The following is a 111,249-nucleotide window of genomic DNA, read 5'->3' on the forward strand; positions in this document are numbered from 1 at the left end:
CGTGACCCCTGGCTGAGAAGGAGAAAGACCCTCCCTGCATTTTCCTCACACATCAGCGCCTAGGAGGGCCCAGGCTAGTAGAGTTTGTGCACACCAGCCCTGTGGGTGGAGGGGTGCTGGAGTGCCAGTGAGGGGAGTTGGGGAGCTGGAGACTGTGAGGGGTTGTGTGGGGTAGGACCTGGGGGCTGTGAGGGGTGGAAGTTGGGGGGCAGTGAGGGGCTGTGGGCTATAAGGGGAGTTGGGGGCAGGAGGTGTGAAGAGAGGGGAATTGGGGGGGCTGTGAGGAGGCAGTTGGGCTGTGGGGGGGTTGTGAGGCAGCGGGTTGGGGGCTGTGAAGGGAGTTGGTGGATAGTGGGGCAGGCTGGGGGCTGTGAGGGGAGGGGAGGAGAGTTGGGGGCAGTGGGGTGAGCTGTGAGGGGAGTTGGGGATGTGAGGGGAAAGGAGTTGGGGGGCAGGCTGGGGGCAGTGAGGGGAGTTGGGGTGTGAGGGGAGTTGGGGGTGGGTTGGGGTGTGAGGGGAGGAGGGTTGGGGGCGGGGCGGGCTGTGAGGGGAGTTGGGGGCGGGTTGGGCTGTGAGGGGAGGGGGGTTGGGGGCGGGGCGGGGCGGGCTGTGAGGGGAGGGGGGTTGGGGGCGGGGCCGGCGGGGGCGGGGCGGACGCGGCCCGCGACACGTCCCCGCGGCGGGCGGGCGGGGCGCGCGGCGCCATGAAGGAACGCCAGTACCGGCAGATCCCCCCGGGCGCCCCCGCCGCGCCCCCGGGCCCGCGCGCCCCGGAGCCGCCGGCCCGCGCCCCGCGCCGCAAGTGGGAGGCGTTCCCGGGCCGCAACCGCTTCTGCTGCGGCGGCCGCCTCATGCTGGCCCGGCACAGCGGCGTGTTCGCCCTCACGCTGGGGCTCATCCTGGCCACCAGCGGCCTCTTCTTCGCCTTCGAGTGAGTGCGGCCCCCCCGCGGCCCCCCCGCCCGAGTACCCCCCCGACAGCCCCCCCACCGGTGGGCCCCCCGCCCGAGTACCCCCCCGACAGCCCCCCCACCTGTGGGCCCCCCCGCCCGAGTACCCCCCCGACAGCCCCCCCACCTGTGGGCCCCCCCGCCCGAGTACCCCCCCGACAGCCCCCCCCACCTGTGGGCCCCCCTCCCGAGTACCCCCTCGACAGCCCCCCCACCTGTGGGCCCCCCTCCCGAGTACCCCCTCGACAGCCCCCCCACCTGTGGGCCCCCCTCCCGAGTACCCCCTCGACAGCCCCCCCACCTGTGGGCCCCCCTCCCGAGTACCCCCTCGACAGCCCCCCCACCTGTGGGCCCCCCTCCCGAGTACCCCCTCGACAGCCCCCCCACCTGTGGGCCCCCCTCCCGAGTACCCCCTCGACAGCCCCCCCACCTGTGGGCCCCCCCGCCCGAGTACCCCCTCGACAGCCCCCCCACCTGTGGGCCCCCCCGCCCGAGTACCCCCCCGACAGCCCCCCCACCTGTGGGCCCCCCTCCCGAGTACCCCCCCGACAGCCCCCCCCACCTGTGGGCCCCCCTCCCGAGTACCCCCCCGACAGCCCACCCACCTGTGGGCCCCCCTCCCGAGTACCCCCTCGACAGCCCCCCCACCTGTGGGCCCCCCCGCCCGAGTACCCCCCCGACAGCCCCCCCCACCTGTGGGCCCCCCTCCCGAGTACCCCCCCGACAGCCCCCCCCACCTGTGGGCCCCCCTCCCGAGTACCCCCCCGACAGCCCACCCACCTGTGGGCCCCCCTCCCGAGTACCCCCCCGACAGCCCCCCCCACCTGTGGGCCCCCCGCCCGAGTACCCCCTCGACAGCCCCCCCCACCTGTGGGCCCCCCGCCCGAGTACCCCCTCGACAGCCCCCCCCACCTGTGGGCCCCCCGCCCGAGTACCCCTTCGACAGGCCCCCCCACCTGTGGGCCCCCCGCCTGAGTACCCCTTCGACAGCCCCCCCCACCTGTGGGCCCCCCGCCCGAGTACCCCTTCGACAGCCTCCCCCACCTGTGAGCTCCCCGCCCAAGTACCCCCCCCCGAAAGCCCCTCCACCTGTGGGCCCACCGCCCGAATACTTCCCCCCCCCCTCGCCTGTGTGCCCCGGCCCATTGCCCCGTGACCCTCCCCCTGCTCTTCTCCTCCCCCCCCCCGGCTTTGCCGCTACCCCGTAACCCGCACCCCACCCCCTGGCCCACTGCAACCCTGTTGGGATCCGGTCTCCTCCCCCTCCCCCGTCTGGCCCTCTAAACAATCCCCCCCCCCCACTCTCGGAGCCTTGAACACCCCCCCCCCCCCCGGAACCCAGCCCCCTTGTGCTGTGTCCTGACAACCTGACCCCTGCAGGTGACCCAGGTGATTCTCCCTCCCCCTGATCTTGGCCCCACCTGTGCCCCAGCCACTCCATCACTCCCCCACCCAGGGACCCTGGCTCTCCTGCCTGCAAACCACCCCCTACCAGGGTGGTGTCCCCCCCCCCCCCCCCCCCATTGCACCCTGCCTGAGCAGGGCAAGCTCTATCTACATCAGGAGTTCTCCCCCTCTCCTCCTCTAATAACTCTGCCTGGGTACTAGGATCCCGAACACACTTCTACAGCTCCATTTCCCCCATTAGCCTTTGTCTGTGCACTAGCCCTCTCATTGTTTCCCCATCTTTCCAGTTTCTGGGGAGAGGACCCTTTCATCCCACTTATTCCCTTTGTCTGAGGAAGGGGAACTCGGGTGTTCCCAGTGCCCGTGTCCCTGCGTCCCTTCCTGTCTGGGGCAGGAGAGCTTTATTACAATTGGAATTGTGATCCCATTTAAATAGGCTTTGTTTTAAATAATATACCTTTAAAATTAAATTAAAAATTGTTATGGCCTAAATTTATCATAACCTATTTAAATAACTTATGAGTTAAATTTAAAAATTAAATAGAATATGTCTCCTGCCAACTTTTAAAGAAATTCTACCAGTTCATTAGTGTAAGTTGCTGTGTAAGCATCCGGAACCATGTTTACATCAGCAGTAGCTTCTTCTGCAGGTGAAGAGAGAGAATGTTTTTATCACTTTGGTTTATTCAGCTAGTTCAGTTCAATGATTAGTTCATTCACTGTTGTAAAACCGAGAGTTGACAAAGCAGAAAAACTTGTTTTCCTCTTCTCTCAGTAAAAAACTGGTTATGAGAGCATTCTAACATTTTGAAGAACATGATGACTAGAAATGATCAGTTAAATTTACTATGGATATTTCCTTTGTTTAATAAATGAATTTTGGATGCAAAATGTGTTTGGATACTTTTTTGTTATGTATCCTTCACATTTAAGGTAGTTTTATTTCATACAAAAATTAAATGCTGGTTTTGTTTGTTTTAAATTGAATTTCTGTTCAGACAGAAATAGATGCAAATAATATGTTTAGAAAAAAGTAGCCACCACTTAGCAAATAATAAATGGGGTAAAACCTGGCTCTTAAGTGTTCCTATTACAAAATGGTGTGCAATAGAATAAAAATTAAGACTCTGATTACATGACTGTGATTACATGTAAGTTACACATTTATTTGGGCATTTATTTAGTTGGTAGCTGTACTGAGTGTGTTCTCCTGGTTAGTAAATAGAAGCAACAAATTTGGCATAAAGGTTATATTTAGTTGTAAATCAACATGTTTTAAAGGTTGCTAATCAATGAGACTTAACCATCCTGTAGGAAAATATTTTTAAAGTATAATTTAAATGATTGATGCTCATTTAAACCAAGGTTTTCTGCTTGCTGGTTTAAATCATGATTAAAATTAGAGATCTAAATTAAAGCTATATAAATCAATCCACCCTACTTCAGAGGCTGTTCGGTTTGTCCCTGAAGGAGAAAGCACAGTGCTGCACTTGTGGAATAGGTCCTAGGCTAGTGGTGTTTTGTTCTGGTGCTTGTCTTGTTCTGGACAGTTGAGCTGGGAAGTTGAAACAAAAGTTCTCTTAATCCCTTTGAACTGTCTCATAGTATAGTGAGGCTGATTCTTGTCCATGGACACCAAAAGTTGGACAGCTTATGTGTTGGGGTTGGAGTCTGAGTGATGATAAGGCTTCTAATAATAACATCCCTTTGCAGAGTGAGGAGTGGAACTGGGATTCCAGCACTGGGTGATGAGAACAGCTGCATGCTTTGGAAGTCTTTAACAGACTTGCTGTTGATGAACCTGCACTCTCATTGTCCTCACATGGGGACAAACTTGGGCCTTTAGTCTCCAGGATGTGTGGTCGGTCGCTAATGGTGTCTCCCTGTTCAGCAGCAGCAATCCACCTGCATGCCTGGAAACACGTCATCTGTTCAGACGTGCACTGTCTCCTGTTATTGCAGCGTCTGGTACAGAAATTATCCCTTTTCAAACACCTGGTGCAGCACCAAGGACACATGTCATCTGTGCATAGCAAATCTGAATTGAATCAGGGCCAGTTTTCCCTTCAGCTTCACCCGCTGAGCCAAATGGAATCACGATAGTGCTGAATTTGACCCATTATCTGTATAGAAAGGTGCTTAAAAGGCTCCCATGTTAACTCCTTCAGCCCTGGCACCTGACGGATGTCACTTTCTCAGACAGTGACTTGACTTCCCGACATCTCTCTGATTGTTGAGATCTCCAGAGTATAATGGGGATACATAAGAGCTGGGTTTTACCCCCTACCTCACACTAGGAATGTAATGGTGTAGTCGATTAATGGACAAGCAAAAACTTATAGGTTAATGCTATTGCCTACATGCATTCTCTCCCTCCTCCCCCGCCAGTAAATTTTTTTTAGCAGGCTGGCCAGCAGCCCAACTCATCCCCAGCTTGCACTGGGTCCTGGACCTATCCCTGTTGTGGCTCTGCATTTAAAGTGTGTTAGGAGCCAGGTGGGCAGGCTGCCCAGCTCCGTTCTGGTGGCTTGTGCCGGGTCTGGGAGCTCAGACACCTCCCCCCAGGACAGCTGTCTGGGAGCAATAGAATAGTCAACTAACCGATAAGAATTCACGAGGTTAATTGACTATTCAATTAACAAGTATTTAACATCCCTACCTCACACCCTAACCCTGTTGCCTTCCATTCCAGAGGTGGCTGTATGTCAGCGGTGCTGTGAGTATATGGTTTGTAAAGTATTGGGGGTTCCTTCTATTAAAAAGCACCCTAGAACTGTTCTGTGCCCCCCCCCCCCCCCCGAGTCTGCAGGCATCAGTAGGGTACATATAGGAGCCAGGCGATGTACAGAACTAGAAAGAGTGGTGGTTGTATGGCGGCGGTTACAGTCTAACAAGTAATTCAGAGTTTGCGATGTTTTTCATATGGACACTCTCACTCTGGAACTTTGGTCCCATCTTCATTCTAAAATTTGTTGCGTTGTCCAGAGCTCCTTGATGCTACACCTATTCAAATACGCAGTCGTCAGAAGAGCAGCCGATAGAGGAGCTTGTGAGTGAATGTAGGGAAGGTAAAAAGTTTGTTTCTCTATTTACAGCTGTCCCTTCCTTGCCAGTCACCTGACCCTGGCCATTCCCATCATCGGGGGTGTCCTGTTCTTCTTTGTCATCAGCTGTCTGCTGCAGACGAGCTTTAGAGACCCGGGTATCCTGCCCAGAGCCACCCCCAGTGAGGCTGCTGACCTGGAGAAACGGATCGGTGAGCCTTTATCTTGTGCATTTACTGTAATTTGTGTGTGCATGTTTTAGACAAAGCTAATTCTTTAAGATGGAGGTCCCTCTCTTGGGTCTTGGCACCTTAGCGATAGACGGGGAAGGTTTTTGTGGGAGATGAGGCAAATGGTGTTTGGAGTAGAGTCTGACCTGTCTGGTGCTTTCAGGCTGAGCCCCAAAACTGAATATCTTCAGAGATGTACAGTTTTAGAGAGGTAGCAGTGTTAGTCTGTTTCAGCAAAAACAAGGAGTTCAGTGGCACTTTAAAGCCCAGCACGTTTATTAGAGTATAAGCTTTCGTGAGCTACAGCTCACACTCTCAGGTGCCAGAAAGAAAAAGAAAAAAAGTTACAGAAATGGCTGACACACCCACCTCTGTGTCCTTTTTTGCTGCTGTTGTTGTCTTTTCAGAGATGTAGAATTAGAAAAAAAATTATTCTATTTAAAACTGCGATTCCCAAATGCTTTTGGTCACCTGTACCAATTTGCCAGATTACATCTGTCCCAAACACTGTAGTCCGCTCTGTATCCTCTTCCTGCCCTGGAGTTCAGCTCGCTACTTGCTTCCTAATTATGGATGTAAAATCCCATTTAATTGGTTAAACATTATGTCCAACTGGTTAACCACTTAAATGGGGGAGGGTGGGACTGTTCTGGGCTGGAGCAGCCCTCACCAGTTACCATGCACATCCCCATTTCCCATGCGGAGAGTTTGTAGCAGATTTCAATGTGCACAGCTACAAGGAAGTGGCCCAGCACAAAGATTAATTGAGAGAGACACCTTGGTTTAGCATTATGGGAAACCTTCAGTTTAGAGGGACTGCATACTATGCTCTTACATACTGTGCTATTACTCACATCCTAGACTGTGGTGTAGAGAGAGCAGGTGAAGAGAGAGGGGTTCTAGTTCAGATAACAGTTGTTGAAGTACAGGGCTGGGACTGGCAAAATCCTGAGTTCTAGTCCTGGTTAGGAAACTTGCTTTCTGTGCCTTTGAGGAAATCAATTCACTGCTGCTTCACTTTCACTTTCTCCATCTGTAAAATGGGTATGATACCAACCTCCCTTCTTCTCAGGGTTTCAGTGAGGATTAATTAGATACCATTTGTGAAGCTGTTTGAACACAAAGCATTCTGTGTAAGTGCTAAGAATTTGTGCTTATTCCTTTAAATGGCAGGATATATGATAGCACAGATGTTTTCACCTTGGCTGGTAGGCCTAATCTTAGCATGTGTTGAGTAAGCTCTTCAAGCACTGCTTATGTTCTGATAGAAAATCTGGACAGGAGCAGAAAGAAACCAAGCCCTTGTTTTGTTTTTGACTGTGATAGTTACATTTGTTTTTGATGACTAGAACTGGGTACTGAAACCAAGTTCTGGACAATGCTGCAGGCCACATCCAGAGCCTCTGAGACCAGTTCCACTGGCTTTTGTGTCTGACATCTTTGGGGGCAGGGGAAAAACTCTCATGTGGGCCTATTGGAAAAGCCTATCATGTGAAGAAAATGGGGTGAGTGTGTTAGTGCAGAGAACATCCCCATGTGTTACCCAAGTGCAAAGCATCTTGCTGAGACACTTGACAGCTTTTGTGTATTTCGGAGCAGACTGATTAAACCACAAGAAATCTCTGCTCCTGTTAAGATGCAGACAATGGGGACTGACACCAGATTATTTTGCCTAAAAAGGCATTTAGACCCCGCTTCTCTGCTAGTTCCCAAAGGCTGGGTGTCTCATTCAGTTAATTAGAATGCACTTGTAAAATAGTGCTGGGTAGGCCCAGTTGTGACTGCGGACGCTTGAGCAGAGGGGAGCTGTTCTATACAGACTGTTCCTGTTTACATAGTGCTGGTAAATAAAATCCGTGTACTTGTACATATCTGTAGGCTGTGGTTTTCAAAGCAACCTGAGGGTATGTCTACACTGGCTCCCTAGTTCGAGCTAGGAATGCAAATGTAGCCGACCGAAATTGCTAATGAAGTGTGGGATTTAAATATCCCATGCTTCATTAGCATAATCTCACCCACGCATTATTCCACTCAACACCTGATTCGAACCAGGAAGTGTGCTCTGGGACGCGTTAGTTTGAATCAAACCCCTTGGTTCAAACTAACGTTACTCCTCATTTTTGAATAACGTGTGGGCGAGATTATGCTAATGAAGCGCAGGATATTTAAATCCCGCGCTTCATTAGCAATTTCGGTCGGCTACATTTGCACCCCTAGCTTGAACTAGGGAGCGAGTGTAGACATACCCTGAGAGAGTGTGTCCACTTTCTGTTGATTTTCAGTGGGAATTTGGTACTTAATTCTTTAGGTTTATTTAATAATCTCAGCCTTAGTATCACTGAAGCACGTCCTTTCTAAGTCCAGTGCTAACAAACTCTACTCATCACTCTCTCACCCAGCTGCTCTTGTTACCTACCCACTCTCTGATTCCCCATTTGTCTGGCCCTTTTTTATGAACTCAGGAATAGGTGGCTTATTCCAGAAACAGATTTGCAGACTAGATACTGAGCTCCCAGGCCAAGTGACGTGATGCCTTCTTATTGTGTTGCCAAACGAAGAGCTAACATAGATGGGTCAGGGAGCCCATCGTGTAGTCCTAATGCAATTTAGTAATGAATTTGAAACAGTCGTTCTAGCTGCACCCAGCAGAATCTTCCTCTCGATTGGAAGGGACTTAAAATCTGTGGAGAGAGCTTGTGTTTACACTTGGCATTTATCCCCCAGATTGTTAATTAGGGAATTAGTATTTCTGGGGGCTACTAGCCACTGGCCTTGTAGGACTCTTGGATTCATAGCTCATCACAGCTCTTGTAAGAGGTGTTTGTCTGTTTTGATGGCTATGTGACAGTAAGTTTGTGTGTTCGGACAACATGGCCTGCTTCTAGAACAAATGCTCTAGCAAAACTACTAAGAGGCTTCTGGAGTGTGTCACTATTGGAAATCATTATAGGGGAAAAAAAGGTCTGTCTAAACCCAGATAACCATGTTGTGGGAGGTCTTTAAACTAGCTAGCTGTTGGTTCACTTTGTTTCAAAATCCCTACAGCCCACCGCAGGGGCTACCTGCCCTGTCAGCCATTGCTTGTAAGAGAAAATGAATGGGCTGCATTAACATGCCTGAGTCTGTCAAACCAAGTTTTTGAAGCCTTCATAAAAGCATGAGGTGCCCTCTGTGTTGTGATATCAAAGGGCTTATTTTTTTAGAAAAGTGACATGCATGAATGTTTAGAGCTGTCCTTCCCACCACTGTGTCCACCCAGCTCAGCACCCTCTGGCTACATGCACAAATAAGTCTTCAAGATGTGGCCTTGTCAGAGGGAATACATTCCTCCTCGAGGCCCCATGCTCCTGAGCCCCAAGATTCCCCTAGCTGCTGGAGCCCCGAGCAGCCCATGTCTCTCTCTCCCCTGTCCCCCACCTGGCCAGCTGGCTGACTCAGCCCAGCCCCTGGTTTCAGGCCAACCTAGTCCAGATCAATGGCGTGAGCTGAGCTCCTGCCAGCTTTAGGGGATGGGGAGCCAGGGCAGGGTCTCCCATGACTGTGCTCCCAAAGGCTACTGCTCCTTACCTGTAGCTGTGCTGCGGGTGCACAGACCAGTTGAAAGCACATCGTATGTGTTAACATCTTGTTACTTCCTTTGGTTGAGAGCTGTTGGAGAGGAGCTTGGCTTCCTTCCTCTGTGCTCTAGAGACGAGTTAGTGTGAGTGGCTGTTCTCGTGCTGACTGTGTACATGGTGCCTCCAATTTTCCAAGCCTTTCCATCCCTTTCGGTAGCCCTGCGAGGCGGATCAGTGTCATCCCTGTGGGACACAGATTAGGTTAACACTCTGAGCAATGGCCAGAGCTAAGATTAAAGCCCTGGAAGTCCTGGCTCCCCATCTTGAGCTCAGTCCCCTAAGCCAGTGGTTTTCAAATGACGGGTCGTGACCCAGGACTAGGTGGGGGAATGTCAGGCCCTGGGTCTCTTTGCTGCACGGGGGTTTCAGGTGAGCAGTGGAGGGCTAAGGCAGCTCCCTGCCCGTCCTGCACCACAGACTGCGCTGTGCCCCAGAAGCAGCCAACAACAGGCTTTGGTCCTAAGTGGGGGGTGGGGGGCTCCTCGCACTGCCCTACCCCGAGCACTAGCTCCGCACTCCCAATGACTAGGAACTGGCTGCTTCTGGGGCGTAGCATGTTCTGCGGTGCCAGGAGAGGCAGGAAGTTGCCTTAGCACACCCCTGCTGCACCGCTGCCTGGGAGCCACTCCAGGTAAGCCCCTCCTGCCCCAGCCCTGATCCTCCGCGAGCCAGAGCCCCTTCCCATACCCCAAACTCTCACTCTCAGCCCCACCCCGGAGCCCATGCTCCAGTCACATCGTATTGGGTCGTGGCATCAATGATTTCCTCCAACTGAATCATGAGGGAAAAAAGTTTGCAAATGGCTCTAGGTCACGCTGCATCTCCGGCTTTCAGCACGATCCTACCACTCCGAGCTCTGTCACCCAAGAGGAGCACGGCCTCTGTGGCTGGGCCTATGTGAGCCGGACTCCCTGCTTCACTCTCACTCCACAGATAGCATGGGCACGTCCACCTACCGCCCGCCCGCCCGAACCATGGAAGTGGTTATAAACAAATATGTGGTAAAACTGAAGTACTGTTACACCTGCAAAATGTTCCGGCCCCCCAGGACCTCTCACTGCAGTGTCTGCGACAACTGTGTAGGTAAGTCCCAGGGGCTCGGGCGCAGGTGACATCTCCATAGATAAATGTGGTCCCAGTTTGAGTTCTTAAGGAAAACCTTTCCGCCTCACCATACAGGGCCCTTCTGTCTTGGCCCTTCTGCCCCGTGTGCTAGATGGGAGGGGGAGCTGGAGGCTAAATGACGGAGTGAACAAAAGGGTCGAGGAGATCCAAACTTGCAGGTGTGAGAGGGACTGGCATGCAGCAGGGCAGTAAGGTTCACACTTAGGCCAGTGTCTCTGGAAGAGCCGTTTAAGAGGCTGTCAGTCGGGCAGACAGATGTGCAGGATTGTAGGTGAATGGTAGGTCCACTCGGCGTCCTCTTGTTACTTCATTAATTGTCAGGCTCTCTGAGTACAGCCTTCCCTCCCAGTCCACATATGGCATTAGCAGTTGTGGATGCTGAACAGCCTGGGACTGATGAGATCACTGACCTCAGAAGTGCCACAAAAGATCACGGTCACCTGTCTAAAGAGGATGGCTCAGACAGGGAGTTTGAGGAGCTACTGAGCAGCTTTCAAGGATGAGGCATGACAGCTGTGGGAGTCGCTCGGTAGCATGGGGTGCAGCCTCACCCAGTTTTGTCAGGCCTGAGCTGTACTTAACCTCCGGGATGCTTCAGCTTTTCATAGCTAGCAAGCTGCCTTTTGGACCAAAGCCTCGGTGTAAGATTAAGCAGTGCTGTTCTGCTAGAGTTGCAGTTTTGTGGGTGAGACCTCAGTGGCAGGGCTTGTCAGCTTGTGGTTACAAAAGATGGCTTGGTACTTGTGTGTGTTTTCCCAAGAGTAGGAGTGTTAATCCATGTTGGCAACATTTCAGCATTTGGGTAATTTCATTCTACAGCCCTGTGGTTTTAACTGGGTAGGTTACTCTTCACGTCCTGCGTTAAACTCTTTGGTAAAGTTACCATGAGCCGTGAAAGAGTTGATATGTTCTACCTCCGAGGTGGCTGCATTTCCCTGGTGGTTAAAGTTTTGCCTGTAGTGCTACTCTTGTTGTCTGCCCACTTGAAATCTAGTGAGTCAGAAGTATTTTCAGGTATAGGGCATCTGCCCTGGGTTGCTTTTGTGGCTTTAAAATCAAATTTTCCTAACTTTAAAATGCTTTTTCTATCCACATGGGGAGGGAAAACTGATCAATGCAGGGGCAATGAGTCCCCACAGTTCTGTCACATGTACAGAGTGAAGGAAGAGACATGCATTCCCTCTGGCTACGTCTAGACTGGCATGATTTTCCAGAAATGCTTTTAACGGAAACATTTTCTGTTAAAAGCATTTTCGGAAAAGAGCGTCTAGATTGGCAAGGACGCTTTTCCGCAAAAAGTGCTTTTGCGGAAAAGCGTCCGTGCTAATCTAGATGCGCTTTTCCGCAAAAAAGCCCCGATCGCCATTTTTGCGATCGGGGCTTTTTTGCGGAAAACAAATCTGAGCTGTCTACACTGGCCCTTTTGCGCAAAACTTTTGCGCAAAAGGAATTTTGCCTGAACGGGAGCAGCATAGTATTTCCGCAAGAAACACTGATTTCTTACAGTAGGAAGTCAGTGCTTTTGCAGAAATTCACGCGGCCAGTGTAGACAGCTGGCAAGTTTTTCTGGAAAAGCGGCTGATTTTCCGGAAAAACTGGCCAGTCTAGACACAGCCTCTTTGTAATGCCTTTCAGTTTTAGTAATTGTTGGTATTAGGATCAACTAGTCTTCCCTTTAAGCTGCGGGGGCAGCACAGCTTCACAGGTGACTAATCAGGCCTGCCCAGTCAGTCAGCTCCACTCTGACTGGGCGGGGCTGATCAATCACCTGTGAAGCTGTGCGGTTTAGAGGGAACCCTGCGAGCAGCCACAGGTAGTGAGGACAGTATTTGGGTGAAAGTGATTTTAAGGCTGGTGTCCTTTGAAAGGTAAAGAAGGGCACATGTACCGATTGCGAAGTACAGTCTACGTTTAGTGAGGCTGTCCTATTGGTCAGTTTCTGGACTGAAATCTTAGGCTGGCAGGGTGGGACGAAGGGCTGGCTTGCAGTCCCAGGGGTCCCTGCGGCTCTGCAGCATTCACCCCAGGGGTGGGGGGTGGGGAGCAAGACGTTCTAATGCCCTTTCCTTGCTGCCTGGTTTCAGAGCGGTTTGATCACCACTGCCCGTGGGTGGGCAACTGTGTGGGGAAGCGCAACTATCGCTACTTCTACGCCTTCATCCTCTCCCTCTCCTTCCTGACGGCCTTCATCTTCGCTTGTGTCATCACCCATCTCACGCTGCGTAAGTACTGCAGGCGGTAGGAGGAACCCCTGCCTCACCCTCCTGGCTGGGCGAACTTGGGCACCTGGGTTAGCACGTGGGGAAGCAGCTTCTAAGTTTGCATATGACTCGGGGACAGATCAGGAGATTCAGGGCTTTGCACTGCTCAGTCGTCTGAATGAAGCAGCTTGAGAGCTGCAGGAGGGAACTGTAACTCCGCGTGCAGCGGCAGTCAGAAAGCAAATAGAAGGTTGAGAATCATTGAAAAAGGGATAGAGATTAAGACCAAGAATATCTTATTGCCTCTATATAAAACCATGGTACGACCGCATCGTGAATACTGTGTACAGATGTGGTCGCCTCATCTAAAAAAATATATATTGGCATTGCAAAAGGTTCAGAAAAGGGTAACAAAAATGCTTTGGAACGGGTCCCATATAAAGAGAGATTAAAAAGACTTGGACTTTTCAGCTTAGAGGAGACTAAGGGAGGATATGATAGAGATCTGTCAAATCATGACTGGGGTGGAAAAAGTGAATAAGGAGAAGTTATACCCACAATATAAGAACTAGGGGTCACCAAGTGAAATTAATAGGCAGCAAGTTTAAAACAAACAAAAGGAAGTTTTTTTTCATGCAGCACACCGTCAACCTGTGGAACTCCTTGCCAGAGGATGTGGTGAAGGCTAGAACTTTAACAGGGTTCAAAAAAGAGCTAGATAGATTCATGGAGGTTAGGTCCATCAATGGCTATTTGCCAGGATGGGTAGGAATGGTGTCCCTAGCCTCTGTCTGACAGGAGAGGGATCAGTGATGATTACCTGTTGTGCCCTCCCTATTGGACATCTGGCATTGGCCACTGTGAGCAGACAGGACACTGGGCTAGATGGACCATTGGTCTGACCCAGTCTGGCCATTCTGATGTTCTTACATTCTAACTCTGAGAGCTTTGGCGAGAGGGTTACCGCCTGCCAGTAGCAAGTAGGGTACAGCCTGTGTCAGGGCTGCAGCGGGCTGGTGGTGTCTGGGCACACTGCCTTTATGCTTAGGAATGGCTCTGGTAGAAGACAGCTTGGGCTTTCAGCCCCTGAGCCTCTCCGAGCGCTCGCTGCGAGCCACGGGTTTTTTTTGTTTTTGTTTTTTAAAGAGCTAGACGGGGGCAGATCCATGTGGCCTTCTGGGCTGCGTGAAGCCAGACAAATTGGCTGGCGATGTAAATGTGCCTTCTTGAGCAGAGCATCTTGTCCTGTTTGCTTTGCAGGCTCTCAGGGAAATGGATTCCTCACCACTTTGAAGGCAACACCAGCGAGATATCCTTTTAGAGCCTGCTTCTTCCCATCCACTCCCCTCCCTGTGCGTTGACGCAGCTGGATCCCTGCAGGGGATAGGAGGAGAAACACCACAGCTGTAGCTCTCTGGAAGGGGTTCTGGCTTACAACATACAATAAGCCCCTTTTCTCTGATTATCTCCGTGTGCTTTAGAAGCCCTAATGCACATGGTCTCCTCCCCCACGGGCAGAGACGGGCAGATGTCTCTGCATTCCCGTGCGGAGGTACAGATCCTGTAGCCCAGCTGGTGAGACAATCTCTTTCCAGTTGCCAGACCAGACCCCTGTGCTCGGGGATGACAGACAAGGGTTAGAGGCAAGCTTGCTTTCCGACGCGTGGGAGAGGACAGCGAAAAGGGGAGGGATGTCTCTGCATTAGGCAGAGTGAGTTCTCCCTTGATGGAAACTCGAAGAATAGCCTGGGAGGTGTAAAGGAAGTCACATGCTTGCTTTGTCAGCTGGAATGCCTCCTCCTTGCTCGCGAGGGCATGGCCCCTTTCCCTAATGGAAGGGATAAGGAGGAGAGACTATTTCCTTGCTAGAAGTCTGTCAGCCTCTCTAAAGCAAGGGAACCGTGCTGAGGCCTTCATGACCCTCCCTAAGTTCCTGGCCTTGTCCCCCCGCCCTCCCGAGTCCTCACAGTTGCTGTGAATGTCTCCAGTGACTAACTGCTCCGTTACTGGGCTGAGGCCGTGTGTCTGTGTGTGTCTGTGTGTGTCTGTGTGTGTGTATATATATATATATATATATATATATTCCTTGACTCTTTCCACTGTGCTGGAGCTGGTGATATGTTTTTTCTCAGTCTGGTCTATTTTGGGCCTCTCAGGTTTTCACACTTACCTAGTCGCCTCCAACCTGACGACAAATGAAGACGTAAGTACCCGCGCCGATCTCCTTCCATAGAACAGGACCGGGAAAGCGTAAACCCCACCTCTGAGCGTGAAGCCCATTCCTTTCCAAGCAATGAAGACCTCCGCCCCAGATCTGTTGCTGCCTCTGCAGCAGTGTCCAAGGCGTTCTGAGCGGCCCTACGTGTTTGGGGTACTTTATCACAGAGAAGATAAAGATGGCACCTTTGGGCTGCCCCTCTCCCTCTACTTGGAGTAGCCCAGCAAAGCATGACTGCTCACACAGGCAGAACGCGGGGGTTGCAAAAGTGAGAACAGCGTGTGGTGGTTGGCTGGATGAAGACTAGGGCAATTGGTCATGTTCTAACATGCTAGCTCATGCACTTGAACCTTTGCGCTGCCCCTAAGATGGACCGTGAGCCGCTAACACATTTGTAAACTGGACTTGCCTTGAGTATGGTAGATGCAAAGTCCTGTTTCAAATCCTGTTAGTTCAGACACGGATGCTTACCATGTGTTGACACATGACGTTTCCCAGTATCTGGCTCACCAACTGACCAGTCGACGGGGAGGAGGCTCAGTGGGTGGGTGGGTGTTACTTGGTTCAATTCTTTCTCTTGCCACAAACTTCCTGTGTGAATGGGGCAAGTCCCGTAGTTTCTCGCTCTGCCTTGAATCCTCCTCTTTGAAAGGGAGTTGGTTCAGAGGGGTTTTATAAAGATAAATGTGCATGAAAGATTGTGACCTGCCCAGATACTAGTGTAATGGGGGTGAGAAGTGCCCGGGTAGCATAGCTGGCTTTGTCTGGCTGCTTAAAGGGACTTGACAGTTACACTATCTGAAGGATTTAGACCCCTTGTTACAAGAGACAGTTGCTGTCCCAGAGAGAATGGTTCCCCTGCTCTTCTACTCAGTGGGTGTAACAGCACTTTGGGGCAGTTTCCGCTGGGTTTTACAGCTGAGATTCCCACTGAGGTTCATGGGAATTACACCGTGTGACTGAGCCCATGCTATGTAGGCAGTTTCCTTGTTGCTTGAGTGGCCACCTTGTCATGGGGAGAGGAAGTGAAAAAGGGAAGCGGGAGTGTAAACCCACACAAGCTGACCAGGGCTCGGGGGTGGGAGCAGGACCTGGAACGCCATCGGACGCCTACAGCTTCCGTGGCTAGGATTTCAAGGCAACGGTGTTTCCTTGTGCAGGCTCCTCTGGTAGGTTTCTTTACGTTGACAGGGTTGCCTGTGCCCTCCCCTCCCTGCTGTTGGCTTAGCCCCGGGAGCGCACCAAGTGCTTTGCTGAAATGAGCCCTGGCCCTGAAGAGCTCGCTGTCTAAATTTGGCAAACCAGAAATGAGTGAAGTGAAACACGGGGAGCAGGGGGGCGGGTTTCCAACCACCAGGCCAAGTGTGGGGCCTACCACACCATGCGGGAAGTGTGGCACTCTAGTGGGCACGCTTGGAGAAAGCTGTAGGGCACGCTGCTCTAGAGAGGACACAAGCGAGAGGTTGCTTGGTGCGGTGGGAGGGGGGAGCTTTGTGTCTCTGATACTTGCCCTACACTGCCATGGAGAGGAGTGGGAGTTCCGGGAAGTGGGGGCCGTGTTGTGGGGCACTTGGGACATGTCTGTCACTTCAGTCCTGGGCTTCTCAAGCAGTGGGGGGGAGGGGCTGCTGTCCACGGCAGAGCACTGACCATCCATCCCCTCTCACCAGGTTGGTACAGCCGCTCTCCGAGTTACGAACCAACACTTGGTCCGTAACTCGAACTGTTTGTAACTCGGATCCCATAGAGTTACATGGCGACCGCACTGTTTGTAAGCGCGGATCGCCGTTCGTAACTTGGATCTGCATTTACGACCGCTTTGGTCATAAGTGCGGATGGTCATAAGTGGAGGTGGCCGTAAGTCAGGGAGCGGCTGTACTTTCTCATCAGCCTATGTCCTTTCAATTGCAGATCAAAGGGTCATGGTCAAATAAGAGAGGCTCGGAGTTTGCCAATCCCTACAGCCATAAGAGCATCCTTACCAACTGCTGTGCAGTGTTGTGTGGGCCATTCCATCCCAGGTAAGAGCCTCCGATCCTCACTGGGCTCCGGACGTGCGGCAGTGGAGAGAGGAGAGGTTAACGCTGGCCCCCAGGGGCGGCACAGGGCTCTGGTGAGGGGCGTGCTGGGGGACTCCGAGGCTCAGGCCAAGAGGGATTGGCAGGTGCTGACTGTTACTTTTCATCCATTGAACTCTGCTTCATTTAGGGAACTTCAGACTTTTTGGTTTAGGGTGTAAACTGAGTACAACTGGAATTTCCCCTGCTGTGTTAGTAAGAGGGGGAGGGAGCCATTACAGGAGGGCTCAGCAACTAATGGTAAGAGCCAGGGATGTCAACATGTGGTCGACTGCACAGTTAACTGATCATCGTAGTTGACAAGATTAACCAATACGCCTACGTTTCCCCTCCTTCCCCCCTCCCCACTTGCTGCCTCTGCAAGGGGTGGAGAGCAGGAGCTGGTGCTGGGGAGAGCTGGCTTGCTGCCTCTGTGGTGCTGCCTGACTCCTCCTGCACGGCTACCTCTTCCAGAGGCAGCAGCGGGGAGTGGCAGGGGAGGCTGCCACAAAGCAGCCTCTGTTTGCGGTAGGCCTGAACACCCCACGGACAGAGGCTGCTCTGCATCCCGCGCTGCTGTGGGGCAGCAAGCAGCTGGTCTGTGCAGGGAGCAGTGTGGGGTGGCGGGGGGCCAGGAATGCACTAGCTGCCAGCCCTGCTTCCAGGTACCATTGAACTAAGGTTTCATGTGGTTACACAACTATTACATTACCAAATAGCTAACATCCCTAGTCATCACTTGTTATAGAAACCTTAGACTTCTGGCAAGTGGCCAATGCTGTCCCGAGTCGGGCGATTTGGAGGCTCTGTCCTTAAAAGGCCACAGACATTTCCTATTCGCTTTGATCCTGACAAATTCCCTTCCATGCCAGTTATCTGCTGCTGTCGTTAAAGCAGGAATAATCCTAGAATCCTAGCACACTAGAACTGGGAGGGACCTTGAGAGGTCATCAAGTCCAGTCCCCTGCCCTCATGGCAGGACCCAGCACCATCTAGACCATCCCTGATAGATGTCTGTTTAACCTGCTCTTAAATATCTCCAGGGATGGAGATTCCACAGCCTCCCTGGGCAACTGTCAGAGTGATTAAACACTGCCCTCAGTGAAACCAAACATAAATAAACAGAAAGGCAACACTGGGCTGAGTCCTTGGCAGCTCTGCCCCACAGGGCTGTCCTGCCTGAGCTCAGGGAGATGAGAACAGGGGACGGTGCTGGCTGGAGCGAGGCACCGGACTACATCACAGCCCTGCTAGGGGACGTCTCCTCCCTTGCTGCAGTTTAAGCCCCTTGCTTCTTGTCCTATCCTCAGAGGCCAAGGAGAACAATTTTTCTCCCTCCTCCTTGTAACACCCTTTTAGATACTTGAAGAGTGCTATCATGTTTCCTCTCAGTCTTTTCCTTTCCAAACTAAACAAGCCCAATTCCTTCAGTCGGTCATGTTTTCTAGACCTTTAATCATTCTTGTTGTTCTTCTCTGGACCTTCTCCAATTTCTCCACATCTTTCTTGAAATGTGGTGCCCAGAACTTGACACAGTAGTCTAATTGAGAACTAATCAGCGCAGAGTAGAGTGGAAGAATGACTTCTCGTGTCTTGCTCACAACACTCCTGTTAATGCAGCCCAGAATTATGTTTGCTTTTTTTGCAACAGCGTCACACTGTTGGTTCATATTTAGCTTGTGGTCTACTCTGACCTAGATCCATTTCTGCAGTACTCCTTCCTAGACAGTCACTTCCCATTCTGTGTATGTGAAACTGATTGTTCCTTTCTAAATGGAGCACTTTGCATTTGTCCTTATTAAACTGCATCCTATTTACTTCAGACCATTTCTCCAGTTTGTCCAGATCATTTTGAATTATGACCCTATCCTCCAAAGCACTTGCAACCCCTCCCAGCTTGTCATCTGCAAACTTAATAAGTGTACTCTCTATGCCAATATCTAAATTGTTGATGAAGATATTGAACCAGTCCCAAAACAGACCCCTGTGGAACCCCACTTGTTATGCCCTTCCAGCATGACTGTGAACCGTTAATAACTACTCTCTGAGAACGGTTATTCAGCCAGTCATGCACCCACCTTCTGGTAGCCCTATCTAAGTTGTATTTGCCTAGTTTATTGATAAGAAGATCGTGTGAGACTATCCAATGTCTTACTAAAGTTTAGGTATTACCACGTACACCGCATCTCCCTTATCCACAAGACTTGTTATCCTATCAAAGAATAATGCCAAACATCTCTCTGACTTGGCTTCATGTCTGCTGATTTCCTTCTTGTGTTTCACTGAAGGGACAATGAAAATAGACCACTGAGTTCCACTCTCCGCTCTTCCCTGTGTCGCGGAGTCCAGGGGGTAGTGGTGTTTGCTCTTTCATTTCATGAAACGATATTTTTAAAACTGAAATCTGGTTTGTAACTTTCCAAAAGCCCTGTTGGGTCTGTCCTGCCTAACGCCTTCCATCTGCGGAGCTCAGATAGTTGAGCAGGCCTTAGCAGCTATGAATTGGAAAAATAAAACTACCATGGTTTAGTCACAAGAGGGCGCAGTCGGACAGATTTAAAATCCTCTCTTGTGTTGGGCTGTCGGGAGTGTGACCCCTACCCAGGTTTCGTAGCTCTCAGCCAGTTGAATGCTTCAGTGCTTTGAGCCAGTGTTTCTTTTGCTGGAAGGAACCAATTTGAACTTGCTGGGTGCACCCCAGAAATACTAACCCAGTGTAAGTGTAATGAAGTGACACCGGGACAGTCAGGTGTGTTAATCCCTCCCCTCTCCACCTTCTTGTTTTCTAGTTTAATAGACAGAAGAGGATTTATCCAGCCTGAGGCCGGGACCCCGTCCAGTCCCAAGAGTGAAATCCCCTCCTTTGGAGCCAAGACTGACACCAGCATGGTAGGAGACGTCCCCTAGCAGGGCTGTGATGTAGTCCGGTGCCTCGCTCCAGCCAGCACCGTCCCCTGTTCTCATCTCCCTGAGCTCAGGCAGGACAGCCCTGTGGGGCAGAGCTGCCAAGGACTCAGCCCAGCGCTGCCTTTCTGTTTATTTATGTTTGGTTTCACTGTGAGCTGGCTTACCTGGACTTCCACCTGCTACAGCCTGACGCTGAGCAGGACCTCAGCCATCCCTGGGGAGAGGGACTCCAACCACAGCTGGGAAGCAAGAAAGGCTGGTTGGGAAACCCCAACGTCTCAAATCATCCAAGCTTGGAGTGTCCGTTCCAGAGAGCTGCCACATGCCCCGCAGGGATGCACAGAGGGCGCTGCGGGCAGGAAGGTGGACACACATCCCACCTCCTGGGCCGCGTTGGGGATTGGGGCTGGGGGGTGACGAAGGCTGAAAGCCAGGTCTCCCTATAGCGCTTCTGCTCCAGCAGAGCGAGGGGCCGCGTTGTGTGTCTGTGTAAAGCACGGTCCCACCTGGGCATCACTTTCCCAGCCGCACTGGTGCTTTGTAGAATGGAGGCTGGCTGGCTGGGATGGCATTCTCTTTCCCAGGTCCTGGGGACTGCTGCGAGGGTCCAGAGCCCTATGGACAATGAGCGTAGGTAGGCAAGTGGGTGTGCCATCCCGGTTGGTGTTCAGTGCTGGGTCACAGAGGAAGGTGCTGTCCAACCCTTCCTTGGGGTGCAGCCATGTCAGCCGGTAAGCAGCCGCAGAGACCAGGGCACGGCCGAGCGAGCTCCCTGCACTGGCTGTCAGGCATCTTGGGAGATGTTGCCTTTTAGTGGTCACCTGTGGGACGCCCGCCCAGCCCTGGGTGGCTGAGGGGGAGTGGGCTCCATGTGAAAAGCGCGTTCATGGCAGCCTCAGGATGGACGCGGGGGAGAGGCACCATACGCCCACGTTGGGTGGCTCGGGAGCTGGTGTGTGTTAGCCTGCTCCGGGTTTGGATTCCTGGCCAGTAGGAGAGTGAATGGGCTCGCCTGCTGGCTCTCCAGCAATGATTCCTCTGAGTTTTTGCCTGAGGGTGGCTATTCCGGGATGCGCCATCCCTGCTGGTGTGGTTCCTTCCCAGGTGTTCGCTGCTCTGCCGGGGGTTACTCTTGCTGGCGAGCGTGTAGCGGAGAGTTACAGACACATGAGCAATACTTGAAGTGTGGTTATTAAAAGCTGCTGGGTATTTTTGCACAATTTTGTAGATGTTTTTTCTAAGTAATGTTTTTTTATATGTCGGGTTGGATCGCGCGGTACCTACTCCTGGCACCAGATTAGAGGTGTGCAGCGTTTCTTCTGGGCTCGGCCACACGGCATTGCAGTGTGCACCCGCTGCCAAGCCCGTTTGTCCGTCTCACCTGTGCTTTTCTCACTAGTCAGTGCCTCTTGGGGCAGCTTGGCGCAAAGGTATTGCCCTGTGTTTTGCCTCGCCCATTGTGACTGACAGCAAGCTAGCAGAGACTGGCCCGACATAAGGAGGACATGGGTGCTGTGGAGGGGGCTGGCAGCGTCTCCCGCCCCTGTGAGTCAGTCTGCTGAGCCGTGGGACAGTGTTTAAATGCCCCCCGCCCCCCACCCCCCATCCAGTGTGGTGTTCTCACTTTCCATGTGCTTCCTTCCTCCCTGGTTTTTGGCACTTGTGTAGTGTGTCAAATCCCAGCGTTCAAAGAGCAGTGCCGGAGCTGGGCCCCGACCCTCCACCGCCCACGGCCTGGAGCTGTGGCCTGCATTTACATGCTGCTGTGGCTTTAGGTGGGGCTTTAAGAGAAGCCTTCACTGAGAAGAATCTGTGGCGCGCTCAGACCATTCCTTTTTGGAGATTTGAAAATCTTCCATCCCGTCAGTATTCCTCTTGCTTCACGTTTCGGGCTCTGTGCAGAGATCTCGGTGCTCAGGAGGGACGGGGCATGGCGGCGGCTGCTGCTGTCAGTGCGCTGATCTGGCGTAGCCGGGGGTGTGGGGCTGCTGCCTTGTTAAATTGTATGTCGGGCTGGGCTCCCCGTGCTGGTCTGTCCCCTTCCAGCAGGGCGACTGGTCCGGAGCCAGCCCCTGACATTAGTGGAGTAGCCTCCCGCCCACACCAGTGTTAGTGGCCCTGCTGCTGGCTGCTGAGACAAAGAACGGTTGGTCAGCCCTGGGGGTAACCCCTGAAGCTTGGGGGTGAGGCAAGCTCGCTCTGCCGCTGTGCGGCTGCCCGATGGGCACGCAAGGCTGGTGCATGTGTGCCTGGCCACAACAGCCATGGCTGTTTCTGGACAATAACCCCCTAAGGCCCCTCTTCCCTAGAGCATGCGGCATGGCGGTTCCCGTTCCCCTTGTTCAGATAGCCGGCGTTCCTAACACAACAGCACGGGCTCGCCCTGGCCCCGGCGCAGAATTTCGTTGCCTGTGTAGGGGTAGGACTAGCAGATGCTGTGGGGAGGGCCAGGAAAGCTGCACCCGAAGAGGCTGCAGCTTTTAGTGGGAAGGGCAGGAAAACTGAGCTGCCTCCTACAGGAGTCCTGGGTGGGGACTTACACTTCTGTTCGAACCTGTTTCTCTTGTTACTTGCTGTAATAAAGTTCTGTTTTAAAGAGTTAACTGTTTGGGGGTTTGTGTTTCCTTTTCTGGGTTCGGAGGCATGTCCCTCAGCTTCTGCAGTGGGGTGAGTAATGGGTGTCTGTCCGTCCAGTGAAGGTCAGATGGCTTCTTCCAGCGGCAAGGCTTGCCTGACCTCTGCGATCCTCCCAGCAGGAGCAGGCGGGAAGGTATGCACAGCTGCCAGCCCCGCAGCATGGCCTGCCCCTCTGGTTTCTCAGGCTTGCAGCTGCTGAGATGTGACAGGTCAAACTGCATCTTCCTTCAGAGGCCTTCGGTTAAGCCCCCTTCTCCTGCCCCGCTCGCTGTCAAGCCCAGTCCAGTGCCGTCCCAGAATCTGAGCATGGCCTAACGCAGGGCTCCCTCTCCAGCCCAGCCTGACCATCCCTCCCGAGCATAATCTCTGGTGTCTTCCCCAGGAGGATGCCTGCCAAGACTTTGCCATTTCCTGCACAGCCTGATGGGATCTAACTCCCCCTCTCTGGATGTTAGCCCTGCTTTCTGAGGGCTAGCTGGTAAGAGAGCATGTTCGTCTCCTCTCCCCAGGCCATGGCCCGACTCCTTCTCACTGCATGATTTGCTCTGTCCACGGAGCCCTAGCTGCCCCAGTGGGTGCGGAGTGTGTGCCAGGTGCCCTGAGGGGGCCCGGCGGGAGTAGGGGCATTTACCCCCAGCCTTGCAGCGGGTTCGCGTAAGCTTTCGTTGCAGACTGGGCGCAGGCAGAGCGGGGTGCGCTCGGCTGAGAGCTGCCGGGCGTTGCTTTTGCTTCGTGCCGATTGTTAGCAGAGCGTGAGAGCAGTGTGGATCCGGCTGAGTCTGGAGGGCCCTGGGATGCCCATGCTGATGGGTTACGGCAGTCGGGTTTTAAGCTGCGATGGGTGACTGAAAGAGGAGGAATTGCAGTGGTAGTGTTTAGCCGCTGCCAGGGTCCACGGAGAAACCCTGCGGCTGTAGGCAAGGTGTGACCACAGGGCTGGGTGCCCAGAACGGATTGGTAATCCTGACGCACCTTGTGACTAAGCCACCTCCCCCTTCTGTGCCTCCGTCACCTGGAACGCCTCCTTGGCGCGCCCGAGGCGCAGGCGAGTCCAGTGCCAAGTGCTTTGAGGAGAACGGAGCGTTGCCTCGGCGCTGTTACTCAGCGACAAGGGCTGGGGATTCAGCGGGAGCAGCCTGGCTTCCCTAACTGCCCATCTTGCTCCTTCCACGCCCCATGGTGTCTGCCAGAAGGGGAGCGCTGATCATGCCCAGCTGCCAGGAAGCACGATGGAGCCTCCAGTGTCTATTCCCCTCTTCCCAGCACAGCCCATAGAACAGCTGGTGTTTGACACGGGAAGTCGGCTACCCCTGCAGCCTGCTTACAGCGGGGTCGCTGTCTGCAGCAAGGGAGTCAGGCCTAGCAGCTTTGGAGTAAACGGGTAGTGACACTATGGTGGGTGCATGTGAGCTGCTCCATTATCACCGTGGGATGCTGGCCCCTGCCGCCTCTTCCTCTCCCTGCTGAGTGCCCCCTCCCGCATGCTGCCTGAGAGCGTTGGTCCGGAATAACTCGCTTACCTGGCATGTTTGGAGGGGTCTGAGCGGCCCGCCCTCGTCTGGCGTGGGCATTACCAGCACTCGGCTGCTTCCGCTAACGCAGGACTGGCGCTGCTCTGACCCCAGCCTGTTCTGGTATTTCCTGTGGCTGGCATGGAAGCTCCCCTCTTGCTCTGGCTCCTGTTACCTGACTCACTCTGGTATTTCTTGTACTAACCCCTCTCTCTTTCTCCCCCTCTTGCCTTTCCTTTCCCTGCACGGACTGGGCGAAATCCAGTATGTTCAGGGGACTAAAGAGCTCTGGAGGACGGTTGCCCTTGGCCTCCTGGAGCATCCCCAGGGGAGCCAAGAGAACATGGAAAACACCTGAAACAGCCATTACCACCACCTGTGCCTCCCCACGTCAGGGCTCTGCCCCCACCCCACAGTTCCCTCTTCTCCCCCCCCCCCATCGCAAGAGGGGGGGACTGCTGCTGTGTCCATGGAAAAGCCTTTCCAAGCCCACAGGTGGAGCTGCCGTGTGCTGTTGCCTTGTGGGTTTGAAGCATAAAGCCATAAATACGCCCGTTCCGAGCACAATAACTGGAGTTTCTGCCATCTCCGGCTGCTGGAAAGAGACTCGTGCAACTGAGCAAAGGCCGTTGCGGGCTCCTTGGGACTAGCCTTACTCGGCAGTGGGACAGTGGCCCCCCTCAAGAGACTGACGTAATTGAGTGAGATGAGCGGGGAGGTGAGACTTCCCCAGGCTCAGTATGGTGTGTTCACGGCTGGAATCAGAGGATTGCGAAGCAGCATTTCTACCAGAACCGGCCAGTACGCCGCCCCTCCCCCTCAGCCGTGAGCTGCTTGCGCCATGCGTGTGCAGGCAGAGGGGGCACCTGTCAGCGACCTAGGTAGTGTGTGAAGATGTTCTGCAGTTGAGTCTTAGCCCCTTCCTGGGTGTCCTAAGTGCAGTAGCCGTGTCAGTAGCAGCTTTTGCAGTCCCCGCATAGACTCTGCTGCCTCCCAAGGACTGAGCAGAAGAACTAGGCACAGGCTGGGCGGGTGTGAAATCCATTTACGCCTTGTACTTTTGTAACAAAATAAAGTTTCTCCTATTTACTGTACATGGGCATCTGGCTCTTGTTTCCCCAGCGCCCAAGGAGGGACGTCTCCCGGCTGCCCTGCATGTGCGCGCTCTCTGGAGAGGGTGGAGCGAATGAAGGTGGAGCGCTAGATGTGGCGTGTGTCTGTCTGACCTTCTGTGTTAACCATACGGGGCGGAAAGCCAGGAACGTCCTCACCCTAAAGCCAGCTTGGCACTGCTGGGGGCCCCGGAAGGTGGGGGTGAAACATGGCTTGGTCCCAAGAACGGGAGGCATCAAAGGTCTGCTGAACTGTCGCCATGTTTCCTGATTGGAGCCTGCCCAGATGCAAACCTCGTCCGTGCAGACCTGTTGGCTTTTTCTGCCCAACTGAGGCGGGGGCTCTGGCTCTTGCAGGGAAGGATGGGCTGGTTCAAACGAGCTCGGGGGTGGGGGGGCTGTGTCCTGCATACGCTTGCAGGCTAGTCCAGGGCTCTTGGAAATGGCCTTCTCCACAGCACTAGTCCCGTGTGGGAGCTGCTGCAGGGAGCACACGAGGGGAGGAGGAGACAGCCCTGCGGGTGGTGATCTGTGCCCCTCCCACGGGACTAGCTAAACTATCGAACCTCCCTTGTTCAGAGCTAGTTTAATAGATTCACGTCTTTCAGTCGGACTGAGTGCGCAGCTCCAGGGGCCGCCTTTCTCTCAGGTGCCCCGCAGGAAGGCAGCCGGCCACCGCAGCATGAGGATGCAAGGGGCAGTCCGGGGCGAGCTGGCCCCGGAGGAGCGCAGCAGGGCTGAGCACCACGCTGGACGTTGCGCTTCAAACGTTTACAGCCGGCAGGCCCCGGGAGGGGAACTGCAGGCTGCCGAGCCTAGTGCTGAACTTGTACTTCAGACGGCACCATGTCCCCAGGGTCCTTTCCCACGTGAGTCAGGCCGAAGAGACGGCCGGCTTCGTGCTCCCACAGTTTGGCAAACAGGCTTGGGGTTCGCACTAAGCGCAGTCCCTGGACAGGCTGCCGGCCCTAGTGTGTAATGCTGGGACACGTGTGTGCTCTGGCCCAGCCCAGGTCATGTAGTTCGCTTGGCCGTAGCTGCCGCTGCCTTTGGAGAAGGTTCACGTGGTGCTGCCCTCCACAGGGGCCTGTGCACTTCCACTGCAGCCCCCAGCCCCTCGTGGCTTGGCCACAGCTGTGCGGCGTACGCCCCAGGCAGATCAGGGCTTTTTAATCTGGGTCACCAACTGAGAGCAAGCAGAGATTCAGAGCGTGGCCAGGCTCTAGCTTTCCCTGCTGCAGACCTGCGCTGCCTTCCGCTCCCGGGGACAGACGTGGGATATGGTCGGGATAAACAGATCTCCCACTGAGAAGTGTGGCCTCAGAGCTGGGCCCTCCCAGGCAGACAGAGATGGGGGAGGGTTCCCATGTGAGACCCACAGCTGGGGCGAGCTTCCTTGGGGAAACTTCAGTGTAATCCTGGTGTGCGTGGGCCCTGTGCTATGGCCCTTGTGCGATCACAGCTGGGCGGGGGAGGTGAGACCGGCGCTTGCCCCCTTGCCTGGGAGAGTGGAGATCAGTGGCTGCATGGATCAGACATTGTTTCCCAGGCTGGGAACAGTTATTCCCCCCCAGAAGGGGCAGGAATGGGTATTTCCACAGAGGGAGGGGGCATGACATGAAGGAGCACTTAGCTGGAGCGCTAGCTCAGGCCCAGGGCCTGTAAGATGGCTGACTGCTTTCCTAGCGCTCCCAGGACTTGGCCAGGAACAGCTTCCCTGTGCCCTGCTATGGCATCCCCATCATTCCCTGCAGCCTCTAGGACTCCCGGCCCAGCCTCACACGAGTACCTAGATCCGACCAGTATTAGCCTGGCAGAGTCCTAGACTGGGCTGGGGCGGGGGGGGGCCTGCAGACCCTCAGAACGGTCGGTTGCGGGCGGCACACAAGTGAGAAGCAAAAAACAAAACCCCCAACCCCCACTGCCGTGAGCTCTGCCTGAGGAGGAGCAAGCCTCACCCCACATCCCCCTCTACACCAGAGCCTGGGGGCCCAGGCTACAAGAGTTTGCATGTTCCAGCCCCACGGGGAAGGTGGGGGGCTGGAGTGCCAGCGTGGGCTCCCCAATGCTGGGGGGGGTCTTGAGCCTCAGGGGCCTCATCCAGCCCCCAGGCCATAGTTTCCCCACCCCTCCCTAGACTATAAATACTTGCCCTGGGCTAGAAACTAGTGTGTGTGTGTGTGGGGGGGGGGGTGTCAGGGGAAAGGCTGGGGCCTGAGCACTAGGCTGGGACATGGGAAACTGGCAAGTCCTTGCTCTGACAGCGGTTTCCTGGGTGACCTTGAGCAAGTCACTTGCAGTGGGATTTTCAGAAGCCCTTTTGAAAAGGGCACTCGTCTCTGTGCCTTCACGCCCCCCCCCCCCCCCCCCGTATATACACTGGTGACAACGGCGCTTTCCCCTGGCCCGTTGGAGGTGTGAAGACCGCTATGTGGAAGAGCGGGTGGGAGAGGCTCAGATATTCTGGTTACAGGGCCCAGAGAGGTACCGTGCTCAGTCCACCCTGCCGTAGGTGTTCAGTTTCAAGCCTCAGTAGTGGGCTTTTCTCAACCCTTAAAAACCAGTTCTCCAGCCTCAGGCTGCGAGCAGGAGCCACCCCAGGCCACGCTGGTCCCACCAACTGGTGTCTGCCTTCACCGGACTGAAATCAGCCAGGACAGGGCCTTTCTGCAGCCAAGAGCTCAGCATCAGCTGGGGGGGGGGGGGCACTCAGATGTGGCTTTGCACAGATGAGTAGTTGTGAGTCAGGCAGCTGGAGCAATTTACCTGCAAAGGGGAACAGCTGAGTTACCGACCCCACCCTCTCCTCCCCAGGGCTGCATCCACCCAGCAGATAAGGCCAGTGATTAAGGCAGGTTTCAGTGCAGTGAATTTGTCAGGACGCCGCCTGGCAGCATCAGCCTGTGGAGCAGTCAGCCCCTGGCAAGTAGGAACAGGCTCGATCGGTTGGAGAGACAAACTTCAGGAGAGCAGGAGAGCCCGATTCTAATGGCAGCAGCTGATCCCAGAGCAGCCGAGCCCTGGCAAAAAGGGGTTTCCAAGTGTCTTCAGTCACTGGGGCAAGGCGCAGGCCCAGCAATCCAAGGGTGGGTACAATGCAGGGCCGCTTCTATTGGCTGAGGTGAGGCCTGTGTCTTAGAACGTCCTTTCCACCAGCCTCTGCCTACTTTCTGGCCTAAGCTCTGTCCCCTGCCCCTCACTCTGAGCCAGGCTGGTAGGAAGTAGCCTGAGAGGCTCTTATTTTAAAGCAGAAGGTCTGCAGGGGGACGTGGTGCTGTGTCTCAGCGGAGGCGTTTCACGGCAAGTTGCCCGAGTGCCCCTTCCTAAAATGGGAGGGGGGGTACTTGAAATATCCCGTCCCGTCCCTTCCCCACGGTCAGTCGACTCTTGGCCTTGCTTCCAGAGAGCATTGTGGTCTCCCTGACTCTCCGTCCCTCAAAGGGAAGGGGCGGTCATGGGGCCCTGTTCCCCGCCAGTGCCGGCCCGGCGTTCCCAACCTGCTCCTTTGCTCCGTAGGCAGCTTTGGGCTGCACAGGCACAAGCACAAGGTGACTTCTTTCTGACATCTGGTCCATAAGCGCATCCTTTGGGAAACTGAGGCCAGCTCCGCAACACAGTCCGAGTTCAAAGGGAGTGAAATGACTTCAGTGCGAGGTGTGATTTGAGCCCCGGATTAGGATTAACCTGCTGTTGGGGGAAGAGCCCAAGGGACCTGCCAGTGTTTTCAGAGCTTCTTCTGCCCTATAATGTTGGAGCTGCTCAGCCACCCATCTGTTTAGGAGCTTGGTCACGGCCTCTTGCCACGTCTGCCGCTGTGGTGCCCAGCCAGACTCCACTGAGGACGCTAATGGGATGAGGAGCTGCCTGGGGAATCTCCCTGCGTTTGTGTCAATCACACTTAAAATGATAACGTGCCTTTGGAGGGCGTTTGGGGCTGTTGGAAGCTGCAGGATTGGCCATCTCAGTGCTGGAGGGTCTCGAGCGAGCCCAAGCGCAGGTCAGCCGCAGGGCAAGATTCCCCCCGGAGGGTCCTTCTCTGGGCAGGAGAGATGAGCTGGCCCTCCCTGGCCTCGCCAGTGGTTGGCTGCCCAAAAGGGGGCTAGGGCTGCCCGTGAGGAGAGACAGCCAAGCACGCTGTTTGGAAGGAGGCCTTGCGTGAAGATGGATTTCTCTGACATTGGCAGGTGCAGAATCCGTTGCGCTCCAAGGTGAATCACTGCCGCTTGCCTTTTAAGGAGAGTGCTGTCTGGCAGGAAGTGGGGGAGGGGTTCACTGAGTGCTTTTCCGCCACGCCCAGCCCTTGCTCCAGGCTGAGACGCCAAGCCAAAAGCCGATCCCATCAGCAGAGCGGAGCAGAGACTCGGAGGGCTCCTGAGGTGACTGCCTGCTCCCTTTCGAACCGGCCGCTTTGCCACCCGTGCTCCCAGCCATGGCCAGAAACCAGCAGGTGCAGAAAGCCAAGCTGGCCGAGCAGGCGGAGCGCTATGAGAACATGGCAGATTTCATGAAGGCCGTGGTGGAGCACGGGGACGAGCTCTCCAACGAGGAGCGCAACCTCCTCTCGGTGGCCTACAAGAACGTGGTGGGGTGCCAGCGCTCTGCCTGGCGGGTCATCTCCAGCATCGAGCACAAGACTGAGGAGGGCGACGAGAAAACGCCGCTGGTGAGCGAGTACCGCGAGAAGGTGGAGGGGGAGCTGAAGGACGTCTGCAACGTCGTCCTGGGGCTGCTGGACAAGCATCTCATTAAGAAAGCCAGTGACCCAGAGAGCAAGGTCTTCTACCTGAAGATGAAGGGAGACTACTACCGCTACCTGGCCGAGGTAGCCACCGGGGATGACCGCAAGGAGACCATAGAAAACGCCCAGAAAGCTTACCAGGAAGCAATGGACATCAGCAAGAAGGAGATGCAGCCCACCAACCCCATCCGCCTTGGGCTCGCCCTTAACTTCTCCGTCTTCCACTACGAGATCGCCAACGCCCCGGAGCAGGCCATCACGCTGGCTAAAACCACGTTCGACGAAGCCATGGGCGACCTGCACACGCTCAGTGAAGACTCGTACAAGGACAGCACCCTCATCATGCAGCTGCTCAGGGACAACCTTACGCTATGGACGGCGGAGTGCGCGGGAGAAGACGGCGGAGAAGCCGGCGGAGAAGCCGGGGAAGAGCCTAAGAACTGAACTGCAGCCCCCTGAGCGACGGTCGCTTTTCCCACCCCTCCCCCTTTTGTGTAAGACGCCGCTCGGCTCCCGACAGCTCTGCCTGGAGTCCGACAGCAAAGGGGACTGGCTGGTCTGTGCATGTTATTCCCACTTTTTACTCCGTCTTCTCTCGTGGCAGCTTTGGGACAAATCCCCCTTCTCTGGCCCTCCCCCCCCCAACATTTCTTGTGATCTTCTTGCAGTGGGAGAGCACCTGTCACGTTCCACCAACCCGGGTGTAACAGCGGGTCTCCTTGAGCTCCAGCCCTGGGGCCTGATGGGGCTGCCAGCCATTAACATTTAAAAGGGGAAGCGGAGGTTGGTTTTCGGGGCGAAGGTACCAAAGTGGAGCGGTGGCGGCTCACTCGCGCGCTCCCCTTTGCTGCCTGTGGCGCCGTGCTCCGCAGGGTTCTGCTGGGTGTGGCCGGCCGGCCGAGGGAATCTTCGGAGCGGGTGACGAATGACAAACTTGAGGTGCCTCGTGTATTTGTGCCTTGCCGAAGCCGCTGCCTGCCTGTCCCTCTCCAATAAAACTGCACTTCCACCCCTGCCTTTGTCGTCCTCGGCGTCGCTTCTTTCCCGCACCCTGTACGCGGCTCGGTCAGCACTGCCTGCCCCGCTGCACAGGGGCCAGGGAGTCCTGAGCACGCCCCCGGCTCGGCAGGGAGCGAGCGCAGCCTGGGCCCAGGCAGGATGCCTGCTGGCCAGTGCGTGAGGGCTGGCCCCCAGCAGAGGCGCTAGGCTGAAGTCGAGTGTTGGGAGCAGGCTGTGCCCCAGAGAGCCCAGCGGGCCATGAGCCCAACTTGCATTTGAGAAGTGATGGGGATAGGTGGGGGTGGAGGAGCAGCAGCTTTCGCAGAGGAGAGGGACTTTGCGGGGCTCGGGCCGAGGGAGTAGGAGCCCCGGGAACAGCGTCTGTTACCCTTTCTCAGGCTGTCTCCAGCGCCGAGTGTCTGACTCCCCTCCCTGCCCAGCGCTGCTGCTGCTCAGACTGGTTTGAAACCCCAGCCACTGTCCCGTGGCTTCCTGCAGCTAGAACCCACCTGGCCCCAACAGCCACGGCCAGCTCCCAGCCCAGCTGTTCAGCCCCTTGTGTCCGTCCTTGTCTGCATGGCCTGCCACTCCGCTCTGCTCCTGGGCCACGTTCTAGGGGCCTTACGCCAGATGCCAGAGCTGCCTGGCTCGTCTCCGGGAGGGCGTGAGGCCGGCTCTACTGGAGTGGTGCTTTACAACGGCTGGTGTTTAACGGTGGCAAACGCCTGGTGGCGGGGGGGACCCATCTGTTGGGTTAAAACCAGGCTGGTGGGGGCTTACGCGTTAGGGAAAGGACATTGAAGCTAAGCTGCACTCCGCTGCTCCGCCCAAAAGGAGGGTTTGCCCAGGGTTGCCCGGTGCCACTCAACCAGACCACGCCCCCTGGTCCAGCGTGTCTGTAGAAAAGTGCTTCGGAAGGTCTTGCAAGTGGGAGCCTTTTGGGCCCTCTCCCGGGCTGGTCCTAGCTGGCCTGCACGTCCGTGAACACGCGCTCTGGCTACCCTGGGCGCAGTGGGCAACCCCACCCAACATGCTGCTTTCTTCAGCTCGAGGTGACCCGTTGCAGGTTTCAGGCGGGAGCAGCGTGGGGATAAGATGTACCAAGTGTCAGCCGTGTGGACGTGCCCTGGGCTGGCGAGCGAGTGGAATATCCCAAGGGTCCAGCCTGTGGGAACAGCACTAAACAAAAGGGGGAGGGTGCGTGTGCACTAGGGGCACCATCCAGGGACGTTTGGGTTTCCCAGACCAGGAACGGGGTGGTGCCTCTCCCAGCAGGTGCCGCTGCGAATGGCAGTGATCTCCCATTGCAGCGGGGAGGGCTCGTGCCCGGCTCCCCGAAGGGCCCTACCCAGGGACACCCCTCCGGAGTGGTGGACAGGCCGAGGTTAGCAGCACAGCGTCGTTCCTCACCAGCCCAGGCTGGGAAGTAAGCCCTGTGGTTGGGGGCAGGGGGCTGACTGCGGAGAGTAGCTGGAACTGGACCAGGCCAAGAGGAAAACTTGCCATAGCAGCTTCAGTGTCCGCATGGCCTCTGGTTTTCTCCGAGCAGCCTGCTCCAGCTTTGCTCTAGGCGGGAAGCCCCAGCGTTCATCCCGGGCCAGCTCCCTGTTACGCAGTCCCGCTTTTCTGTCCCCAGCACCCCACAGCAGGCGCCCGGCACCGGTGCTGAGCCGCGGCAGAGCCGAGCCTCGTGGCACCGAGAGGCCGCTACCCCGGGTGCCCTGCAGGCAGGGGGTGCTGCCCAAAGAGGGATTCCAGCACAAGCTAGAGGGGAAAGGAAGGTGCCCGGGTTCCGTGGGCTCGCGGAGCTGAGGGGCTGCGGCTGGGGCTGGCCCGTGGAAGCCGAGGAGAGCTCAGCAGCTCTTCCCTTGGCAGGGGGCCAGGCCGTTCCTGCGGAGGATGGGTGTAGCTGACAGCCTGTTCGGCGCTCCGCTTTGGCCTGCCGCTAGTTCCAACTTGCCGAGTGGTTGCCACGCAATAGAGTCAGGCCGCCTCCAGCTAGGAGCAGAGCTGGGCTGGGAAGCCGGGCTGCCGGAGAGCGGTGGGGGTGAGTCAGTCGGCCCTGCCCCCACCCGCCCTCCGTCGTGCTCCCCCAGCCCTAGTGCTGGCGATGGCGGCGTAGCCAGGGTGCTGGCGTCCGCCGGTGTTCAGCTCCGGGGCCCTCGCGTGCTTTGCCCAGGCTCTGCACGGCCCTGTCGGTGTGCCAGCGGCAGGGGTGGTACAGGGGGCTGGTGCAGAACGTGGCGCCCGGTGCTGGGCTGCGGGAGGAGACCCGACCGAGCTGAGGGTTGTTGAATGGCCTGTGCGATCTGGCCGCCCGCTCGGGTGAGTGAGAATTTGGGGTCTCCCTCCCAGGTCTGGCCGCCTGCACCATTCCATGTTGCTCCATTTCCACGGCAGGGGGGAGAGTAAACCCCCCCCCCCCCAGCCGCACTGAGGCAGCAGTGGTGGGAGGAGAGGCGTCCCGCTGTCAGGCGCCCATCGCCCATGACAGCTAAGGAAGAGCTGCTCCCAAATCCCAGCAGGCTGGAGCCGAATGCTTGGGCCCCTGCGCCCCAAAAGCCACCATGAAACTTGGGCTCCTGTGGCACGGCCGGCTGAGCATCGTGCCTGAGCCCTAGGACAAGGCAATGCTGGAAACTCCCTTGCTCAGAGTGTCCTGGTGTCAAGCATGGTGGGGCTCTGCCTGGGATCCCTCTAAGCCGAGTGCTTGGGCGGCCGCCAGGAGCGATTCGCATGCTGCCCAGCTGATGAGCAGTGTACCCATGGCTGGCAGCAGCACTTGTAAGGGTGGTGCACATTTACACATGCCTTGGTGCACAGAACAAAATGTATTCTGCACACGGATGGACAGAATTTGAGGGAACACTGGTCTCTGCCGCCTGGCCCAGAGCTGAACCCCAAAACGAGTCTCTGTGGTCCCAGCAACTCTGCATCCTGGAGGGAGGGGCCGAGCCATGCTTCCACAGCGGCTGTGCCTCTCCCTGCGCTCCCAGACAGGTTAGATCACGTCAAACTGAGGCCTGCATCAGGCAGTGATGATCCAGGATTCAGAGCTACACCCTGCTCCCAGGGGGCCAGCCCTGACATCAAAGAGGCTCCGAGCCAGGAGGCCGGCAGACAGGCTCCAGCCCCGTACAATGGCTAGAAAGTTGGAGCTCCCAGACCCGCATGCTGAGCCGCTGGGTGCGGGCCCCTGGCTTTCCCCGCCGCGGGGAGCTTGGTGACCGAACCGGTCTGGGAACCCCTCCCCGCAGGGAGCCACTTGTGCCGAGCTCAGCGCTGGCATCAGCACCGAGTGCCGGGGCGGCCGCTGAGCTCAGCGCCTCGTGCTGATTTCGCCGCCAGCCGCGCCCCTGCCGGGCTACGGCCTGTCCCGATGCCAAGGAGGTGGCGCTTAGGCCCCACCCTGGTGGAGTCTCTGGCGGCTGGACCATGGGACGGCCGGGCGGGGACGCCGCGTGTGGGTCGCCGAGCCCGCCGCTGGCAAGTGTCACGCGACTGCGCCTAGAGCGGGACATGCGGTGGCTGGAGAGGAGCTGGGCGCAGCTGTCGGAGCTGCTCTCCCCGAGGGGCCAGCCGCCCGTTGCTCACTGGGGATCCTACTGCAAACCCAGATCCCCAGGAGGCCCCGGGAGCCCCGTGTGTGTCCATGCCAGGGCAAGCGCAGGGCTCCGGGTCAGGCCCCGCTGGGCGCTTTGCCCCTCACCTGGAGCGGGCGGAGCCCATAAGATTTACCAGGCTCCGCAGCCCCCTCCTGGGCAGGTTACAGGGGCCATCTTGGACTCAGGGGCAGCACCCAGGCGCCCCCTGCTCCGGCCCGGCCCACGGGAATCCCTGAGTCCCAGTCACCGAGGAGAAGGTGAGTCCCCTTGCTTTCCGGGGGGGGGGGGGCCTGCTGTACCTTCCTGGGTGGCCAGGCTGCCTAAACCAGACTCAAGTTGCCTGGCCACATCTCCCTCGTCTGCACTGAGCTCAGCCTGCTGCCTGCAGGCCTTGCTGGAACTTCTCCAGGTCCCTGCTGCCGCCCCCCTCCCCCACCTTCCCGGTCTGTCTCCCTCCCCTCCCCCCAGGCCCTTGCTGCCCCCCTTCCAGGCCCTGTGATGTCCTCCAAGCTACTCCACCGTCTGCCACTTCTTAGCTCCCCCATCCCGCTGCCAAGTGCCCATCTCAGTCCCGCCTGCCCTGACTCCGGCCCCTCCCTCTGCAGCCTTGGCCTTTGCTAGCACCAGAGAGTTCTACGCGGGCGCGACTCGGCTGCGTGTGGGATGAGCCCGGGGCCGCAGCTGGAGCAGGGCAGGGTCTGAGCCCGAGCCGCCTGCTGGCGTGGCACGAGGAGCCTTCGCTGGTGCGTTTAGTCTGAGCGCCTGTGTACGGGAGGCCCCGGACCTTCCTGGTGCCGCTCCCTGGGCTGTGCCAGGCTGCACGAGGGGAACGCGGCTGAAGAACACGTTACCGGGGCTTACGAAGGCAGGCGGGGCGGGGGATGGGGAGCAGGGACCTAATGGATCAGACTTGTGAGCAAGTTCAATGGGCGCCGGCCACCTACCTCCCTGGGTCTCTGGACTTGCCCACCACGGGCGGGGGAGTCTGCAAAGAGCAATGCCCCGCAGAGCTGGGAGCGGTGGGGAGACGGGGCCCCCCCACGCAGCGTGGCTTGTTTGGGGTGGCACAGGCTGGGAAAAAAGTCCCCCCCTCCGAGAGCAGGAAAGGGCTGGGCCCAGCGCTGGGGCGTCTGCCCCTGGCAGAGCTCAGCTCCTCAGCAGAAAGGTCTGGATCCTTGGGGAGACGCGGCGCAGAGCAACCGAGAGGGCTGGGCTGGCGGGGAGGGGCGGGAACTGCTGAGGAAGCCAAAGCTGACTGGGGCTGACACAGCCAAGCTGGGACTAAGCCGTGGTAGGCACAAGACACTGGGGGGCATCAGACATGGGCAGGAGATGGATGACGTAGGGTAGCCCCTGCCATGTGCTAAGCGCAGTGGGGCCTGACCTACGCCAGGGAATACAGGCCAGGGGCAGCCTCCCCACAGGGAATGCATGTAGCAGAGAGAGGCAGGACAGAGCGGGTCAAATGCTGCTCCGCTACAACCGGCGTGTGTAGCCCTCAGCAAGTCACTTGGTGCCCGTGGACCCCAGTGCCACGCCTCTCCGGGGTGTTGTGACGTGCTACCGGAGTGAGGGGCTCAGCGCAGTCAGGGAATGCAAAGACTCTCAGACTCAGCCTCCCCGTACAACCCGGTGCCTGAAAATCGCCTCTTCGGGCGGACCAGCGTAACTCGGATCCAGACTCCAGCACGGAGCGCGGGTCATAAAATCAAAACCGAAGGTGATGCTGAGCCGGTGTCAATGTATAAATGTCTTAAGTGCTGCGTGGCGTAACAGGATCAAGTCGAGGCCTGTCTGTCTCCTGGGAGCAGTACCCCACCTGTAGGGAGGTGATACAGCCACCTCATGGGAGCATTTAGAACTGGGAGCTGGTTGTGTAAGACAGTCCCATCTCTAGTCCTCACAGTTACAAACAATGCTGCCCAGCTGGGAACCCAGGAGAACTAATGTAGCAAGGGCTGCAGCCAGGTTGAACCGCTTCTACAATGTTTGGGCATCGCCCCCCCCCCCCCGCCCCGGCACCAAACATTCGGTTAACTCTGAAACCTACTGACAACACCAATGGCTACTTTGTTTACTGTCACTGCACTGCTAGATGCAGGCACAGCCTTTGGCATGAAGGGCATTTGGGAAGCTGGTTGTGCTCAGTTTACTTGAGGAAGGGACGCCCCAGGCGACTGGACAAAGAATTCAACCCCTCCCTGAAAATCTTGTCTTCCACCAGCATTCACTTCACCTGCCTCCTGGGGCCAATTACCCATGAGTGACTCCCCAGCTCAGCAGACGAAGCCTCCTGCTCGCCCCACGCTTGCCTGGCAGTTACTCCACGTCACTGGGTTGCAGGGGGCACGGTCTGGGCGGTGGGGAGAAGTGAAAGGCCCGCTAGCAAGGCACACGTAGCCCACAGGGGATGTGGCCCTGAGAAGGCCAAGCCAGGAGAAAGCGAATTGAGGGGAGGGGTCTGTATTGAGTAGTGTAGCTAGGACACCGCACAGGCTGTGGGCCCCGACTCTGGGGAACTGGGGCCCAAGGCCCTTGCCACAGGCCTCCTGGCTGACCAGCCACTTCCGGGCCTGGGGACAAGCCAGGGCCAGCGCAGCGATTGCAGGCAGGTGCTCAGATAGGGCGTGCGCCGGCTCAGCGTCCTCCCTGTGCCCCAGTGCCGCCAGCAGGGCCTAGCCTGGCTCTGGGGGGTTAATAGCGAGCTGCGGGGCGCACTGCTGGATTTCGACAGGGCAGGTGGGAGTCGCTGCTTCCTCCTTGCAGAGTTGGGCTTGGCAGCTTTTCGGGCCCATGTGGCGGGCCCAGGCACAGCAGCAAAGCCACTAGGAAGCCCCTTCCGCAGGCGGCGCACGTGGGATGTTCCAGGCCTTTGCTAACCCAGCGCTTTGCCGCAAGGGGAGCGCCGGGGGCAGGGCCTGAGGAGGGAGCCTAGGTCCCCAGGCTGAAACGAAGACTCACTCTTTGGTACGGGCTGTGTACTCGGAGTCAAGTGGGTGCCCAAGGCTGGGGATGCTGCCCAGCTCTCCAGGACGCTGGGGTGGGCGGGGGAGGAAGGTGGCACTGTCCCCCCCCCGCCTCCCCCCCCCGAGTTCCAAGGTGGCTGGAACTCTGGCTCCGGATCGCACGCGAGTCTGGGCGAGTTCGCCGAGGCCCAAGTCCCGGCTGGCGTGTTGGGCCTTGGCCAGGTTCCAAACACCCCCCCACCCCAAACGTAGACCTGGGCAAGAGCTTGGCACGCGTGGCACTGCAGCGCCGCAGAGTTGGGGTCTGCTCCTGCGCCGCCTGACGCCGGTGGGACTCCACCAGCGTCCCCAGGGCTGTCCGGGCGCAGAGCCTGCCGCCTGCCGCCTGCCTGGTGCGGCATAAAGGAGCCTGCACCGGGACTCCCCCGAAGCAAAGCTAGACAGGCCCAGGGCCCCTGCAGTGCAAGGGAGCAAGGCCACACGCCTGCCAAGCCCATAAAGAGGCAGGGCAGCGCCTGGCACCCGCTGGCAAAGCCGGGAAGGGAGCTCACAGCTCGGTGCCAGCGAACGCCCGGCTGGACCTGCCGCTCCCGCACAGCGGGCGACAGTGCGAGGTCCCAGGCTCAGCCGACCGGCCCCGTGTGCCCGTCACATGGGTAACGGCAGCAACCGTCCTCTGCACAGAGCCCCTCCGCTGCGGGGACTCACCCCACCCTGGGGACGGGGACGGGCCGCCCGCTTCAGCGCCAGCCTCCACCAAAGTCTGGGCTGCTCACACCCCAGCCAGAATAGGGGCTAATTAAGGGGCCCCGCTCAGCTCTGAACATACCGCCCCCCCCCCACACACCTTCCCCTCCCCCGTCCTGGTGAGTACATTGCTATTGCGGCACACACACACACACACACACACACACACACACAGCTCTCTCTCCCCCCCCGAGTGTGCATGTGTCTTTCTCACACTTTTTTTTACCCATCTTGTTAGTCTTTAAAGTGCTACATTGTCCTGCATTTTGCTTCAGCTACCCCAGACTAACACGGCTACATTTCTATCACTATTCTACACACTTGCTGTGGCTTTCTTTCACACACACTCTCACTCACACGTTGTGGCTCTCTCGCACACTCATCCACACAGCTGTGACTCTCGCTCACACACACACACACGTACACATACACGTGTTGTGGATCTCTTGAGCCTCAGAGGCCAAGGAGAACACGTTTTCTCCCTCCTCCTTGTAACTCCCTTTTAGATACTTGAAAGCCGCTATCGTGGCCCCCCTCAGTCTTCTCTTTTCTAACCTAAACAAGCCCAATTCTTTCAGCCTTCCCCCCTAGCTCATGTTCTCTAGACCTTTCATCATTCTTGTTGCTCTTCTCTGGACCCTCTCCAATTTCTCCACATCTTTCTTGAAGTGCAGTGCCCAGAACTGGACACAAGACTCCAATTGACGCCTAACCAGTAGAGTGGAAGAATGACTTCTCGTGTCTTGCTCACAACACTCCTGTTCATGCAGCCCAGAATCATGTTTGCTTTTTTTGCAACAGCATCACACTGGTGACTCGTATTTAGCTTGTGGGCCATTCTAACCCCTAGATCCCTTTCTGCAGGACTCCTTCCTAGAGAGTTGCTTCCAGTCTGTGTATGTGACACCGATTTGTTCCTTCCTAAGTGGAGCACTTTGCATTTGTCCTTATTGAACTGCATCCTATTTACCTCAGACCAGGTCATTCTCACTCTCGCTCTCTCACACACACCCTGTTGTGACTATCTCACACACACCCTCTCTTTTGGCACTCTCTTTCTCACACACACACACCAACACCCACCATTGTGGATCAATCTCACTCTCTCTCTACCACCCCCCAGTTGTGGAGTGTCTCTCTCACTTTCACACAGACACACACATCCTGTTGGCGCTCTCTCTCTCTCTCTCGCTCACACACGCTCACACACACACACACACACACACACACCCCTGGTGTGGTGCTCTCTCATATGCCCACTGTTGTGGCTCGCTCTCACACACACCATTGTGGCGCTCTCTCTCTCTGTCACACACACACACACACACACACACACACACACACACACACACACACACACCCATTGTGTCTCGCTCTCTTTCTCGCACACACACACACACACTCCACCCCCGTTCCCTGTGGCATAAGAAGATGGCCTGGAAGCCATGGCCTCCTCCCCTGTCAAAGGAGAGGGATCTGCTGCCCTCCCAGCCAGGCTGCCGAGGCGCAGCTCAGCACAAGCCCAGCGGCGTCCACGTGGGAGCGGAGGGACGGGCTGAGACCTGCGGGAGCCTGGGAAGACACGCAGACAATCCCGCCTAGGAAGCCTCCCAAGACGCTCCTGGCAGCCCAGCCGGCGTTCCTCGCCCCACGCAGCGACGCGCCTCGCTCGCAGGGAGCCCCCGCCATGGCGGGGCACTGAACCCTGCAGGCCAGAGCCCCCACGCTGTGTGTGGGGTGCGGGGGTCAGCTCCCGTGGTGAGAAGGTGGCAGCCCCCTCCCTGGAGGCAGCCCGTCTGTGAGGGAGAATACAGGACCCACGGGCCTTTGCCGGCATTAGTTGAAGCATTTGCCATGTCACGGTCAGAGGGCCGGGTGGGGGCTTCTTCCACACACTGGCTTTCTGTGCCTTAGGCAGGGGGCCGGGGGGTGTCAGACCCCCTCAGCCTGTCCACAGCCACCCGCAGACCTAGGTCTGCCAGCTCCCCTCCTTCCCGGGGCTGCAGGGGAAAGAGCATCCCACCGTCAAGCAGCCCTCCACCCTCGCCCCAGCCTTTCAGTGCAAATGTCACAGCCCGCAGCAAGGGCGCCAGGGAGAGGAGCTAACAGCCTCCACACACACCTCCTCCCGCCGGCTGTGGCGAGGCCAAGGGGCCAGCACCGTCAGCCACCCAGGCATGGGGGCTCATCAGGCAGTGACCCATAGGACAACACTGCATGGAGCTGCGGCGCAGCCTGTGGAGGCAATGCCGAGCTCGCCCAGGCTGCCTGGGGCACGGGGCAGAGAGTGGTCGTGGAGCTCGGTGTGTTAGCCCCACGAGGACAGCAAGAACCCCCTCCAGCCTGGCACCCCGGCAGCCTACAGGAGGCCACGTTGGCTGGGCTTCCTCCGAGCACTCAGCCCCCATCCCAGCTGCGTCATCCGTAGAGCAGGGTCCTAGCTGACAGGGAGAAGGCAGCAAGCTGGCGTCCTAGGTCGCAGCCTGCCAGGGCTGGCACCTGGGAGTTGCTGGCTCCTAGGCCTGGCCTCCAGCTAAAATCCACAGCCTGAGCCACCCTCCTAGGGGCACGGGGGTGACACTCGCCAGGAGGAAACCGAGCCGCTTGGGACACAGCCACTCCCTTCCCCACCCCCTGCTGCCCGAAGGGCGCGAACACGCTGATTTGCTCTGTTGGCAGCGGACCGGGGCCACGTGACCACTCAGTGCGGCGCTGCAGTGGGGAGAGGCGTGGAGGCTGCAGATCAAAGTCCCCTGAGCACCCAGACTGCACCTGCCGACATCATGCCTCACTGGAGCCTGGGCCCTTTCCAGTTCAGCCAGGCCTGCCCTCCTTTCCCCACAGGGCAGAGCTTTCTGGCCGTTCAGCCTCAGGGCCGCCTAATGCTGTCTAGTGTCCTCGGGAGAGCCCATGGCTCCCAGGGGTATCCAGCCGGCAGATGGGTTGTGCCCCTCGAGGCTGTCCAGTTGCCCAGGACCGGAACAGCACTGGGAGATCAGCAGCGGGCACTGGCCGTGAGGCGGGGTGCCCAGGCTGGGGAAAGACGGCCTGGGCAGAGTGTGGGAAGGGTTAGACTGAAGGCAACCGGCAGAGGACAGTGGCCGGGGCATTCGCAGGGAGCAAGCTGATGGGGCAAAGGTGCCCTGCAGGAGGCCACGAGGCCCGGCCTGACATGGGCTGCCAGGCTCGGAGAAGGGGGCTGGCTGGGGAGATGTGGGCCGCGAGGCCCATGGTGCTGGGTGCACCCGGACGGAGGTACCATAGAGAAGGGCAGCATCACAGCATTTGCTGCCAGTCTCGCCCACAGCCGGGAAGCACCTGGAGGAAAAAAACGCCAGCTCACAGGGCGGCTTCCTGCTGGCTGAGTGCTCACAGCCAGGCCTGCCAAAGGGAGGGGGGAGCCAAAGGGGCTGTTGCCCCGGGGGGCCAGTGATTCAAGAGGGCTGGGGAGGGCACCATGGGAGGGATCGCTGCCAATGGCCCCGCCCCTCCCAGGAGCATGGACGCAGGCCCTGCCCCTTGCTGCTGGCGCCCCGCTCACAGCAGGCTGGTCCAGAGGTGTGCACAGGAAATGACACGTCCAGGAATGACAAAGGAGGCTGCTGATCTCAGAGGGGCTGGGCGAGGTTAAGCAGACATTGCCCGAGGGGGGCCCCTTTCCCACACAGCTGAGCTGGGAGGGCGCATGTCTCACCAGCAGGCCTCAGCTGCTGCGTGTCTCATATCCTGGGAGCAACACGGCTCCAGCCCCACAAATGACTGAGCTGCTCAGGCATTTTCCTGAGTCTCCGGGATCTAGGACATGCAGCCTGCACCCCAACATCAGCCCTGAGAGCTGGGCCCGTCTCAAGAGCTATTTACTGGGAAGCCAGCGGGGACCTGGCCCATGGGGGGAGCCTGATTCTGGGGGAGTCACGGTGAACACCTGGACCTGGCTGCTAAAAAGCCCAGGGGGGAAGCAGGGGGCTTATTTCAGACCAGGCAGAGGCACAATCCCAAAGCGCATCAGTGCAGGCCATCTGGATTCTCCTCTGCCCCGTGTGCAGGTGCCTCAGGCCCAGCAGTGACTCTGTCCTCACAACCTCCAGGAAGGGCAATCAGCCCGTTTTACAGATGGGAAACTGAGGGACAGGGCAGATGACCCCAGATCTCCTGTGTGCCAGACCGCAGCCTTGTTTCCAAGACTACCCCGCTTTTCTTTAGCTTTGGGACATACTTGGCCTCTATCCGCATTATATCTGAACACCCTCTGCTGCAGGCCCCCTGCTCCTTGCTCCTTATCTGTAAAACAGGGACGAGGCACAGAGACAAACCGTGACCTGGGAGTGGTGGACTATTAACATTTTGGTTCTTTCACTGAAGCCCACTGTGGTTTTTAGTCTCTTAACTTGTCATTCTCAGGCTTTGCCATCTCTAAAACCTTCCTCGGCAGCCACGCCAGGCTGCTGTTTGAATGAATCCATTTTATTACGTGCTAACTGCCAGGTGGGATCAGTTTCAAGAACACCACGCCCCTGTCTCAAGCTCCCTCCCTCAGGGCAGATGCAGATGTTATGCCGCGCTCGCACACATGGGCATGCTGACACCAGCAGTCAATTACCTGATCACTGTGGCTCTAGCTGAAGATGCAAATTGCAGCATAATTGGTTAGGAGTCCCCAAGGGAAGTACTGGACATCTCATTGCTCGGGATGTTTAAAACTCGGGTGGATAAAAGCCTGGACGATCGCTGAAGAACAATCTCGCAGACAGAGCTATAGCAAAGGGAGCTTACAATAGAGGACCCGTCCGAGAGGACCCGTCCGAGAGGCGGAAAGACCTAACTTCTATGACAAAGGTCTGGTAGCACTTTATAGACTTAACAGAACATGTACATGGTATCATCTACCAGCTTTACTCCCGTCTTCTGAAGAAGTGGGCTGTGCCCACGAAAGCTCACGATCCCATCGACATGTGTTGTTAAGTCTATAAAGTGTTACCAGACCATTGGTGGTTTTTTTCTGTACAGATGAACTCAGCTACCCCCTGAAGCTTCTACCTCCTTTGGTTTGCTACGACCTTCCTGGAGCTACAGTCTTCTGCTGCCTGACACAGGTTCCTCCCCACAAGCCTCTGAGCTTATGTTAAGACAGTTTGGGCAAAGCTTTCAGGAACTCACAACAGGTCCATGGCAACGGACCCTCACGCAGGGCAGAGAGACAGACTCCGCCCACAGGAAGTGACCACCTTTCTTCCACCCCATGCCAAGCAGGCCCCTGTTCTGCTTCCAGGTAGATCGCATAAGGAACAAGAGAACAGAGGGGTTTAAACACAAACAGGTGAGCAGTGTCTGCACCTGCAATAAGGAACCAATTCATGGCTCTTCCTGTCCCCCATGCTTTGCAGCAGTCACATTTTATTGTATTTTTCCACGTCAAGGGAGTTCACAGCTAACTCAGACACGAACGGTGAAACTAAGGGGTGGAGAAAAGTTTGTGTTAAGAACTGATCATGAAAAACCAGCACACTAACACCTCTCCCCTCTCCCAGGGATGAATAGCCAGTAGGCTGCCTCTCTGAGATGCACCTCACTGTGAGACTCCACAGATACCCTAATCAACACATGGAGGACTCACACCACAAGGAGCTTCCTTCCCTGCAGTAAATGCGGATTCGTCTTTCTCTTGGGACACGGCTTTGGTCATAGTGGGGGGTGGGGAGACTCAGCAATAGTGGGCACTTCTTTCTGGTCTGCTCTACAGGGCCGTTTGCTGCTGCTGCTGTCCCAGATCCGACTGAGATTCTCTCTTGTTCCAGGAAGGACATACTGAATTTGTCCTTATCTTGTCGTCGTCTCATCGTCACCAAGAAACACATCTCATACACAACAGGACCCGGACACAGTCGTACAAAGAGCTTGACTTCTGCCCAGGAAGTACCGGGTCCTAGTGACGCTACACGGAGGGTCCCTTGTGCTCCTGGTGGGAAGCGGTGAAACATGTTTAAAGCAGGCAGCGAGCTCCTTCCACAACAGGCCTAGTGAAAGACACACAAGTGCTAGATTTCCATTGCTTCCTGCTCCACAGTTTTCTCCTGAGGCTGCACATACTTCTCCTGGACTGCAAGTGTGCTGTTCAGCCAGGAATCAAGGAAAACAAGGCAGCAAGAAGAGCTGGTGTTCAAAACATCCAAGTGTAGCAAAAGTGTATATTTTAGTATTGGTTAGCATTGGTTACACGACTAAGTATGATCCGTAATGATTTCATGTCTAATGACTTGCTTGTAAGTTCTGTCTGCTTCTATTTCTCTCTCTTTGACTCTCATGATTAGATACCGTTTACTGTAAGGCCTTGCTCCCTGTTAGCATTACAAATTAAGTTGTACCCCTTGTCTGCATCACAAACTAAGTTGTGTCTTCTAGTAACTACTGATCTTGTCTGAAACTCTGTACAAGTGTATGGTGTGAGTGGAGGAGGTGCGAGTGTGACAGCCTTCACAGATGCCCAAATGATCAAGAAGAAGTGGAAACTTTGAAGATAACGAGGAAACATGCATTGTGTCTTGAGGCTGAATTAAATTAGCAGCACTGACAACAGGCAGAGACCCCCACCAAGGGTATGTCTACAGTGGCGGCTTCTTGTGCAAGAAGTATTGTGTAAAACTGCAGTGTGCAAGATGTGCTTTTGTGCAAGAGCACCCATGGCAGTGTGGATGCTTTCTTGCGCAAGAAACCCCTGCGGAGCGTCCACACTGCCCTCTTGCGTAAGAGCCCCTGCGCAAGGGGGTTTACACCTGTTAAAAAAGAGCGTAGCTCTTGCTCAAGGAGCCCTCTCTTACCACGCCCTACTGTAAATATCCTTGTGCAAGAGCGGGCGGGCAGTGTGGATGCTCTGCGGATTCTTGCGCAAGAACGGCCATACTTGCGCAAGAAGCTGTAAGTGTAGACATAGCCCAAGGTCGAGAGACAACGCTGGGAAGCTGGACAATCACCATCAAAGGATAACTCTGGACAACACAGATTAACGCCTCTTAAGGGTGGATGTTTGCAGCGTGATGCTGCAAACCCCACAGACTCCAATGGGAATTGACACGTGTAAGAAGGGGGCTCTGGCCATTGGAACTCTGGGTTCAGTCCTGGAAGCCAAGCCCCAGAGGAACCCCAACTCCCTGCTTGCTGTCAGCCTGGCCTCCATCTGGTTGGGGGTGTGAGTGTGTGAGTGAGTGTGAGAGAGAGAGAGAGAGAGAGAGAGAGAGAGAGAGAGAGAGAGAGAGAGAGAGAGAGAGAGAAGAATGGCAGAGGAACCATTAACATTCTCATCCAAGAACTGGTCTTCCACATCAGCCTGAAAGCTAACATGGAAACTAGCAGCACTGGTAAGAAGATGCAACACTCAAGGTATCTGTAGCTTGTGCTGGTCCAAACAAAGCGTCATTCATTCCAATAATGACGCTATGTGGAAGGAATGAACCCAGTGAACATGAATGAGAGAGATGCAGCCAATGAGAACCCCACGATTCCAATTAGTGTCAACTGTGGCCGTGGCGGTTTTGATGTGGATGCTTTGCCACTAGGACCTGAGCTAAGACCGACAGCTCATTGCACACATGCCATTACACAGCACCAGACATCAATACGAATAACGCACCCTGCACTCAGACAGGCCCGTATCACGTCCCCGGAGCCACAAGTCAGAGCTCAAGACTCCACACAGGAGAGAAGGGCAGCGGAAAGGATACGAGGTGAAGTGGAAATCAGCTCCCATTGCTGCAGACATCAAGGCATCAAGGCTTCTCTGCTCCACGTCGCCAAAGGAGTAGCCGTTGGCTTTGTCCACTGCCTGCATCACCCGTCGCATACTGTCCTTGTCCTGGGAAGTGACAGGCAGCAGGGGAGAGAATGAGAAGCAGCATTCATAAGAAACAGCCCAGCAGCCTGAGCTTTCGGTGGGGTGCAAAGCATTCGCTGGACACTCGGCTGCAATTCCCCCAGAAAGCTATTCCCTTCTATTAGGGGATCAGGTCTGCATGCAGCTCCCAACAGCAGCGACGCTGAGGTTCAAGGCTTTGGACGGAGAGAGATGGGGAGAAACTGAAACCGCTCCAGTGCAGATCCCTTCACACAAGGAACGGTGTATGAGGGCTCAGGATGCCAGTGGCAGCCGTTGGCTAGTGACTCTACCAAGATAACAGCCAAAAATGTCAACACAAACTCAGGAACTAATTTTCCGGAGTGCACAGCTGCAGCGTCACAGAAAAAACCTAACAGAGAATATTTAGGGTTGGAATGGCATCCCTTGCCTCTGTTTGTCTGGAGGTGGGTGACAGGGGAGGGATCACGTGAGGATTCCTTGTTGGGTTCCCTCCCTCTGGGGCATCTGGCACTGGCCACTGTCGGCAGACAGGACACTGGGCTAAGAGGACCATTGGTCTGACCCAGTATGGCCGCTCTGGAGATTCAATTTGTTATTTTCAGCTCACGTTTTCCACTTTCTATAGCTCCCTTCTGTATGTCTCGGTCCTGACCAGGTTTGCAATCCCTCCAAGGTTAGCACCATCTGAGCTGCACTGGTCTCCAAGCCCTCTTCTAGATCATTACTGAAGTCACTAAATCAGCGTGGCTACTATCTCTACTTGCATGTGTAGTACAGAGCTGTGGAGGAGGGAGCTATGTGAGAACTACATAAGGGTGCTTATGCAGTGCTACAGAAATAGAGCCGCCAAACTGGCTGTGTCAAGTACAGCAGTAAAGTCTAGAAAACAGCAGTGACACAAGGGATTTTGTCATGCGCTCACTGGGAGAACACGGCCCTTTTAGAAAACCCAGACACTTAGGATGGACAGTTCATAAACCACACAGCTACTTGCAACACGTTCCCTGTCATTTCCAACCCATTTACCTGGACATTGAGTGGAACAAAGGAGACCAGGCTGTAGTCCTCAATCACCTCCACCAACTTCTCGTTGAGGCGACGGTAGTTCTTGAAGAACGGATCGGCTGCTAAATGGTCTACTAGATAAGAGAGATCCAGAACCTCAGTATAATAATCCAGGTTGAAGGCTGCAAGGAAAGACAAGAGACATGGCTTTAGGGCTAGCTTTCAGGGGCTGCATCTCAAGTACCGATTTGGCAGTGGGGGACCCTGGCTCACCCCTTTCTTTCCCATTGGAACGTGCTCTGTTACACACTAACTCATTTGTGTGGCTACCAGGGCAAGCTCTCTCTTCAAAGGCGCCAATGCCAGCCTACCAGCAATGAGACTACGCAACACAGCCGGGTGAATGGCATCTCTCTGCCCCACGGGGGGGAGGGGGGGCAGTCATCTCCCCAGCAATCCCACTGGCACTGAGTTCCCCCAACAGGTACAATAGGACTATTTTGTGTAGCATCTCATTCACACTGTAGCCCAGTGCACTGTTAGAGACAGATACAAACTGACACAGAGCAGAGAGGGAATTAAGATGTGAAGATGAGATTTAAAACCATGTGGAGAGATGGAGAAAGGCTGTTCCAGGTGGCAGGGGCTGCAGAGGGGAGAGCAGGCAAATCTAATCACATCTAGAATGGTGGCAGGTACACCAACTTCCAGACCCCTCAACAAATAAATTACTGCAACCGGGACTCTTACCGATTTGCACCCACCCCCAATGCATAACTAACCTCCCCACCTTACACATCTGGCCCACTGAGTTCCAGTTGGTTTTTAATACGTGGTAAAGATGCTACACCAGTTTAGACGCACTTCAACTCATTGAATCTGGCTCCAAGAGTGGCAAGTAGGTATGTAATAGTGTAGCCGGTTAACCGATAAGTGGATGCTTATTGGTTAATGCTACTGGCTGCATACAAATCCCCCCTCCCCCCAGGCTCTGCATTTAAAGTATTTTGGGAGCTGGCTGGCTTAATGCTGGCTCACGCCAGGTCCCGACAGCTATCGCTGCGGCGGCTCTGCATTTAAAAGGATTTACTTTAAATGCAGAGCCGCAGCAGGGCAGCTGCCAGGACCTGATGCAAGCCAAGATTGAGCCAGGGTGCCTGTTTGTCAGCTCTCAAAATCTTTGCAAGCTCCTTTAAATGCAGAGCCACTTACTGGTTAATGGAGTAAATGACAAAACTTTTGTCAGCTACACGATTACCAAATTACATGCCTCCTAACATCCCTAGTGGCTGGGGGTATGACATGGCAGAGACAGGAAGCGGACGACTGGATGGAACAGAAAAGGCAGAAGAAAGCACAGATGGGTCTATTGTGCTGCCAGTATAGTCCATGGCCACTTTAGAGCCTCCTTTTTCTTAATGACTGGCTGTAGAGGCTTATGAGAGTGCCCAAGCACGCCACTAACTGCACTGGCCAGAATATTTCACCAAGAACTCAGTGAGCTGTTATGTACTTTTCCTGTCCAGCATCCGCAGCGTTACCAGTGATCAGATTGTTCTGTCTCTGATAAGAGTCAGCTCCAAGCTCTTCCTTTCTGTTCCCTGCCTCTTTGCTAGATCCACAGCACTTTCCTTCCACCAAAGCCCCTTCCCAAAGGCTCGTACCCAGCTTGCCGTACTGTTCGATCAGGTCCATCTTGGAGAGAACGTTGACATGGGGCAATTCGACATGCAGCATGGTTGAGAGGGAGGTGCAAAGAACCGAGATGAACTTTCCTGGGTCTGTGCAGTAGTGAGAATCCACCAAATGAACTGCAGCCAACTGTACAATGGAAATGAGAGTGAAATAGTGCAAGATCTGAGGCAGGGCAGAATCTGCCTACGCAAATACACAGCTGTCACTAAGGCAAATCCATGACACAGACCAAAAGTAAAGGTGTCCAGGCCCCAGCAGTTCTAATAAAAAAAGCATTAGCCAACTTCTCCCTAGATGTTTCACATACGGCCCACTAAGCATGTTGCACTGTGTAGGACAGCGACCGAAGAGTCAGGAGACCTGGATTGTTTTCCCATCTCTGTCACTGATTTGCTGAATGTCCTGGTGAAAATCACTTTGTTATGTCTCACTTTCCTCATCTGTACAATGGGGATAATGATACTGACCCACATTTAAAAAGCACTTTGGCATCTCTGGACAAAGAATTATTATAGAAGTGCCAACCTTTCACCAACAACTGTTCCCCTTCAGCCCCCCTCTCTTCACTTTATCTTGTTCAGAACATCTTTCTTTTGAGGCTGAAACTTTCCATGATTGTTCTCAGCCCAAAGATGAAGGAAGTCTGTGTTAAATCCAGTTTTCAATTATTGGGCTATATACAATTTTTCCACTGTTCCTACAGAAATATTCACACCCAAATAACTCAACCTCAAATTACTTTGTTACTATTAAGCTTTTCTAGAAGCAACAGTCACAGTGCAGTTTGTACTATGAAATTGTACAGATGTAAAGCGCCACATTATATAATTCTATTGTGTCAACAGCTAGATTTTCCCCCGTATCTATAGCATACTGAACTCAACTAGGCACAGCTATAGCTTTAGAGCTATGATTTTTCTTTATTTCAAAAAGGATAAAAATGAAATACAAAGAACTATGCAAATGAAATATCAAATAAATGCAAAAGTTAAGATTTAAATAAGGTTCTCAAGTAAAATTATTTTATCCTCAATTGTACAGTATATTGCCTATACATTAATGATCTAGCCAGTAATTCGAAGTACAGGCAGTCCCCACGTTACATGGATCCGACTTACATCGGATCCCTACTTACAAACGGGGTGAGGCAACCCCGCACTAGCTGCTTCCTCCCAGCAGACCAGGGAGACGCGAAGCTAGCGCCCCCTCCCCTCCCCCCAGCAGACCAGGGAGACGCGGAGCGGCTTTTCTCAGCAGACACCTCAGCTTGAGAATAAAGGACTGAGGGAAGTGAGGTGTGGGAGAATAAAACTGAGCTCTGGAGAAATGTTTGGCTAGAGTTTCCCCTACAATATGTACCAGTTCCGACTTACATACAAATTCAACTTAAGAACAAACCTACAGTCCCTATCTTGTACATAAGCCGGGGACTGCCTGTATGAGCTATATATGTAATGTAAACAAAACTAGCTTGCCATGGAAACCTTCACTTGTATATTTGCTAGCTTGAGTGTTCCAACGTACAAGAATGTACATGTTTGCATCAAATCCATGAAAATACAATTTGCACCACAACTTGTGCTAACTGAATGAAATCTAACTTACACATCTTGGAAGATAATTTGAATTTCTTAGGATAAAATCCTAAAGCTCCCTAGTAATCAGGCATACAAACATTCTTCCCTTTCTACAATGTTGACAGGGTTGAAACATGTCAAACTTTGCAGGAAGACACACTAAGTAGAGCAAAGGACTGGGAGGGAACAGCCCTGCATTCTATTTTTTTTTAACCTTGCTGGGTGGTCTTGGGCAAGTCCTTTTTGTGCCTTGTGCTACACCAACTTGTTAGTATACACAAAACCCCAAAACCTACCCTGAAATTCCACTTAGCTAACTGTGCAAAGACGTTTTTCAATGCGCCGTGGTGGGTGCAGAGCTCTACTTGCCCTGGGCAGTCAAACAAAAAATAATGACCCTTGAGTTTAGCCAGCTTTTCCTGCAACCAGTCAAAGTTAGCTTCCAGGTACTCCATGCAATAGATCAAACCACCGTTTGGCCCAAGCTTTAGATTATCCATCACATCAGCCAGAGTGATAAGCTCAGAGATGTCCACGGCGCACTGATAGGGAGTTCCTTCATTAGCTGGGTCCAAATTCACCACAGCCACCTTCCGCCCTATCTTGGACATGAATTCCTGCATGCCAAAGCAGTAAGTGGTCTTCCCCGAGCCAGGTGGCCCAATCACTGCCTGGCCAAAGGCCAGGCAAGACAGATGATGGTTTTCTGACATGTCAGCTCATTTCTTTCATCTTCTAGAAAGAGAAAGGAAAAGGTTAAGCCAGTGCCCATTATTTGTGTTTATAGGAATAGTATGCATTGAAAAGTGAAGTTACCAAGTAATTCATGTGATTCCCCCCCCAACCACACTTCTTCCTCTTGAGTGAGATGGAGGGATCACCCCAAGCCTCATTTAATACTTCCTGTCCCGAAAGTCCCCAGTCCCTTCCAGGCAGAGGAGTAACCAACATCTCAGCCTGTCTACAGGCCCAAACCAGATGCAAAAATTCACCATCATACAAAGGGCTACCCCGCTGAGGGGAGGAGATTCAGATTCTTGCTGAAAAATGTTAAGAGATTTTGGAGCCTGTCGAGGCCTGTTACTTACACACACAACCGTTATGGTCACCCCTGCAATCAGACACCAGTTTCTACATGGATATTCAGAGAGATTTTTTTTCCACCGGACAAAGCTTTTGGTTATAATTTAGTGGTTAGTCTCATTTTGGGACACTAAGTAGAGTCAGTGTAGAGCCATGGTGTCCAACCAGTTCTGAAGCAGTAGCCACTACAACAGCAAACCAGCCACATTATTCTGAAAATGTAAATAATTTTGTGAGCCAACTAGCCACACTCAACCAGCCAAATAGCCACATATGGCTAGTGGCTAGCGCGTTGGGACACCAGGGGTGTAGAGGCTTCTCAGGGAATAAATATATTAAAATCAAACCCAAGAGAGTGATGAGAAAAAACCCAGGGCAGGAATCTTAGAAGCACATTTATTGGAGGCCTGGAACACCTCTCTGCAAGAGCCAACTTTGTGGGGTCACTGACAGGCAGCACATGGCTGCAGAGAGGGCCAGGGGATAACGGGGATGAGAGGCTGAGGTGGTGAGGCCAGGGGGCAGCAACTGAGATTTGGCCCTGGAGAGGGAACCTGAGGGAGGTTAACCCACTGGGGACAAAGAGTGAGGGATTGTATGAGCTGCCCAGAGGATCTGGGGAACCTGAGAGAGAGGCGGGTCTGAGAAAAGCTGGGCAGAGGGCTGGGGGGCTAAAGGAGTGTGGGTGCCCAAGGCTCCAACAGGGTCAAAGGCAGCCTGATAACAGTGTGTGGTGTCCGGGGGAGGGGGAATATAAATGTTCATGCATTTAAAATAGACGATTCCCAATGCATCTACCATGGGCACCATATGCGACTAATCACTCATTAAGCTAATTAGAGTGAGTCCTTGTTGCAGTTTATAAATGGAACAAGCGGCAGACCCAGAATTAACACACGATGCACCCTGTGACATCAGGGGCTGGGGCGCAGTGGGGCGAGGGGGTGTCTCTGGGGCTGGGGGGGCACGTGCAGTGACTATCAGAGGGGCAGGGCGGGCCAGGGGGGGTGCAGTGGGGCATCTCTGGGGCTGGGGGGGCTCAGAGAGGCGGGGGGTGTCTCTGGGGCTGGGGGGGGCACGTGCAGGGGGGGCAGGGAGACCGGGTGGTGTCTCTGGGGCTGGGGGGGCACGTGCAGAGGGGGCAGGGAGACCGGGGGGTGTCTCTGGGGCTGGGGGGGCACGTGCAGGGGGGGCAGGGAGACCGGGGGGTGTCTCTGGGGCTGGGGGGGCACGTGCAGGGGGGGCAGGGAGACCGGGGGGTGTCTCTGGGGCTGGGGGGGCACGTGCAGGGGGGGGCAGGGAGACCGGGGGGTGTCTCTGGGGCTGGGGGGGCACGTGCAGGGGGGGCAGGGAGACCGGGGGGTGTCTCTGGGGCTGGGGGGGCACGTGCAGGGGGGGGGCAGGGAGACCGGGGGGTGTCTCTGGGGCTGGGGGGGCACGTGCAGGGGGGGGGCAGGGAGACCGGGGGGTGTCTCTGGGGCTGGGGGGGCACGTGCAGGGGGGGCAGGGAGACCGGGGGGTGTCTCTGGGGCTGGGGGGGCACGTGCAGGGGGGGGCAAGGAGACCGGGGGGTGTCTCTGGGGCTGGGGGGGCACGTGCAGGGGGGGCAGGGAGACCGGGGGGTGTCTCTGGGGCTGGGGCCCCCGTGGCGCGTGTCGGGGGGGGAGGGGCTGCCCCGGCTCATAGCTCCCCCGACGCCGCCACCGCCTCACCTCCGGGCGGCTCCAGGTCCCCCGCCCCGCCCCGCCCCTTCCGGCCCGGCCGCGCTGCCGGCGCGTGTCCCAGCCCCTAGTGTCCGGCTGGCTGGGCGAACACGAGCCGGAAGGTTCCGGGAGCCGCCGGCGCCTCACCCCGCCCCCCCGTGCTAACGTCATGAATATTCATGGCCCCGGCTGGGAAGGGAGGACTCAGAGCAGGGCGGCCCCTGGCGGGCCCCGAGGGGAATGCCTGGGCCCTTGCCCATGGCTCAGTGCAGGAGAGCGCCCTGGAAATGATTCATCCAGGCCCCCAGCCTGGCAGGGGATCCCCCCCACCTGAGCCAATTCATTTCATGTGCAGGGGGAGCTACTGAACCTGCCTGAACCCCCCAAACAGCGCCCCACGGCCCGCCTTGGGGCCAAGCTCAGCCCCTCAGGCCGGGCAGGGGGGCACTGAGCCCACAGGGCCTGGGACAGGGACAGCAGCAAGTAAGAGAGACCAGGGAGCCCTGGGCCGGTTTGGGGCCACTAAACAGAGGAAAAACAGTCCTGCAGCACCTTAGCGACTAACAAAACACGTATCTGGCATCATGAGATTTGTGGAACAATAGCTGGAGCCTGTGCTAAACTAGCTCCCAGATAGGGGAGGCCAGGAATGAGATAGCATGAGTTCTGTATTTAGCAAATTACAACTAAAAGACTAGAAAGCTGAACTCTGCCTTCCTCTCCCCTTGTAGCCCTAGTCTACTCACAAGCAAAGACTGGCTAGTTCAGATGCAGCCTTCCTGGGCAGGTGCTAGTGCTAATTAGCTGGCAATGCTGCAGCATAAAGCCATGAAGGAGAAGGCAGGACATCTTTCAGTGGAAAACAAACACACAGGGAGGAGAGGAATTGTTCTCCTTGTCCTCTGATAGTAGGACAAGAAGCAAGGGGCTTAAACTGCAGCAAAGGAGATTCAGGTTGGACATTAGGAAAAACTGCCTATGTATCAGGGTGGTTAAACACTGGAATAAATTGCCCAGGGAGGTTGTGAAATCTCCATCACTGGAGATATTTAAGAACAGATTAGACAGACACCTGTCAGGGATAATCTAGGTGGTGCTTGGTCTTGCCATGAGGGCAGGGTACTAGACTTGAAGGTCTCTCAAGGTCCCTTCCAGTTCTAGTGTGCTATGATTCTACAAGTAGTCCCATTTTTCCTAGAGAAGTCTTAGCTTACTGGGACAAAATGAACTTTTTGGTGACCTGTGCTGAAGATAAAGTTATTACTGGTGTGCAGTGTAAATTTCCTAGACTGATAATGCTCTGGGTCAGTAACAAGTTTTCTAGAAAAACTTAGACTGTTGGTGTTAAGATTCTATAGGACCAACCAAGAAATCTATAGATGTCATGAACTATGGGCACAAGCTGCTTCTTCCGAAGACAGTTTTCTCAGGAAGAAATGAGAGAGATGCCCTCAAGTCTGCTTGCAGATGTTTTCAGAGGAAAGGTCTGCAAGCATCTCACTGCCGGAGCCTAAACAAACCCCTGGCTGCTTCATACAGCCTCCTTACTTACGGTATTAGTGTTAAACTTAAAAAACAAATAGTATGTGTTGTTTAAGTTTTTCCTGTAGTGACTAACTCTGCTACCCCTCTGAAGTATTAGTGTTAACACTCATGAGAAGCTTAACCTTCCTCCTACCAAACAAACTCTAAAGACCTCATCTAGTGGTGAAGATACTTGAGAAGATACTGGGACACCCCCCATAATGTGGCAATTACACAAGACTTTGTTTTAATGCCACAGAGTCTGGTTTTTCTTCCAGAAAAATAAATTAACATTTTATTTCGTATCAGACAGCAGAAGTCCACCTCCAGTAACAAAGCAGCATGGAAGAGGCTGTTCCAGTACAAGGGTTCTGCTAATGCTCTAGTGAATGATTCCCAAAGTCTCTGGTCAGCAGCAACTCATGAGGCACTGGGGCTCTGGTAAGCACTCGGAGTCGCTCGGATAAACGTCACGTCCTGTCTGTACTTCATGGCAATGGGCAGCTGGCGCCGAAGCAGCTGGTCCCCTCTGTCCACGGGTTGGGGCTCATCGTAGACTGTGGAGATGAGGAGTGGGCCGTCCCGGCGACGCTTTTTTGGCTTGCTGAAAGTCTGCAGCTTCTCTCCGTGGTACCTGTGGAGGAGTGGGCAGAGAGCAGGGTTTGGTGCATTACTGGCGGACCAGAGAAATCCCTCTACTCTAGCTTGTATTTACCAAATGCTAATAAAAGGAAGAGGCTCACGTTGGAGCATGAGGACCAGGACCTCTAGGGCTAGTGCCACTCGCATGGCTCCAAAAGGAACAGATACCCCTCTTGCAGGCCATTAGGAGGCATGTGTGTAAAGCATTTGAAGACCCTCAGATGCAAGGAGCGCTGAAAGCGCAGACTCAGCCAGCTCAAGCTTATGCCTGAACTGCTTCAAACTCAAAGCTGAGACAGATAGTTTATGGTGCTCTCTGGGTCTTCACATAGCATCTGTACACGGATCGCCCTGGATCTGCCAAAAAGGTACTGTAGGTATCATCCTGCTGGCTGTGCAGCACTTCAGCTCCCAAAACTATGCACGCCCCATCACCACTGTTACGAGCCATGTTGGTTTCAAGCTCCCCTATAAAGGGAGCAACACAGCTTCTTAAGCTTTGACGGGACCATTACATGTCTTGGAGGACTGCTGAAGCAGCAAAGAGAGGGACGAAAACGGAGGACTGGTTTGATCTTACTTGAGCTGCACAGCCAGGAGCATGTTCTATTCACATCTAGATGGCACAAGGTGGCTCTAATACTCACATCAAGCCTACCTGTAGAGGCTGCCTCACAGCCCCGGACATTCCCTCCAGTTCAACTCCTCAGGTACACACCTTTAGTTGTCAGTTACCTACTATATTTCCTCTTCATGTATGGAGCCTTCAAGTGGCATTGGCCACAGGCTGAAGACACCAGGGGTTTGCTGCACTTACCCCAATCCTCTCTTGCATCTGGGATGTTGACCATCGCTGTCCAATGCTTCAGCCATTCCAGAGTTGCTGCTCCCTAGACCCAGTCCCTCCATCCAGCCCTGCCTCTCCATCACCTTCCTGCCAATGCCCTGGAAGAGAAGAAATCCTTGCATGTAAACCAGCATCAATCCTGGGAGTGAGTGGGCCAAGTTATTACCCACAGAGGACAGTGTCACATTAAGGAATCAACTAGCACTTTATAGACTAACAAAACATGTTGATGGGATCGTGAGCTTTCGTGGGCACAGCCCACTTCTTCGGATGACTGGAGTTTTAAACTCAGACTCCAGTCATCTGAAGTGGGTTGTGCCCACGAAAGCTCATGATCCCATCGACATGTTTTGTTCGTCTATAAAGTGCTACCAGACCATTTGTTTTTTCGTGTAGACGAACTCGGCTACCCCCTGAAGATTAAGGGATCAGGGCTTCATGCTTTTTGCAGTTGTTAGATGCATTTCTAAAGCCTCCAACCTGCCCACTAGGCTACTACCTAAAACCCAGCTCCATGATACCTTCACTTTTATGGAGATTCAGAAGTACCTTTGGAAAGCAATTCCCCCCCCCCCCCAAGAGAAAGATAGTTTGCTAGTTCGGCCAAGTCCTGCATTTCTCTGTTGTTTCAAGCCTCCACAGGCCAACTCTCATTTGCCTCCAACCCAGATACCACAAGCAGCCTATTTTCTAGTGTGTCCTGTGGTTTGATTTATTTTAGATCCAAGGGAAACCAGAACACTCCAGAGAGACTGAACCACTTATTTACTGCAAGCTTTAACAAGCCTTAAAAGCAATTACTATACAATTTAAACCTTAAATACTATAAATTCTAAAGCAATTAATATAGCACAAAGCAATGCAAAAGCAATTAACAGAAGATCTACTATAATACAATAATAAAGCCTAGGTCACTTACACTTCACCTGTATGCTACCTACAGTACCAGGCAGGAGGAAGTGGTTCCTTTGATTCCCACGTGTTGGAACGCCGTGCACTGGGTCAGCAGTGTGAAGGGCCTATTTACTTCTTATTACACGTAGCAGGACCTATGGGTCAATCCTGCCCATTCCCTCCCATCGATTCCTCTTACTAAGCCCATTTTATAGTAAAGCAAAATTTGGTCGTTCTAATAATATTTACCAATTGATTACATATTGTGTAAGATACAGCCACTCCCCGACTTATGGCCACCTCCACTTACGACCATCCGCACTTACAACCAAAGCGGTCATAAATGCGGATCCGAGTTACAAACGGCAGTCCGCGCTTATGAACAGCATGGTCACCATGTAACTATGAGATCTGAGTTATGAACACTTCGAGTTACGGACCAAGTGTTGGTTTGTAACTTGGGGAGCGGCTGTACTTAAAATGCCCAATGCCCCTATTTGGGGTATATCCTGCTACTCAGGAGGTTGCCTAAAACTACATGCATAGTTAATTTTTGCATATCAGAAACAGAAGTACCAGTACAAGGTTGATAGCCAAGTATCTGACGTGGTCTCACTGTACTGCTTAGTCTGCATTGTTATGCAAAACATTCCTCCCTCTCAAAGCTTCTCCCTTGACCTTGCCTGCGTGCTATATGCACCAGACTTGCGACAGGCCTAGGTTTTGCTTTTTAGAGATCTGCACCATAGTAAGACAGACATCACCATTGATTGTCCAGGCAGGGTCGTCCAGGCTCCGCCACAGTCTTACCTTGGTGTATTTCTCAAAGGTCCCAATCTGGTGCCCTGAAACAGACCCATCCTCCAAGCCATCCCGGAGTCTCTGCTCCAAGCGCATCTGTATAGCGTCACGGGCATCTTTATCGCCGCCATCTGAGGAGGAACAAGAGAAAAATAAGGAAGGGAGGAGAGAAGAGCTGCTAGGAGCTTCCTTTGCCAAGTCAGGCCAAAATAGTTGGAGCAACATTCCTGTTATTTCTCGTGTAATTAGCTTAAGGCGAGCAACCTGGCAGCACATTGAGAGGAAGGTTCCTGACTCCAACTAGGATTTAAGAGAAGCCAGATTTGAACAAGGACATTTCATTAGTTTCAGAGACCAGCTCATTTGTGTGAAGTTGGAGCATTCGCTTGCAATGCTGGAAATCCAACAGCTTCATTCTATAGTGCAGAAACCAAGACTGAGGAGAACAGGGTAAAGCTGGTTCACTAGTCTGGCAGTCCCAAGCAGAACATCTTGCTAAGTGGCCAACTATGCTCAGAGTTTTAAAATTTCTTCTTTTAATATTCGCTGGTGCTTATCCTGGGAAGGTTTAGCATCCCATCTTCTAGGGACCAGACTTTTCAGTCCTGAACTGTTCAAAGATCCCTGCCTATTTGAACTCACTAGAGCTCTCAACTCCACTTAGCAGTCATATCCCTTGGGACCCTACAGGAGCCCGGTGGAGAAGCGGCCATGCTTCGTCACACTCCTGGTTCTAGAGACTCTAGACATGTGAACATATCTCCTTGAAAAGCAGCCCCAAGGGGAGTGCAATGACTCCAGCTGCTGGGCTGCCACCGCCTGTCCCTGCAGGCGATGGCCCATTTCAGCACCGATACCTTTGTCGTAGTAGATGCTCATGTCCACATCCCAGTCATCTGCCGTCTGCTCGTCAAAGTCTGTTGAGAGAAAACGGTTCATGGAATTAGATAAAAGATCTGTGTCATGGGCGCAGCTTTTCTGTCCAGGGCACAGCCCACCTGCCAGCACAGCAGGGTAAGTGTGTTAATAGCCATAAGCAGTGCTGTTGTGACTGATTGGCAGATCAAGAGGGCTACAAGGTGGGTGAGGTAATATTGTTTATTGCCCTCACTTCTGTGGGCAAGAGAAGTTTTGGAGTTTACATAGAACCCTTGTTCTGGTCACTAGAGCTTCTTCAGACCTGACTTGAGGATCAGCTCTGTGTAAGCGCCAAAGTTTTTCTCTCGTCAGTGTTATCGGACATTTGGGGTGGGGCAGGGGGGTCTGCAGAAAGGGCATGCTGCTGATGGGCATTCTGAGCCTCATCTTCAGCACAGAATCAAATCCAGCCCCCAGATTCAGGGTGTCTGATGGTTAAGTGTCCCAGACAGCGGTGCAGTGTTGGTATCCACAGAGATGTTACAGCACTCACCACTAGCTATTTGGTATGATACCTGTTGGGCCCATTTTTGAAAACTGAGCCTCAAATCTCATTATTCCCTAGTGCTTAGTCAGTAGTTTATGAAACCAGAATTAGCTCACAGCTGCAGTGCCTAGGGACGCATGTTCACCTCCAAAAAACTTCAGCCACCAATTCCAATAAGAGTGCTAGTTCTCAGACCAAGAATTCTGAATGGACATTGAAGACAGGTCACCCTCTCATCCCTTGCAGTAGCTCTCCAGCTCCAGGAGCACGTTGGAGGGGAGGAAACCTGCATTGCTTTTTGCTCATGCTGGAGACGGTCTCCAGGTGCTGCCACCATGGCATCCACACCATGGCAGTAAGCTTTCTAAAAGTATTTAAAAGCCTCAGGACTTGAAGGTACTTTGAGGGTCTGGCTCCTATAAACTCCTTAGGAGCACATCATCTTCCATGTGAGGCACTGTGGACCAGTTGTTGACCATGTAGATGACCAACTAGATATAAGAAAGGACCCTTCCTACAAACTGCAACTTCTTTCCAATCGGTTTTGAAGTTTGTCTAACTTGATTTCTACAAAACATACCCACAGCTTCTCCAGACTTACTGGTACAATTTGCGATCAAAGCCTTCCACAGAGCACTGGATTATCAGACAGCTGGTGAAGGTTCGTACAACTGAGCCCGTGGTAAAAGATGTTCACATTTTGATAACACTGCACAAGACAAACCTCCCTCACAAGAAGTCATGAGCAATATTACCTCCTTGCTCTTCCTGCCAGTACTGAGCATCTGTGTAGAAGACCAGCCCAGAACCTCCCTTCTCCCACTTCAGCTCAATCTCCTCTTCATACAGCCGCTCCTTTGTGCGCTCTTGGCTGGTTACATCCTCATGCAGAGCCTCATGGCGCTCCCACTCTTCACACCTATCATCATCCTGCAAAGGAGCAAGGGAAAAGCTGATCTCAATGAAGCAATGGCACTTGGTGAGACCCAGTCTCCCATCATTCCGTCCTGCCCCCCACATTACAGTTGCCCCACAGAAGAGATAGAATGCACTGACTAAAATGTATTTCAGATTCAATTACCAGGACAGCTGGTGAAAGTTTAATTCTCACATCCCCTCTCACCCATTCCCATGCAAGAATCGTTTTACGAGTAAGGAAATGGAAGCAAAGCACCATAACTTGCCACATGCAAGTTCGTCAAAGCAGAGGTGGGTATTTAAAAGTTGCAGCTTCCTGCTCCTATGTTCAGGATTCCATGACAAACCCATCAGAAAGAACACACTGCCTACCACATCAGCAGCTTACCAAAGAGAACCAGTTTTGGTGATAAAACAAAGTTCATAGAATCATAGATAGCACTTCAAAGCTAAGAGTAGAGTCAGTTCTCAAATACAAAATACTGGCTGTATGGTGCTGTTACGTGGTACACGGGTAGATATCAGCTCCCAAGAAAGCAGCAACATCCCCTCCATGCTGTTCGCAATTATATAGTTAGTCCTGCACAGTGCTTTTTTTGTAAGAAAAAAGGTGCCAGTACTCCGGGGCAGAGTTGTTGAGAAAAAGAAAGGGAAAAAAAAAAACTGTTTTGGGAGCCAAAAATGCAGTCCCAGCCCCTTTAAAACCCAAAACGCCACACTAGGAGCCCCCCTCCCCCCTTCCAAAAAAAACACACCCACACACCCCAAAAAACACTGCATGTCCCAAGCAGCCTTTTGTCAGAAGTTGAGCCGCCCCAGGAAAACAGGCGCTGGTACACATGGGGAAAATGCCATTCTTTTTCTGTGTGCTGGGAAAATAGGTGATGGTACGCAGTTTTGGGCTGTACCGTCACCCTCCCCTCCAAAAAAAAAAAACCCACCACCACACACACACAAGCAGCGCAGCACTGGTCCTGCAATTTGACAGGAGAAAACCACTTACATCATCTGAGTGAGACTCTTCTGCTTCTTCCTCCCTTGGTCCTTCCCTGTCTTCCTCATCGCTAGTTTGAGACCCAGTTCTTGCCAGGGTTCCCTTTTCCATTGTGATCTCCTCTCCCGTGTCTGTATAAACCAGCTCTTCTTGTTCAACAGTCTCAGTGTCCTGGTAATTAAAGGGCACATTCCCGTACCTGCGAGAGGATCCTGTCTTGGGGAACCGTAGCTGCAGTTTCTTAATAATTGGGGGAGGCAGTCTGCAGGCCTTGATCAGCTCCAGGAAGACTCTCACAGGGGTTCCCACATTCCCCTGGGGCATGAACACAGGGGGGTTCAGTTCAGGCAACCACTTTAAGTCTGCCTCGGTAAAGGTTTCACTCTGTGTCTTATAAAGTTCCTTTTTAGTTTTATACTGGAACATGTTCACATCTAAAAGAAATAGAGAGTGGATTAAGACAATCACAGATGAACAGTGCAGTTTTACCAGCCCTCTGAGACAGACCAAGAAAGGGAACCTGCAATGCAAGTTTTTAGTATGATATAAGGCAGGGTGCTGTTGCAGTCTGAGAATTAAGCTATGAAAGTAGTATGTTGACTAAAAAAAATGTGAACAGCCATTTCTTTCAAGTTTTTATACGCTTATACCAATAGCAAGATAGCACTGTTTTATGCAGCAGGCACAACAGACTTGTTTCTGGCATTCAGCTACTCAAGGCATAATCAGGATCTCATACTTTGAGGGGATCAATTGCTTTTGTGAATTGCCAAGTCCAATTACATCAGGTATCTATTGTTCAGAGCTCTGCGCCAGGTGAGCTTTCATACTGTGTCCCCAGAACAATGTCATTTGTATTCGCTCATAAATTTGAAGCGTATTCCTAGAAACACACTTAAAGTTACCGTGAATTAACGTATATAACCCGCAGTGGAGTATAACCCGCAGATTTTCCTGATGGTGTAGAAAAAGTCTTAGATAACCCGTGGACAAGTATAACCCACGGATTCTATATGCTAATTCCCGATGATTGCACATACCAGCTGCCAGTGGGAGGGGAATGGAGAGCACAGTGCAGGCGCGCTGGCCAGCCTGCGGGAGGGGAGCCAGTCACCCGTAGGCCCCACGCAGCTACAGCCAGGTGCAACCCACCCTCCTCCAGGTGGGGGAATAGAGAGCACAGCACAGGCGCACTGGCCGGCGTGCGGGAGAGGAACCACACTCGCTCTCAGGCCCTGCGCAGCCGCAGCCAGGCGGGAATGGAGAGCACAGCGCAGGCTTGAGAGTAAAAATAAATGTGTATACCCTATGGGGTGTATGTAAAAACGTGTACAACCCGTGGGTTATAGACGCTAATTTTCGGGTATGTCCAGGCTACTTTTTTTTTGCTTTTGGAGGATGGATGAGTTTTGTAATTGCAGCTCAGCAACCCCTCTATCATTCTTCTACCCTTTTTACTTCCCTCTGGTATCTTTGCTGTGAATATCAGCCTTCCATCCTCAACAGTCAGCCTCACAAGGAAGACCATTAGCCATTCAGAGGAGAGAATCGGCGAGCTGCATAAAAATTCCCCCACCACCTCTAATCCACCCAGGCTCCTACAAGCCTAGGAGGCAAACCACTTTCCTGGGCTGGTGGGAAATGGGAGAAGATTCCTCTCCCATCAGTATAGTCCTGCAAATCCATGTACCTACATATGTAGAGGCAAACAGCTGTAACTAGTTTTTTGCAGATAGGGACGTGGGTACCAATTTTGTATGGACTCTACCCAGAGTAAGAACCGCTCCCTAACAGGCTCTCCCCTGCAGCCACCACCAAGCCCTCCCTCCCAGCCTCATAACTAGCTATGTTTGTTCCCAGGGCAAAATATTAATTGCATACCCCCCTCTCCTTAGGTTAGCACACGGCACGCTCTTTACTTTGCAGCTTATTATTTTTACTTAATGCATCTTTGCGCCCCTGATTATGATGCGCCCAAGGCGAGTGGCCAACTTAGAACATAAGAACGGCTGTACTGGGTCAGACCAAAGGTCCATCTAGCCCAGTATCCTGTCTGCCGACAGTGGCCAGCACCAGGTGCCCCAGAGAGGGTGGACCGAAGACAATGATCAAGCGATTTGTCTCCTGCCATCCCTCTCCAGCCTCTGACAAACAGAGGCCAAGGACACCATTTTATCCCCTGGCTAATAGCCTTTTATGGACCTAACCTCCATGAAATTATCTAGCTTCTCTTTAAACTCTATCATAGTCCTAGCCTTCACCGCCTCCTCTGGCAAGGAGTTCCACAGGTTGACTACACGCTGTGTGAAGAACTTTCTTTTATTAGTTTTAAACCTGCTCCCCATTAACTTCATTTGGTGTCCTCTAGTTCTTCTATTTAGGGAAATCCGCCTTTGTCACAGGCCTGCCCCCTGCCCATACCGCCCCCAAAGAGCCACCCGCTCCCCGCTCTGCGGCCGCCCGTACCTGCTTCCGGGGAGACTCGGACCCTGCGGATCACGCAGCGGCCAGGCAGCGCGTCGCCCTGGGCGTCCAGCCAGCGCTTGCCCGAGTACATGCGGATCAGCCGCTGGGCCTGGCCGGGCCGCACCGCCACCAGGCCGCAGCAGGAGGCCGGGCCCCCCGCGGGGCCGCTGCGCTCGGGCCGGTGCCGGTAGTGGAAGCAGAGGAAGCCGCCGGCCTCGGCGAACTGGCTGAAGTAGGCGCGGAGCTGGGCGGAGCGGAGCGCGGCCGGGATGCGGCTCACCAGGCAGTAGCAGGCAGGGGCCTGGCCAGGCTCGGGCGACGCCATCTTGGACCCCCCGGGACGCGGTCACGTGAGCGACACGGAGCGCGTCGCCCCAGAGCTGCCTCTCGCGAGATCGAGTGGCGGCGTCAATAAAATGGGCAACGTCAGTTTAGTGCGCGGAGGCAGAGCGGGAGGGAGGGATTCCTGCGGCGCACAATGATGATGTCACAAAAGGCCCAGCTGGGTACCCTTTGGCACCACAGTGAGAGGTCACCTATTGCTCAGGGGCATGATCCGGCCCTCACCTTAAGCATGTGCCCAAGTGTTGCCCGGTGCCAGGACATGGGCCAAATAGAGAGCTGACCCCGCCCAGCACATGCTCAAGGGAGCCCCAGGGCCTGGAACATGATTTTGGGATTTGCACGTGTGCCCTAGTGCGCATGAGTTTTGTCACATTGGTCAAATATTGGAATAAATTGCCAAGGGAGGTGGTGGAATCTCCCTCGCTGGAGATATTTAAGAACAGGTTAGATAGACATCTGTCAGGGATGGTGTAGACGGAGCTTGGTCCTGCCTTGAGGGCGAGGGGGCTGGACTCGATGACCTCTCGAGGTCCCTTCCAGTCCTATTATTCTATGATTCTATGACTCATGGTAACTGGTGCTTTGTCTTAAAAGCCCCCAACTTCTGGAGTCATGTGAGGCACAGAGCAACTAACCCTCCTGGTTGAAGACAAAAAGCTTGATATTGTGACTGCTACGCAACCCTAAAACTTTAAAAAGTTAAAGAGACTGGTGAAGCACTGGAATGGGTTACCTAGGGAAGTAGTGGAGTCTCCATCCCTAGAGGTGTTTAAGTCTCGGCTTGACAAAGCCCTGGCCAGGTTGATTTAGTTGGGATTGGTCCTGTCTAGAGCAGGGGGCTGGACTTGACCTTCTGAGGTCTCTTCCATCTCTATGGTTCTATGATTCTATGGGAAAAAAGACTAAAAGGAAATAAAAAGAAACCAAATGGATTATTTTAAAATGTTGTATTTAAGCTCATTTCATGATTTTGGGATCATGCCTTATGATTTTTGAAAGCTTGGGTGTGGCAGTATTATGTGCAATCTAGCTAGGCTGACAAGTTTTAAGTGTAGACCAGACCTGAGGGAGTCTACAGTGTTACAACTGCACCACTATATCATTTCTAGTGTAGACACCCTAAGTGAGTATTGGAGACTTTACACAACACCCTTAGACAAAGCCCTGGCCGAGTTGATTTAGTTGGAATTGGTCCTGCCTAGAGCAGGGGGCTGGACTTGATGACCTTCTGCGGTCTCTTCCAGTTCTATGGTTCTATGATTCTATGAACACCAGGGCTAAGATGAGTGCTAAGATGAGCTCATCTTTACACTAAGATGAGGGCTTTGACAGCTGTCCAGGAGAGATTCAGATGCTGCCCAGCTGATTAGCAGAGCACCCACAGCTGGAAGCATGTGTTTCTATTGGTGGTGCACATGCACACATGCTTTCATTCACATAACAAAATGTATTCCATGTGTGAATGGAAAAGATTAGCGGGAACACTGCACATCACTCCTGAATTTGGCCCAGTGCCTTCAGGATGGGATTGATGTATGACTGGTGACGAGAAGCACCGCAGAGGAATGTCGCAATTTTTCAGCCTGTAATTTTCCTGTTCGGTCTCCACCGCTATTAATCAGATACCTTTCCCCAACAATGTTTAAGTGCAACACTGATTTTGCTTTGCAGTTTAAGATAGAATGCATTCCTATGGGGATTTTCTGGGGACTGCGCCTCATCCCATTTGAATGTTTGGATTATGTGACCTGTGGCAGGTTTTTCTAAGTTTCAATAAAATGTAACACACACCAAAAAAAACCTTCCAAAACAGAACCAACATTTTCCAAAATGTAAAACATTTTATTTAAAAAAATAATTTACTGCATTTTATATACAGATCACAGACTAACATCCACTCACAAATACTTATGTCTGAACTCTGTGCAAAGGCTGTTTTCTTTATATAGATCAGCACCTACAATGGGAGCAGGAGCAACCATCAAGTAGTCTGGGAAGCAGATGCCCAGCTGAAGAATGGACTGTATAGCCACTGACATAGCTCCTCCTTTATGGCATGTACCACCTCGGAAATATCACTCACCATTACACAAATGGACTTAAGCTCATCAGTCCTACCTGTTCTTAATAGCACTAAAATGCAGCCTTATTTAGCCACTTTAACGAAGGGTAGTAGATTCTGCCACCCTAACAGCAGTGGTACAAACATAAAGAACACTAATCAGAATACTCCCATTTTCTTCTCCAGGCCTACTTAGTTTGAGTCAGGGAGGCAAAACGTGGGTTTCTGTGAACTCTTTTAGCTTTAATATTGTGCAGCCCTTGCCTGTCAGTGTTTGAAACAGGGATAGATGTGTAATGGCTACTTCCTTAAGACTCCAGGACACTTAATAACCTGGTCATGCAACACAGACATGCAGGTACTATGTAAAAGCCCGATTCCACAGCACTAGGTAGCATTGTATGAGTGATTCTGTTTAGGGTTGCCAGGTGTCCGGGTTTTTTTTGCTCAACCAAATGTTTCCTACCATGTTCGGTATTTTTTTTAAACTATCTGGCATCCTTAATTCCATTCAAGTCAAGTACTGGTCAGCGTGACTAAAGATTGCAGAACTAGGCCCCGATGTATGAATAGTCTGTGAGGGTGAAATCAATGGCAGAACTACCATAGACTTCAGTGGGGTTGGGATTTGACCCTGAATCACAAAATATGGAGCTCTAATCCAACACTTTGGCTACGTCTACACTGGCATGAATTTCCGAAAATGCTTTTAACGGAAAAGTTTTCCGTTAAAAGTTTTTGCGGAAAAGTGTCTAGATTGGCAGGACGCTTTTCCGGAAAAGCACTTTTTCCGGAAAAGCGTCCGTGGCCAATCTAGATGCGCTTTTCCACAAAAAAGCCCCGATCGTCATTTTCGCGATCGGGGCTTTTTTGCGGAAAACACTACTGTGCTGTCTACACTGGCCCTTTTCCGGAACTGTTTTCCGGAAAAAGACTTTTGCTCGAACAGGAGCAGCATAGTTTTTCCGGAAAAGCACTGATGATTTTACATTAGATCGTCAGTGCTTTTCCGGAAATTCAAGCGGCTGATTTTCCGGAATAACTTGCCAGTGTAGACACAGCCATCATTTATTGCAGGCCTGTTTTCAGAGGTGCTGAGCAACATCTAAAAGGCTGACTGAGTGCTGAGCCCATCTAAAAATCAGATTGTGAGTGTGTGTGTGTATGTAACAGAGTCTTTCTCTGGAAATTTTATCATGTAAAACTGGGAAACTCCATTCTGTACAAAGCCCTGGCTTCAATCTCCTCCTTTCTCAAAGAAGTGCTTCTCTGATCTGCATATTTCCTAGGGAAAATGTCAGCCCAGAGGTTTATTTTGCAAGGACTGTTTCAAGGACATTGGCCATGCTTTTTTTTCTACTTTACTGTGCAGTGAAATAGTAAAATCACACACACTTCAGAAATGATTTGGCTTTATGAGTTCAGTTTGTACAGGGGCTGAATAAATAAGAGCTATGTTCTAGAATGTGGCTTAGCTGCACTTTTCAACTGCTGAAGCTGTTGCCTGAGCCCAAGTGAAATACACACACAAAACCAGGTGTGTTTGAAAGTCCACAGTATCTTTCCCACCAAATCCCCACATCATATTAATGTTATTGTCCCTTGAAACTCAACTCAGTGCTCAGGAGGCGCATGTGAGGGTGGCCCTGAATGTGATCTCTCAAGAGGCTGTGTGTGACGAAAGAGTCAGTCGCCGGCTGGTTATTTCATACAGCATTTCTGTGATCACCTCAATAATGTCTGCATTGCCAATGATGGGTCGAAAGAAGAGGTCTGTGATAAGTGCAGGAGGAATGGATCTCAAGGTGGAGGCAATCAGCAAGATGCGGGCAAAGCGGCCCTGGTCTTCTGGGTGCAGGGGCACTAGGACTTCTCGGAGCGCTCGCTGTGCTTCCCGTTGGAGGCTCTCGATGTACAGAGAGGCTCTGAGACCTGGGACATCTATGGAAAGAGAAACAACAGGAAATACAAATGAAAATTAGCCTCTGCTTCCCAAGCTATGCCCCAGGCCCAGGCTCTTATCCTGCATGTGCCTCTGCTGAAGGCTTGTTCACCGCTATTGCTAGTGATTCACAATCAAATTTGATTTCTTTCTACTGCCTGCACACCGGCACAGGCAGATAAATAAACATGTTTCCTTACATTTCATAGTATATGAGGATCCCAAAGTACTAGCTATAGATATGCAGCATCTCTGAAACGTAGCCACGTCTGAGGTGGAGAGCAGCAGTTCATTATTAGTGTGTAACACATCAAGGGAGGAAAAATATTGACCAATACAGCTCGGGCAAAATGCAGCTCTAGAAAAACATGCTCTGAGATCCTCTTTTTGCTGAAGGGTATGCAAGACCGCAATTTTAAAATCTGATTAAAATAGTCCCTTCCATCACAATAAACTATATAGGACTTAGTTTATTTGCTTCAAAAAGAGGAAGAACTGAATCAACCCTGGTTAGGGTTTGAGAGACTGCGAAACTAATAAGCCACCCCTATCAGCACAGTTGACTCCAAGGTTTGTGAGTTAAAGCAAGTGACCAACTGGGGCAAGTCACTAACAGCCTGAATTCCAAAAGTCAATGGGAACTGGAGATGCTCAGCACAGCTGAAAATTAGCCCTGAAAATGCTCTGTGCCTCAGTTGGCCTGTCTTTAAAATAGGGATACTACATCCAGCTTAGTAATAGAGATGTAGCCGTGTTAGTCTGGTCTAGCTGAAACAAAAGACAGGACCATGCAGCACTTTAAAGACTAACAAGATGGTTTATTAGGTGATGAGCTTTCATGGGCCAGACCCACTTTCTCAGATCAAATTGTGGAAGAAAATTGGCATGACCATATATACCAAAGGGATACAATCAAAAAAAGCGAACACATATAGAAAGGACAAATCACATTTCAGAACAGAAGGGGGATGAGGGCGGGAGGTTAATGTCTGTGAGCTAATGATATTAGAGGGGATAATTGGGGAAGCTATCTTCGTAATGGGTAAGATAATTAGCATCTTTGTTGAGGCCCAGTCGTAAAGTGTCAAATTTAAGCAACGACTGTTGCTACGCTTCAAAGGCAGAGGCACCCTATCGACTAATTGAACAGTTGATGCAAAAATGCATTGACTGTTCAATTAGTCAATTACCCGATATTTAATATCCTTAGCTTGTAAGAGCTTTGAGCTCCCTGGATGGATGGACAGCTATTCATTGCTAGATACTCTTGTGTGACGTGCCATCTGTCCCTGCCAACAGAAAGGGGTGTGAGGGTTCGGCACTCACCAGGGTTAAAGAGAATGGCTCCTTTCAGATAGGCATACTCCTTAGGGCTCAGGTCCAGGCCCCAGAATGTGTTCAGGCAGCACTGTAGCCTCTTCACGCCAGCTAAGGTGGGCTGTGCCCTCTCAGGCTCCTGTCTCTTCCTTTGGCCATCGAGAAGGATCCTCTTGAGCATGCTCGGGGCTGGGGTTTCCATCACCTCAAAGGTCACCATCTCCTGAACCAGCCCCAGAATAAAGAGTGGAGCCCAGCAGCTGTCCAGAAGCAGCAGCTGGTCCCCCCGAGGCAGCAGCTGGAAGGAGGGAAGGTTCTTCATGAAGCTGACTGTTTTCACAAGGACATCTGAGGCTGCCTGGCAGGTGAGCTGAGGTGTCCGGAGGCTGACGGTGCGACGCTTCTGGCACAGGCAGCGCTGCTGGGATGGGCTGTGGCTGCCCCAGTTGTGGTTCAGGTTCTGGCTCAAGAGGGCGTAGAGGATGGCATTTTGGTTCTCCTCACTGTGGCACTGGCATTTCTCATAGTCCAGATCCATGCTGCATGTAGTCATTGCTGAGCCTGGCCAGTGGATCCCGTCAGGTCCCAAGGAGGATGAGACTCTTGTGCACCTGGCTGGGTGGATCTGTGAGCACGCCTGGTCCCTTGCAAAGGCTGCTGTATCAGTCAAAGCTCTCTGACTGCAGCCTGCTGCTCCCAGGTCGGTCACCTCTCTTATACCTTTGGCTGTTATTCCTGGCTCTATTTATAAGACTCTAAGTGAAACACCCCCTTAGCAGCCTTGACCTCTCTTTAACTAAGCACCGTTCATTGAAAAACAACTCAACTCAGTACTGATTGGCTGGGGAAGTGGAGCTTCCACTGGTGCAGATAAAGGTTTTCTCAATGAAAGTGCCAGTTAGGGCCAGGAGGATGGGATGGGATGGCAGATTGAGTGGCTTTCTTATCTGGATTACCCAACAGTATAAACAAAGTCATTAACCCAGCCCGTACCATGGCACCAAGGCCCCAGGTGTGTAATCATGCAATGCTATATGACAGGTGTCATTGCCAAAGAGTTCACACACACACACAGACCTTGTCTGGAGCAAGAGACCAGTAGCAAAACAGCCTGTAAACTCTGGCCTTGGAAAGAGCAACCTGGAAGTCATTTTATCAGCAGGTTGTTTGTTTAACCTTGTTGACAACAGGCTGCTGTTGTTGCAGATAAAGAAAAAAAAAACCTAATGAACTACAAAGGGCAGCAGATGGAGGCTGGGGCCTCAAGTATCTTGTGTGTTTTAGGGAGGGGGGAAACACGGACGTATGGGGCCTTTTTACTTTTTGCCTTGTTTCCTAGGAGATTTCATCAGTTTTATAGACAGGTTAGATGCATCATACTGTTCATACATGGATGTTTATGTCTTCATGCTTCAAGGAGTGTCGTGACTCAGAGGAACTTCTAGGGCAGGAAGAAGTCACTTAGTTGAAACCCCTACCCCTCCAGGATCATGGAGCCTGATTCTAAAGAACAGGCAGGAAGGAAGAGCCAGGCTGTCTGGAAGGCAAGTTAATGAGTGGGAGGAAAGCAGGTGGCAAGAGGGCTGTGTCTAGACTGGCCAGTTTTTCCGGAAAATCAGCCGCTTTTCTGGAAAAACTTGCCAGCCGTCTACACTGGCCGCTTGAATTTCTGCAACAGCACTGACTTCCTACTGTAAGAAATCAGTGCTTCTTGCGGAAATACTATGCGACTCCCGTTCAGGCAAAAGTCCTTTTGCGCAAAAGTATTGCGCAAAAGGGCCAGTATAGACAGCTCAGATTTGTTTTCCACAAAAAAGCCCCGATCATGAAAATGGCGATCGGGGCTTTTTTGCGGAAAAATGCGTCTAGATTGGCACGGACGCTTTTCTGCAAAAAGTGCTTTTGCGGAAAAGCATCCATGCCAATCTAGATGCTCTTTTCTGAAAATGCTTTTAACTGAAAACTTTTCCGTTAAAAACATTTCCGGAAAATCATGCCAGTCTAGACGTAGCCTACATGTTTAGAAAGAAGCAGAAAACATCAACGAACCCAGTGTAGCGCCAAGTGGAACTTTCAGTCACTAGAAGTTCCCAGTGGAGATCACCCAACTATGGAAAGTCTTAGGAAAATACTAGCTTCCAGATCCCTTCTCCCAGTAGTTAACAGTGTAATTTTAGTAATGTGAATAGGTTCATCTAAATAGGTTACTGGTCTCTCTGCATGATATTGACCAGGGAGGGTTACTAACAGCAGCAGCATGGAAAGGGTTAAGAATCATTGCCTTAAATGACTATGGTGAGCGCATTTGACCCTTGAGGTGGGTGCCTCCGCTGGGGCCCGTGTGCTGCCGCTGGTGTTTTCCACAGTGATTCTGGAGGACAGGATGTTCCCTCCTGCCCGCCGCAGGCAGGCTCTGCCCCAGCCATCTGGGTGCCCATAAGCGGCAGAGAGCCAGCTTCCCCGGTGTGGTTGGGATGCCCGGGGTTGCACGCGGGCGGCGCCGAGGGCGACTGAGAAGCCCTGGTGCCACGCCTGGCCACCCTGCCCAAGAGGCCTGGCAGGACGCCTGGTGCCCCTCCCCCCACAGCCTTCCCTTGGCAGAGGCCCCCCCCAAGAATATGGGCTCCCACGAGGGTCCCCCCCTTTTGATCACTGAGGCACGTGGTTCCTGCCCTTTGACCCCTCCGAGGCATCGCGCCCTTTGACCCCAATATAGGCCTCCCCCCCCCCAACCCGTCCTAGGGCTCCCACCCCACGTGGATATGCCCCATAACACCTGACCTTTGACTCCCTACCCACTCGGGGCCACGCGGCCTCGCCGATTTTTCTGGAAGGCCCCGGACGCGGCCGGTCACCATAGAAACCAACGCCACGCGCGGAACCCGGCGTGGAACTCCCGCCTCCTTTCCGATGACAGGACGCGGCTCCAGCCAATCAGCGAGCGGGGAGGGGGCCGTGGGGCGCGAGGATTGGCTGGCGGGCGGTGGCTGGGTTTCCGGTTCCGGTGTGAGGGTCTGAGGCCGCGGGAGCAGCGGTGGCGGCGGGCAAGGATGGGGCCGAGTGCGGAGGCGGCGGAGCAGGAGGAGCGTTTCGACGGGATGCTCCTGGCCATGGCCCAGCAGCACCAGGGCGGCGTGCGGGAGGTAACGCCCGGCCGCCCCCCCCGCTCTGTGGCGGGCCTGCGTGGGGGGGGGGCTGTTAACGCCCGCTCCCGGCCGCCCCCCCCCCGCTCTGTGCCGGGCCTGCGTGGGGGGGGGGCTGGTGGCGGCCGCTCCCGGCCGCCCCCCCCCCGCTCTGTGGCGGGCCTGCGTGGGGGGGGGCTGGTAACGCCCGCTCCCGGCCGTCCCCCCCCTTGCTCTGTGCCGGGCCTGCGTGGGCCTGGGGGGGCTCTGAGACACCGCCAGCGCCTGGGCGCGTGCTCTGGGGCGGGCTGCAGCAAACTGCCCCCCCCCCCCCGCTCCCTGACCAAGGGAAGCAGCTGGCAACGTCCCGCACGTGAGGATGTAAAACCCCATGTAATTGGCTAACGTTGTGTTTAAACGGTTAACCGGCAGTGGGGGTGGGGGCGCTCCAGCTCCTCTGCCGCCAACAGGGGCTGCTCTGGCCAGGCCTGGGTGCCCCTGTGGCATGTCCAGGGTGGGCTCTCTGTCGCTGGGCTGCTCCTGCTGGGTAGGAGCACTCCCCACCCGTGCTGGGCTCCTTGGGACGGAGCAGCCCCTGCCTGTAGTGGGCAAGGAACAGCTCCGGCCCCCACTAATGAATTGATTAACCATTCTCATTCCCTTGTCCCGTATGAGTTGGGGGACGTGGTTCACCCCTTCCTCCCATCCTCTCTAAAGGATGCCTGAGGGGTGGGAGGCTCAGTGTTGTGGCAATCCTGGACAGGGCAAATGCCCCCAGCCAGCCTCTTTCACTTTTCTGGTGATTTGTCTCTTTTCTGTATGTTTTTATGAGATGCTACCCCATTCCAGGCCCATCCCATTTTCCTGGCACAACCAAACTTTTACTGTGCTTTAAGTTATGATATGAGGAAGCCGTATACCAAATTTGGTAGTCCTAGCTCTTACCGTTTAGGAGGAGTTCTGAGACAGACACATACTCTCAATATATAGTTGATTGATATGGTGCTGTTAACCTACATGAACCCTTATAGACAGTCAAGATGAACAAATCCACACTGGTGTTACTTTTTATATTACATCCCCTTTTTGTTGAAATTGTAATATAAAAATGTAATATAAATGTAATATAAAAAATACTGAGTATCCGTATTAGAGAGACAAGTTGGGTGAGGTAATCTCTTCTTGGACAAACTTCTTTTAGTGAGAGAGAAGCAGCTTTGGAGCCATACTCTTTTACAAGTCCAGGAATGATTCTAAGAGTCCACTAAAAGCTATCAGCACACCTGCTTTGTCTCTGTAATGCTCTAATGACTATCCCAGCTACAACTGCATTACATATATTAGTACCTATATGCAGGGCTTGACAATTAACATAATCTACTCGCCACAGCACGGCCGCACAGCACGGTCAGCACATGGTCTGCATGTGCAGCGCACAGCTGGTGAGCGAGGCTCGCCGCCACTTGGCAAGCCCGTCCTATATGGCTGATTTATGTTTGTCACTCATGTCATTGAGTCCTATCCTTGATATGCTGTACCCATAAGAATGACCACCCTGAGTCAGGATACTAGGCTAAAGGAACCGTAGCTCCATCTTCTAACAGTGACTGGTGCCAGGTACTTCAAAGGGAGTGATTAGAACAAGGCAACTTACCAAGTGATCCATCTCCTGTCATCCAATCTCAGCTTCTAGCATTGCAACCATGATGCAAGCAAAATTGTTTAAACACTAGCAGTTTCTTGGCCACTATAGATAGATTTTGTTACTGGCACTCGTCTCAAAGTGTTGCAAGGACTTACGTTATGTTTCAAATGACCTAGGAAAATAAATAGGATGGTTGGGTTACTGTGGCTTTCTGGATCAAGTACCTGCCTACATCAGTCAGGGAAACAGTAGTAACAACATGCAACTGACGAAGTGGGTCTTTGCCCATGAAAGCTTGTGCCCAAATCAAATTTGTTAGTCTTTAAGGTGTCCTAGGACTCCTAAGAGATACTATGTATCAGAAGAGTTACTGGGTTAGTCCGTAACAGCAGCACTGACATAGCACAGCTTCCAGCTAGGATGTAAACTATGTTTAAAAAAAATTAACTGTGTAATCGATAGAAAGTCCATCGGTTATAGTTACAATTAAACGGGCTCCCCAGGCTGCTGGCACCACAAGCTCCAGGCTGCCTGCTGCCCACTCCTGCTCCCTAGCAGAGTTTAAATGGTAACATGAACCAATAAGCATGAGCTTATCGGTTAATTGTTTAAACTCTTACCTAGCTCCAGCTGAGGTGCGGGCAGCGATTTAGTCTCAGTGCGTACTAGTTGCTTTTCCTCTCCCACCTCCCAGGAATTTTCAACTAGAAATAGATATGTTTCAGCATGGCAATCTAGTCTGCTTCTCCATCAAATGTTTGATTGAAGCAATTCCCTTTTGCTTCCCATGCTTCTGGACCATTTGCAAAATGCTATTCTTTAGCTGTGCCATAATTAGAGCAGCTACTTGTCTCTGCTTCTGTTGAGTCCTAGTGAAAATTAATCTTAAAATAGACCAAAGCAGTCCAACACCACATTTATCTTTTCCTTGGATATTGAGAGCATTGCTTGGTTGATGGCCTGAAAGTGAGGATACTTAAGAGTTCTCTCATCCAGCAGATTGAACAATTTTTTAAATAAAAAATGTGATACTGAGATACTAAGTTTAGGAACAGGTGATAAGGGATTGTAACAACTCAGATCTCCAGACTTTACTTGCAGCTGTGCAAAAGCCTGGCTTTACTAAACCAGTGTGGTAGATACTAAGTCCCTAGTTTGCATTGTTGGCCATTGTGAATTACAGAATTTTACAGATAAACCAAGAAAACCGAAGTCTAGGATACTGAATTACAGGTGCTTTACTTCTTATTTTAGTATTATTATAATATAGTCAACTTATAATTCTTCATATTTAAGTGTGTTGTGATCTAATTTTTTTTTATAAAAGAGACTTGATAACATAAGGTCTCCTACAGCTACTACAGTGTTGCTCAGAGCTGAGGAATGACTTAGTACATGCAAGAAAAATACTGGGTTATCATATAAGCAAAAGACCTAAGATTATGAGAGATGAACATTTAAAAAAATATCCTCACATAGGCATTTTAAAGTTTTAATTCTAGAAACCCACACTGTAGCTATAGTAGTCATAATGCTTTCAAGGGAAGGGGACACCAAAAAGAATTTCAGTCTTGTATAATCTCATGAGAATCTCTTGAAGGTAGAGAACTCAGAAGGCATAGCTTTGCACAATGCACTAATTGTTATTTATCTGAGAAATAGGTACAGGGGTTTGATTCCAAGCTTTAACAGGTCTTCAGGTAGACTTGGCTAGGGATTTCAGTACATAACATCAAACATTTCTCCTTACTGAGGTGAGAAGTACGGATGGGAACTAGCATCTCTTGTTGATCAGGTGGCAGTTTAGTATTCTGGCCGGCCAAAAATAAAGTTATTTTGCGTTTTTTTTCTTCCTTGGCTTTTTTGAGTAGGTTGAAACTTTATTTTGGGTCTCCTGAAACTACCTTGTCTTTTGTCTTTCAGCTTGTGAACACGTTCTTCAGTTTCCTCAGACGCAAAACTGACTTCTTCGTCGGCGGAGAAGAGGGAGTAGCAGAGAAGGTAACTCCCCTCCCCTCCTCCAAATCTTCATGACTGATTTCGTCCATCCCCAGAGCAAGTTATTCTCTGTCTGGGAACACTCAGTGGACCACAGAAATGAGTTCTTCAGATTTTCCAGTTATTGCTTTGCCTCTGTGCTTTCCTATTGCCATCTGATTATTTTTTACTGCTCTGTGGGCCTGACTTTGTGATGCTGCTGAAATATACTAAGGAAACAAGGTCATAATAAACTGCCCCATCCACAACTGAGCAGTGGTAACAGGCTTTTTGGGCTATGCTCTGGCCAAAGGCTTGTTTGGAAAGCATGCCTGCCAGACGCACTGATTTGACTGGGTCAGACACCGCAGGTTTAATAACCCCAGGTTACCTTGTTTATTCATTTCAGAGAAAACACAAAGTCCATCTCACATAACTGCCACTTTGTCTCTGAGCTGAAGGCTATGAGACTGGTGGTTACTGTGTGGGTGTGAGAGAACTGGACCCTTCAGGTTCCTGGCATGCCTGACCCTACTGCCACATACTGCATTTCATATTTAATCTCAGAACAGATCTCAGCACTCCAATATGAAGTATTCAGAACTTTCGGAAAGCCTTCTGTAGTTAGCTATGCAGTAGCAGTTCCAAACTTCTTCTGGGTGTGGCTTGTATATTAGCAGCATCTCATGGAAACATTCATTTCCATACAGATCACTTCCTCTCCTACTGGCTATTGGATAACTTCTGTGGCAACTATAGGAATTTTTGTATGAAATAAATAAATATTGGGACATTATGAAATATATTTACAGGTGCTGTAATTCAGTTTAGCAAGTGGAGGCAAGGAACGACCAGAAGATTGTGATCAACAAATTCTCTGCATGCCACCGCCAAGTGCTTTATCAACCACTGCTGGCCTGCAGGCCACAGGGTTTGAGAAGCACTGCCATATGGCTTTGTCAATGCTGCATAATGTATGCACGCTGCCCACTGTCATGGTCAGAGTTGAGACCTAAAAGCTGGGACTCCTGGCTTCTGTGCTGTACTGTCAAAAGTTACTTAGCAAGTCAAATCACTTAGCAGTTTCCCTCAGTTTCCCCATCCGTAAGAAGTTAAGGTTTCATTCTCTGGTAAAGTGTTTTGTGATCCTCAGAAAGATGCTGCATGCAAAACATGACTTCTCTGCCTTTTGCAACACAGTGCCCCAACAAAGGTTTGAAGAACCCCTATTTCACGCTCTCATTCTCCCTTTACCCCTTGTAACTCTTAATGTTTCCTTTGGGACTGAAATGTCTTGTGTATAGTCTCAGCAGCAAGGTGAAGCTTTAGTGGTAGGGTAAGGGGAATTATGCAGCTGTGGAGGGTGACAATACACACCTCCTCCCTCTTTTTAAGAACTTTTTTGTGCTTGACTAACTTGGAGTGCTTGTTTTTATATAGTCATACTATGGAGCAAGTCTTTGATAATCACTGTACAGTCAGTAAATTATACTACATGCAAATATAGATTTTTGTGCTTCTGTTCATGGCTACTCAAATGCTGAACCAACTTTCAAAAGAAACTTGAAACTGAGCCAGTTCCACAAATGGTTGTATAACACTCTGCCATGTGCTGCCAGCTATGTGTGAGGTCCTGATCTCAGTCTCTGACCCTCCCGTGATGTGGGTTAGGCATACTGCAGACAAATACAGGTTGAACCTCTCTAGTCTGGCACCCTCGGGACCTGCAGTGCTGAACCAGAGATTTTGCCGAACCGCGAGTCAGTAGTGTCTTGCAAGATTTCCAATGCTTCCACTGATCGCTGGGCTCTTAGAAGACATTTAGGGGTATATTAGAGCTGAATAACAGCACAGAACACTGAGAGCCAGGACTGGTGGCTATAAACAAACTTTATGGCACTGCGGGAAACTTGGCCACATCCATGTTAAGTGGACATCCAGCTAACTGAAATCATGCCGGACCCTGGATGATGCCAGTCTAGAGAGGTTCAACCTGTAATATGCTTCTCCAACCTCCATTAAATATCATAGCAGGGGGAGTTCTGAACTCCTGGTATATACATAAAGAGACAGGCTACTGGGCTAGATGGACCTTTGGTCTGACCCAGTACAGCTATTCTTATGGTCTAAGATTTACTAATGATTGTATCCTTCTTCCCCGGACTGCAGTCAGTTCCATAATTAACTGAGGTCGAGATTCTGTGAGCTGCTTTGGGCCCAGTTCACCTTGATAAGTGCCAGCACATTCTTGGATCTTCCTCTTGTTAAATTCATACCCTTTGATCTAAGGAATTTCTTCCTCCCCTCCTTTTAACTTCTGTCTATGATGATTACCAGGGTTGCTCCCACCTGCCCCGCATGACATTCTCCTTAGATGCTCTTTCCTTTCAAAAGAGCTAGTGTGTCTCCTATAGCAGAACTGTGTGTTCACTACGTGCTGCCTTGCACAGTACCTTGGGCATTATCAATGGCTGGGTTATTGCTCTGGCTTCCTGCCTATGTACTCAACTCTCCCGCCAAGCAGTGCAGCCATTTACATCAGATTCCATATTCTTGGTGCACCTGAGTCACTGCAAGATGATGGACCTGAGAGCCCTTTGGGGCAGTGTTATATGATAGCTTGTTCCTACCCAATAGAATTAGGTTTTCACATCTCTCTTACAGACTATAGCTTTAAGGTAAAAATTGATGCTTCTAGAGCTTTTTGTTGTTTCTTTTTGCTGTTCCTCTTCTGCCAACAGTGCAGTTCCTTTACAAAAAGCTGTGTGAATGCTAGTTCTTCACCCTAACGAGCTTCCTATTTAAATATGAAATTGGATAGTTGCCCATCTAGTATATGGGCATGCTTCAGATGGGAAAGGCCTTCTGCACTGTACTTGGAAAGCATCTGGATCCAATTATAACACCTACTCTTAACACCTATTACTTCTATCACCACTTTTGTGGGGTAGATCTCAACACATTGACAAACATTAGTTATCAGAGCTTACCAGCCCGCTGAGTTTTAGGACAGTATTTTTCTTCTTTTACAGATGAGTAAGGCAGAGTCTACGTGAATAGTACAAAGTGAGACCACAAATCTGTGGCACAGAGCTGCGTATAGAAATTAGGGTCCATTATACTGTCACCTGTGCAAAGTAGCTGTTAAACTCTGCCAGGTCGCAGGAACCAATTTTACACTTTGTAAGGTTCAGGCCACTGGAGACTCAGGCTCACAAGAGTCCTTTTCACCTATCAGCAGGTATTCTGAACTTTCCCCATTATCCTTCTCAAATAGTGCGGTGAAAAGAGAGGGAAATACCCCTAGATCAGGGCTGCCGAGGAACTTGTCTGTGCTCTGCAGTCGATTTATGAAGGAGATGGAGTCTCCTTTCAGTTGCTGCCACTCAGGTTCAGGAATATGGTGAATTCTTAAAACTCCTTTATCATTGGACTCCTTCCTTTAGTTGATCACAGAGACATTCAACCACCACAACAAGTTGGCTCAGAAAGAGCGGAAGGAGAAAAAGGCCCGGCAAGAGGCAGAACAGCGTGAAAAGGCAGAGCGAGCTGCCAGACTCACTAAAGAAAAGAAGCAGGAAGATAATGAGCCGAGGATCAAGGAGCTTACGGAGGAAGAGGCAGAAAGGTTACAACAGGAAATCGACCAGGTAAGAGCTCAGTATGGGGAGCATGGGGGTGTGCACCATCTACCGTTTAAATGGAGACTGGAGCTAGAGCTGTTGGCTGGTATGCAACCCAATCAGGAGTGACTGGTATAATGCAGCTAGAAGGTTCATGCTCTTATTGCAACTGAGCATTCTGGTGCAGTTTGACTTACTGTCTGTGCGATTACACTGGGAAAGGGAGCAGAGGAGGGCAGAGGCCATTCCAGTCTGCCTTTCAGAAAGTGGGGCTTTCCTGTTACAGGGTGCAGTAGGGCTGACAATCCCCTCCCGTCCCCAAGTTTCCTGTAGTTGTGAGTTATGCACAGTCCTGTAACTTCTAACTCTAAAGAAGGAAATGGGGTCACCTAGTGCTGTATCGGTAGGTTTCACTTGTCAGTTTCTCAGACATCAGATAATTATTCTGGGGGGGGGGGGTCTTTTTTTTTAACAGAAAAAAGAACAAAAACAAGATGAGCCCAAAGAAGTCTCCATGAAACCCTCTGAGAATCCAACAGAATCTCCAGAGTCTAGCAAACAGGTAATATATTCCTAGAGACTTCCTCAGTTCTGGGGAGGTGAAGCAGTCCAGCACTGACATGGCCTCTCAGTGTGTGGGAGGAGTGAAAAGGGTGAAGTGTCCCCTGTCTTTGAGTGGGCACTGGAGATCTACAGTGCTTCTGCCATCTGTACCCCCTGCCCAATTGGAGCGTGCAACTGATTCTCAAGGATGGTCTCTCTTTTTTTTTAAAATCTGATGCTTTGAAAGGAAATATCTGCCTTCTAATTCTCTACTGGATCTGCATGGCGTGCCTTGGCCATTGAACATATCATTAACTGGAATGTCCCATATGAGTTTAAAGAGCCATCCTTACTAGTGAAATGTATATGCGGGCTTGAAAATCTCTTTACTGATGCTTCAGTTGTCTGTTTAGGAGACGGATGACGAGGAAGAAGATGAGAAGGATAAAGGAAAACTTAAACCAAACTCTGGGAATGGTGCTGACCTTCCGAACTATCGGTGGACACAGACCCTTTCTGAACTGGATGTGAGTGTTGCCTTGGATTGGGGGAGTGAGGAATTCTAGCCTCGAAACTTGAGGGCTGGCGCTGCTATGAACTGTGGAGCTCTTGATCAGTAACAAGATCAACTAGCTCAGTGATATGTCTTGTACTATGGTTATCTAAGAAGATAAAAACAACTGTACGGCTGTAGCACACCCATAGGGGAAGAGAAAACTTGGCAGTTAACAATCTTTGAGACTCATGTTTTGCTCATCCTGTGCAACCCCCTTGAGACTGGTCAGGCATCATCTTGCCAAATGGCTGCTTTAGCTCCCACAGAATTCATGTATTTAATGCACAAAGAGCATATCCTTCCTGGGCATGTACCATCTAGCTCAGATGGACTCTAGTTAGAAAGTCTTAGATCAGTAATACACAAGAACATGAGAGATCTCTCTGATCCCCTCCATCTCCTATGCAGCTGGCCATCCCATTCAAGGTGAACTTCCGGCTGAAGGGGAAGGATGTGTTGGTGGACGTTCAGAGACGACATCTGAAAGTGGGGCTGAAGGGGCACCCCCCAGTGATTGATGGGGATCTGTACAATGAAGTGAAGGTGGAGGAGAGCTCCTGGCTGATCGAGGATGGTAAAATAGTCACTGTGCACCTGGAGAAGGTAAGTACATAAACACCAGTGGTCCACCTGGTATCAGCACAGTATCTTAACACCTCAATCTAGGATACATCTTCAGGGCTTGTCCGCATGTAAAATGCGGTGGCATTGGGTTCTCTGCCTCCCTGAGGGGAGGTAACTAGGATTGTCCCATTGATTATGGGCTGTCTACACCGGGGTTGGGTCGGCTTAACCATGTCACTTAGGTAAAATAGAATTCTTTACCCCTGTCCCAAGCAATGTGGTTCTGCCGACTAATTGCCTAGTGTAGACCAGGCCTCGGATTTGTCACCTAAAAAGAATGGCTTAGGCCTGGGAAACTCTCACATCCTGCATGAGGTCCGGGAGGGTGAAATGAGTGATGGGGTTCAGGCTCATGTCAGTCAGAGCCAGGAACCTTGTGGATTAAGGTTTTCCTTCTGTTCTTAGTACGGTATTGCTTAAGCCTTGATACTGCTCCACAGTGTATTGAGGACCAGAGTCTGACCAAATGTTCAACCTTCACTTTTAATGTACCCACAATCTTGGATTAGTCACTTGCTCTTTGAGAATGGAGTCGTATTTCTTTTAAATTTGGGTGCATTGCCAGAGCGAAGTTCTGGTCTCTCTCACCGGTGGTACGTGAACATTTGGGCACAGCTTGTGTGTGGCATGTGCTAGCTGGTTTCAGGGTGGCAATTTCTTTTATGACGTTGCCGTTGACTTAATAATAGGGACTCCTGGACACTGTCTCCTTGCAGATTTACTGGCAGTGACAGTTCCTACCATTTGGGGTTAAATGGAGAGAACTGGCTTTGTCTTTATCTTCTGATGGACATTGTCAGTTAAAGGGCTACAGGAACAGCACCTCTTCCTTTGTAACACAAAAGTAATGCTCCCTCTCCCATCCCATATGAGCATTTCCAGAGAAACTGCTGCTTAGGAAGAGTTCTTTACCTCCTCTTTTCCTCTCTTCAGATCAACAAGATGGAATGGTGGAACAAACTAGTCCTCACAGACCCAGAAATCAACACAAAGAAAATTAATCCGGAGAATTCAAAGGTAACGTGTCTGATGGTCACTCCATTAACCATAGTGACCTTTTGGCCTCTACTATGTAGTCTCTCTGCGAGCAAAGAAAATGGGGCCAAAAGGATATAGAATCCAAAGAGGATGAAGACTTGAGAGAAATGTTGCCACACTACTTAGTTTCGTAGGTCAGGCAACTTGTTTACCATACCCCACGAGAAATATAGTCTGAATTAGAAGTGGCACTGCAGAATTTCATATGTCCTGGGAAACCAAGATGTAAACATGTCACTGCCTCTTCCTCTGACTTGAGTTACAATGTATTCCTTATTACTCCAGAAGTTTGCTCCTATAGCAGCTAGTGATTGATCAACTGGAGGGCATTAGGTAGTACGTTAAAAGGAACGTGAGGCGGAAAGGTGCCTCCTTATGAAACAATGTTTGGATCAGAGTATGACTAACTGGATATTTCCTAAGAGTACGTCTACACTAGCCCCCTAGATCTATCTAGGGAGGCTAATGAGGGTGACCGAAATGGCAAATCAAGACCAGGATTTAATGGCCAGTCGCCATTTTATAATTTGACTAGCCTGAAGTAACTGCCCGCGTCGACATGCGGCAGTGAAATGGGATTCCGATTTAAAGCCCCTAACTCGAATTAGCTGGTAAACCTCATTGCAGGAGGAATACCAGCTAATTCGAGTTAGGGCTCTAAATCGGAATCCCATTTCACTGCCGCATGTTGACGCGGGCAGTTACTTCGGGCTAGTCAATTTCTAAAATGGCGTCCGGCTCGGAACATGCAAATCAAGTGCGGGATATTTAAATCCCGGGCTTGATTTGCAATTTTGGTCACCCTCATTAGCCTCCCTAGATCGATCTCGGGGGCTAGTGTTGACGTGCCCTGAGTGGGGATATGGATGGCATAATTAGAAAGAAGTGATCCAGCAAGTTAAATGATTCAAAAGTCTGGGATTGTGTTGGCTGCTTCAGAGGTAGTCGTGCAACCTGAATGCAGCAAAACTTATTGTGGTAAGTGCAGCTGGATTTACAAATAAATTTTCTATATAATTAAGCTGGTAGTTTGCATGCTGCGGTGCATTGAAAATGTACAGTCTTACAGAACCTCCGCTTAGAATGATCTTTGTAAACCATGGGGGATGTAGTTTGTTCCTCCATCTATAACAATCTCCTTGGGTTTTAGTTGTCAGATCTGGACAGTGAAACTCGCAGCATGGTGGAGAAAATGATGTATGATCAACGGCAGAAATCCATGGGGCTCCCGACATCTGATGAACAGAAGAAGCAGGATATACTGAAAAAGTGCGTAGAGAGAATTCATCCATGGGTACCTCCTTCCCTATCTCCCATGAGATGCAAAATTGCTCAGCCAGATGTCCTGGAGTAATTGTGGGGCAGGGTGACATGACAGAGCATGAGAGATTTGGCTTGGAGCTTGTCTGCATTCACTTGCAGAACTCAGATTACATGTTTTAGATGTTGAAGTTCAGTGTTGGCTAGGAGAAGATGTTGGGATGGAAACGTTGAATTGTGCTGTGTTGCACAGCCCTGCTCTAGGACTAGCTTCTAGTGCAGGGAGTAAGACCCAGCAGCTGATATCTGAGCTGGAGATACTGTCTTTCTGGAGCCACTGAGATCATGTGAAAGCTTATTAATCTCCCTCAACCTAGTAGCCCAGATAATCTTTCCTCCCGCCACAGCCTACATTAGACAGCTGTCTCCAAGCCAATAGCACATTTATGTCTTTATAGCCCTATTTGGCATAACTGCACCTTGGAGCTTCTGTTAGTAACTTCCCTGCCAAGGCCATGGGCGGTCACTGCCCACATCTGCTGGGGTTGGGAGTAGGGGTAACTGTGGGTCAGGCAGCTTCCTCTTGTAAGTGCAGAACTGAGGAGGGTTAGTGCACCAGGACAGTTTCTTCTGCTAACATTTCTCCCTCCTTGGATTTTTTGCCACTGACGTACATTTCCTGGCAGTATTGTCAGAGATTGTTTTGTGATCAGCAATCCAGAGCAGGAGTGGGCAAAAGGAGCTTTGTGGGCTGGATCTGGCCCATGGAGGCCCTGCTGCTCCCCCGCCCCCTGGCCAATCAGGGTCTACGGACAAGGGGAAACACACAAAGTTTCCTTCCGCCCCACAAGGAGTGTGTGGTGCTTAGAAGCACTGCACACTCCTGGCAAGGTAGGAGAAGACTTCATGTGTTCCCTCTGCCCCCAAGCCCTGACTGGCCGGAGGGCAGGGGAGGAAGCACGCAAAGTCTCCTTCCACCCTGTGAGGGGTGCGGTGCTTCTAAGCACCACACACTCCTTGCAGGATGGCTGCAGAATGGGAAGAGACTTTGTATGCTCCCCGTCCCCAGGCCAGTCAGGGCTAGGCAGTGGGGGAAGTGTGTGAAGTCCCCTCCAGCCCTGCAAGGGGCACTCAGCACTGTGTCAACCACCAGCTGCTGCTCAGCTGGTGGTTGACTCTGAGTGGTGCTCCCTTGCAGGGCGGGAGCAGGGAGTGAGAGATTTCACGTGCTCCCCCTCCCCAGGCCCTGATTGACCTGGGAGCAGTAAGGTGGAGTATGCAAAGTCTTCCACCGTCAGGGGCACGGGTGCCTAGAGGGAACCACCAGTTGTTCAGAACTTGCGCTCCCTCAGCCACAGATCAATCGGGTCTGTGGGTAGCATGAAAGTGTCCTGGCCCCACCCTTTCCGGATGGCCTGGGACCATTTCAAAAATTTCTGAGGAGCCCCTCCTCCCCTCCCCCAGTCAAAAATTATTGCCCACCCCTGCTCTAGAGGCTTGGTCAAGCTAACAGTCCATCAGTGTTTTGTGCTGTGTTTCTGGGGAGAGGAGACGTGTTCCACAATGTACATCAGACCCTAAGCTGAGACGGTCTCCCTTCAGCCCTCGGGAAGAACCTGGGCTGGCCCTTGCTTCCCTGACCAGTGTAGATGAGATCTCTTGTACACAAGATCACTTGCTGAAAGTTCTTTGACTGGTGAAGAATGGCCGTGAAGTTGAGACTGTTGGCACGTTGTGGGCTCGGTTCCTGTTCTCTGCCAGCTTCTGAGAGGTCGTGCAGAATGGCATTGTCCTTTGCTATGGCTGCATGTAGCCCTCTGCCTAGCCAGCAGATGGAACGGGGCAGGATGTGCATGGGTCATGGGTGGGGAGCATCTTCTCCTGACCTTGGGCGAGTCAACACTCCTGTTATCCCCCAGTGAGCTTGCCACAGATGCAGCTTCCTGACGCATCCCCTTCACTGCTGTCAGTCCAGCACCATGCAAGGCCCCTGCCTTACTTTGCAGCAGCTCCTGTCCGACCTGCAGCCAGCGGGCTCACATTTATATCGACAGTGGGGGCTTGCTTGGCAGAGCGCAGGGGATGCAGCAGACAACGTTGGTGGGTTGCTTCCATGTGCGATATTGTGCCTTTCCCTTGCTGCAGCATTTGCAAAGCTGCTTGCAGTGGCAGGCAGAGCATCAATCTAATCAAAGTGCCAGATGAGCAGTGCTTAGGGCTGGGTCTGGCCTACCCTTACAGGGGGTGGTTTGTGACATCCTTCCCTGGGTATTGTTCTCATTACCACAGCCGTGGAGACATTCCCGCCATCCCCAGAAACACGTATGACTCAGGAATATGTTCAGGCTTAGATCAGAATTCCCTTGCCCCCGTTATCAACTGCAGCTGCTACGTGTCTGGCCTGAAGGGTGTGTCTGATTAATAATCGCTTCTCATTCTCACCTGCTGGCCTTGGTGACTGGGCACCGTTACTGATATTACTACCAGGAGCAGAAAGAGTGATGAGGTGTCCAAGGTACCTTGCACGGGAAGCTCTGCATCGTGGCTAATGGGAGACCTGCAGGGCAGCGGAAGGGCAAGGTAGCGGCCCCAGTGGAGAGGGCCCTGCTGTCTTTTCCTACGTGGCAAGGGCTGAATGGGTCACTGCCCTGCCTGGCTTGTTCACTAGTGCGCCTCTGTCTTACAGGTTCATGGAGCAGCATCCTGAAATGGACTTCTCAAAGGCTAAATTCAACTGAGCCCCTTGATCTCCTCTCCCCCCACCCGCCTCAGACAAGCCATGGAATGGGGCAGGATGTGCATGGAGCGGGGGTGGGGAGTGTCCTCTCCTGACCTGGGGCTAGTCAACACTCCTGTTATCCCCCAGTGAGCTTGCCACAGATGCAGCTTCCTGACGCATCCCCTTCACTGCTGTCAGTCCAGCACCATGCAAGGCCCCTGCCTTACTTTGCAGCAGCGCCTGTCCGACCTGCAGCCAGCGGGCTCGCATTTATATCGACATTGGGGGCTTGCTTGGCAGAGCGCAGGGATGCAGCAGAAAAAGGCTATTTGAGTTAGGCTAAAGCAATGTTTGAACATCTAGGACTGTCCCTTGCCTCTTGGAACCCACTAACCCCAGCCCCTGGTTCCGAACCCATCTAGGTGTGACCGGAATAGAGCCGCCCTCCACGCACCTGCTTTGAAACGGGGGCAATTCCATCCTCTGCCCCTCCCCCTCCTCATGTACTTGCTCCAAAGCACCTGCACAGCTCTCGTAGGACCTGCCCTTTGTGTATCAAGCAATTTGAGGCTGGATGAGCTGTGGAGTTTGGAGGGTTGGTTCTACCGTCAGCAATACAGCCCTGTTTGCACTCGGTGAGTCCCTCAGCTCTTCCTGCCTGCCCTGCCCTGCTCTGGTATAGAAATGGTTGGCTCCTCTAGCTTCCATCTGTTTGTCCGGGGGGAGGTCCCCAATACGGCCGCCTTCGCCCTTGGGCTTTGGAGTAGAGGCTAATGTGCCAATTAAACACCATGTTCTCGACAGCAGAAGGATTTTACGCCTGGTCCACACGAGTGCAAACCCATTTCAGTTACTAGAGGGCACTGCTCATCGCTCTGCTGCTCCAAATAGCGGGGGGGGGCTTTGTGGCCTTTCTCATCGAGGGGAGGTGCTAGTGTGGAATCAGGCTGGGGGGAGAGGAGGTTCGTTTGTTGATTTGCCCGTTGTTGGGCTTGGTGAAAACGGGACCTAATTCAGGGGAAATGTGGCTAAAGTGAGGGGGTCCTGAAATTCCCTTTTCAGACCCTCCTGCTCTTGCAAAGGGGGGGGGGGTGGAGGAGGGTGCCCCCTGGGCAGTGACAGCTCTTGCTGGGAGTTTGGACCGTCTCCCCCCCCCCCCCCCCCATTGCAAGTTAGTCCTTTCCAAGAGGCTGTCTCTTTTCCAGTTGTCTGTCAAGTGTCTTTCCTTCCCCCCCCCCCCCCCCCCCCGCCATGCTGTGCTCTGCTCTGCTCTCCTCTCCTCTCCAGGGTGCTGCTGCCTTGAGTAACTTGGTTTTCTGCATGTTCCCAGCCTTGTTAAAACAGCACTTGTCCAATAAAGGAAAGAGGGAGGCTGGCCTGTGCGCTTGTGTGGGAAGGAGGGGTGAGGTGCTGTGTGGCCTGATAGGAGGGGGAGATGATGGAAATAGTCACAAGGGCTGGACCAAGAGGCCACTAGTGTCCTGTTGGACGTGCCCTGGAATGGAACAGGAAAGAGAATGAAGTGGGTCCCCGCTCAGCCTTGCATCTCTGAATACTCAGCTGGCCTAAGGATGGGCAGCCGGGGGGGGGGGGGGGGGGGGGTGACTGAGCCTAGGCCCGGCTTATACACTTTAGCTTGCAGGGCTGCCACCTCTACTTCTTGTCCCACCCTGTGCTTGGAGCAGCCCTTGGGCCTGAGCTGTGGTAGCTGCCCTCTGCCAGATCAGGGCTGGGCATAACGTGCGCGGCCTCTCCCTTTCTTTCTCCTCCCCCCACCCCTCCTGTTAATAGGCTGGTACTGGGACAGCGGGGAGCCCAGCCCGGTGCCTTAGTGTGGTTGGTCTTTATTTCTCGCTGCTGCTGCCTCTCCCCTCCCCCCATTAGAGGGAGTGGACAAGTTGCCTTTTGGTATCAACGAGGGGCTAGTCAGCACCAGAAGGGGCAGGTTGGGCAAAGTCTGCTCTGCCCACGTGCCTGGGCTGTTTGTTCTGTTTATAGCAGGGACACGCGGTGGATTGTTTGTGCTCCGCCGGCCAAGGCCAGGCTGTTCTGTCTCCGCTTTGGTACATTTTGGCCCCAGACGTCAGTGCTGCCTGCCACAGCAGTAGCCCTGGCCCAGAGAACAGGGCGCTGGGGCTCAGCTGCTGCCCTGATAAATGCCTCTCATATTCCTTGTGCTTCCCCACGCACTCGGTCTGCGTTCTCCCGCCGGACAGGCTGTGCTGCAGCTCCCCATCCAATTGTCGCTGCCTTTCTACCTGGCGCCAGGCAAGTGTGCCAATGGCATGTATAGAAAAAGTATCTCAGGCTCTTACATTAAACCGGACTGGGCCAGCCACTAGCCGGTCGTGTCTCAGCAGCACTTCTGTGCTGGCAGAGAAACCACATTTCGGTTCCTGGAACATATGGTCTGTGCCAGCCTTTCGGCCCAGTTCTGTTCCTCAGCCCCAGTGCCAGGCAGCAGGCACAGAAGTCAGGCCAGCTCTTCAGGTGGCTCTGGGGCCCGTGTGTTGAGAGCCTACCTTGGTTCGGGACTGCAGTTCAGGGCGCAAGTCACCGTAGGCAGGTACCGGTCTGGTTTGGGCTGGAGCTGGAGCTGGGAGCAAAGCAGGAAACGGTTGGGAGGACCAGGCTAGCCTCCATCCTTGCACTAACTGTAGCTGCAGCCTCAGGCCTCTCAGGCAGGCACTGGGGCAGAGGCATGTTGGAGGCCAGATGCCTTGTAAAACCACCCTCCTGGAACCGTGTCCTCAGTTCATCAGCACCACTTCATCCCTCGGGCTGGAGAAACCGAGTCCTGCCCCCCTGATTGCTGAGGGGAAATGGGGCCACACATGCAAAGCAATTTAAGCTGCTGCCCCCCTCCTGCTTCTACACTTCCTCAATGGCGGAAGGCCAGTAGCAGGCAGGGCAGCCCCACCAGGCTGTTCCCCCCAATGACCCTCTTCAGGGTGTGAGCAAGGCCCTTGAAAGCCACAGCAGGGACCCATGTCCACCTTTGGAGGGTATGCCCAAGGCCCTCATGCCAGCACCCGCGCCGGATCTCTCCCCTCCCTTTGTGAATCGTCTGGCCACTGTCCTTGGTCTCATGTTACAGCAGAGCCCTGCAGGCTGTGGGTGTGGGATAGTCTATCTGGTTCTGCTCCCCCCTGCCCATCCCTCTTCAGGGAGCCTTCTCAGGAGCAGCTCCTGCAGGAGGTGTGACTGCTCCTTGCCTTGCGGGCGGTAGAGGCAGTTCCATGGGAGTTCAGGGGCAGGGGATTCTATGCCCATGACTTCCTCATCCTCAAAGCAACAGGAGCCCTCGTGTGTTATTAGATCTGAGGAACAGCAATATGTGTATCAAGAAATCGCACTTTCCCATGAGTGTCTGGTCACCATTACCCCATCCCTGCAGGCTGGGGATGGGTACGTCGCCCTTTATGTGAAGGATGCTTATTTTCATCTATCGAACGTCCCTTTCCCCAGTCGGTTCCTGCGCTGTGTGGTGCCAGAGCAGCTTTACCAATTCTGGGTGTTACCCTTTGGCGCCTTGACCACCCTGAGCGTTGTTACCAAATGTGTGGCAGCCGTGGCGGTGCTCCTGGATGTTTGGTTTAGGTGAGATACGCTCTAGGCCAGGGGTTCTTAACCTTTTTACCTTCACACCTCCCTTGAAAGTGAACTTCATGTTCACACACACACACACACCGACCCATTTTGTGCACAGCCTAGCCCCGCCCCCTCACCTGACAGGAAGCTAAGGGGCGTGGCTAGGACTATAAGAACTCTGCCAAGGAGCTCAGTTGGGGGTCCAGCCTTAGAGGGAGACAGAGGTCTGCTCAGAACTTCGGGCCTCCCACGGCTGCCTTCTCTCAGGCCAGCGAAGGCTTCCCTGCCTGGATTGAACCCCGAGGCCTGCCTGAACCCTGGGACCTGGCAAACCAGCTGGACGCTGGATGCAGCCATCCGAGCTAATTCCCAAGTCTGATGGCTGGTGGCGCTGTGGGGTGAGTGAACCCTGTTACGATGCCTAAATGAATAACATAAGCTTTTTACTTTGAACTTTTTCCTAACAAATTTGCATAATACATGAAGATGAAAGTTGGCAAAGCTCGCGTACTGTCATTGTAGTGTTGTCACATGGGCCTGATAGATGCGCACTGCTATTGTAGTGTGCCGATCTTTAGAAGTTAATACATTATGTTTGTAACTTTAATTCATAATATTAATTATGAAGAAATATAAAACTTAGAATTTTATCTAGTGAGAAGGCAATTGCGATAAATTTTCTGGGAGGCACCTCACACCTCCCCTGGATTCCCTTTATACCTCCTCTGGGGAGGCCACCTCACTGGTTAAGAACCCTTGCTCTAGAGGCTGCGAGTTATCTTCAGTGCTCCCAAATCCACTCTAGTTCCTACCCAACGCATCGAGTTCCTAGGGATCTTGCTGGACTCCACGAGGGCTGGAGTGTCACTTCTGGAAGCATGCTGTCAGGCCCTCAGCCCCCTCCTCCGAAACCTCCAGCAGCTCCCCATGACCATGGCTGGGATGTGCTTGAGACTTAGGGCACATGTTCACAGGCATGTGTGTCATTTAACATGCCTGCCTTTGCCTCTGGCCCCTACAGGCCTGGCTGACCCAGGTCTACAACCCGGGCAAGCACCTGGTGGGCAGGGGGGTGCTTCTGCCCCCTCATTCTACCATGCCAGGTCACTTGGAAGTTTCCATCTCCAAACCGAGCCCCTCACGGTCACTGGAGACAGACGCTTCCACCCGAAGGTGGTGCACTCACCTCAGCCCATTATAGACTCGGGGCCAGTGGTGCTTGGACAAACTACCTCCTCAGAAACGTGAGGGAGCCGTGGGCCGTTTGCCTGCTTGCTTGGTGTTGCGGGACTGCCTCTGGGGCACGTGTGTGGCGGTGTTCACGGACGACACCACAGTGATGTTCCACGTGAACGAACAGGGCCATGCTCGCTTCTCTCCCCTGCCCCGGGAAGCCTGGCTGCATCGCCATCAACATAACCCCACGAGCCTCGTTCCTCCCAGTGGTTCTCAGTGAGCTAGCAGACTCCCTCCGCCGCTCATTCTCCAGCCACGGGGGTCTCTTCCAGAGTTGGGGGTTTTCCCTACTTGTGACGGACACCAGCCACAGTGCCTTACATGCTGCTCTTCCCGGCTCCCTGTCAGATGTATTGTACCTCCCAGGGGCAGGCCAGATGGGTTACGTCTTGCCCGTTCCCCCTCATCCACAGGTCCTCGTAATCAAGGACCGGGCCTCCGCCACCCTCGTAGCACCCAGACACGCTGGTTCGCCTTTCTGCCCAGCTTCTCCAGGGACACTCCCGTAACCTCTCCTTGCTCTGGAGCACAGCAGGCTGCCATCCCAGCGTGTGGGGGCGGGCTGCACGTGTCCCGAGTGGCACCCAGAGCCGGGGCTCCAGCAGGTCTGTGCTCACCAGGCGAGAGGAGGGTCGGGCCAGTACTCGGTCCCTCGTGCAGGGAGACGTAGGAGCTGCATGTGTCCCTTCCTCTCTGGTGGCCGAGCAGAGGGCTGAGGAGGAGCCCCGCCCAGGTATCCACTTTGCTATCGGCGAAAGGATCCTCGGATATGCAGGGCTCTGTGGATGGCAGCCAGCCCCCCAGCTACACTAGCCTAATGGTTTTCTGTGTCGGACATTTAGCGGTTTCTTTGCTGTTCCATTCGCTGCCCAGGCTCAATCTCAGTTTGTTTTTACATTTCAGAACAAGCCGTTTACATTTCAGCATGTTCCTGGGGGCACCACGCCCACCAGCTATAGCACATGCACGTGTAAGCTACAGGGCCAGAGGCAGGGATCCTAGAGATCCGGGCTTGCTGTTACCTCTGCCGGGTGGAGATCTGCCCTTCCGCTGGCTCACTGATGCCCTGTGCTGGGATCCTGCTCTCGCCTGCACCGAAAGCTGCCGCAGCCCAGGGACCTGGGTTCGAACTTGCACAGCGATGCCACATCCCTGTAGTGGCTGGTCCAGGTGACGGGCGTTTCCTCTCTAGCTAAAGGAGCACAGGTGGGCTGTCGAAGGTGCTGGGATCAAACCCAGCGTGTGCCTGCTGTCGTGCTCCGATCCCCTGCATGGAGGATCCCCCGCATGGAGGAACCAGCTTAAACTTTCCATCTGTGTTTCTGAAGACGCTCTTCCAAGGGAGCCAACAAGAATGGTGGGCCCTCGGTATGCTGTGTGTGTCTATCTTAGGGCTCCATCGTGCGGCCCATCCCCCTCGTGTCTGGGCACCTTCCTCACAAACCCTCTAGCCCCCCTGACACCCTTGCAGCCCAGCAGTGAGTCTCTGGCTCCATCCTTTTTGAGTCAGAACTCTCTGTGATGGGACTTGTGGCCTGGGGGCTTTAGATTGGGCAGCAGATTTTGTGGATTTCCCCGTTTTCATCTGCCATATGAACAAGACCAGGAAAGTGGGTTTTATGTTGTTTTCCGGCTGCTTTTCCAGGGGAAAGTCAGGCCTTGTCTAGCTGGAGCTCTGTGGGCACCACAGGAGACTGGAAGCTGAGGCATTTTTACTCAGATTGCTCCAGACTTGTTTTTTATCACGCATTTAACTCCATCGCCCAGCCAACGCTTGGGAGAAAGGATGTCTCTGTTGAAGACTGACCCACACTGTGCCACAAGTTCAGGGGGGACTTCTCCATGCACATCCAAGAGTCCAGTCAGTCTTCCAGCGCCTCAGAGAGACTGGATGCGATGTTGCTGATATTTCTAAGGCTGTTGGGAACAGCCTGCTTGTTCCTCTGCCCAGACCTGCGGTTCATTTGCAAAGTTCTCTGTTCTCCCTGCTTGTCAGTCTCCATCCCTCCTCTGTTTTTGGCCCATGACTAGAGTTGGCCCATTGCCTCTTCCCTCCAAGCCCTTAGGCCTTTGAGCAGCTTCCCATCTGAACCTAGTCAGACACGAGCAGATTAGACACAGGCCCAAGGGAATTAGGTGCCTGCACAGCTTTGTGGTAATTTCTGCTGGTAATTTTTCAGTGTCTCCCCCTTTAGATTGCTTTTCCCCAACAAGGAATCGCTTTTCCCTGTGGCTACATCAGCCTGGCCAGGCTGTGGCTGCTCCACAAACCGTCCCAGTGTGGGATGCAGGCAGTGGGAGGGGACCTGTCACCCTGACAGACACAGAGCTTCCCCCGGCCCTCTCGGGGATCGGGGAGCAGTTGGCTCATCAGGAGCCTCCGCAGCCTCTCACAAGTCGGTTGTGAGGCTCTGAGTTTTGGTGATTTCCCTCAAGCCCCCAGGGCTGTGGGAGATCTCAGCTGCCTATCAAAGCGAATTCCAGCTGCTCACCCTGTGGGGGTGAAAGGAGCGGGAAAGCCCCTCACCCCCCTGCCTGGGAGAGCAGGGTGCAGAGCAGAGCCCAGCAGTGCAGAGTATTACATCACGGGACGTTTCAGCCAGTCTCCTGATTGGGGGGGGCTGAGGTCTGGCGATGCTGCACCCGCTTGGCCATTCCCTGTCCCCGCGGCCAGGCCCCGAGAGCGGCACGAGCTCTGTCCATCCTCCTCTCTGCCCAAGCCTCCTTGCTGCAAAGCCACGGGAGTCTCTGAGGTGGCCCCTGCCTCACCCCTCTGTCCTGACTGGCTGATGTCAGGATCTCTTTGTGAGGTCACCACCGACCCACCACTTCCCCCAATCAGGTGAGGGCCTGCAACAGGCCTTTGTGATGTCACGGCCACACCCACCCCGCCCCTGTAAGGCTGATGTCCAGCCAGCCTTCTGTGACACGGGCTAAGCGCAGAACACGCCCTAAGGAGGCGCTGACCTAGGGATGTAACCGTGCAGTCGATTAACCATTAGCAAAAGGTAATAGGTTAATGTTATAGATTACGCGCATTCCCCCACCCCGCCAGTACATTTGTTAGCCGGCTGGCCAGCAGCCCGGCGCAGTCCTGGCTTGCACTGAGTCCGGGACCTACCCCTGCTGCGGCTCTGCATTTAAAATGTATTAGGAGCCCGTGGGCAGGCAGCTGGCTCAGTTCCGGCTCATGCTGGGTCCAGGAGCTCAGACCCGCCCTCCAGACAAGGGCTGCTGCCACCTCGCACTGCTGCCTCTTTATTAGAGGGAGCAACACGGGGCGAGAGGCAGCCGGTCTGCGAGGGGAGCTGGTTTTTAAGCTGGCTCCCCTGGTGGACCGGCTCCCACGTGGCACCTTGGACTGCTGTCTCTGATGCAGCAGCACAGAGTGGGAGAGGGCTCCTTAGGAGTGGGGCTGGAGCGCACTGGCTGCCAGCGCCGCCCTGGGGACTATAGAATAGTCAACTAACTGATAAAAATTCATGAGGTTAATCGACTAATCAATTAACAGATATTTAACATCCCTGCTCTAGACAGCACGTGGGGGTCAGCAGCTAGCAATCCCACTCCCGTCCTGTAGTGTAGGCAGGTCCCAGCTGTGCCTCTGTCTGCCACCCTGTAAAATGGGGATAATAAATGACACCTGGATTGTCTCTGTTTTATAGGTAGGGAAATAGGCACCCAGAGCCGGAGGGACTTGCTCATGGTCAGAAAGCCAGGAAATGGCAGGATTTCTGTTGCACCGCCTGGCTTGTGGGGGTTTTCGGCACATCCAGGGATTACAGTTTTCAGTGGCTCTTAGCACCCCCACTCGATAAATTGTTCCCACACTTCTGGTGTGTGGAATGGTTCAGGTTGGGGCTCCCCGGGTGCTATTCTCCGCTGTACGTGGGCAGATGATTCATGGCACTGACTGAAGTCCTGCTTGGGCACTTTTGGTTCAATTCAATAGTCACAATTCAATAGACCTGCAAAGCCAGAGCCCCCTCCTGCATCCCAAAGCTCTCCTCCTCAGCCCACGCTCCAGTCACATTCTGTTGCATCAATGATTTTCTTTGACTGAGAAAAAAATATTTAAAAACTGCTTCCCTAGAGGGTAGGAAGCCAGGCCTGCCGGGTTCTATTCCCAGCTCCGGGGCCCACTAACCCTGTGAATTTGGGCAAGTCACATAACTCTGTGCCTTGGTTTTTCCATCTGTAAAATGGGTTACACTCATGATTTCCCCCCCCCCTCCCAGCGGTGCTGGGAGGGCTGAGACTGTAAAGTGCTTTGAGATCCTCTAATGCTGATATAATGCTGCCGAGATGTCAGTCAGGCTCCCAGACTTCCTCCGGGACTGTTGTGGCTGGCGAGGGCTGCTCGCTTTCTTTGCCTATTTGATGCCTGTGTGTCAAGTGGTCTGTGTGACGGGCCGGGTCTGGGCACCGCTGAGGGCATCCACTCGGGGTTAATTGCTCAAAACCAGGGCTCTTTACAGCCCTTGACTGGAGACTTTTCCCAAATAGGGTTTTCCCAAACCAGTCACACCGAGCGCTTCAGCTGCCAATCCAGCCAGCAGGAAGCCTCACAAGCAAAATCCCTCAGACACCCCAGCTCTTCCTGTGCCACAATCAGCCCAGGGCCTAACACACAGGTGAGGGAGGGGTTGTAGAACCCAATCTCACCTACCCCAAACAGATTCTCCCAGTCCCAAAGATTCTCCCAGCCAATTTACACTTTGTATCTTACCCACAAGAGCAGGCTGGGCCAATCCTTTAGAATCTACAATCTAAAGGTTTATTAATAAAAGTAAGAAAATGTGGAGAGGAGGTTGCTAAGGAGAATACAGTACGTGCACCAATCACCAAGTTCTCGATGTAGGCTCTCAGCAGAGATGTTATAAACTGCTAGCGTAGAAGTCTCTGGTGCCCATCCTATGTCAGGACGAGTCAGCAATCCTTCCCGGCTCGCTGTGCCTTACAAGGCTGCACCTGGGACCAGGAGCAAGATTACAGACAAGATGGAGTCCTCTGCATGGCATTTTATATCCATCCCTGGTACCTTCCAAGCTGAAGCGGGTCACGTGGCCAAGTGACCTATCCCTGTGCCCCATTTCAGCGGCCATTAGAAACTGACTGGTTTGCTGGTTCCAGACGCATTCCTCAGGTGTGTATTGGGCACCTTGAGAGCCATTGTTCCTGGAGCTGTGCTAATTAGCATAGTCATTCACTGGACAATCCTCCTTTACAACAGGCAGTCCAGGCCTGTATCAGCCCAGAGTCCATATTCATAACTCCACATACAGACATCATACAAGTACATGAGTAGCACACACAGAATCAGTAGAGCATAAGTTTCCATTTGACACCTCACATGGCCCCCTTTGTACAGACTGTGGGGCAAACACCCCACCCCCATGGGCGCAGCAGTGACCTGGCTGCTCCCCTTAAAATCCAGTAACGTGACAGGCTGACATGGGGCTGACCCCCCCAAGAAGCTGAAGTGGTACAGCCCACAGGGCAATGTATGAGTCAGGGGAGAGGTGGTCCAGGCATCAGGTTCTCTTTCCTGGATGGGGCAGGAGCAGGAGAATAAAGGACACTGGGGATCCTCCAGCAAGTTCAGGTTCATAAAAGGGGCAACAAAAATGATGAGGGGGTTTGGAACGGGTCCCATATGAAGAGAGATTAAAAAGACGGGGACTTTTCAGCTTAGAAAAGAGGAGACTAAGGGGGGATAGGAGAGAGGTTTATAAAATCATGACTGGTGTGGAAAAAGTGAATAAGGAAGTTATTTACTTGTTCCCACAATATAAGAAGTAGGGGTCACCACATGAAATGAATAGGCAGCAGGTTTAAAACAAACAAAATGAAGCTTTTCTTCACTCAGTGCACAGTCAACCTGTGGAACTCCTCGCTAGAGGATGTGATGAAGACAAGGACTTTAATAGGGTTCAAAAAAAGAGCTAGATAGATTCCTGGAGGTTAGGTCCGTCAATGGCTGTTAGCCAGGCTGGGTAGGAATGGTGTCCCTAGTCTCTGTTTGTCTGGAAATGGGTAACGGGAGGGATCTCGTGGGGATTGCCTGTTCTGTTCCCTCCCTCTGGGGCTCCCGGTATTGGCCACTGTCGGCTGACAGGACACTGGGCTGGATGGGCCTTTGGTCTGACCCCTCCTGGCCGCTCTGATGTTCTTAAGTCATTTCCAGGCTGCTTTTGCCTGTAGTAGCAGCTGCTCTTTTCACAGGTGCCAGCAGGTGGCAGGGCTCCCCTACGAGTCTGCCAGGGACTGGGCTGTTCAGGGCCCCTTTGAGCTGCTCTCACCAGATGACAGACCTAAGGGGCCTTTGGGGGAAGGAAGCGGCTAGTTCGCACCTTCCCTCTTCAGTGGGGACCCCATGAATCCTCCCCCCTCCCCGGTCAGGGCCCGCTCTCACGAAGCCCCCACCCCAGCTGTGCTCCACACCCAGCAGGCAGCCCCCGCCCGGCCCCACAGCTGTGCTTCGCGGGCAGTGGCCGACAGACCAGGACGCCAGCAATGGGCCTGCTCCGGCTCCCACTGCCCCAGTGGCGAAATGGTCATGGGGCGAGATCGGGGAACAGCTTTTCCCGGGAAGTCCCAGTTACAGCAACTAGCAGCCCTAGGGCCCGAGCCGCTGCCTCGAGTACAGCGGTATGACCCCCCCATGGGCCGCGCCCGGGGAGCAGGTTTGCCCTGGGATCAGCAATTGGGCTTGATGCAGCACAAGAAGGAGCCTGTCTCGCTAGCTCAGGCTTTTCAGCGGCAGGTCAACCAAGGTCAGTGTCATCACCCCCAGTACAGAGGGGGAAACTGAGGCACGGGCATGGCTTGGCTAAGGTCCCCTCATAAAGCAGTCGCAGAGCAGGGACTTGAGTGCCAGGAAGGTGCCCTATCCACTAGGCCATGCTGTCCCCCAGGCTTAGCGGCTAGAGCTCAGCCTGTTCTGCTGCGGTGTGGCCGGACGCAGCCGGATGCCCCCGAACCACGCCCCTCTGGGCTCTCTTCCGCTCGCACCTCTCACCCCAGCGCCACCAGCCCCCCGAGCCCAGTGCCGTCTGCCGCCCGCCACGCCAGATGCCTCGGCCAGCCGCTCTCACGCCGCAGGTTGGACCCTAAAGTGGGGCATGACCCTGTGTTAATGGGGTTGCTGGTGCTGGGGTCAGGGATACCCTGGGGGCCCCAAACCCCAATGCACTGGGCAGCAGGTCTCAGGTGACTACAGGCCCCCTACTTGGGGCTGGAGCCTCTGGGCTTTGCTTTGCCCCCTTCCTCGGGGGGGGGGTGCAGCTCCAGCGGGCTCAGGCTTTGGGCTCAGCCTGGGGGTGGGGAGGGGGAGTGCTTTTGGTTTCAGGAGGCACGGCCATCGGTACCGGACCGAGCCATACTTGCACCCTGGGCAGCGGGCGCGCGGCGCATGTGTGGCCCTGCCCCTGGGTGTGCGGCGCCCCTTACCACTTCAGTCAGGTGCCCCCCATTGGTTGGCACCTGGGGCAGCTGCCCAGCTAGCCCCCCCCCCAATCCGGCCCTGACTGCCGTGCAGGGAAGCTTTAGGGTGGGTGAAGAATGATTTAAGCTTCATACCAATGTGGACACAAGAACAAATGGATAGAAGCTGGCTAGTAGGAAGTTTAGACGAAGGTTTCTAACCATTAGAGGAGTGAGGTTCTGGAACGGCCTTCCAAGGGAAGTAGTGGGGGCAAAAGATCGATCTGGCTTCAAGATTAAGCTGGATGGGCTTATGAAGGGGATGGTTTGATGAGATAACATGATCTTGGTAACTAATTGACCTTTCATGATCAGTGGGAAATAGGCCAATGGAGGGATGATAGGAGTTACTAGAGAGAACTTTCTGGGTGTCTGGCTGGTGAGTCTCGTCCACATGCTCAGGGTTTAGCTGATCGCCATATTTGGGGTCGGGAAGGAATTTTCCTCCAGGGTAGATTGGCAGAGACCCTGGAGGTTTTTCGCCTTCCTCTGTCGCATGGGGCACAGGTCACAGCTGGAGGATTCTCTGCATCTTGGGGTCTTTAAACTATCTGAAGGCCTCAATATCTGAGATCTAGGTGAGAGGATTATTCCAGGAGCGGGTGGGTGAGATTCTGTGGCCTGCACTGCGCAGGGGGTCAGACTAGATGATCATAATGGTCCCTTCTGACCTATGAGGACCCTGCTCCAGGTTTCGCCTCTGGGAGACAGAAGCCGTTTGACTGGCAGCCTCCCCCCTGCACAGCTGGGTGCACAGCTGCCCTGGCAGGAAGGCCACTGGGCTCCAGAGAAGCAGCTGCAGCTGGCGGATTGGCAGCACTAAATCCAGCTGCGGGGACTAAGCAGGGGGCAGCGGGAGGCTCTCAGAGGCCCTGGGCATCCCAACAGCTGCACGGCCAGATCCTGGCAGCGGGGGCAGGGAGCAGGGAGAGCCACTAGCACCAAGGCATCCGTGCTGGGCTGCAGATGTGGAGGGGCCTGATTCTGAGCTTTGCCACTGGCGCCAGGGGGGCAGGATGGGGCCCAGAGAGGGCAGGATGTCGGTGGTCTCTGTCCTCCTGTGTCAGCCCACGCATCTGCCCGGGCTGGGTCGGTGCCGTGGGCCCCGGGCTGGTGCATCGCGGGGGGGCTGGCATCTCTTGGGCTCCTTGGCAGCCGTAAAGCAGGGCAGCAAAGGTGTGGCAGCCGCCCCAGCGACCCTGCTGGCTGACTCCCTGGGCTCCGGCAGGGCTCCTGGCCGCACAGGGCTGTCCCGACCGCGGGGCAAAGCACCGCGCGCCCCCCCATGCAGCTCTGTGCTGCCTATGGGCTCCGGCTGCCCCCCGCCCGTTCCCCTGGCTCAGGGACAGTTCGGTCGCCCCACGTCCCCAGCTCAGCCTGGTCCAGCTGCCCCAGCTCCATCCCCTGGAGCCGCTTCTCTCCAGCCAGCTGCGGCGCCCCTGCCCCGTGCCTCCCTCCTGGGCCTGCTCCAGGCTGCCACCTCTCCTGGGATGGGCATCGCAACATTACATGCGTCCGGTCCAGGGGAGCTGGCCACCCCTTTCCCCCACAGCGTCAGCCCGGTGCTGGGCTGCGGAGGGCGCCAGCCCCCCTGCCATGGATGGAGCATCAGGCCTGGGCAGGCTGCCACGCAGGCCGAGGGGCATGCCCTGGCTGCCTGGGGGCGAGATCGGGGCGTGGTGCTGAGCTGGGCGTGGCTGCCCAGGCGAGCGGGGAGCCAGTCTCCGGTCTCAAAGCAACGTGATCTTTGCTTTCGCTCCCAGCAGGCCCGGCTGTGCGGCCAGAGAGGTGCAGCATTTCCGGGGCTGGTTTCCACGGGGGAGCGCTTGGTCTGCTGGCTTGAGTTTACCAGGCCTCCCCCCCCCCCCCAGCTGTTGGCACTGCCCCTGCCCGGACGTTTGCAATGCAGGGATTCTGCTTGGGCAGCAGCCCCCAGCAGGGAGCCCAGCGCTAAGCCAGCCCTCTCCTGCAGGACAGCCTGGGTGCAGCCTCCTTCCTCTGGGCCCTGGGGCTGCTGGAGCGAGTCCAGCCTGGCTCTAGTCCGGGCCCATGCAGCCACAATGAGGGAGCCTCTGCTCTTATGCTGGGGCCCGGGCCTGCCCTCGGAGCCCTGCATTCCTCCGCTCTCCAGCCCTGCCTGGCTGATGGATGGGAGGGGCAGGGGACAGCCCCTCTTCCTTCTTGTGCCATTGTTGGTTCCCTTTTCTCCAGCCAGCGGCTCCAGCGCCAGGCCCCTTCAATCGCCCTATTGTGCCCCGGGGAAGGCATTTGGCCATAAAGATCTCCCGTTTGCATCTCAATGCAGCCTCCTTCCCCCCCCTCCCCGCACGGCAGGGATCTGACGCAGCCCCCAAGGGGGTCCATGGAAGGGGGACCCCGCTGCAGGGCACCGGCTCTGGACTCAGCCCTCTGGGCCCAGGAGGTCGTGCGGGGGCTGGGTCAGCTGCAGGGATTTTGCCGGGGTGAACCCCACCCCCCAGGCCCTAGAGACTCCTGCACTAAACTCCAGCGGGCCCAGGTGCGGTTCTACCCGTCAGCGTTACGCAGACTCGTGAGATTTTCCTTTTCTCCTGTTTGCCTCCGTGGATTTGAAAGCCCTTGGGACGTCCCCGACTCCGGCCACGCAGGCGCCCGCCTCTGGCAGGTGTGTGGGTCGGACTCCGCTCCCTTCCCCAGGCAGCTGCTTCACAACATCCTGCACGTGTCTTTGCACGCCCAGCCCGATCCCTGCAGGCTCCTCCCTGGTCTCTCCTCTCAGGAATGACCTGGGTCTGGCCGCGGGTGCTGCAGCTCTGTCGCGCCAGGATCCCGTCCGAGTCGCTATCAGTCCCCAATCATCCTTACGGCAGACAGTGCAGGAGTCTGGTCCCCATGGAATTTATATGGCAGCCATCAGGGAGGAATCTGAGGCCCTTCCAGACGTACTAGAGCATCTGCCTACATGCTCACCATTAGCACCCGGGTGCCCTGTCCGCGTCTGCAATCACATCTCGGCGGCTGGGTCCTAGGCTTTGGGCCGGGCCGAGCCGGGGAGCGGGTGTAGGAAGCGGCCCATCCCTAGCACAGCCGTAGCTCTGACCGGCGGTGAGCGTGGTTTGAATTCACGGCTCTGTTTTCTGTGACATCATCCCCGCCGGCAGCGGGGCAGGGGATCACGCAGAGTCGCATCACTGTTGGCTCTCACTCAGGGCGCAGCGGCTCGGGCTCCACGTTTGCTCGGCCAGCTGTCCAGCGAGCGCAAGAGAAGGGGATTATGAGCAGCCTCCAAGGGGAGGCGGCGGGGGGGGGGAGGGAAGGGGTCGATTCAAAAGCATATTTGCAAATACCGAGGGCGGGGGCGACATTCACCCACCCCAATGATAAGGATAATGCGGATGGGCCCTTGACGTCTCTGTGCCTTAGTTTACCCGTCTGTGAAGATGCCTAAGGATTCACTAAATCTATCTTGAACTGGTTCTCCCGGGCTTGGGAGGCTGGATTTGAGCTGCTGCCATCCCCAGAGCCTTTTGTCAGTTGGCTGAAAAGCCCTTACGTTATCGCCTAGATACACAACTATGTTAGTGTTCTTCCAAGGCAGCACATAGTAAATAAATCCCTCTCTCATCCCTCCCTCCTCTCCCCTTTTGCTCTGTTCAGGGCTGGTTTGCCAGTCTGGGCAGATTTTACAGCCTCTGCCAGTGATGGGGTTGTAAACTGACTCCCAGCTGGTGAGAAGGGAGAGTTTTCCCTTGAATATGCCGTACACAAGGAGGGGCATTCTAGGGGGGCTTGTCCTTTCCTTTTTAAGGGACGCTGCCCGATTAAAAATGACACTTCTACTGAATATACCTTGCCTGTTATTCCAAGGGATCCCTGCAATCTTTCCAGAATAGTCATGTTGCTCCATTTGTTACTTAGAGCATTTGACAGCACTAGGTGCGCTGTCAATTTCCTGGTAGTGCCTGTCTGGTCCGTTTGTTAGGGTCTTTCGCACAGTCGTAGGGGATAGTGAAAACAATTAAAAACCCAACGGCGTGAGTATAAAAAAATGGCCAGGAGGACTCGGGGCGGGTTTAAAACTCACAACTGCATTCAACTTTTTTTTTTTTTTACAGTCACTAAATGTTAAATTGATGGTGTCTCATCAAATCATCCAAAGCCAGTTGGTCGTGTCAGACAGAATACCAGATCAGCTGGCCAGTTTTATGGCTTGAAGGAAACAAACATGAAATGCAGATCTGTAATGCTGGTCAATGATTAGAAGAAATCCAATGACTGGAAGAGAGGTTGAAGGTCAAAATGTCTTGGTCTCCCATCCACCTTGGTCACTGAGCAGGCCTGGCTGGCTGAAATAACCTGCCAAAAGTTACAGTTAGAAATGCCTGGGTTTGATTTTGATGTCTGTCAAGGGGGGGCTTTGTATTTCTAACTTGAAGGTGTCTAGGTGACAGTCTCCCTATGCAAGGCCATGGGAGGCCTTTGAACCATTGTGAGCATCAGCATAGGTCTTACTTGGATTTAAGAAATACGAGGCGTATAAGCATCTTCTTTGTAAGGTAATTAACTTGGCTCCCGGAGAGCAGGCAATCTGGTTGTAGCTTCAGATCGTGCTGGAAAGGCTTTTCTAAGCTAGCGAGCTGCACGAGGTCCAGATTGAATTAGACCTTTGCGTTATAGCTAGCCCTTCTAGATGATGTTTTTCGCACTGCTGGGCTTACAGATGGCTTTGCTGGCTATGATCTAATAGCTCTATTTGACCTTTATCCGATTCTGATTAACTGTAGCCTAGTAGTCAGACACACGTGTGTGCAGCAGATTGTACCGTAACCCTTGCTTGACAAAATGTATCAGTGAGTAGCTTTGTTTATCAGGAGAGGAGAAGAGAAACCAGCCGTGGGAACTTGATACGGTTTATATTGCGGTTGTGCTCAGGACTCCAAGTCAAGGACTGAACCCGCAGTGTGCTAGGTGAGGTACACAAGACGTTCAGCGCCCCAAAGAGCAAGACTGGATTCCTCTCTCTTCTATGTTCTGCCGCACTGAAAAGATCGGTCACAGGAGGGGCTGAGGCTTCAGCTCTTGGAGAAATGGTTCAGCGTCAGAGGCCAGCTTCCCATCGAGGAGCTGGGGTGGGGGATGACACAGCTGCTCCTGGGATTCCCAGCTCCAGGTGCAAGCAAGGCCCCAAGGGCTGGATGCAGGACGGAGTTGCAGCTAATTCCTCCTTCCCCACCCCAGCTGTGCTGATAAAGCCCTGAAATGTTCCAGCCATGGCCAACATTCCCTTAATTGTTTCCATCCATGTGCGGAATAAATTTTGTTCTCTGCACCGAGGCATGTGTGGATGGACACTATCAACAGAAGCGCACGCTGCTGGCGGTGGGACTCTGCTAATCAGCTGGATGGCACTGGGATCTCTCCTGGGTGACCGCCAAAGCGCCCAGGTTACAGGGAACTCGGGCTCGGAGTGATGGCTATGAGCTGATTTGCAATGGACATGGCCTGTGGCCAACATGCACCCACTGGGCCACGTGTGTAGTGCGCCACGCAGGTCTGATGTGCCATTCAGTCTCCGAGCTTGGTCTCCTGCTGCGTCACTGGCAAAAACGGGACCCTTAGGTCACCGCCAGCTGACGCGTTAGCGGAGCCTGAGCTCGGGCTGGTACCGCCGCTGACCCTGGTACCGCCGCCTCACGTGAGCGACGTGGGGAAACCGTCCCACACGTGTCTGGATCGGATCTCCCGGCCCCAGGGGATTTGTGGCTCACTGCATGGGCCTGGGGTCTGACAGGAGGCTGAGGTGGTGCAACTGGCCCGCGGGTGGGTGGTCCAAGGGCTCTCAGGGCTTCGGCCGTGGGGTGTTGTTTTGTGACCCCGTGCCAGACTGACGTCACAGGCAGCCCCTGAGTGCGGGGCCCTGTGCTCCCGGGCTGAGCCTGGGGGACTCCCTGGACCGGCTGGTCTCCTGCTCTGTGGCCTATCATTGCTTTCCCCCTGTGTCTGCCTGAGGAGTCCCAGGGGCCACCTCCCTCCTGGCAGCTCTAGGGCTCCCAAGGTTATTTCTCACAGACACAGCCTCCCTTCTGGGAGGGGCACGAGGGGGCAAGGGTCTCTCGGCTCCCTCCACGTGCCCCGCGTCACGGCCACCCCTCGCGTGGCTAAGGCTCGTCCCTGGGGGGGGGAATGCACCCACGTGGCTAGAGCAGGAAAATGACCCTGCACTCTGCCCTGCCTGGGGACAGAGGTAAGAGACCCCCGCCCCTCTTCCCCGTGAACTCTTGGAACACAAGAAGAGCCCTTTGTAAGTGGTAGACGCTAAAGCCGAAAAAACCCCTTTTGTTCCAGGACAACTGTGCCCACGCGAGGGGCGTGACCGGCATAGCCAGGCTGACAGAATTAGCCTGGCAGAGCCAGTCCGGTTCCCCAGGTGGACAAGCCCTGAGAGCTGCTGGCCGTTAAACCAGCGCCCACCACGGCGAGTGCATGTGAGCTAAGGGGGATAACTAAAGGGCAGCCTGATGTTACTGCTCCTCTCTGAGCGGGGAGGTCGGCCTCTGTTAGCGCCTCTGAGCCTAGGACAATGTTCCCTCTCACTTTTTCCATCCGTGTGTGGAATAATTTGATGTACACCAAGGCATGTGCAAATGTGCACCACCAATAGAAACAGAAACCTAGTGGCAGGCGCTCTGCTACTCAGCTGGGCAGCGCTGGAATGTCTCCTGAGCGGCCGCACGAGCGCCCGGCTTACAGGGAGCACTAGCCTAAGATACTTGGACCAACGCCCAGGCCCCAAGGCGGCCGTGGGGCTGGGAGGTATGTACCCGCCTCTGTCCTTGATCCGCCCTCCTAGCACCGAGAGCTGAGACCAGGAGGTCCAACTGCCCAGCCCCAGGGACACTGTAGCCTGGCTGGCTGGGCCAGAGCCTTCCGAAGGCAGATCCTGGAACCGCGACCTCTGGAGAATGATGAATGCAGCCCATTGCTGTGTAGCACGTCCCTTCTGCAGCTGCACGGGAGCTGGTCATTTCCTGGTGCAACCCGGCGCGTTAGTCGGAGCAGAGGAAAGGTCCATCCAGTCCTGACCCTGACGCCAACCACCACCCATCCCCCGAGCAAGGCAATACCCCACTGGCCTGGGGGGTAGGGCTCTAGAGGGAGGAGGGGTTGTGCAGGAGGCATGCTCAGCTCCGCTCCGGTACACACAGATGTTCCTGTTTGTATTTGACTCTCGAAGGCCTGGTTTGTGCCAGGGGAAGAGCAGAGGTGCTGGAGCCAGGGGTGGGGGGAGAAATGCAGCACCCCCTGGCTTGAAGTGGTGTCCATCATACGCAGGGGTTGCAGCGGAGGGGGGGGGGCCTTTCTGGGGTTGGGAGCCGCTGACCCACAGAAAAATCAGCTGGGGGTCACACAAGTGAGAAATAACAAGAAAAAGTCACTGGTGTGACCCCCAGCAGAGAAGCAGAAGGACCCTCCCCACATTCTCCTTGCACGGCAGAGCCGGGGGGGGGGGGCTGGCCTAGTAGATTTTGTGGGTCCCTCCAGGCTCTGGGGTGGGGTAAAAATGAGGGGTTCAAGCACGTGGGAGGGGACTGCTGGGAAACGGGCTTGGGGTGCAGGGTCTAAGTGGGAGGGAGGGTGCAGGAGCCTCAGGGGCCAGATCCAGCTCCTGGGCCGTATGTTCCCCACCCCAGGTTTACAGTTTCGTTCAGTGGCTCTCAGCACCCCCCCCCCCCACACACACACATTGTTCCAGTCCCCCTGGGGACAGGCCTGCTGGGGACAGGTTGCTCACTTCCTCTGCAGCATGCCCGTGCAACCTGCTTTGAGCTGAGCTATGGGAGGGGCGTTCAGGGGGGCAAGCCGTCTGTCAGGCCTGGGATCCAGGCATTGCTCGGACCAGACAGGTGCAGTTGGAGGGCTGCAATGTCCCCTCTGCCCCTGGCAAATCTGCTTGTCCCCTCCCCCATGACAGGTGCCAAAAACGTTCTTCTGTTGGGCGTTCAGGAGCCTTTCTCCAGGCCTGAAGATCTGGGGTCTAATCCAAAGCCACTGACGCGAGTAGCAAGACTCTGACGACTGCACCGCCCTTTGAGCCAAGCTGTCTGAGCAGTGCTGGATCTCTTGGGGGATCGGAAGCGAGGAAGCGACCGTGTCCCCTTTGGCCTTCCGGACACGACTGGGTGCACGTCACACTTCCCAGCGCCGTCGTGTCAGGGCTCTCCAGCCGGCTGGCTTTATTGCAGCAGCTTGTGTCAATGAGAGAAATTCTGCAGAACCCAGGGGGAGCCGCGGGTGTCCCACCCCACGGAACGGCACCTTCGGGTGGAGCAGATCACGTGTTACAACCAGCCGAGGGAGCCACGTCTAGGTGCCCGACCCTTTTCCATTTCCAGAGCCGGGTTTCCTCCACAACTGTCTCCTCCACTCACTCCTCAGAGGAAGGGGGTTTTCCCAGGAAAGCTCATGGTACTAGAGAGATTTTTGTTAGTCTCTGAAGTGCCCCAGGACTCCTCATTGTTTTGTTACAGACTAACAGGGCGACCCCTCTGCAGCTATCTCTGTGCGATTCCCCTGGCCTTGATTTCAGGCAGCGCACGCCCAGGCTAGAGTGGGCTTTGATGGTGTGAAATTTACCAGATGATGCTGGTGAGTGAATCTCTGCCAACTGCTCTGTCATATGGGCCTCCCCAGGAAAGCCACGGGCAGCTCATGAATTAGAAATCACCCTGATGCTTCTGCTGTTGGAGCTTGCCCGGGGGCCTGTCCCCCCCCCCCCCCAACTGGTCTGCTTCAAAAGGTGAAGCCATTCAAATGAGGGCTTCCCATTCCAGACCTGGAGGAAGCAATTAAGAAGCAATGATGCAAATATGTGGGCCACAGTCAGAGGGGCTGGCTAATTGGCTCCCCTGAAATCTGTTATCCCAGCCTTTTGTCCTGGAGTAAAATTAACTCTTGACACTCGCAGCCCCCCTCCTGCTCATGAATAAAGAGGAAACGGTGGCGTGAGAGATGGAAAGATTTGAAAGAGACAGGAGCTGCCCTTCCCTTGCCGGCTAGACGGGGGCTGGAGTCTGCTGCCAGCCCAACACTGGCTTTGTCCACACTTCTAACTGAGCCACAAAACTTCTTGCTAGCCCACCCCCCCAACGACAAGAGCTTTGCCGCCCCAAGGGGACGAGACGTATTCTGTCTGCAAAAACGCCGACAGCGTTCTCGCCGGCCGAGGTTTAGCACCAGGGCTGTGTCGCTAAACGCTGCGTGGCACAGACATAGCGTACGGGACCCCGGAGTCAATTCCTTAGCTGCTGTGAACAGACATCGCTTCTGCAGCAGGGCCTGCCTTATCATTCCGGGCATCCTACGCTGCCTGAGCACGCGGCCCCATGGGGAGGCTACTCAAGAGGGGGAGAATGCCGGCTGTGGGGGCCTGAGCTGTGGGGGGCAGGCCCAGGGCTGCGGGGGGCTGGTGTGGGAGCAGATACGAGGTGCCAGGCAGAGAGTCGCATGAACGGTGGGCCGGTGGAGGGCAGGGGGAGACCACGCAGCCGGCCAGAAATGGGCAACGGTTTCCCTGGCGGAAGGGAAACCAGCCGGTGAGCAGTGGATGGGCGCAGCCCTCTGGGATCTGGACCAGGCTGCTGGCACCAGCAGTGGCCCTGGGCATACAGCATGCAGCTGCCTAGGTCACCACGAAGTGCCCACATGATACCCTGGGCCGCTGCAAATGCTCCGTATGCCTAAGGATGAGTCTGTTCAGTGGAGCTGGGGGGGGGGGTGTCCTCACCCAGAGTGATTAAAATACCGGAGTCCTGGAACAGCAACGCTGCCAGGGCCGGGGAAGGCTGAAGAAAATGCCAATAGTCGGCAGAGCCGAAGTGGAGGGAGTTCCTATTTTAACCATGTTACGAGCTGCGCGAGGGATCCTTGTGGGTCTATTGAATTGCAAGACTTACCTTTCAACCCCCCATGCCAGGGTCTCCTTCCTACAGAAAAGCCTCCAGGAAGATCATGTCACTGATGATATTTAACCTCAAGGGCCTTTACCCCTCCATGCTGGAGCACAGTCACTTCCTTGAAGCTTTACATATCCCCCCGTTTCTTGAGGCTTATTAATTTGCCTAACTTTACACTTCTCATTGCTTAAATGGGTAGGTATCAATGCCTCCCCAAGCGTCTGGACAAGGCGTGAGACAGCTGTCCTTACAAAAGTGTATGTCAGTGTCAGAGAAAGGTTCCAAACGTGGAATTCTCACACTGTGGGAATCTCGGGCTGGAACGCTGGAGGTTTTATTTATATAAATACGCGCCTTGAACGAATTTGGCCTAATGTGCTAATTGAGGTCAAGATCTTTCTGTTAAGACTCAGCTTTCTTCTTTCCAGAGCATGTCGGGTGATATCCCGCCAGTGTGAGAGTTGAACATTCCACTTTCTGTCAGCGTTGCCTGGAGGTTTGAAGATTTGTGGCAGTTTTTCACATTTGTAGTGGTCTGTCCTCTGTTGACCAACATATTTCCCTCTTACTCCTGTTCTGTGGGGTGTTTGTGTCAGTTGATCTCCTGACGGTGTTAGGGATGTCCCCTTATGAGACCAGAAGCAAGGGAGCTGCTATGTTTACTTAAACCCAACATCTAATTTAAAAGTCTCGGAGGGGAGCCATGTTCGTCTGTGTTAGTTTTAAAAAAAAATCTTATTTACATCTCTACGTTTCTTTTTTTCTTTTCCCTTCTTCCTCTTGTGAATGTTATTCCTTAAACTAATGACAGGGAGTTTCCATGCCATGTCAACCTCACACTGAGACTAGATCTTTGGTAACATCCACTTCCTTTTTTGTGTAACCAACTTTTTAATTAACTTTATGCAACTTCAGTTACAAAAGAGAAATTAGCTGCAATTGCAGCTAGTTGCCAGGTGGTGACACTTCTTACTAGTCCTGTCTGGAATAAATCAGGGATTCTGACTCAAGAAGTTTTTTTTTGGGGGGGGGGATTATTTATTCGGTTCTATTTCATGCTGATTCTATTGTAAACCTGTTCTGGATTCAGTATGGGGACTTGATCTGGTATGGGCTACTTTAGTATGAGCCTGTTGCTCTGTGGAGAAATAATAGAAGTGAGCTGAGCGTGAAGTGTTCAAAACAGCCGTGTGCATTGTTCAATATAAAGTAGCTGAGTCCAGCTGCAAGCGGTACCTCCTCTCTTGTATTTCCTTGGATAGGTGATCATTTTCTGCCTGTCTTTGCTACAGATTTATATGGCTTCTCTTGCAGAGTATCTGAGTACTAGGAATGTGAAAGGTGTAGTCAACCTGTGGAACTCCTTGCCAGAGGAGGCTGTGAAGGCTAAGACTAGAACAGAGTTTAAAGAGAAGCTAGATAATTTCCTGGAGGTTAGGTCCATAAAAGGCTATTAGCCAGGGGATAGAAATGGTGTCCCTGGCCTCTGTTTGTCAGAGGCTGGAGAGGGATGGCAGGAGACAAATCGCTTGGTCATTGTCTTCGGTCCACCCTCTCTGGGGCACCTGGTGCTGGCCACTGTCGGCAGACAGGCTACTGGGCTAGATGGACCTTTGGTCTGATCCAGTACGGCCGTTCTTCTGTTCTTAACTGGTAAGCATCACCATTACCAGGTCATGCTTGCTGGCTACAGTTAACTGGTAGGGGCTGGAGCAGTCCTTCCCCCGCCCCACACTCCAACCTGGCCAAAGCAGCCTTCTTCCCCCCCATAGACATCAGGGATGGTCTAGATCAATGTTTCCCAGTTTTATTTGGCTACGGAACCCTTCTAAACTCGAAATAATTTTGCAGAACCCCTAATAACCGTCTTATATATGGAGCTGAAAAAGTAGACCCCAAATAAGGCGCTCACACTGCTGACTGCATGTACAGCGCTGAGTAGTGACATCGTCCCCACTCTCTGGCTATCTGGCATTCCACAGGGACACGTATCGTGGCACACACATGAAAAGTGTTTTCCATAAAATTCCTAAACGCTTAAATACTATTTTTTTAAATCATAAAATGTGATTGTGATGGAATTTTCTCGCGGAAGCCTTATTTTCACTTCGCGGAACGCCGGGTGCCGTGGAACACCGTGTGGGAAACATTGAGCTAGACGGTGCTTGGTCCTGCTGTGAGGGCAGGAGCCTGGACGTGAGACCTCTCGAGGTCCCTTCCAGTTCGATGATTCCGTGTACCACCCAGCTGGAACCTCTCAGTACAATATCAGTAATCACTAACGACAGGCAAAGGGCTTGGCAGAGAAGTGAGCATACACTCCTCTAACAGCAGTACCCCCCTGCTCTCACAGGACCAGCTTACGCTGCAAGCTAACGGGGGTGGAAAAAACAATGTATCTGAAATGTTGATTTCAGTTGGCAGGTGATGGGCACTGTCAGGGTGGCAGCAAAACTTTTTACGAAGATGCCTCATGTTGTTCTTGTTTGTATAGCGGGGAAAGGAGCCACTGCCAGGTCAACACCAGGGCTGGGGGGCAGGACTCAGGGCTTCTGCCCTACCTACAGCTGTCCCAGTTCTAAGGCTAAAAGAACATCAGAGCGGCCAGACTGGGTCAGACCAAAGGTCCATCTAGCCCAGTGTCTTGTCTGCCCACAGTGGCCAGTGCCAGGTGTCCAATAGGGAGGGAACACAACAGGTAATCCTCACATGATCCCTCCCCTGTAATCCAATTCCAGAGAAACAGAGGCTAGGGTACA

The 111,249-nt window shown here is 53.4% G+C and overlaps 6 protein-coding genes across 10 annotated transcripts; 3 read left to right on the forward strand and 3 right to left on the reverse strand.

Annotated features, from left to right (window-relative positions):
• The first annotated feature begins 643 nt into the window (after positions 1–643).
• On the forward strand, positions 644–24,307 carry ZDHHC18 (zDHHC palmitoyltransferase 18). 4 transcript variants are annotated; one of them, XR_012897651.1, is made up of 10 exons: positions 644–931; positions 5,452–5,612; positions 10,181–10,330; positions 12,457–12,594; positions 13,834–13,882; positions 14,674–14,776; positions 16,703–16,812; positions 19,638–19,737; positions 22,775–22,870; positions 24,169–24,307. XR_012897651.1 is itself a non-coding variant. In XM_075909051.1 (9 exons), exons 1-9 carry the CDS (start codon positions 705–707, stop codon positions 22,814–22,816), a joined length of 1,080 nt encoding a protein of 359 aa, XP_075765166.1. In that variant the 5' UTR covers positions 644–704; the 3' UTR covers positions 22,817–24,154. The 4 variants fall into 4 exon arrangements, 2 of the variants coding, with proteins under 2 accessions (XP_075765166.1, XP_075765167.1); XM_075909051.1 differs by lacking the exon at positions 24,169–24,307 and having other exon boundaries at positions 22,775–24,154; XR_012897652.1 differs by lacking the exon at positions 24,169–24,307 and having other exon boundaries at positions 645–931; positions 19,638–22,525; positions 22,775–24,150.
• Positions 24,308–29,339: 5,032 nt separating this feature from the next.
• SFN (stratifin) lies at positions 29,340–30,769 on the forward strand. Its single transcript, XM_006139142.4, has one exon. The coding sequence runs from the start codon at positions 29,445–29,447 to the stop codon at positions 30,195–30,197; it is 753 nt and encodes a 250-aa protein (XP_006139204.1). The 5' UTR covers positions 29,340–29,444; the 3' UTR covers positions 30,198–30,769.
• Positions 30,770–43,431: 12,662 nt separating this feature from the next.
• Positions 43,432–53,124, reverse strand: GPN2 (GPN-loop GTPase 2). 2 transcript variants are annotated; one of them, XM_075908568.1, is made up of 6 exons: positions 52,992–53,124; positions 50,493–50,928; positions 48,589–48,745; positions 46,946–47,106; positions 45,786–45,916; positions 43,432–44,178 (listed from the first exon to the last, which is right to left on the reverse strand). In XM_075908568.1, the coding sequence occupies exons 2-6, from the start codon at positions 50,907–50,909 to the stop codon at positions 44,106–44,108; spliced, it is 939 nt and encodes a 312-aa protein (XP_075764683.1). In that variant the 5' UTR covers positions 50,910–50,928; positions 52,992–53,124; the 3' UTR covers positions 43,432–44,105. The 2 variants fall into 2 exon arrangements, with proteins under 2 accessions (XP_075764683.1, XP_075764682.1); XM_075908567.1 differs by having other exon boundaries at positions 50,493–50,931.
• Positions 53,125–54,512: 1,388 nt separating this feature from the next.
• GPATCH3 (G-patch domain containing 3) lies at positions 54,513–63,871 on the reverse strand. Its single transcript, XM_025179503.2, has 7 exons — positions 63,474–63,871; positions 61,017–61,441; positions 59,851–60,025; positions 58,548–58,607; positions 57,700–57,821; positions 55,966–56,093; positions 54,513–55,140 (listed from the first exon to the last, which is right to left on the reverse strand). Exons 1-7 carry the CDS (start codon positions 63,796–63,798, stop codon positions 54,927–54,929), a joined length of 1,449 nt encoding a protein of 482 aa, XP_025035288.2. The 5' UTR covers positions 63,799–63,871; the 3' UTR covers positions 54,513–54,926.
• A 1,768-nt stretch (positions 63,872–65,639) lies between these two features.
• NR0B2 (nuclear receptor subfamily 0 group B member 2) lies at positions 65,640–69,901 on the reverse strand. The gene is made up of 2 exons (XM_006139140.4): positions 69,149–69,901; positions 65,640–67,821 (listed from the first exon to the last, which is right to left on the reverse strand). Exons 1-2 carry the CDS (start codon positions 69,690–69,692, stop codon positions 67,541–67,543), a joined length of 825 nt encoding a protein of 274 aa, XP_006139202.1. The 5' UTR covers positions 69,693–69,901; the 3' UTR covers positions 65,640–67,540.
• Positions 69,902–72,122: 2,221 nt separating this feature from the next.
• Positions 72,123–87,621, forward strand: NUDC (nuclear distribution C, dynein complex regulator). Its single transcript, XM_075909078.1, has 9 exons — positions 72,123–72,282; positions 75,830–75,907; positions 79,330–79,533; positions 79,982–80,068; positions 80,463–80,576; positions 81,014–81,208; positions 82,163–82,246; positions 83,418–83,536; positions 86,214–87,621. Exons 1-9 carry the CDS (start codon positions 72,190–72,192, stop codon positions 86,263–86,265), a joined length of 1,026 nt encoding a protein of 341 aa, XP_075765193.1. The 5' UTR covers positions 72,123–72,189; the 3' UTR covers positions 86,266–87,621.
• The last annotated feature ends 23,628 nt before the right edge of the window (positions 87,622–111,249 follow it).

Source organism: Pelodiscus sinensis, chromosome 25 (genome assembly GCF_049634645.1).
Source record: "Pelodiscus sinensis isolate JC-2024 chromosome 25, ASM4963464v1, whole genome shotgun sequence".
Taxonomy (NCBI): domain Eukaryota; kingdom Metazoa; phylum Chordata; order Testudines; family Trionychidae; genus Pelodiscus; species Pelodiscus sinensis.

Bases quoted from the DNA above. Each gene is read 5' to 3' on its own strand.
- ZDHHC18 (XM_075909051.1), top strand. From the start codon at position 705: ATGAAGGAACGCCAGTACCGGCAGATCCCCCCGGGCGCCCCCGCCGCG. The intron at 5,613-10,180 runs GTGAGCCTTTAT...CTCACTCCACAG, and splicing joins TGACCTGGAGAAACGGATCG to ATAGCATGGGCACGTCCACC. The intron at 12,595-13,833 runs GTAAGTACTGCA...TTTGCTTTGCAG, and splicing joins CATCACCCATCTCACGCTGC to GCTCTCAGGGAAATGGATTC.
- SFN (XM_006139142.4), top strand. From the start codon at position 29,445: ATGGCCAGAAACCAGCAGGTGCAGAAAGCCAAGCTGGCCGAGCAGGCG.
- GPN2 (XM_075908568.1), bottom strand. From the start codon at position 50,909: ATGTCAGAAAACCATCATCTGTCTTGCCTGGCCTTTGGCCAGGCAGTG. The intron at 48,746-50,492 runs GTAGGTTTTGGG...TCCATTGTACAG, and splicing joins TAGCTAAGTGGAATTTCAGG to TTGGCTGCAGTTCATTTGGT. The intron at 45,917-46,945 runs GTAAATGGGTTG...GTCACTTCCCAG, and splicing joins TTGTTCCACTCAATGTCCAG to GACAAGGACAGTATGCGACG.
- GPATCH3 (XM_025179503.2), bottom strand. From the start codon at position 63,798: ATGGCGTCGCCCGAGCCTGGCCAGGCCCCTGCCTGCTACTGCCTGGTG. The intron at 57,822-58,547 runs GTATCGGTGCTG...GTTCCTCCTCAG, and splicing joins GAGCATCTACTACGACAAAG to ATGGCGGCGATAAAGATGCC. The intron at 55,141-55,965 runs GTAAGTGCAGCA...ACTCCTCCACAG, and splicing joins AGATGCAAGAGAGGATTGGG to GTACCACGGAGAGAAGCTGC.
- NR0B2 (XM_006139140.4), bottom strand. From the start codon at position 69,692: ATGACTACATGCAGCATGGATCTGGACTATGAGAAATGCCAGTGCCAC. The intron at 67,822-69,148 runs GTGAGTGCCGAA...CTCTTTCCATAG, and splicing joins AGCCATTCTCTTTAACCCTG to ATGTCCCAGGTCTCAGAGCC.
- NUDC (XM_075909078.1), top strand. From the start codon at position 72,190: ATGGGGCCGAGTGCGGAGGCGGCGGAGCAGGAGGAGCGTTTCGACGGG. The intron at 72,283-75,829 runs GTAACGCCCGGC...TTTGTCTTTCAG, and splicing joins ACCAGGGCGGCGTGCGGGAG to CTTGTGAACACGTTCTTCAG. The intron at 82,247-83,417 runs GTAACGTGTCTG...CTTGGGTTTTAG, and splicing joins TTAATCCGGAGAATTCAAAG to TTGTCAGATCTGGACAGTGA.